Source organism: Elaeis guineensis, chromosome 1 (assembly GCF_000442705.2).
Source record: "Elaeis guineensis isolate ETL-2024a chromosome 1, EG11, whole genome shotgun sequence".
Classification (NCBI taxonomy): Eukaryota; Viridiplantae; Streptophyta; class Magnoliopsida; order Arecales; family Arecaceae; genus Elaeis; species Elaeis guineensis.
The window spans coordinates 127,312,410-127,456,588 of NC_025993.2; the positions used below are offsets into that span (position 1 = coordinate 127,312,410).

The 144,179-nt window shown below is 37.9% G+C and overlaps 1 protein-coding gene across 1 annotated transcript; it reads left to right on the forward strand.

Moving 5' to 3' along the window:
• Positions 1-3,457: 3,457 nt before the first annotated feature.
• LOC105061294 (uncharacterized) lies at positions 3,458-107,621 on the forward strand. The gene is given in 58 exon segments (XM_073261838.1): positions 3,458-3,552; positions 3,674-3,868; positions 3,957-4,114; positions 4,393-4,548; positions 4,662-4,754; positions 4,911-5,265; positions 5,350-5,463; positions 10,400-10,495; positions 10,670-10,737; positions 16,359-16,479; positions 16,556-16,771; positions 17,318-17,545; positions 17,645-17,754; positions 17,888-17,984; positions 25,533-25,631; positions 25,738-25,872; positions 26,042-26,110; positions 36,007-36,495; positions 36,637-36,951; positions 37,554-37,685; positions 51,722-51,835; positions 51,994-52,178; positions 57,574-57,682; positions 57,782-57,925; positions 62,055-62,330; positions 62,502-63,185; positions 67,925-68,146; positions 71,656-71,759; positions 71,909-72,204; positions 72,348-72,432; positions 74,748-75,053; positions 75,136-75,531; positions 75,627-75,945; positions 76,085-76,243; positions 76,346-76,509; positions 76,682-76,862; positions 76,965-77,225; positions 77,312-77,518; positions 80,712-80,766; positions 93,504-93,634; positions 93,812-94,327; positions 94,434-95,255; positions 95,340-95,416; positions 97,633-98,086; positions 98,189-98,275; positions 99,898-100,053; positions 100,137-100,321; positions 100,414-100,947; positions 101,044-101,221; positions 101,383-101,525; positions 101,614-101,699; positions 101,702-101,739; positions 101,935-102,156; positions 102,273-102,629; positions 104,200-104,358; positions 104,450-104,737; positions 104,947-105,287; positions 107,366-107,621. Coding segments are annotated over 56 exon segments (12,072 nt in total). The 5' UTR covers positions 3,458-3,552; positions 3,674-3,727; the 3' UTR covers positions 105,127-105,287; positions 107,366-107,621.
• The last annotated feature ends 36,558 nt before the right edge of the window (positions 107,622-144,179 follow it).

The window sequence follows — 144,179 nt, forward strand, 5'->3', positions numbered from 1 at the left end:
GTTGGCACTGATACGGGGCTCGGTATCGAGACGGCGAACTTTGTTTGCAAGTGCTAATACTAGTTCAATGTGGTATATGTTGACTGTGATAGGCTAGTACTAAAATTATGGGTTTGTTTAATTAGAAGTTCCAAGTGTTAAAAAATAGAATGTTGATTACCAAACTCCTTAAGAAAGGTCTCTTTCATTTGTAATTGTAGTTACTCTAGATACTGGTCCATGTGGGTATACACCATATATGGTTTCTTGACCATCTTGTTGGTTGGTTATATGAAAATGAGCCGCCTAGGGGTTTGCGAGTAGAGGTTTTTAGATGGCTTGCATATATGGCTTTTGAGATATGTAGGTCAGGTTAGACGTGTTTGGTACTTGGACAGGGTAGAGGGGACATAGTTGTCAGGTTTCCAAGTGTCCTAAAGTATCATCATTGTGATCTTAGAAAACTTGGATACATGGAGGTGGCCCTATATATGTAAAATACTCCATATAAATAACTTTAAATATCTGGACTATGTTTTGAAAATTTTGTAGATTGGACTTGTTAGTGGTAAAAAGGGCCATGTGGTTAGAATGGGCCCTAAGCTACTTTAGGTCACCATCTGAGCACATACAAACTGGTGTAGGTCCCGATCAATGTCTGCCAAATTGAACCGAACCATCCAGTTTGGGCATACCAAAACTGAACGGGTGTGGAACTGGGTCTGTTCAATACTTTGACTTGGAACTTGGTGCGAACTAGCCGGAACTGCTCCAAAATCAAGCAAAACCTCCTAGTTCTGCTTGATCCTGAGCGGTTTGACTCAGTTCAAGTGCCGAACCAATTCAAGTATGTTTAAATTATCCTAAACACCTCCATTCCAATTGTCGCTTGATTGCCCTCGCCTTGCTAGATCCTCTTGCTTGCAATCCTTTGTGAGGTAGAGACTCTCACTGCCAGGGCTTTTTGCTTTTCACCATCACTGTTGCCAATGCTGATGATGAGGCCGATGACGTGTACCCCTTGCTTCCCCTCTCCTCTCTCCCTCTCTCCATTTCTCTCACTCATTCTCTCCCTGAGTAGAACCTGACTGGTTTATCATGGAAGCAATTGGAGAAGGGGGCATGGAATTAAAAAGGGTAGTCCCCTGCCTAAATTGAGTAGAACTTGATGGGATGGCAAGCACTAGGTCTTACACTACCTCTTCTCCGTGCTTTCACCTCCTTCTCCCCTTCTACTTCTACCACCTCTTTCTCCCTTTTCCCTCTTAGATATGTGATACCTTAACTTCTCACATATTCCGACCACTCCTTTATAGTTTATCTTTGGATAATGGTGACAACTTTGCTTTTGATGATTGATACATATCTAGTGTGGTTTTACCCTTTGGATACATCTTTCTTAGATCTGGTTGAAGTATCATAAATCTTGCTCTATGTGGGTTCTTTTGAAGCTAGAAAATGTGCACTAGAGGAGATATTTTTAAAAGTTGCCTCTATTTCTTGCCTCTGTTGTAATCATCCTACTTAACATAGTTTTCAAAGATAATCTTTTTATCACATAGGCTATGTAGAATTTATCCACTAAAGTCCCTTAGCCAGTACGTCCCTTTACTGCTGGTGGTAATGATTGGAATGACCCTCATGACTTGAAACATGGCTCTGCCAACTCTTGAGTTTGACTGCAATTATTGTTGCATAATGGCCTAAATTTAAATGAATCATTAGTTGTGGAAGCTGATAATTGCGTAAAATTTATCTCCAAATCAGTTATTTGCAAAAAATAAATGCAATTTAATTTGTCAGAGCTAATAAAATTCTCATCCAAATTATAATTTTGCATCTCATAATCTCGAATGAAACTAGATTCACTGACATATTGTTACCTTACAATGCAAAGAAATAGATCTAGGTCACAATTCGTGGCCCTGAAATCTATACCAAAAGTACTTCAAACTTTTCAGTCGCCTAATATATCAGGTCTCAACACTGAAATGTAATAAATAAATGAGCTGCAAAGCTCAGTAAGTAGTAGCCAGTAATAGCAAACAATATAATATCAGAAACAATAAGGGACAATATTTATTTAAAGTTGAAATGAAATGATATCAAGTACATTTTCCATTAATACTTTGTTTCAAAAAAGTATAAAAACACTAGAATGCTTTTGGAAACAATAAGTATGATCAAGTTGCACCTTTTTCAACATCGCTGGAAACTTTCATTATGGAAATGCTAAAATACACTTAGGAGTCAGGAATACTTAACCGCATTGGTAAATTCACTTGAAAACACTTCGTATCAAGGTTTGCCGTCTTAGTATCAGAACCCATACCAGTACCATCTTATTACACTGTCTATGCTTTTCAATACGGCATAGCTCAGCATACTGGGTGTGGGTATGGTATGGTACAGCATACTGATTCGGTACCGATATGATACATTATGTTCGGTCTAATACGGTACCAACGAGTATGGTATGGTACCGTCCACTATGGCAAACCTTGCTTTGTAATATTAACTCAATTACCAACTGGTCACACCACTTGAAATTGGTATAATCATTTTCTTTTAAAAGCACAAGAATACAATTGAACTGACTTTTGAAAACCAACTTGATACCTACTATATGAAAACCAACTACATATACCCACTGAATGCTTTATTGCCTCGTCCATTACGGGGTGTACTGTATTGTACTAGGTTGGAACTGATACAAAACTCATGTTCAGGCTGGTACAGATCTTGTATCACCTTGTACCGAGGCTTACTGACCCATACCAAGGTATACCAAATTAAAAAGTTGGAAAAATAGATCTTTACCTATTTTGGTATGGGGTGTGTACCGTGTTATACCGACTTGTATCATATCGAACTAGTAACGTACCAATAGATACTCAGTACCGAGATTGTGGACCTTGGTCCACAACTTCTTGCATTCATTTCTAAGATAACTCCACACAAATAACTTCATTTCCAAATGAATCATATGCTCTCTCTCATAGCTAAATGGTAAAATGTATTTAGCTGAACTATACAGTTAGTCGTAAATTGACAATGGTCCAAGGTGGCAAGCTATGCCTCTCCTATCTATTGGGATTACTTGGACAGCTTGACCTCTGATCAAAACTGTGTCAAACTATTTTGCCTGAAGGTTGCATTCAGTAAAAATGCTGAGGAGTGCATTAATGATGATATCATTACAGTGACCTCCTGAAGCTGTAAAGTGACAGCTTTTTCTCACCGTATGTATCTTGAAGTAAGCTCTAAATGATATGGTGGTAATCTGACTGCCTTTCATATGTTTGTTTATTTCTATCTCTGTTAGTTTATATTTTAATCATATTCTTCATGAACTCTTCTTTTTATAGTGCACTAAGCTTCTATGTTTGGGTTATGGTACCATGTTTTGAAGTTTGAACATCTTAAATAGTCTTAACAATACTAAGACATGAAGTTCTTGTCTTTCTTTTAGTCTTGCAACTTCAGAGACTAGCTGTATATCATGATTCTGACAGCATCCCTTGGCAACTTGATAAGAAGTGGGAGGATTTGAATCCTGCAGAGTGGATTGAGGTTTGTTGATATATAATTTTGCTATCTGATGTTCTTTTTTTCCCAAGTCCTTTCTATTACCAGGCATTCTGGTACCATGTCTACATCCCATGTGAATTAGTGTTTAAAATACTGTTTGTAGATATTCCAAGATGGGATAGATGAATGTTCTAGCCATGGAGTTTCTATTTGGGCGATGAATCGCAAATACATAGTATCCCCTATTAATGGAGTTCTTAAATATCATCGTCTTGGAAAGCAAGAAAGACAGGATGCTGAGATTCCTTTTGAGAAAGCTTCGCTCATCCTTAGTGATGTTTCTTTAACAATTTCTGAGGTCCATATTTTACATACATTTTACTCTCATTTATTTTTCTTTATTACCATTTTTCAATATTGGTTTGTTTATTTTTCACTTTTATCAGGCTCAGTATTGTGACGGCATAAAACTCCTTGAAACAATTTCAAGATATAAAACACATCTTGACATGTCTCACTTGAGGCCTGTGGTACCGGTTTCAGAGGATCCTCAGGCGTGGTGGCATTATGCTATGCTGGCATGTCTGCAGCAGAAAAAACTGTGGTACGATGTATAATTTAACTCTGTCAATGAAATTTTGCTGTTATTTCTAGAAAGTGATCATATTGCTTTCATTTATTTTCCTTTAATGCTGTACACTTATCGATACGAAAAATCTGCTCAACAACAAATGTTAATTTTATATTTCTTTTAAATTGATTTAGTTTAACAGAGTAAATCAATCTACTAAAATTGCTGGTTGGTATCCAGTATAATTTGGCTGATGTAACCTATGTTTTAGTGGAACACTAATAGAAAGATGTTTTATTTATTTTTCCAAGCTATTGGTTCTCATGGGAGAGAATTAGGCATCATTGTCAGCTCCGTCGTCGCTATGTTCAGTTGTATGTAACTCAACTGCAACAGTCAAATGCCGATATTTCTGAAATTAGGCAGATTGAGAGGATTCTTGATTCAAAAGTGATTATACTATGGAGGTCAGTTTGATGACTTGTTGTCATTATCTCTTGATTGAAGTTTTCTAGCCTGCTTATTCTACAAATATTTTTTCTTACATCTTGCCTATATCTATTCTGTCTGATTTATTCAGGTTACTTGCACATGCTAAGGTTGAATCTGTAAAATCAAGGGAAGCATCAAAGCAGAAGGGTAATTTGAAGAGAAGCTGGTGGTCTTTTGGATGGTCTGTAGGAGCTACCATTCTGTTCTTTGTAGTTCATTTGGTTTCATAATATTGGTATTTCTGCTCATATGGTCATACTGCGGATCAATCAATTTAACAGCATCATGAACTATCCTTTTTTTTGGGCATGTATACTAACTTCTCCAAAACTCTTAGGCGCACTTCCTCTGGAGATGCTTCTGTACCAAGTAACTCAGCAGAATCACAGTTTGTTGAAGAGGAAAAATTAACTAAAGAAGAATGGCAGGCAATCAATAAAATGTTGAGTTACCAGCATGATGAAGATGTGAATTCCTTCTTGGGGAAGGATTTGCAGAATATGATACATTTCCTGATAGATGCGTCAATTGGCCAGGCTGCTGCCCGAATCATCAATATTGATGAGACAGAGGTTGTCTGTGGTAGATTTGAACAACTTCATGTCACCACCAAGCTGTATCATAAAAGCATCCATTGTGATGTCTCATTAAAATATTGTGGCTTGTCATCTCCTGAAGGTTCACTTGCAGAGGTTAGTTTACTACAAGGTCCTACTTGCCTTCTGCTGATATCTTGCTTTTCTGCTGTAGTGATTTTATTAGGAAATACATTGCAGAGTGTTGTCAGTGAGAGAAAGACCAATGCTTTGGAGGTCAGTTTTGTACATGCACCTGTTGGGGAAGATTTGGATTGGCGACTTGCAGCAACCACTTCTCCAGGCCATGTTACGGTACTTCTTTCCTATCAACATATATGTAAGAATCTGTGTTGTATGAATGATAAGAGAGTGGCTTATTTCCCTTTTATTCTTTCTGCACACACAAATTGGATTATTCCACCAGATATTTTAATAAATTAAGAGTAAACTGGAAATGGTTCAAGGATGCATACTGTGCTTTCCAGAAAGCTCTCTAGGTAGAAGATATATACAGTGGCACCAATGAAACATTAAAAGAAAGACATGATAGATTCCATGTGTAAAAATGTGGACTCCATCACTGATAAGAACAGGACTTCTGTTGCAAGAGTCAACAGCTAGGACAGATGAGCCAGAATTGCAGATCCCACATCACCTGACATAGCCACCCAATCTGTGTGGTATCTATTGGTGCAGTGTTTAAAAATAAGGATTTGTTTCTGTGAAGTTATTTATCAAGACTGAAAAAATAAAAGGGAATGAATGGTAGATCTCTTTTCTATTTGCCAGTTACCTGATGCCTCTATCCACCATCTCTTTAACAGCATATAAGTGACAAGGTCTTTGGGAAGCACAAACAGGTGAAATTAAGATGGGTAACAAGTCTGTGTCCATGTTATGACATGGCAGCATAGGTGAAATGTTATTATCAAGCATTGACTCAAACCGGATACTTGTCATAGCAGCAAACCCTAGTCTGCCATATGTAATCATTTAGAAAATGGAGTAATCTCTAAGTACCAATTCTTAGTCCATAACTATTGTCTTTGGTTATTGTTATGGCCTATGATGTGTTTTTTTAAAAGGATGTAGAGCCCACTAGCAATGAATTTTCTAGACTCCAATCATGTTTGTATTGAATTTTGGGCACAAAAATACATTCATTATATCAAACACTTTCTTACCATGTCTAGATGAACGTTGAAGAATTATAAAAACTTAATGATACATTCTTTAATAAGATTTTTATCCTCTTTAACATCCCTACTTTATCCTTTTTAGGATGTTTAAACTCTAAGAATGTTCACCCATATCTTGATGGGGTGGAACCTCACCCACTCCTAAATAAATTCCTTTATCACTATACGCTAGCTAAGCTCCCTGGTTTTTGTAACCATTTAGCTAGTGAAGCAATATACATCAAGGTTTGCGATACCAACTGATGGTACCATGGCTGGGAGTGAGGAGAAGTGTTTGAAGTCTGTTGTGGTGTGAGGTGTGTACCATAGTTCCCAACTGTACCCTAGTGAACCAGTAATTTACCAGTTTTGCAGACCTTGATATGCATATTTCTCGTGCTAAACTAGTGTATGGTGTGAGAGTCAATCCTTTACTGACCATAGTTGGGTGGGGTATGTGCTGAACTGAGCATGATACCAATGAACGAAATGGTAGGCTATGCATAGATACACCCAAACGCCCTAGATGCAGCCTTGCTGGCTTCCATATTTATAACATAATCAATATATCATATGCTATCCAAATTATATATATTACATAGACATATAGACATTTGAGAAACAATTACATTGCTAGGAATCATGAATTCATATAGGAGCATACTGATAGTTAATAGACATTCATTTCTTGTAAAAAAGGCTCCTAGATCACGGGCTCTTGCTGCTGTAGGTCAGGGAGGGTCGCATGTACCCCGCCTTACACCAACCCCACCTTCCCTGGTCCATGCAGACTGGTAGTTTCTATGTTTTGAACCCTTGGCTCCCAGGTCATGAGGAGGCAGCCTTATAGTTGCGGCAAGGATCACCCTCACATCTATTTCTTGAAATTTTAGATTTTTTATGATGGGGTGAAAATACAAGTTCACTGCAGGCACTTCAAATGTGCACCCATATTATGTGCATAGATGCATCAATTTATCTTTTTGAAGATTTAATCTTATCTTTTCAACACATATACATTTTTAATATATAAAGATTCATAAAAAATAAGTGTATTTTTTTTTTAAAATCACCTATCTCACAAATTAATATATAATGATCTAAAACTTCATATATATATATATATATATATATATATATATATATTTGAAATTACCACATCTTTAATGTATTTATGAAATAATTATTTCAGTAGTTGCTATTTAAAAATTCAAAAAACAAAAAATATTGAAAAAAATACACTAACTCAGAAAGCAGTTTATAATTGTCTATTACATCAGCATAATTTTTTCAAATTTGCATCATTTTTACTATTTTACAAATAATTAATCAAGAAGTTAATTTGAAAAATTGAAGATAATCATAGAATTCTCTTTAGTTCTGGGGTTTTGACGACTCATCATATATATATACACACACATATCACATGAAAGAATCAGTTGAAACAGAAATATCTTTTATGAGTTAATTTTAAATTTAATTTCATAGTGTATACTATGGTGGAGAAGAGTCTGAGCACCCTTAATTGACTCCATTTTTTGTGAAAATTTGGTAGCATGTGCACATTAATAGTGCAAATGTGCTTCCATTTCCCCCCCAAATTTAGCATATTCATTATTTTTAAATAAATTTTTAGAAATAAATAATAGCAGAAAATAAATTTGTTAGGCTATAGAATCACTCATACCCAATGTATTATCTGAAAATACTCCCTTACAAACACTGTTTGATCAGATTAATATTGGATTAAATGGATTTTTGGATGTAGATTTTGGTTAGTAACAAAGCAGCAAACACACCCTCACGCATCGCCTAATTTTCAATTCAGGTTCATGTTCTAAAGCATGAGCTTTCCTCTAAACAGAATTTTGATAGAGTTTCTACTTTTGTTGAGCCTTTGTGCTTAAATTCTTTTAAAAAAATAAAAGAAAAAATGGAGGAGAGAAGAGATAGACCTTGGGGTTTGTTTTTCTAAGCTCAAACTGCTGATTTTGGTGGTGGAATGCCGGTTCTTATGTATTGGAGTGCTGCCTTCCTCTCCCTGTTTCTTCGATGCGAAAAAAGTGGTGAAAGAGGGGAGTGCCAGGCTTTTTTTTGAGCTCCCAATGGGTACTGAGTGATATGGCTCCTCAACCAGCTGGTTCAGGGTGGCTTATGCCCATTTTGGCCTGAAAAGCTAGTTCCTCATGTGGTTTGGGAGTGATTCACCCAAATCTGCCCTTGGAGACTGGACCTATATGGCCTGGTTATGAACAGTGCTGTTCAGCATGGTTCGCCTGGTTTTCAATTCTTGATGGTGTAATAGCCTTTTACCCTATATCCTTTTAATTTCAAAAAGGGAAAGAAAAAAGAAAAACAAAATGGTTTATAAATGAAGTAAACAACTCATTGTAGTTTGATAATCAAATTTGATATTGTAAAACATTGATTAGTATCAATTGATCTAATCAATAAGAATTATAAAATATCTTCTAGAAGATCGCAAGTTGCTCATACAACACACCTATCCTGTCATGATGCTACTTCAATATTATATATGCCCATTTCATTGGGTAGTTTAAGGAAAACATTGAACATTTCAATGTGAACTTTCAAATTATGGCCAGAAGGGGAATCTGTAATTTAGCAGATTCAAGTGAACATTAGTATCATGATTAAACCCTTTTAACAACTTATAAGCTTATAATTCACTGAAAGCAAGCAGACAGAAAATTATATTTATAATCCAAGTAATTTTCATTTTAAAAAGTTTGGATGCATCAACCTAAGGGGAATCTACAGTTCATCAGATTCAAGTCAACACTATTTCCATAAACAAAGTAGTTTTATGAGGATAACTTTTAAGCCTATAGAACATTGAAAGCCTGCAAACAAAGTGTTGAGGTTTGTGAGCTAGTTAAGTTTATCATTGCAAAAAATTTGGATACATCAATATATTGTAGATCGTTGACAGGTTTGGTATCTTGCTCTGTCAGAATTCATTGTGATAGTAGGTACTTCTGGCACCTTTTTTCCCAGATTCTGTAGGATCATACTCAGCATCTTCTCTCTGATATCAGGTCCACTTTTCTGTGCCACCTAATCTTGATAGCTGTCTACATTAAACTTACTGTATCAACCAAAATGATATAAAATGTGAAAGCAACTTAGATATATGCTTGTTGTTGCCGCCCTCTCAAAGAACATGCCCTGGGAGTGGGTCAGGTTTCATACTTGGAAACTGGTATTTAATTGATTTTTTTCATCAAAATGGTAAATAGGAAGGGGCCAACTGGAAAACCTTGTCTGAGGCGAGTCCTCCTGCTACAACATGGATATGAAGGAATGATTAGTTTCAGCTTCTATACTTACTACATACTGATCAGCTGCTATGTATTTGGGAGGCAGCCTTTGGTGGGAGTAAATCATTGACAGATGCAATTGCCTCCTTCAAAATCATCATTTAAATTGTTGCATAGAGTCAATTTACTTAATTCTTTCTTCATAAAGTTCATTTATAAGCCCTTCCCTTCATTGAACACTTTCTGCAATTTATGATTGCATCTATGCTCTGCCCTTGAAAAACCAGATCATGCATATTTTTCTTCCAGTCAGTACTAGTAGTGAAATATACATCTCCTAGATGGCTTGCAAATCTTGCTGGTTTGTGAATATATCGAGGTAAGAAATGATATCTAGAAGACCTGTTTAAGCTTGAAGAACCGTTACCATTGATCTAAGTGAACCTTTACATCATTCCATGTGATCTAACCCCTTCAGTTACAGCTCACTCATCTTCCCTTCTGTTGGTTGATCCCTGCTTTCTCTACTTATGTTTAAGTGTTTCTGTGCCTTCTGAAATTTTTAGGGGTCAATGGATGTGAGAGCCATGCTAGATATCATTTGCCATAACCTCTTAGCATAGTGTGTTATAGTGTCTATTTCTGTTTCAAGGTTTTAAATGTGGCCATTGTTATCATTTGATCCTTCATCCTTATTTTAGAGTGTATGGAATGATGTCCTGATCTCCACAATTTAGGGAATTTTCTTCAGGGTTTTCTGAAATTATTTGCTTTTCTCTTAACTATTAGGTGTTGATGGAAAGCTATGAACGTTTTCTAGAGTTTGTGAAAAGGAGTAATGCTGTTAGCCCTACTGTGGCAATGGAAACTGCCAATGCTTTGCAGGTAATTTCTACGACTACTGTTTTAACTTTGTTCTTTAAGCAATCTTACTTTGGATCTTCATGTTTTGGGACCTTCACCACTATGGCTTGTATAATAGGACCATCTATCTATGAGAAGTGCTTTTTCTAAAACAATTCGCCTGACATTCCTTTAATTTGCATTGACTGAGTGCAGATGAAGATAGAACAGGTTACTCGTCGGGCTCAAGAACAGCTTCAGACGGTATTGGAACAACAGAACAGGTTTCTGGGCATGATTTAGACTCTGCTTTACTTTTAATTGTTATGATACTACTATTGCAATGTGGTAGCATTGATTCTTTCTAGCTACCATCTTAAATAGCTGACTTAAAAACCCTAGCTGATAACAAGTCAAGCAAGATTTGCAGATAGTTTTTGGTATCTATGTGTTGGGTACTTAGTCAACATATCAGCTTTGTTTTAACTACTAGTTTTCCTGAATTTAAAAGCTTACTGGTTTTCCTGAATTTAAAAGCAAAATATGGTACAGAAATAGACAGTGATGTTGATTAGCATTCTTGATGTCTGTACTACACCATGAAAGGTTAATCATGTTAGTAGCATAACCTGTTCTTTTGCATGGAGTTTAATTCAACTTTTTGTTTTGGTCTGAAACAATTTTCTGGCACAACAGTGATGGTGTTGACCAGACTTGGACTATCTGTTTATCTCATTAAGTAGACTACTTACTAGCTTAAAATTTCTACCGAGGGCTCACAGATGTTCTTGATATTGCTCCTGTTCCCAGATCTGCTACCTAATGCTTCCCCTCCCATACTCAGCTATTCATCTTTTCTGTTACCATCTATCTTTACAGAATTTCCTATTTCATAAACTCTTGTATAGTTGATAACTTTTATTTTCTCTCTAATTTATTTATTTCTTCAAAATATCAAATAAATTTTATAATTTTTATGCTTCCATATTCATTAGACTAACCATTTTCTGCACCAAAAATCTTATACTACCCCTACCATTGATTCAGGCAACTAACAGACATGTATTTAGAGAAAAAGATGGTTAATATAATTTGGAATTCTTAGCGACACATGATCCTAAATCCTAGTTAATGTCAATATCTTTTTCTAAATTGTTATAATCAAATGCTTTTGGAGGAGAAGATGAAAGAACAATTATGATGTACATAATTGCTCTAATTACTTAAGAAATTAAAGTCACAAGCTACTCCATGAACTCATGGGAAATGGTGATTGTGCAAATGTTAATAAAAATGATGACAAACTTAGAGAAAAAATTTGGTTTCATTCTACAAATGTCAACAGTGGAAGCTAGCTTCTTAGTTATGCAATCGATAGCGAAATATACAGATAAAAGGGAAAGTGGTATGCTATTGTTGACTTTGAAAACGGTTATGCTAGAGTGTTGAGAAAGGTAATTTGGTGGGCTTTAAGAAGGAAATATTTTCATAAATATATGTTGGAATTAAGGTCTGATATGTTGGAGTATTGAGTATTGACTGGTTTTAGGGTCTCTTTTGGTGCAACAAATGTATCCCTAGTTATAATACATTGATGCCGAGGATCAATATTAACCTTGTGTTTGGTTGGGTTCATGAGAGGAAGGATGGATGGTCTTTCATTTGCCATTTGGTTCAAAAGTTTTTTTATGGAGGATGGATGAAAAGGAGGGATTGCTTATTCATCCTGGCCCACTAATTAAATATTTATATAATTTTTTATATAATTATAACTTATAAAAATTATAAGTTTATACATTTCTCTACTTCTTTAATGTAAATGTGTTATAAATTGATAATATTATTATTTTATTAAAAGATAGTTTTGTAAAAATATCATAGAAATGTCATCCATCTTCTCTTTTATTCTTCCTATACCAAACAGAGGAGGAAATCATTCCCATCCATCCTTCCATGTTTTACCAAACCTATGAGCAGGATCGATGGAAGATCCATCCATCCTTTTCCTCATCCATCCATCATTTTCTATTTCATCCTTCGTACCAAACAAAGAATAAACGTCTATCTTTTTACAATAATAATGGGTGAACTTGTACCATTCAGGAATGTGTATTGTTGATTGATGTGAAAAAACATGATTAAATGCTAAAGATTTATAGAAAAATGCTTTAGAGTTTAGAACACATGGCTTCAAAACATCAACAAAAATAATATATAAAATATTATTTAGTGAAAATAGAGCATAAGATGAGGATGTAATTAAGGGCGGAGTAGATATTGCAAAGTGATTGGTTTCATTATCTATAATTCATTATGCAAAATGATTGAGAGATAGAGGAAGACATATGCAATAGATTTAGTTGGTTTGATGATGTGGAGAGGTGCTTTTGGTGTTTTATGTGATGGATGGATCCCTTAGTGGCTTAAAGGGAAATTTTTTTAGAATGGCATTAAGACCTGCATTTTTCTATGACTCATATATTAGGCAACAACAAGGGCTCAAGAAACAAGTAGAGTGCGGCAGAAATGGAAATATTAAAATGTCCATGTGGTAAAACCAACAAGGATAGAGAGAAATGCGTTTATTATGGGAGTTGTTGCGGTTGTAGTGTTGCACAAATTAAAGGCAAAGTGATGGAGAATCAAATGAGATTCTATGGGCATGTATGAAGAAGAATTGAGAGGGATCCAGTGAAGAAGGGTACTTTGTTTCAATGGACACTGTAAAAGGAGTGAAAGAACTAAGGTAACGTGAGTGAAGGCTGTGAAAGAAGAAATGAGAAGGCTAAAATGAACATGGTAGCTGGCCCTAGATAGGATTGCTTGGTGGAGGAAGATCCATAAAACTGACCCCAGATAGGTGGGGCAAGGCTAGATGGTTATCAGTAAGGGAAAGACAGATTTGTTGTCCCGCGCATAATGCATAGGATTTCCTCCATGATTTTGAAGCTTAATCAATTGAATGCCCTTTTTAGGCTGAATTGGGGTTTGATTTTAGTTTAATTGGTCAAGCATAAATGCTTAAACTTATCTTTGTGGGACACAATTGGTTCATTCTGGTTCCATCTGGCTCAACATATGCCAAATCAACACCCTACCCAATTAAATTTGGATCTTGATTTTTGTCCCTCTCCAACCCATTTGTTTTAAATTTTGGGATTGGGTTGGGTTGAGATCAGGTTAGGTATGTGTCATCCAGATCTATCCAATCCTGTTACAGGCTTATATAGTTTCCTTTTTAGAAAAAATATATTTATTGTTTTAACGTTCTACAGCTCATTCCTGCAACTGCAAAGGTTCTCCAACTTTAATCCACTAATGGGGGAAACAGTCTCATGCATACAGTCACAGTATCCATAGTCCAGTCATATGATATGTGAACAGAATTTGTGAGCAAAATAACATAGTTATATTATAATACATTTCGATAGAACTCTATATACAGTGATGGTTCATCCTTTTTAGTTACTGTATGTATAACTTACGATTAAGAGAGTTAAGTTATATGCTTGTCTTAATTGTGTAGTCCTTTTGTCAAGCTTTACTTTTAATTAAGAGAATCGGGGTTTAAAATTGGAAGTTAATGCGATTGTTGCATATTCTGTAAAAGAGGATGTCCATCCCTGAATGACCTGCATATAATCTTGTACTAGTTTCTTGTCTAAATATACTAATAGTTTTTGGATCAATAAACATGGAATTTATAGATGGACTAGGTAAAAATTGAAAATGTTCTTTCTATTTTTTTTCTCCTTAACAAATGTTCTTCATATTTGTGGATATTATGACTGTTAGAAAAACATTATCAAAGTAATCCTACTTAACAGTTGCTTTCCTTGGCCTATGGTCAAAATATGACCTTATGGTCATCAACAATGTTATGGATATGGGTTTTGCTACCTTAATGTTGATCATAGTGGTAGCTTCTAACAAACATAATGCTGCAACCATTGGTCATCATGATTATATGATACTAGACCTTTGTACTGTTGCATGTCTTTCGTGATAGGAGCTTGGTTCTCTAGCATATCGTTTGATTTACAAGGCTCTATGGTCTTGTCAAATGAAAAATCTCTTTAACAAAAAAATATTTTCTATTTGCAGATGTTTGTTTTGACTCGTATCAAATTGTCTAGCTCAAATTAGATTTTGTTATATGAGAATTTTAATGCCATAGGAATCACACTGTTTTGTGGACCAGACCTTCCCATGCTCTTGCCTTTTCCTTTTATTTGTTTTTTTTCTTTTTTTTTTAACAGTTGGTATTTAAGCTCACAGCAACTTTTTACAACTAATAGGATACAATACCGTATGTTAAAAATTATGTGTTTGATAGCTGATGTTTGTAGGGGTTTGCATGATGGTGACTGATAGATAAGGTTTTAAATCTCGTAGGACAAAGGTGTCCCGATTTCTTCATGGAATGGGATATCCCGCTGTCCAGTCCCGTCTCGACAGTAATCTTAGTCATACATCCTAAAGGATATCTGCTATGTTTCTCCCCTTCTTTCCTTTCTTTTTTTTTTTTTCTTTTTTTTATTCTTTCTTCCTTTTTTTCTTTCTTTTCTTCTACCTTCCTTTCTTTTCTTTTCTTTTTCTTTCTTTTTCTTCTCCATTTCTTTCTATTTTTTTTTAATTTTTCTTTTTCTTTCCTTTCATTTTTTTTCTTTCTTTATCTTTCCTTCCTTTCCTTCTTCTCTTTCTTCTTCTTCTCTCTCTCTCTCTATGTGAATGGTTTTCGGAGTCCCGAGCCCGTTCCGGTCATGTTTTCTCATAGAAATGGGACTGGACAGCCGGGATAACCAAGGTTTTGAAAATCGGTACCGGCGGCTATTTCGATCGGTCGGCAGCATGGTTCGGTACGGTTCCATATCGGATCGAATCGGTGCGAACCGACAGAAGGACCGGAGGAGAAAAAGAGAGGAAGAGAAAGAGAGAGGAAGAGAAAGAGGGAGGGGGGGTCCACTGGAGAGGCCGTCCGAGGGCCTTCGGCCGGCTATTGTGGCTGTCGGGTGGCGTAAACGCTGCCTGCGGCTCCACGGCATGAAACAGGGGTGATTGTCCTTGTTTCACAGGCTTTTTTAAAAAAGCTCGATAATAGTGAAGCCGGTAATGGGTTTGCCGGCTTCACTGTTTTTGGATTTTTTTTTATAAAAAGTTTGAAATAGTGAAGCGGACAAATCGAATGCCGACTTTGCTATTTTTAAAAAAATCCTAAAACAATGAAGCTGGCAAACTAAGTGCTGCTTTACTGTTCGTCTTCTTCTTTTAAAAACGACCAACGCCCACCGCTTCCGCACCTCCGCCTGTGCCGCTTCCGCCACCCAATGGCCACGGTGGCCACCTAGAGACCTCCGACGGCCTCTCCACCATCCCGTCCTCCCATCTTCAATGGTCTCCCCCCTTTCTCTCTCTCTCGCTCGTGGTGGCCCTATCGGGCAAACCGAGCCGCGGTGGCTTCCGCCACCTTTCGACGGCCGTAGAGGGCCATCGGCCTCTCCCTCTCCTCTCTCTCTCTCTCCCTCTAATTCTTTCTCTTTCTTTTCCGGCACTGACGTATGCCGTTTTTTCCATCGGAACCGTCCTGGTTCTCCGTTGGTTCGGTTCGGCACGCCTCGAACCGTCTGGTTCAGGATGGTTCTGAGAACCATGGGGACAACCCCCGTCATGCTGGTACGTAAAACATTGCTGACAGGTTGGAACATCTGATATTTCTTTGGTCAGTATTTAATTGATTTCTCTGCAGTGAAGTCTCTTTTATATCTTTTAATGTTAATTGAGGTTTGCTGTAGTTTCCTGCATGCAGAATATTGTTTTCTTTTTAAATAATAATTATTGCCTGAATGCTGGTTGTCATAATTCTGATGAGTATAAATTTTTCTTTTTTATTAACTTTTTTTGTTAGATTTTCACTTGATATTGATCTCGATGCTCCAAAAGTGAGGATTCCTATGAGAGCTACTGGATCTACATCTAAAGATAGCCATTTTCTTTTGGATTTTGGTCATTTTACATTGCATACAAAAGTAAGTTGCTTCAGTGGAAGTTAATATTTACTTTTATTCATGTTGATTGCCTAAAAATGCTTGCATGTAATTGCAGGAAGGTCCAGGAGATGGGGAAAGGCAGAGCCTGTATTCCCGCTTTTATATATTGGGAAGAGACATGGCTGCTTTTTTCATAGATGATATCTACAGTGAAAAAAGTACAGTAACTGCAAAACATGGCAGTCAAACTTCAACTCCTTCCAACTTCGAGGATGTTGATCACTACTATTCTCTCCTTGATCGCTGTGGCATGTCAGTCATAGTTGACCAGGTATGTTTATTTCCTGTTTGTGCCAACCTGGTTGCATGTTAGTCAGACTGGACCAGGTTCTATCTCCCCTTCATGCTAAAATTTTTGCATGGCAAACACATTGATGAGCCATGAGTTAGCACGTTGTTTGGATGGTTCATAGTTCATATCAAGGTTTCAAGTGCCTGCCCATGCATTTAGCAAGGGTGGACACATCATCTATACGTTTTTTTAACTATTTCAAAAATGTTTTTATTGTTTAATGACATTGTGCTGGCATGGGATAGCACTTGTGCTGGCATAGCACATGCCAGCACGGCTGCTGGCATAGCACATGCCAGCACGGCTGCTGGCATACTCATGAATAATGACACTTAAATTCTCCACTTATACTAATTGCAATGCAATTTTTACTATTTTCTGTGAGCCCTGTTAGGCTGGTACTCAAATTTAACATTCAGTTTGAGCACTAATGAAATTCATGAATGCATGGCATTAGATATATATTTACTTTTGAACCATTGGCTCACATGTTTTGTATGTTTTGTTATGAATATCCTTTTGAAGGTCAAAATGCCTCATCCAAGTTACCCATCAACTCGGGTTTCTGTACAAGTGCCAAATCTAGATATTCACTTTTCACCAGAGAGATATAGCAGAATCAGGAAACTGCTAGATACATTCTATGGCTCAATGGAAAGCAATGGTCAGAACTCTGATGGGTGTCCGCAAACTGGCCATGTTCCTTGGCATCCTGCTGATCTAGCAACTGATGCTAGAATTCTTGTTTGGAAGGTATTTTCTTTGGACAATGGATATATAGCGTTTATGTCACATTATTTATAATTATGACTATTGTTCATTTGAGTATTTTTCTCTTCTTTCTTGTGTCAGGGGCTTGGCAACTCTTTGGCTGAGTGGCAACCTTGTTACCTTATCTTATCTGGGCTATATCTTTATGTTTTTGAGTCCGAGGTTTCTCTAAATTATCAAAGGTGTTCCAGGTATGTCACACAATTTCTTTCTGAGAGTCCTGCTTACGAATCATTTGCAGTATATCTTTAGATACCCTTTCTAGTTGGACCCAATTTTGTTCTATGGGTTTTGATTAGCAGTGACATTTGGTGAATGTTGCAGCATGGCTGGTCGACAGGTGATTGAAGTTCCACCAACAAGTGTTGGTGGGTCACTTTATGCTGTTGCTGTGAGTTCTAGGGGTGTTGACATCCAGAAGGTAAGCCAGCTTGGATGTATTACATTTAATGCACTACAACAACTTCTTTTGATTTGATTTATGCTCCCTCTCAAGTTTTTCCCCAGAGATTTTAGTAAACAGAGCAAGATAGTATGTGTGCTACAACCGATGGCAGCCCAGATATTCAGCGCTTGTCTGTTTTAAGTGTTGTTTGTTTTATCTGTTTATGATTTATGGTTAATGTTAGCCAACTTATGTCCAACCGATATTAATTTATTTGGTTGCCTTTTGTAAACATTGAACTTCAAGGATAAACAATTGAAGTGTTGGCATATAGTATAATTTGCCTTTGAAATTAGTAAATGATGGTCTACATTGTGCATGAGTATATAATACAAAATTGCTGAATGACAGATGGTAAAACTTATGTATGTTATTAAACCCATAATTTTGCTTCATCCAAGCTGATTTAATTGCTTTGTACCAATAAGTTATGTTACGAATATTGAAAAACTTGAATTATTAAAACTTATCATGAATAATGCGATTTATTCTACTTTTGGAAGAAGCAATATTTTTCTCTAATATTGCCAGATGTTTACAGGTGGGTTCTGTATACCTTGTGTATAAGTAACATCATAAAGAAAAAGGAATGACAAACTAGAATTTAATTAAATAATTTATAAATATTTTCTCTAGAATCACTGGCTGCATTTTAATTGATGAAATACTATAAAAATCTACAACTACAGAAAGCATTTGATAATTTTTAATTATCAAGTAATCTGTGACTGGAAAAAGATAAGGACAAACACTTGGCTTGCACTTGTGTTAGTGGTAAATTAGTATGAGATGATGTAAGTTCCATAATCATGATTTTTTTTTTTTTTAATTGATGTGTAGGTTCTCCTTAAATAGATGATGTAAATGGCTAACCCAATCCAGAATGTTTGCTCATTTATTCCAAGATTGGGAGGGAATTATGAAATTTTATTTAACCCTAGGATGATTTGATTCTTGGGTGGTTTCATGCATCGGTCCATGCATCCTTGTGTTCCTTATACTTTGAAACATAGATTAACGCCCCCAAAAAAAAAATCTTTTCATAAGGGATAATCAAAGTAAAACTGAAAACTATTGTGGTTTGGAGATTGGATTAGCAGGATTGTTAGGGTAATGCACTTGAGTACTCCATTATATGTGCACATGAAACCTGATATTCTATATGCACATGATGCACCTCGCTTGTATTGATGTACTCCATTATAGTATATATTATAGAGTATATACCTAGGATTGAGGTTCTGGTGGGACAACACAATGGGATACCATCCCCTGTGTTGGGACAGGGCTGTCCTGCCAGCATCCTAGTATCTCGATCGGGATATCTTTGGACGTCCCTTGTCCCAAGTGTTGGAATGGAGTTGGATGGCGGTGCATCCCATTCTATAGAAAAATCGGGATAGTCCCATCCCATGGGATTTAAAATCTTGGTATACACCATAGGTTATTGTGGTTTTAACATGAAAGCCACTGTTGACCATGATCAATGATGCGCACATTTCCAAACAAAAATCCATGTGTTTGAAGGTCTCTTGTTCATTCAATAAGGGGAAACAAAATGGACAATTACTTCTATTTATGTCTGTATATTTGTGTGTGGGTGACCCTTAAGATGAATCAACAATATTTGTCATGATCAACATATGCCTATTTGCAAATAGAGTATCATGTGCTTTGGCATCTCTTGCTTGTGCATCAGTGGGTAGAAAATGGACAAGTTTAATGTACGTATACCATAGTTTCATTTGACTATAGCTTGGAAGCATCCAAATCAGTTGAATTTTTGTTTGTAGTTGTTTCAGGTTATTAATATCTAGATCAGCAGTTTTTATTCTTGAAATACATGGTTGGCAATGTATTTTATCAATTCATGCTAATTGTATTGCCACCATCCATCTTGTGTTCACTTGGTGCCTGTAGTGGTGGGAGCCTCATGCGTTGGATGGACATTTTATCATGATAAATGATATGAATTTACATTTTAAAAGAGCTACCATTGATATTGCATTGTAAGTAGTTGGGGGCTAACTACTTACAAAGAAGTGTTCTAGGTCTTTCCTTTTTTCTCTAATGTGTGTACATTATGTATTTGTTTATGCCATCTTATGACCGCAAGTGGCGTTATATAAATTTTCTTTTATTTTGAACCATGGTTTGCCATATCGTCGGATGTGGTGTCTCGTACCACACTGACATTTGGTAGTTGGTATGATGTCTCGTACCATATTGAACCGCATACCGATACTATAATAGGATGGTGCCGGTATGGGGTCCGGTACCGGTATAGGGTCCAGTGCCGAGATGGCGAACCTTGCTTTGAATTGTATTTATAGAGTTATGATAAGAAGCTCCGGGATGTCTAAGTTTGATCTTAGCTCACAGATCTATCTTTAGGCTAACAATTGTAGTTTTCCATCCATTTCCTCTTCTTTACTCAGCTGTTTATATGTTGATTTTACCCAAACAAGGACCCAAAAGTCATCTGCTGACTCATCCATGGATGGGATCATAATTGTTCATCATATAATCCTTCTTACTAAAGTAGGCATAAGCATGAGTTACGTAAGGTTTAACCAATTGCACTTTTCTCTCCATTTCATTATCTTTATTCACTGCTGCTCTTAGATACTTACGTATATTGATCATTCCCAAACAAGTACCCAAAAAGTCATCTGCTGATTCATCCATGGATGGAATCATAATTGTCCATCATATAATTCTTCTTGTTAAGGGAGTAATAAGCATGAGTTAAGTAAGGCTTTAGTAGTTGATTTGATCATTACTAACAATCAAACAAGTGGTGGAATTTGAGGATTGAAATATTGCCTGTTGTGTCCATGATGCATAAGGGTTGTCATGATACATGTATCATAATCTATCGGCACTTGAAACATATTGGCATGGAAAGAGACAAAACTATACTTTATTCAATTATTTTTAAACATGGGCAATATTTAGTTGTTATGTAATAGTGTATAGAAATTTTTATTAAAAAAACATAGTTATAAATGAGGTTTTAAATTCCGTGGAATGGGATTGTTCTAATTTTTCGATGGAATGGGATGTGTGCCGTAGTCCCACCCTATCCCAACATTTGGGACAAAGGATGTCCCAAGATGTCCCAATTGGGACATTGGGATGCTGGTTGGACGGTCCTGTCCCGACATATTGATAGTATTCTGTCCTGATGTCTCACGGGACGTCTTGCAGGGACTTGAATCCTTGATTATAAATAACCAAGAAATCAAGGATTATTGATCACCCTGGATCCTTGTTTTGAACTTCTGATTGTAGTTTAACATGTGTATTACATAGTTTCAATTATAATGTAATGCATATTAACTTAATAAAATATTGACACATGTGAAACACAAGAAATCTGAAAATTCATGATAAAAATTATCAAAGGATATATTTGAACACATGAAAACTGATTTTGAGTGTTCTATGCATTCCTAGTACTATAGGAGACTAATATATTGATAGTATAGAGAGAAGCTTATATCATATAGGCCAACTTGATTTTTTAACTTATAGTTTGATGCATGCGCCGCCATATTGACCTATGCTGTATGGTACCAACTACCAAACATACCATATAGTACTAATAAGATACCAGTCTGGTATTGATTCAACAAAACATTGGGGCCGAACTAGCTTGTACTAGCGGAATTGACTGATTTTGCCTCATTTCATGTTGTACCAACCTATATTGTCAAGAAAGGTTCGTCGAACTAATCCGAATCGAGTGGTTCAGGGCATGCTGAAGTGTACCTACGGCCTACCGGTATGGTTCCGACATAGAATTCGGAAAAGAGAGAGGGGCAGGGAAGGAGAGGGAAAGACCAAAGAGGCCGTTGGAGGCAATTGGAGGTGGTCGGAGGGCCGCCATGGTTGTTAGAGGGCCACGGACGACTGTGGTATATGGGATAGGGGGAACTGGAGAGAGGAAAAGAGAGAGGGAGGAAGGGAGAGGGAGAGCTGGCCATCATCGGTAGTGGCTGCTAGAGGGTCGGGCTTCATTGTGAACCAGCGAAAAAAATAAAAGATCACGATTTTACGATCGAAACAGGGGCATCTTGCCCTTGTTTCAATCGGACAAAGGGTAAGGGCTCTCCGAGTGCCTCCCTGGCCCTCCCTCCCTTCTTCCCCCCTCTCTCTCTTCCTCTCTTTGTGTCGTCCTATCCCGCACACCATAGTCGTCCATGGCTCTCTATGGCTTTTCGGCAACCTCTCCCTCTCCCTCCCTTCCCCCTCTCTTTTCCTCTTTGGCTTTCCCTCTCCTCTTTCTTTGCCATGTTGGTTTGGGCCTGGTACGGTCCAGTGCGGGGGCAAATCATACCACCAATCGGTCGGCATGGGGTCCGATTCCGGTTTGGCAAATCTTGTGCCAGTCGGTTGGAGGTATGAGTTGGTATGCCGCTATATTAGACCGTATCGGATCCGAACTGACATGGAAATGGGGGATGAACCTGGGAGGAAAGGAGAGAGAGAGGGGGATGGGAGAGAAGGAACGAGAGGCCGGCAGAGATGCCTGTAGTGGCCACTAGAGGGCCACTAAGGCCTTATGGACTCCATGGTCCTCCACGAGAGAAATTGAGAAGAGAGAGAGATAGAGAGAGAGAGAGGAAGGGAGGGGAAGGCGGTGGGGAGGCCGTCGGAGGGCCATCGGCAGCCCAAAATCCCTCGTGGCTGCGGCGGGTTTGAAACAGGGACTTTGCCCTTGTTTCGTCAGATTTTCAAAAAAATCTGATACACAAGGAACCCAATACACAGTGGCCCAAATCTATTGCCAGTTTCATTGTTTGTAGGGTTTTTTTAAAAAACCCGACGAAATAGGGTTGGTCATGGAAGGCTTGTGGTTGATTGGGCATGGTCTTGGCTTTGACAACAATAGAAGGGATATCGGATTTTGAGGAGTTTGATGTTTGCTGAGGTTCGAAAGGCGGGAGTAAATTCAGGAAGTGAGAAAGAGAAGATGTTTAACACCTTGGTAGTTGATGGCTATTACTTGCAGTAGCATGATGGTTGGCTGCTCAGTAGAGCTAAGCAATGCCTTGGAATCAAAAGAGGGTCCAGCTAAGGCTTTCATCACTTGGGATAGATGGGAAAGGAATTTGCCACACTCTCTCCTCTCTTAACAGTAAAATCCTACTCCATCCTAAATTGTTAGACTTAGATCATATGATCCAAAAGTTGTCATAGACCTGATCGACCATTATTAAAAACATATTTTATTACATGTTCTAGGGTTAGATCACAAACTAATTGGATCAACCTATACCCCAATTATTAGTTTGGGTCATATGGGTAAATGGATCAAGAATTCTACCCAAACCAAACTTATTTTATTTTGGTTTTAGGTTTAGTCAAGTCATAATGCATCCTATTGGTAACCCTAATCCTATGGCTTTTTCGAAATTTTCATAGGAAAGAACTAAAAATTGATCATCAAGAATTCTTGAGATCCCAAAGTAAAAAAGAAAAGGTATTGCAAGTTGGTCTGAAAGCCTATATTACTTGTTATCATCCTACGTTGATTGATACACATTCACATCGCTTGAATTGCATTGATGCAAGCAAGGTTTTACGTTCCGGTGGGATGGGGGGTGTTTGGGCCATCCCATCCCGTTCCTATGAGAAAATGGGATCGGGACTCCGAAATCCATCCATACAAAGAAAGAAGAAGAAAAAGGAAAGAAAGAAAGGAAGATGAAAAAACGAAAAGTGAGAGGAAAGAAGAAGAAAAACGGAAGAAAGAAGGGGAGGGAGAAAAAGGAAAGAAGGAAAGAAGGAAGAAGAAAAGAGAAGAAGAAAAAAAGGAAAGAAAGAAAGAAAAGAAAGGATGACAAAAAGAAAGAAAAAAAGGAAAGAAAGGAAGGTAGAAGGAAAAGAAAGAAAATAAGGAAGGAAAGAAAAAAAAACAAAGAAAGAAAAAAAGAAAGGAGAGAAATGGAGGATATCTACTGGGATGGTTATCGGAACACGACGGGACAGCAGGGCATCCCGTTTTATGGAGATACCGGAACACCTCCGTCCCACAGGATTTAAAACCTTGGATGCAAGTAGGAGTATGATGCAGTGGTAGACACCCTTGTATTTCGTTAATATCCTAGATTGAGTGTATCATAGATATTACAAGATACAAGTGGGTGCTTTAAATCTCTATCCAATAACTCCCTTTGATTGAATAATCCTTTAATAATCTTGCACATGCTATGTTATAATTTCAATAGCTTCCTTGATTGGATGTTTTTGTCAAATGATTTTATTGATTGAATGTAGTTATAGGGGAGTAAGACTAGGATGAAGCTTACCGGGCATTCATGCTTACATGTGTTTCAGCAAGATGGAAGATGCTTACAATGGTAATGGTTGAAACTTGAAAACCTATATGGCCACGCCCATGGCATTATGTAGAATAGAACTTTCTGACTATAGTTTGGCTTGTTCATTTTAATTTTATTTAAGGTTTGTCTCATCAACATACAAAGTTTTGGCAAAGAAATATATTATATTAATGTGGTGAAGATCTCTCTCTCTCTCTCTCTCTCTCCCCCTCCCTCCACCCCCCCTCTCTCTCGCAACAAGTTGGTTTAAACAAATTTTTGCCAATAATATGATTCATCAGGGCATTATATCTTGCGGCTAAACAAGAGTTTTTTATTATTAATACTTGAATTTATGGCTTTGCCACTGATTTTGCTAAAATTTAATTTTTCTGACCCATTTCTAGCATTCTTCTAAAAAACCTCAAAAAATGATTGTTGATTGAAGTAGTATTTTATATGTTATTGGGGAAAAAAGATTTAGGTGCTGACTGCTGGTCAAAGGTCGATAGGGCCATGCCACCTGGACACTTCAACTGGAAGTTTTCCTCAAAATTCCTATAGGTTGAGCAGCATTTTCAAGGAAATATATGATAACAAGAACATTTGAATAAATTTGATTCTTTATTGCATTGTAACAACCTACTTTTTGAAGATCACTTCTTTCTATTTGGGATCGGACATCAATATCATCTACTAGGTAGATGGCTTATTGGGATAGATGTAAGTAAATGATGCCTCTCCAAGAAAGGTATGGATATTATGATACTTGGCATGAGCCAGTATGATACCAGCATGATTCTAGTGACGTGCATCAACATGAGCTCTTCAGGGTCTAATCACCCTCCCTCCTTTCTCTCTATCACTCTGAGCTTGTTGCTTTAAACTTTCTATGTAGTTAGAAGTTGTTTAGAATACTGAATCAATAATTAAAGATTTATGTAGCTCATATAATGAACAACTAGGGCTTGTATGTGTGCTTAAAATTATGCAATGTGCCTTAAATGGGATTCAGGAAAGTTATAAAACCATTAGAGAAGATTATTTGTTGGAGCAGGGCCTAAAGAAAGGTTTGCTTAATAATTTTGTTCATTTCATGCTTGATCAAGAGCATAGTTGATCTTAAATTTTCTTTTCGGTGTTAGTATATCTTCCCTGTCTTCCACCTCGCTTATATGCCAAAGTTTATGCGCAGGCACTGGAATCAACTAATACTCTGATTATTGAATTTCGTGATGATGAGGAAAAGACAACCTGGCTAAGAAAGCTTGTGCAAGCGACATATAGGGCCTCTGTAGCTTATCTTCCCTTGTAGTTTAGAATTATTTTTCTCTCTGTTTGCCCCTCAAATTTGGTTGCTCAAATATTTTATCTTATTCTTTTTCTTGAATACATATTAGGCTCCTCCTGCAGTGGAGATGCTCAGGGAACCAAGTTTATCAGATTCTGGTGAGCCTCGTCTTGGTAATTTGGGAGCAGCAGACCTTGTTATCAATGGCACACTTGTTGAAACTAAGTTGTCTGTTTATGGAAAGGTAAAATAATTCTAAAATTCCAATTTTTTATTATTTGTGCACCGAATAACTACCATACACTGGTGCCTTTTGAACGTGTACACAAGCTGTCTGTTTATTGTTGTCATCATTGCCATTGTTGTTGATGTTGGTATTTTTCTTCTTATTGTAAATTATTGTGGATTCTTAGCAGTTACATGGAAAGCGTGAAAGTGCTGAAGAGGCATTAATTTTAGAGCTTCTTGCTGGTGGAGGAAAGGTTTGCATACTTGTTGACACTGGCTTTGAATCTTTGCATTTATTGCATCTCTCATGGATTCATATAGATGTTTACTGACAAGAACATTGCATAACACACTCATTAGCATGTTCTGAAAAAAGATCAAAGTGTAATACGTGTGATTTCTGTTTATTATTGCTAACTAAATATATCAATGTTTGTTAGTTCATTGATGGATGAGTTTTGTGCAGAAATGAAGCTTTATGTTAATTCATCTTCTGATGAATTTTTACTACTGACAGAGAAAAATTCTCTATAGACCTCTTCATGACAGGAGGTCTTGATGTATTGATCATTAGGAAAAATTTCTTTGCGACAATCATCGAAAGTTAAATATTTATAGGTCTTATTTGTGTGGTTAAATTAATGGACCTTCTAATGAATCTTTTCAAAATCCTTGTGCTTGCTTCATCATTGCAATTGAACTGAAACTCTTTTGCATTAACTAATTTGATGATAAAATGCTTTCTACTTTCTAAAGGTGGATTTGTTAGATTGGTACAGTTCTACATAGTAATCATAATACATTTATTTATTATCTATAAATGAAGAATGGGGAGGTTGATATGGTGATAAAATTTGATGACGTCCAGTATGCTAAAGGAGTGGGATAGCATAATATGTGGGATTGGATAGTTTGGGTATGCATAAAAATAACAGGAAGCACCTTTTAGTGCCGCACATACTATGTACATTTACAAATTGAAGTATTACTATCATATTCATATCTTACAGAGAATAGGAGTAGGAATAGTAGAAAAAAAATAATAGGCACCCCAGGAAGGCAGGTGGTAAACATGAGTTGAATCTTTAACAGTAAATCTGGAACTTCAGTCATGTAACAATAGAGAGCCTGGCCTTCAGCTCTTTTCTCTAAATTGAATATCCTTTTGCGGCTGCTTTTCCTGTACATGTGGAAATGCATAGGGGCTCTCAACCACCGAGTTGATAGGGGAAAAGGAAGAGAAACTGGCCATGACAGAAGTTAGCCCAACATACTTGTTGTACTTAAACAGGTTATGTAGCATTTTGGCTTATGTATATTGTTGATTTTACGTGGAAAACATTTAGGGCCAAATGCTATTAAAGACAAGGATTCTCAGTGCCAGGGCATCTCATTGGTACTATACCATTCTAGGGATGGCCTGTTTGGATGAATGGTCTAAAATTACTGAAGAATTGAAAAAATGTAGAAACTAGAAACAAAATAATGCTACAAGAGGAAACCAAGAGGACATCAAGAAAATAATAACCACGCTATTTTGGCTACTTGTCGTTTGGAGGGACATATCGGCTAGCATCCAATTTGGTATGGTACTGTTATGTATTGTCTCGAGATGAGGTGTACCAAAACTAGTGGGAAGGAGAAGGAGAAGGAGAGGGCTGGAGAGCGAGAGGGAAGGGGGCCCTTGGGGGGGGGGGTGGAGTGGCATACCTTGTTGTTGTAGAACCCTAATCCTAACTGGTGCCATCTAAAGGATCCGATAGCACATCGAATTGGTTCAAATCTGACACAGCGGAATTCAAAAATTTTTTAATCCGATCCGACGTGCGAGATTTAGATCCAAATAAGAAAAACAGCATATTAATAATAAAAATCAGCATGCATAAGAGATAAGAGGTGATCTCATCACCGTGCGTGGGTAGACGATCTTCGCAATTGATGATCCGATGATCTCCGAAGTTCGCTGTGGAGCCGTGCACGTGCCCGGCCTATAGGTATCCACTCGGGCTTGATTTAGGATGCCTTCTCCTCGATCAATCCGCCTACTCCTAGGTAGAATTGCAAGCTCCATCAAATTCAAATCTGATCGCCGACAGGACTTTGATCAGCCTCTGATCGCAGTCTTTTCGATTCTTTACGTAGAACTGATGGTGTTCGACACCTTGAACCGACCAGATGGCTTGTCTAACACCCTTGGACGTGGAAGAGGGATAGATATCAGAGATAGAAGAGGGAGGAGGTGTGGAAAGGAGGAAGAGAGGTGTGGGAAACGATCTAATGGCTGTAACCCCTTTGGTCAATCAAAAAGAACCCCTTTTTATAGGGGTCTGATCAGATCAGACGTCTTAAAATAGAAGGACTCTCCTAGGTCTGCCCCAATCTGATTTCTCTTTTGTTTTGTCGCACAAAACCAACGAGAAAATTAGATTGGCGTGGAGATAGGATGAGGTTGTTGTTACCTCATTCCAATCCACCTTCGATTCGAATTCAAACGGTTTAAATTCGAAGTTGAATTTAAATCTGAATTTGAATTCGAAGTTGAATTCAAATCTGAATTTGAATTCGAAGTTGAATTCAAATCTGAATTTGAATTCAAAGGAGATTAAATCTCTTATCTTCATCCGCTAGTGGACGAGGCTTATCTCTCTCTTTCTCCCTTATCTGATTTGGGCGATATATGCATGGATCCAATCCATGTGCCATGCACCCCATCACATGGCCGAACAATATTGGGTGGCGCCAACATTTGGCTCCCCCACAAATCTAACCTAATTTGGTCAAATTCGAACTTGGGTGAACCAACATTTGGAACCCAGTTGGAGCTTGTACCAAATTGATTAAATCCAATCTAATAGGATCCAAAATTAAGGAGAAAATGGATTTAACCATGTGCTAGGATGGTTTCCTTAAATCCAATGCTAGGACTCAATAGCTCCAACCCAACTAGACTACACTTAGCCTAATTGTATAATCCAAGATCAAAATCATTGTTTGTGTGACCCCATAGGTCTAATTCTTTCTAATAGTGAGATATGTTGTGATCTCTATCATCAACATCATCGAAATTCTTTTCGATGGATCGAAACTCTTTTCGATTCAGCCAATTAGAATTATTGATTATTGAAATAATTCTAATTAGTCTCACAATCCACTAATGACACCTAGCAGTATGTAGTGGCAACCTAGCAGGACTAAAGGATGAACCTTTAGATGCAGTTACTGTGTGATTCGATTCTCCTATCGTGAGTTCCGACAGAATTGAGATCAAGATAAACTCGTCGAACCTCATATCTGTCATATGATAGAATCAATCGATTCAAGTCCGATGTGAAATCCAATAGAAACTCTTTTCTATCTTTCACACTGCCACACTTTCATGGTCATGGGTTTTTAGACTCAATCTCATGATCTATATAAGACTGCTCCTCTACCGAGGTTGATAGATCCCATCTTGATACAATCTAGTTCCTACAATGAACATACTGCAGCCAACATACACCTCAAGACTTCGTATGGCTAGGAGATCGAGTTATGGTGTAATCAAATTATAGTACCCTCAAGGTGAACTATCGATGTACCTCAGGTCAGAGAACTAAACACACAACCGCAGCTATGAATATGTCACTGACGAGAAGGTAGATATTCTTGTGATTGTTCGTAGATGGTCACGCTCAATATTCTTGTTCTTAACAAGCATTTGTACTTTTACTTCGGTGTCTCCACACCGTAGATTCAAGACTCATCTATCCGAAAGAAGCGATCATATACCAATCTTCGGGATTGATCACCATTCTCATGATGATCCTACCGAATAAGAGCAATGTGAGAGCCGGTTCTTTGGCCTGAAGGCCAAGTTCGATTGAAACAGGGCATCTCTGTTTCCAGCGATGGAGGAGAAGTTTTGATAGCATACGTCGGCGGAATCTGGCTTTATCTGAAGAGGATTAACCTCTCTTAAGTCCTAACCCTTCCCATCCTCTTTTATATAAACCCCTCCTACCTCTCGATTGAAACAAGCAAACCCTCACCGAAATCCCTCTTCCTTCTTCCCCATCTCTGGCAGCCACTGTGCCGTCGTGTCGAGTGCCCCCACCTCCCTACAAACCCTAACCCTCCTCCTTAAGCCCTACCGTACCTCTTCAGGTGTGAAATCCATTGAACAACCCCATCCGCTGCCGTCGTCGTCGCCATTGTCCCTGGTAAGTTTCCCTTCCTCTTCTCCCTTCCGGCCCTCGATTTCACTGCCATGGGATAAGGCAGATCTTCTTCTTTCTCTTGGGTTCTCTATTGTCGTTGGTTGGAATGTCGCCCTTGAACGTCGCCGTGCCACCACCGACGGCCATTCGGGCTACCTCACTGCCGACCCCCGATCCTCCGGTCGTCCCTATGACATCCTGAGAGAGGCCATGGGTTTCGGTTTTGGGGGAAATAGAGAAAAGAAAAAAGAGAGAGAGAGAGAGAGAGAGGGGGATGTAACCTAATTGAGTTGACCCAATTTCAAGTAAGGTTGGTCAATCAAGCTGATTTGGATAGAAATTGGACCCAAATTCAATTAGGTCTGGGTCAACCCGAGTCACATAGATCCGATTTAGAAATTGATTCAAATCTAGACCTAAACCATGACCTGGGCTCGGGCTAGATTAAAGGTCTTTCTATTTATCTTAATTTCTCCAGAATTAGGGGTTAATAAAACTTATTTAATGTGCTAGAGCCTTCAACACTGGGAGAACACCGGATCTAGAGATTGGATTGGGAGGATCATAGAATTTTGGATCTGATCAACAGGTAAGTTTCCTTTATCTCTGAATTTATGTATATATATATATATATTTGTCTTTAAAAATTATATTGTTGTATATAAAATGTTTAAAAATTATTAAAGTTCAAAATTATGTAATTATTTATGAAAAATAATTTACAAAAATTGGATCAAGTTTGACATCACCTCTGCATGATTACGAATTTGAAAAGAGATGAATCTTTGTTTTAGTATTGCATAAATTTCAAAAATAAAAATTTTCATTGTTGAATTGGTCAGTGTCATGGGTACATATGTTTTTCATGTTACAGTATGTTTAAAATTTGGTTATCCTTTCCAGTCAATCATAGATTCTTATAATAGAACCTGCTGCTATCATTTGGGCTATAGTTGAAGAAACTGAATGATGAATGTTTAGTATTAACAGATATCAACTTTCTTCCTTTTCTGCAACAATAAACTTTGTAAGCTATAGAATGCTAGAACTTTGAAAAGATTTCTGACTGGCATGTTTGAAAAGTTCGAACATTTATTTCTAATAGAAATAATGGATAATTTGAGCGTCTGGGGATTAGTTATTGCTCACTGCTGTTGGAGTTTTGATGTTCTGTGCTATATGATCATATTTACATATCTAACTTGCTATCTTTGCGAGACTATTTTGATATTTTGTCAGTTCTGGCCTTCTGGGTGGCTTATGCATTATCCTGTATTGGTGATCTGAATTTGAGCTTGCTATTTCTTTAATATATGATGCAATTTGACTACTCAAGTTGTCTTTGCAATGCTCTACCAGCTACTGAGCATTATTAGTATTTGTTAGTAACTCATGCATTTTATGATGATTATAAAAAAGGTTTATTGATATGACTACGAAGAAAAGAGATATGCATGGAATGTAAATAGATGGTCATACTCTCCTTAATGATGAGGATTCTGAAACAACTGATGCTGAAAATATTGATTCAAGAAATGATTTCTCTATCAACAAAAGACAGAAATGATTATGTTACTTCTTAGTATCATGGTTTTTAAACAATCTGAGTTTATGTTTCATTTAGAACATTTGATATCATCTATTATGTCTTTTATATTATGTTAGATTTTTAATTTATAAAAATATTATTTGAAGAAATAATTAGATGCCGTGCATCGCACGGGGTTCTAAGCTAGTTTAAATATAATATAAAGGATTAATAGAAAATTAGAAACAAAACAGAAGTACCCAAGATGCTGAAATAAGATGCATTGACCCATCCACAAGGACCCAAGAGTTCACAAATAGAGGACAAAAGGGGCAGCTAAACAGCTGTCTCATAGTCTCCTGAACACTGGGGCAGCTAAACAGCTGTCTCATAGTCTCCTGAACACTGATCAACTGGAAAGGGAGAGTATGCTATTTTCCCACTTTTCCTAAAGGAAAAAATGTTGGCGATCCCATTTATTAACCTTACAAATTTTGGGGCTCTGCTCCTCAATGTTGGAAAAACCTTCTAAGACAACTTCCCTTCTAAGACAATCTTCTGGTTCATTTATTGATCTCTTCCTCCTTTAGTCATATTCCTAACCTTGTTCTGAACTCTTTTTTTTTTTTTTTTTCTGAATGGAGTCTTGTTCTGAACTCAAGGGTAACAAAGGGTCATTACCGGTGCAGCAGAAATTTGAAGCAGAGCTAGGCTCTATTATCTAGTGGATTGGAGTTAGGGTGGGGTTCATCTATGTCAAGATTGGAAATAGTAGAGAGCAGGTTAGATAAGGATGGGCTTGCAGAAGGTCCTGGGGATGGATCTTTGTTTCTTTTGAGATTTGGGTTGCGGTTTGTTTCTGGAAATATAGCATCCTGCTTCACTCGCGAAATGTGTGACCAATAAAATCTAAAACTAGTGGATTTTTATTTCCCCATGGATTCTCTTGTTTTGCATTAGTTTTTTGAAATTTTAAAAACTATCCAAACAGCTTTAAGGATTATATTTCTGTGAGGATTGAGGTTTCTTTGGAAGTGCTCTAATGGAATAAAAAACATGGAAATCAAAATTATATGAATAAGCACTGAGAATGGTGCCTGATGCCCTCGGGACACCCACTTATGATCTGGGACCTGGTTGCCATGATTTGTACTGGCCAGACAATTGGTTCACTAGTTAGGTTGCCCGTTACCAGCCAGGACTGCTGGTTATGGTGCACCAAAAAGAGAGCCCTTATTTGCTCTTTTTTGAGTTGTTGGTTCTGTCGTGGTAGGGAGCTCAGAATGAAAAGAGAGAGAGGAAAGAGGGGAAGCGAAAGGAGGGAAAGGAGTGGTAGAAGGGAGAGGTGCCTAATTTGTTTTCTGTTTGCTGAGCTTTAGCCTCCTTTGTGCCAAAATTGCCATGCATTTGGTAAGGCCATCTACCCTTCCTTTATCTGCCATTCATTTGGCTGAAATTTAAAATATAAAAGAAAACTATGCCAAAATTTCTGTTTGGTGTGAAATTTGTAAATACTAATTCATAGTTCATTAAAAACAATAAAGTTATGAAAGATTGAAGGAAATGAAAAATTCAAAGAACCTGCAAGAAAGGGCATCGTGGTACCTTATTTGAGAGGCTTAAAAGGCTTGTTTTTAGAGGCTGCAAAGATCTTAAAAATTATTAAGATCAGCAAAAAAACACTAAACAATTTAAAAACCAAAAAAAGAAAAAGGCAGTTGGAGGCATCCCGATAAATTATCAGGACGTTAGCTTGTCATAGTTGGGACTGCAGCATCTTGATACTGTATCGACTTGGGACCCAATTGAAATAGGTGCTGGTGCAAGGCCTTAAATCCTTGCTTTAAGAAATTTGAACATTTTTACTCTCTATATAGGCACACACATATACTAATTTCTCTGGAAAATATGCCCTAATTATCTTTTTATGCTACCAATTTTCATATTTTAGATTCTTAACTAATTTTAGTTAAATTTTTAATAAAAATCTTTTTATTTAAAAGGTCCAAAAATGAAATTTTAATCAGGGCTATTATAGTGCGGGGATACTATATATATAAGCATATATCCTTCTTTTAACTTATGCTAGGTGTTTTTATCGAGTACTTTTTTATGTTTCTCTAAATTTTGGATGTGTGCTAAACATGCTGAAATTAGTACAAATATTCCCAGAAAATGATAGCACTGCTCACATTCCCCCAGCACATTCTAGCATTTATTGTTGTTCTTAGCTGGCATTTGTTTTATTTTTAATATTTTTTTTCTAAAAATTCATATTTAAGGAATGTATGAAAAATAAAAATGTTTGTGGCTAAAAAATTAGCACCATGACATATTTTGAAAGTGTGCCAAAATACAATCTTGACATGATTTTACCCCTTTTTTTATTTCTAAGTTGTTTTTGGCATGGAAACCAAAAAAAAAAAAAAGGAAGAGGGTGAAGATGTACCTTCTTTAGTGATTCTTCAACTTGAAGGAACCATAAATGGTCAAAAAAAAAAAAAAGAAGCCCGCTGGTCACCCTCTCCCTAGCTTCACTCTCGTATGCAATTTCAAGCCACAAATGAAGAGAGAAATGGTTTCCCAACATTTTTTTCTCAAACTGCCACCCTTGCTGCTTGGGAATTGACAGATGCTGGCTAGCAGTCTATACCGAAAGGAACAAACCAGTCCGAACCAGTTCTCTTGTGCAACCAATCTAATCAGTGCTTCTATTTCAATTTATCGATGGCTTGGGTCGATGTGCCATGTACAATCGGTTTGGGTCAATATTGCTATCATTGCTTGAAAGCAAGGTTTGTTGTGCTGGTGCCAGGGCCTTGATCGGTCAGCCGGTATATGGTTCCATATACTTCTATGCCATTCCATATCGGGCCAAAACCGACATAGAGAGGGCGAAGGGAGAAGGGGAGAGGAAGAGAGAGAGGGGGGAGGGAAATAGGTGCTGAAACAGGAGCCGACTTCATCTGATAAATCCCAAACAAAATACGAAACAAGGATCGAAGCTCCTATTTCGATTGGGAGGAGGTTGGAGCCCCTCCTTCGGCCTTCACCGGCCTCGATGGTGGTGTGGCGGGCTCATTGGCCCTCTAGATGCCTTTGGTGGCCTCTCTTTTTCTCTTTGTCCTTCCCTCCCTCCAGCCTTCTCCCGCTTTCACTGAGCTCGGTGGCAGTGTAGTAAGCTCGGTTGGCCCCCAGAGGCCCCCTCTCCCTCTTCTTCTCCCTCTCTTTCTCCTTCCTTCCCCACCTCTCTCTCTCTCTCTTCCTTTATTTCCTTCTCTCTCTCCCCTTTCTCATTGGTCCCTCGTTTTGAACGCCAGAGCCATCCCGGTCGGCCGCTGGTTGAAAGTGCGTCATAAACCATTGTTGTTAATACAAAGTTTGCTTTATCACTAAACATGACCTAGATATGTATGTCAAATCTTATTGGAAGTGTATGGGTGATGTTCTTTGGTTTTTGTTTGGTTCATTGTTTTAGAAATTTCTATGATTTTGCCTGTTCATCAACATTTCTCACTTACCCTGGTCTTAATGGTGACTTGTTTGTTTTTTTTTGGATAGTAATGTTATAGAAACAGCTGAACTTGAACCTTGAATCATTGTCCTCATGTATCTAGTAAGTTGTTCCATTCTCATGGCTAAATCTAGCTATTTTTAATGTCGTAACATGGTTTATTGTGTTCATGTTCATGTGATCATAAAACGATAGTACCAAGGTTTGCATCATGTGGTATAAATAATGCTTAAAGCCTTAAACTACCATAATCTCTTTTCTTCCCTCCCTTTTCCTAGAAAAAATGTTCTTGTTAAGAACCAGATGCATCATTCATTCTTCTAGGGGAACAAGATTGGTTAAAGTCGTGATATAAGGTGTATGACTCATGCATTTTCCTAAAAGGTTTAGACATCCATAAAAAAATAATGTCAAAACGAGCAGGATAAGGATGTGACTTTTGTATTGGTTCTTGATTATATAATTGTGTTATTGTAGCATTTCAATAAGCTAAATGTACATATAACTAAATGGTTAGTATATGTCATAACAATTCATGAGAAATTCTCTATTTTATCTCTTTAATTGATCGTGAAAAGAAAACAATTTAAGGCATATGCCAGGTGTGTACGGTGTCACTTAAAGTGCTGGCTCTAGGCCTTGCATGAGTTCATTTATTTGATTGCCCATGCATTCTGAAGACTGACGCATATGCATCGAGGCATTTTGCATGAATGTTTAGGCAGTTGGTTAAGGGAGATATGACCCATATCCATTATTAAACTATGCTTGTCATGTGGTTGTTTTGGTTGCTCCAAACATATTTATTAATACATAAATCCTTTTTTCCTGGGTGACTTCAGAATCTAGTTGTTAGAGAATTCTTTGTGGTTCCTTCTATTCGTAAGCTGAGTTACAAGTTTTTTCTAACAGGTAAACCTTCTCCGAAGTGGAGGTGACCTGACTGTGAAAACAAAGCTGCACTCTTTGAAAATCAAAGACGAACTTCAAGGTCGTCTTTCTATGTGTCCACAATATTTGGCATGTTCCGTGCTGAATGATAATTTTAAAGCTGATAGCTGCTGTACCTTCGATCTCGATGAAAATGAGTTGCAAAATTTTTTTCTGGAAGAAGATGATTGTTTCAAGGATGCATTGCCAGATTTCGCATCTACTCCTGATCGTAGCTTTAATATGCAAAACCTTGATTTGGCATATAACTCAATGACTAATCCTGATGCCTGTGAGCAGCATGCTGGAGTCAATTACACCAATGTTGTAAACCATGAAAAAAATCAGGTGAAAGGGAGGATCAATGAGGTATTCTATGAGGCACGAGACAACACTGTTTCTGATTTTGTGGCTGTTACATTTCTGACCCGGAGTCCTGATTCACTTCTGTATGATGGCATTGATACACAGGTAATTAATGTAGTTTTGTTGTTTTATTCACTTAGGATTTCCTGCCCCAAGAATGTGAATCATTTGAGAGCATGCCAGACAAGCTGCTTTCCCACTTCCTTGTACTGTGTTACTGATAAAATTTAAATTCATTTGTTACAGATGATCATCCGTATGTCGGCACTGGAATTTTTTTGCAATAGACCAACTCTTGTAGCTTTGATTGAGTTTGGCTTGGAACTGAGCCTGATTGATTCAGGGGATAGTGGAAATGATATTGTTGCCCCAACAACTGATTCCAATTGCATGAAGGAAGAAAATGGCCGTGCTTTAGTCAAGGGCTTGTTAGGCTATGGAAAAGACCGTGTTGTTTTTAATTTGAAAATGGATGTGGACAGTGTCTGTGTGTTTCTTAACAAGGAAGATGGTTCTCAGCTTGCAATGTTTGTGCAAGAAAGTTTTCTCTTGGATCTCAAGGTAATGACAAGAATATAGATTCTCAAGGAAACTGTAAATACCGTCTTACATCGTTGTCAATATTGATTTTCTGTTAGATGCCTTCTACTTGATTGCTATGTTGTTGTATAAGAAATAATTAGATGGACCATCTGATATATCGCTAATTTGATGTTCTAATACCTGTCACTCTTAACTCATGTACTTCATTATTTTCCATGCTCTCCTGCACCACTAGTGAAAGATGATTGCTAGCAACTAATATGTAAAAATGCATCATATATGAACAATGACTCTTTTCTTATATCAATACAATCTAAATATTTTCTTTTCAATGTAGATATAAACAGCAAATTCCTTTTTCTTTCTGCATCAACCTTGTCCACTAAATCAGGAAAATCTATTGACTTAGGTTCAGATTCTAATTTATTTTCCTTGTACTACAGGATTTTTGATTTCTTCTCTTTTTTTTTTTTTAAAAAAAAAGTCTGTATGCCATACAAACTGTTAATACAAAATATTATCACTTTCTTATGTATTAATGTCAAGACTAGTGTTTGGTGTTGCATTTATTTCTGTAAGCACCTGTCATTATGTTGTGTAATCTTTTGCAATGGATCCAGGTTCACCCAAGCTCTATATCCATCAACGGTACATTAGGAAATATGCGACTCTGCGATTTGTCCCTTGGACCAGATCATCGCTGGGGCTGGCTTTGTGATATACGCAACCAAGGGATTGAGTCTCTTGTCAAGGTATATTGTTTTTTCTGCATGCCCTATTTCAGTGGGTCATAATTCATGCTTCTACTGAAGCAAATACTGCTGCCTTAATTTACTTGGTAGTTGAAAACAAATATTTTCCTAATTTGTTTTCAAAGAACCAGGTTATGAGGGTGCAAATCAAGGTCATGTTGTGTGCATAAACATGTCTTTTAAATGTTTCACCTAGATTTACCAAAGTTTAGATGATTTTGGAAATTATAATTTTAAAAATATACTAGGATTTATGGTTTGTTCTGGAAGGAGATCTTTGTTTGTGAATTACATGTATAAACATGAGCTTTTAACCTGTTCATGAATATGGGTTAAGGCCTCTTAGAAACTTTTAGCTTGTGGTTTGGTAGAAAATCTTAAATGCATCAGGCTAGTTTGCAATCAAAGTGACAACTTGTACTATATCTATTTGCTAAGAGAAATATCATGATTTCCCATGCATAGATTCTTATATAGTGCACTTTGACTGGAAGAAACCTTGAAGAAAGTATCTGCTCCATTAAATTAGGTTGTCGGGATAGAGTAGGGGATTTGATCTGCTCTTTACTGAGTAAAAGTAACACCAACAAAAGTTGAGGCTGATCAACAATGACATGAACAACTCTGCTAGGTGTAGTGGTCTTTTAAATTAGCTTTATACCTGTTTTGATGATGCAAGGATTTTAATAGTTAAACTCCATCAGACTTGAAGAAAAATATGGATTCTCTATTAGCGAGTTTCAATCTTATTCCAGGTGCTTCTTGCAGGTTTTCTTAAGCTTCAGAATCTGGACAATCTAGTATGATACAAATTATAGTATGATACAAATTACAACCTACAAGGTTTGACGTGTTGTTCCCCCCTTTTCTGTAAGAACCCATGTGGATGCTAGTAGTTTATCCTATGGAGTATTTTGACTTCCCAACATAGGCTAGACGCAAACATTGTGGTTACCAGTTAGTGAGTGAGAAAATTTATTAGAGAGAACTGTAAGGTTGTTGGACTCAAAAAAAATTTAGTAACTACTTTGTGATATGTTGTATTTAATGGTAAAATCATTGTAGGCAAGCACTTTGTCCATATGCTGTGTTTGACTGATGCACATAGGCAAGGTAGGCCACATTGGCTTTTCTTATTTAATACTTATATTAAGCACTCCTGGAGATCCAATGTGCATTAATTTAGGATAACTTAGTTTTATAATAATGAATTTAAATATCAATCAAGGTTTGAAATACCAAACAAGGATCATTACTGTGTGAAACAAGGGTGGGTATGGTACAGCATATTATGGACTAAGCCAACAAAGGGTATCCTCAAACACCCTTGGTTTGGCCTTGTTTGGCCTCCAAACTCTGATTGGGGCTATTTATTATATCTTAGTGTCTAAATGTTTGTTGTTGCAAGAAATAATGTGGGAATATCTAGTTAAGCTCCAATTAAACTTTTCTGTGTGCTAGAGCATTAACATGCATAAATATCACATGACATTCACATGACTTGCAACCTAAAATACATTCAATAGTAGCACCTGCAATCCAATATATTTTAAATGATCATTCAAATATGCTATCTGTTGCGGCTTGTCTCCGGCGGGATAGTCGGATCGTTGCGTTTGAGTGTCGAATGGCAGGAAATTGGTGGAGAAGGACCGCTTGTCGGGGAAAGGGCACAGTCGAGAGGGCTCGCGATGCACCAAATGGAGGCGAGGTCAACTTGGGCCGTACGAAAAAGTCGGCCGGCGGCGTTCGGTGGTAGCAGAAAAATTTGCAAGAAAAGTCTTTACCGGAGATGGCTCCGGTATAGACACTCTGACGCTCAAGTCAGTTTTTAGCTCAACAGGTGGAGGAGCTAGTGAGGCAGAGTCTTGGGCTCTAAGTATTGGAGTGTGCATACCTCCTAGAGGTCTTCTCTTATCTCTATTTATAGAGAGAGCAGGATGAAGGATGAAAGGACGGGAATGTATTCGATAACGTCCAATCATATGGAGCCGTATGGGGGCATCTTTAATGGCCCTGTTAATGGGCATGCCTTTTGTCCGGCACACCGGTGGTTGTGGTGGCGGGTTTTATCGCATGCATGTGGCATAATTAATGACTTTGTGGTGTCCTATCATGATGTGGAGCAGATCGCTTAGGGTACGACCTTAGGATGATGCAACTTGCTGTGACTCGATGTGACTGCATGGTGGCCACACTTGACTGCCAGCTATTGGCCGATATCGATATCCAGGTTGGCCACTAGCCGGAGCAAGATGAAAGGGGTTGGAAGCAATTTGAGGTGAGTACCCGCATGCTAGCAGTCCCGAGCTTGCCAAGTAGGGTTGGAAAGTCCGGTTGGTAGATGACTGACTCGAAGTATCAGATACTGTAGACAGCTGTAGAACCCTATTCCGGACCAGAGCTATCGCGATAGGCAAGTACGTCGGTTTCTCGCCGATGCCGCTAAAGAAATAGACCGATCGCTGGCCAATGTAGCCTTGGACAATGTTGCCACATCCAAGTGATGTTGAGATCGGACTTCTACCGACCTCAGCTTTCAGACAAGGTCGGCTTCCTGATGAGGCCGGTTTCCTTGGGACCATGGTCTTTTGATGAGGTCAGCCCTCTGGTGACCCCGGCTTTGCGTCGAGATCGGCTTTATGATGATCTCCACGATCCGGCTCCACATCAGTAGCTTCGCATCGGTATTCTCCAAAGGCGTCGGTTTTTTTCGAGGTAGGCCTCCGATCGAGATCGATTGGATGAGGTCGGTTAAGTGACGAGGACCTATCCCAATACTTGCCCTCCAACTCCTGAGTCCGATTACGTAGTCTTCATCAGGCGAAAGGAGTTAACTAATGTGTGGGTTCGAGTAGTATTTCCTGATGACCATCCCCGGAAGCCATGCGCAGCGACTTGTTGTTTCGGGGCATGGGTCGTCGTTCTGCGAAGCATCTCGTCAAGTTTGAAGCATGGTGGTTGAGGCGGAGCATGGTTGTATCTCCACTTCATTCCGGATCAACTGATCCTTGGTCAGTCAGAGACAAGCCCACTAACCATAATTTTTTTCGTCTGGGTCTGTGTCGCGAACTGTACAGCTCATACTTCAGTGGTCCTTCGGCCATAGCTGGCACGCTAATAGTTGCCAGCCATAGCTGGCACGCTAACAGCTCATACTCCACGGTTTTGTTAAACATGTATTAGCCGAATAACGTCAGGTTTCGTCTGGGTCTGCACCGCGAACTGTAGCTTATACTCCAGCAGTCTTTCGGCCATAACTGGCATGCTAACAGTCGCTGAACTCTATGGTTTCGTTAAACGGATATTAGTTGAATAACGTCTCGTTAGGTACCAACTAACGAGGATGTGGATTGGTCGGCTGTCAAGCTATCAAGTTGCTGACGTCTGGAGGAGTTTCTCGAGTCGGAGGAACATCTTGAGTTGCTGGCCCCCGTAGTGTCGGTCTCGTCGAGGTCATGGTCGACTCGTTTTGGAGGGACTTCTTGATGACTTATTTTGGAGTTCCTCGGATTTTATCGAGGTGACCTCGTGTCTCGTCAGTACTTCTATTGTTGCACATCGGATTTTATCAAGGTAACCTAGTGTCTCGTCAACGATTTGGACCGCATTGCACCTCGGAAGCCGTCGAGGTGACTTGGGCCTTGACGAGGGTTTTTGTTGTAGGCCATTTTGTTGTAGAGGAGCATTGTTGTTTGCTGCGCCTCAAATCTCATCGAGGCGATCTTGGTCCTTGACCAAGGGTTCTCGTCGTCGTACCTGGGACTTGGTCGAGGTGATCTCTAATTTGGTCAAGGGTTAAGCCTTTGAGAGTTAAGAGTTGTTTAAAATAGAATCATAGGAAAGAAAAATTTTTATTTATAAGGCGTTTCTATTGATAATACATCCGTAGATTTCAGCATTTCAGGTTCGAGGAATCTCCGTACTGTCCAGACTCTCGATCTTGTATGCTCCAGGTCGTAGAACCGTGAAAACTTTGTAGGAACCTTCCCAATTTGGGGACAACTTTCCTTGCTCGGTCGGTTTGGAGACTTTAGCTCTCCTGAGGATTAGGTTTCCGACTTGGAAGATCTTAGGCTTGACTTGGGTACCGAGCTATCCTTTGCTAATAGAAAGCCATCCTCAGTTGGACTTGTCTTTGGATCTGATCGAGCAAGTCCAGATCAGCTCATCGCTTGTTCGAATTGGTCCGTTCGTCATAGTGCTCATCTGAGTTGAAGGTAGGCTAATTTCAACCAGGATCACAGCTTTCGTCTCGAATGCCAGTTTGAAGGGGGTCTCTTCGATCGGAATTCGAGGAATTGTTCGGTAAGACCATAGGATGCTGGGGAGTTTGTCAGTCCAACATCCTTTGGCTTGATCAATTCTTGTTTTCAGGTCTTGTAGAATTATCCTGTTGGTCATCTCGGCTTCTCCATTAGATTGCGGATGTCGACTGAGGTGAATCTATGGATGATATGGTACTTTGCACAGAATTTCTCAAACCTGGCGTTGTCAAATTACCGCCATTGTCGGTGATGATCACTCGAGGTAGACCAAAGCGATAGATGATGGATTTGCATAGAAAGTCTGTAGTCTTCCTTTCCATTATCTGCTCCAGTGGTTCGGCCTCTACCTACTTGGTGAAGTAATTGATGGCCACGATGATGAACCTTCTTTATCTACTGGCAGACGGAAAAAGATCGAGTATATTGACTCTCCACTGATCAAATGGCTATGGTGCTGAAATGGTTGTGAGTTGACTTGACGAAAGTCTTTGAACATTGGCAAATCTCTGACATTGGTCACACTTTTGCACTAGATTGGCAGCATCCTTCTGCATGGTCGGCAATATTATTCTTGCTGTAGTATCTTGTAGGATAGCGACTTGCCCCCGAAGTGGTTGCCGCAAATGTTCTTGTGCACCTCTCGAAGAGCGTAGTCGGCTTGGGAGGGTCGGATGCACTTGAGCAGGGGCAAAGATGTCGACTTATGGTAGAGTTGGTCGTCGATGATCATGTACTAGGCTGCCAGTCTTATTCGACGCACCTCGGTAGGATCAATCGGCAAGGTTTCGTTGATCAGGAACTCAACAAACGGATCGATCCAGCTCGATTCATGACCGACCTAAACCTGGTGAACTTCCTCGAAGTCAATACTTGGATTTTCGAGATGTTCGATGAAGATTTTTTCCAACTCACCGCAGTCGGATGTGGCGAGTCGGGATAGGGAATCAACTCGGCGTTCTCTGAGCGGGGGATGTGGTAGACCTCGAAGTAATCAAAATTTGTTTGCAGAGATCTGAGTTTTTGTAGATACCTTGAGAGAATTGGATCTCGGACCTCATATTCTTCTCGGGATTGTTTGACGACCAGCTACGAGTTGGTGAACACCCTTAGGCATTTTATACCGAGGTCTTTGGCGATCTTTAGTCCGACTATCAGAGCTTTGTATTCAACTTGATTGTTAGAAGCTTTGAAGCCAGACCAAAAAGGCGTACTCAGTTACCACCCTATCAATGTTGGTCAAAATGAGACCCGTACTGCAGTCTTGGGTGTTTGAGGCTCCATCCATATGTAGAATGCATGCAGGCTCTGAAGTTTCTCCTTGGGGGCGGTCCTTGACTTGGTTGTCGTCCGTCAGAGTGCACTCGACAACAAAGTCAGTGAGTATCTGAGCGTTCATCGAGGATCGCAGAATATAAGAGAGATCAAACTCATTGAGTTCGACCGTCCACTTGGCCATCCTCTCCGAAGTGTTTGGTCGTGGAAGTATAGTCCTCAAGGGGAGATCGATTAGGATCTTCACTGAATGGGCCTAGAAATAAGATCATGGTTGTCGAGTCATCGCGATGATCTTGAAGATCACATTTTCGATTCGAGGATATCTGACTTCCGTCCCGTGTAGCACCCGACTTATGTAGCAGATCGATTTCTGCACCTTATTTTTTTCTTGGATTAGTACCGAGCTCATGGCTTCAGGAGTCACAACCAAATACATAAGTAATTCGTTGCCGGTATTTGGCTTTGTCAGGAGTGGAGGAGAACTCAGGTACCACCTCAGGTTGTCGAAAGCCTTCTGATATTCTTCCATCCAAGTGAAGCTCATCTGTTGAGGTTTTTGAAGGAGAGGCACCGCTTTGCAGACTTGGAGATGAACCTTTTTAAAGATGCAATGCATCCGCCAGCTTCTAAATATTCCGTCGAGAGGTCGGGGGCTTCATGTTGAGAATCGCCTTGATCTTCTCGGGATTGGCCTCAATGCCTCACTTCGTCATTATGAAATCAAGAAATTTTTTTGACGTGACGTCAAAAGCACACTTTGTCAAGTTCAGTTTCATCTGATGTCTGCTCAGGGCGTCGAAATTTTCTGTTAGGTCGTCGATATGGAGAGTAGCTTTCTTGCTCTTCACAAGCATGTTGTCGATGTAGACCTTTATGTTGCGATCGATCTGGTTCTTGAAAATTTTGTTGACCAGCCTTGATATGTAGTCCTGACGTTTTTGAGACCGAAAGGCATGACTTTGTAGCAGAACAAGCTTTTGTTGGTGATGAATGCCGTCTTCTCCTCATCCTTCGGCGCCATCCGGATCTAGTTGTAGTCAAAGAAGATGTTCATGAAGCTAAGCAGCTGATGGCCCGATGTAGCGTCGACTAGTTGATCAATCGGGGGCAGTGAAAAGCTGTCCTTTGGACAAGCTTTATTCAGATCGGTGTAGTCGATGCATATTCGCCATTTGTCATTAGTTTTCTTGACCATCACAACGTTTGTGAGCCAATCTAGATAGGCTGCCTCATGGATGAAGTCGGCTGCTAGCAATCTATTGATCTCCTCGTGATGGTCTTCTGTCGCTTAGGAGTGAAACTTCTTTTTCTTTGTCTCACCAGCTTATACTTAATGTCGATATTTAGTCGGTGGACAATCATATAGGGTGGGATGCCCGGCATGTCTGAGGCAGATCAGGCAAAGACATCTATGTTCTTCCTTAGTTGATCAGCTTCTCCCTCAGTTCGTCACTTAAGGAAGATCCGATCTGAATAATTCTGGTTGGATCCTCGTTGAGGGGCATCGAGGGGAGTCGCTCTGCGGGTTCTCCTCGACTTTCTTCTTTTTTTTGATCCTGTCCGTCATCGATGGGAAGAACTTCAGCCAGCTTCTTTCTTTTGACTATGGTTAAGTAACATTGTCGGGCCAGCTGCTAATCTTTTCTCATTTCATTAGTTTCTTTTTTCATCGGGAAGCGCACGAGCAAGTGATACGTTGAGACGATTGCTTGGAGCGTGTTTAGCCCGGGTCATCCCAAGATAACATTGTAGGCGGAGGGAACCTGGACCACAAGAAAATTGAGTTGCACGGTCGATTACCGAGGTGGTCGTCTGACAGTAACATGAAGTTCTATCTCTATCTCTACCTTGATCGAGTCGTCAGTGAATTCGACTAAAGGAGCGTTGACTGGTTAAGTCCATCAATAGAAACTCATATTCGAGAAAAATGATCGTAGAAAATTACGTCGGCTGAGCTTTCATTATCAATAAGACATCGTTTTACATCATAATTGGCTATCGTCATTGATACAGCAATAGCATCATTATGAAGAGTTTGGACTCCTTGCAGATCTTCCTCGGAGAAGATGATATCGTCGTTTAATCGCCAACGTTTGGGGGAGCTTTCTGGGTCATCGGCTCCCCAAAGTCTTGGTCCCGTCGAGATCATGTTGATCAAGTTCGCTGTAGGTTGAGTGTGAGCTTCCTCGTCAGGGCGCGGCTGAGGTTGAGAGTCACCCGACAGTTGGGTAGATCGGTCCCATACGTACTTCTCAAGGTATTCCTACCTTCTCAGGTCCTCTATCTCGTTCTTCAGCTCGATATACCTCTCGGTGTCGTGGCCGTAGTCGTAATTGAACCGATAGTAGCACTTCTGGTTACGGAAGGTGCTTTTGTCTTCTTCGACTGGGGTCATCGAAGGTAGTCCTCCCCCTCTATCTCAATGAGGATCTGTGCACGAGGAGTGGTTAGAGGGGTGTAGGAATCATACCTGGGGTCGAAGTTCTTTGGCCTCGGCTTGTTCGGGAAGGTGGAGCCTCCCTCTTAGCGCGGGCTCAGTTGGCTCCCACGGAGATACTTTTTTTCTTGATCTTCTTCTTTTCAGATCCTTGCCCTCAGATCGACGTCGATCAATCTCGCCCTCGGCTCGGATGTACTTCTGCACGTGCTCGAGGAGTTCGGTATACGTCCGGGGAAGCATCTTGTTCAGGAAATAGGTGAACTTGGAGCTACGTAGGCCCCGCTTCATGGCCATAATGGCTGTCGATTCGTCGAGATCCTGGACCTCCAGAATGTTGAAACACACCATAAAGTCTTGTAAAGATTCTCCGTCTTGTTGTTTGACGGAGAAAAGGCTATCGGATATCCGCGGCACCTTTCGATTGGTATCGAAGTGTGCCAAGAAGAGCCGGTACGATTGTAGGTAGTTGAAAAATCTGATATCCGAACCATGGCCGTCGCGACAGCCAAGTACGCCGGTTTCTTGCCGATGCTGTCAAAGAAACAGACTGGTTGCTGGCCGATGTAGCCTTTAACTTGGACAATGTCACCACGTCTAGATGATGTTTAGGTCGGACTTCTACCGACAGCTTTCAGACAAGATCGGCTTTCGATGAGGCCGATTTCTTGGGGACACGGTCTTCTGATGAGGTCAGCCCTCTGGTGACCCTGGCTTTGCGTCGAGACCGGCTTTATGCTGATCTCCACAATCTGACTCCACATCAGTAGCTTCGCATTGGTATTTTCCTAATGGCATCAACTTTTACCGAGGTAGGCCTCCGGTCGAGGTTGGTTAAGTGACAAAGACCTACTCCAACACTATTATTTTGAAAGTTAATATTTTATTTAAAAACTAATGTACAAAAAATTACTTTTTATAAAAGTTAACAGCTTGAAGGAAGTTATCCCATTGAGGTTGCTAATAGGCTTCGTTTTGACAACATGGTAACATCATCTTGAATAAAACCAATTGCTCATGCTTTGGTCGGTGGTGATTTTCAAAATTACATGAGTTTTGCTATAGCTTCTATGGATTAATCTAAAAACCCAAATTGTTAATTTTGATCTTGGATTCATTCTCTATGACATAAATCCAATGATCCCTAAGGTTTAATCTTCGTTTAATGGAGTTTTATTGGCAGCATCATAATACCGCGTATCATCTTGCGGTGAGCCATCTATCATCTTGCAGTATGTTGTATATCATTTTGCAGTAAAGTCCTTAAGAATCGTGAATTTGCTGGCAGTATGTCACATATTTGCTTGCGATATAAATTATCAAGACTAATCCAATGCCAATGTATTAGCCCCTATTGGCAAGGTACTTAAAATAGTCAGATTGAGAGTTCAAGTCATCTCGAATCAAGATTCTTTTCACAAATCACATTTCATATTTCAGTTCGAAATCAATCACGGATAATGCACAACAAGATCAATACTTTTAATCATGCATCATCATGATATTTCAAAATAAGATATATTCAATAACAAAATATTATTTATCAAATTCATGTATCATAAACGTATGATTCAAAGGTTATTAATATAACAATCTTAGAAGTTAGAATTTGTTGATAAATTTAGGAAAAGTGAAGCATTGCTTACCTCATAAATACTTTAACAAATCTAAACAATTTCAAAAATTTTATTTTAAATCTTCAAATAAATAAATTATATTGCAGAATCCACTGATGGACATCTTTTTGTCGAGACGATTACACCCCTATATAGATGAAATCCAGTAATTAGGACGGATAAGGATAATTATGGAAAGATAGAATTGATGGATAGTCACAGCCAACGATCTGGTCGGTCCAATTATTGATAATTTCATCCAATCAAAATCAAGTTGGGAGATAGGTGGTTCAATGCAGATCGAGGATGATCAAATCAGTAGTATCTGATGAAAATCAAAGTGGAGGTCAATATGTCATTTGACAATCAAGTTCAATTCGATCAAATAACTTCATTCATTTAGGATCACTTGAAATACAAGAATTCGATAAAGACCAATAAAGGTTAGATCTTGTAATGCTTAACAAGGACTTGGGTGGTGTGAATATGCTGTCCCACTAACAGCATGGTTTAGACTTTAGAGTCTATCTACTGGATCAACTTGGATTCAAAGTGATAGGGCTGGGGACTCTTCATTGAATTCATAAATGAAGTAGAGATAGAATATCAGAAGAGAGAGAAAAATTAATAAGGTGGAGCATGACTAACCGGATAATACTGTCTGATATTCTAATCGGTTCGATCAAGATGATTTAATTAAATTATGATTAAATTAGTGTATAAATAGTTCAATAAAAATTATGGATGATCAAATTTAGTGGTATTCGGTCTGGTCAGAGTGGGTGCGGCATGCTGCCCGATAACCATGGACTAGGACCCCTTCATCGAGGTCGATCAAATTCATTGAGACAATTTTCTCGAAGATCCAAAAGATCTTAGGAGAACAATCTAGAGAGAAAATTATAAAGAGAAAGTGGAGAGAGCAAGGTATGCTGAACTGATACTGCCGGCCGTATCGGTTGGCCGGCGGTACGGTTTGGTATAGTTTCGTACCATACCGAACCGACGAAGGCAAGCGGACCCGAACCGGAAGAAGAAAAGAGAAAGAGAGAAATAGAGAGAGAAAGAGGAAGAAAGAAAAAGAGAGGGGAAGGAGCTGGTGGGGCCGTCGGACGGCCTTCGGCTGGCCGCCGTGGTCGTCCGAGGGTGCAGTCCACGCATGCGGCACCGCGAGCGTGAAATAGGGGCGTCGCCCCTGTTTCGCAAATTTTTTTAAAAAATCTAGTTTTAAGTGAAGCCGACAAATAGTTTGCTGGCTTTACGATTTTTTTATTTTTTTTTAAAAATCTCTTAAGTCGGCAACTAGGTTGTCGACTTCATAAGTTTAAAACAAAAAATAAAAATAAAAAATTGAAACAAACGGTCGTCTGTTTCGAAAAAGAAGGGGGCGGAGCTGTGGAGGGGCTCCGCCTGCTCGACCGCCCTCAGGCCGTCGGCATCGGCTCGTCGGCCACCGGGGCTCTCGCGACGGAGGCGCGTCCGTCTGGTAGGTCCCTTGCCCTCCTTCGAGCTCTCTCTCTCTTTTTCTCGCTCTCTTGAAAGTCCTATCGGGCGATACGGTGTTCGAAAGCCCTCTGGCGGTTGCAGCTGGCCACCGCTGGTCTCCGGCAGCTCCCACCTCCCTCCCTCTCCTCTCCTCTCTCTCTCTTTCTCACTTTCTCTCTTTTTTTCTTCTGTACCGCCCGTGTATTGAATTGATCGGCCGAATCGTGCCGTTTCACCGTCGGTCCGGTACGATACGGGGTGTACCGGCCAGTTCGGCATGGTATGGAAAACCTTGAGAGAGAGACTAGAGAGAGTCTTTTCTTTTCTTTTTTTCTCCCTTGTTCTTTCGTTTGGGTGAACAAGGAATTCTTTAATCCTTTTCTTCCCCAAGCCAAAAGTCTTGCTTTTGCTGAGAGATGGTGGCCGAGGATGTAGCCCACGACGACGCAGCTGAGGGTCCCTGGTCTGGCAATCAACGGCGACGACAACATCGGAATCAAGGGAAAGATGGGAGAAAAAATAGGGGATTTACAATTCGATTTTTCATAGAAATTTTGGGCAACAATTGGCTAAAATTCAAGCTTTAGGAACTAAAAGGGATTGAGAAGAAGATGATTTGAGTGATTTATCTTGTCTTTGATGTATTTTTGGCGGTGATTTTCATCGGACATGGTGAGGGTTGACCAGAAATAAGAAGCAAAACAGAGGGAGAAAGACGGTGAGAGAGAGGGAGAGGGATCTCGATGGTGGATGATCATGGAGGGGAAGAGGATCTTCTCTTATAGAGAGGAGCCCTAGAGTTCTGCTCTAATCCATTGTCTTTGGGGATGGGAGTCTTCTTCCTCCCTCCTTATTTTTGTTGTTTTTTTTCCTGCTTTAAAAGCTGTGCACCCCTTTTTTGGGCCACTTTTCCTTGGTGGCTGGCCGGACTAGAGGACCAGGCCTAGTTCAAGACTTTCACAACTTTGATAAGTTGTTCATTCCTAACCTTGTCAATACTTCATCAATTGATAATGTTATCATTTGCAACAGCTAGAATTAACAGTTATAAGGGAAACTATCATATTTCTAGCTAGCAGGTCATTTACATTAAAATGAGTTCACAAATAAATGTAGAAATGTTTTCTTGAACTTGTTATTTTCTTAATTGTTTCTTGTAGTTCTACTGTTCTAGTTATTTATTTATTTACAATTTATTTATGTTTTTTTACTACATCTTACTTTTTAAAACATTGATGGTCGGTCCAGTATTGTTCACCAAGTTGTATCATTTAAACTTCACAATCAGTTTCCTTTAATGTCTCTAGGTCCTTGTATTGACATCTCATGATACTTGTTGATAAAATTTTATCAAAATGAATGAAATGTGGTAGTTTGATGGTCCCTCAAGCGTGGTATCCAAACACAAAGAATTACAAATAAACGAAGTCTTGGCTACAATCAGATTGAAGATTGAAGGAGAACAATTAATGTATAGCCAAGCACGTAGTTATGCATGAAACACTAAAAGTAGATTACAAGTAGGAGTGCAAAGCATGAGTGAGCTGTGGTTTGTTCATGCTTGTTTCAACATTAAAATGGCTTAGCTTGAGCTTGGCTCAAGCTTGAGTCAACATGAGAAACCCGAGTTCTAGCATGGCCAAGCTCAAGCTCGAGTCAACATTAGAAACCCTAGTTCTAGCTTGGCTTGTATATAGTCGAGCCAGCTCAAGCTCGGCTTGCTTAAGCTCGCAAACAAAATCGAGGTTAAGGTCAGAGGTAGAGCATATCTTGTGGGGATGCAGTTAATATCCCTGATGGCCTTCTAGTCAGAGTTAGTGCCAGAGCCGGGATCGTTGAGGTTGCTGAAGCCGATGGTGCCGTGGAGGACAAGGATGGTAAGTTGGTGATGAAGCCACAGAGGACGGTGATCTTAAGGTTGTTGGTCTTCTAAATCTGCTGTCGACGAGATTTGCCATCAAAGCGAGTGGTCAGGAAGCTGCCATGGTTTCTTGCCTAACAATTTGTGGCTTAGGGTTTCGAAGTCACTCCCATTCCTCATCTTTGCTTTGAATCTGTAGTGTCACTACGTGCAGCAAGGGATGTGGCTTCGACTACAGCCACCCTGGGCACAACAGGAGAAATGGAAATAGGGTCGGTCACCTTTACTTTCGTAGAAACTGAGAAAAGAGGGATTAAGACCAATGGTGCATGTGGCAGAGTCTTGTGGATTCTTGTAGATTAATGAATATGGTATATACAAATAGATATGCTAGCTTGCAAGCAAAAAACAAGCAAATAGATCCCAGGTTGAGCTTGTCTTGTTTAAATCCGGAGCTAGAAAAACTGGCTTGAGCTCAGCTTGTTTACCAAATGAGCAAGCCGAGCTCAGGCTGAATTCCAAGATGGCTCAAGAGCAGCTCATTCATTTACCTGCCCTAATTATAAGATCTATCAAAAGCACTGAAGTGACTGAACAATAGAAAAAGCAGAAGTCACAGAAATGCTGCAAAAAATTGTTGCAAAACCAAGAAAGCTGGATGATGAAAACTCTTAGCAATCCTTCAAAAATTGGAAAAATAATGCTCAAAAAATTCCAGACAAGGGAAGATTTCCTTAATGGGGTTGAAGGAAATGAAAATAATAGAGAAAATGTGGATGCTGACCTTTATAGGGAAAAAAATCAAATATATGTTTGACTATTACCGTTATACGCTAAATTGGGTCAGATTTGATACCTCTACTTCATTAGCATTCTAGTTTTATGAGTTTATAGACATGCAAATCTTCATTGTCAGCTTCACGTACATCCATCATATGATTCATTCAAACAAGATTGATAGATGTTGAAAGTAAACTTCACTTGTGATTCTTTTGAAATAGTAATTCTTTTGAACTAGACGCATATCTACTTTTTTCTAATTTTACTTTTTCTCCATGCATACTAATATAATCTTTATTTTCACTTTGATCTAGTTCACCTTTCAGTCATATAGTGCTGATGATGATGATTATCAAGGGTATGATTATAGCCTGAGTGGAAGACTTTCAGCAGTCCGCATTGTTTTTCTTTATAGATTTGTTCAGGAGGTAAGTCTCACCAACCATTAAGAACTGCCTTTCCTTAATAGTATTTTCTTGTTATTTTGGTCGAAGCTTGTAAAATGCACAAGGTAGCATCTGTTTCTTATTTCACTAAATTTATTTCTAGTCTATATTGATATTTCATTTCAATACGAATTTTTCAGTTTACTTCATATTTTATGGAGCTCGCCTCTCCACACACTCAGGAAGTAATTAAGTTTGTCGACAAAGTCGGGGGCTTTGAATGGCTGATACAGAAACATGAGATAGATGGTGCTGCAGCTGTAAAATTGGACCTATCATTGGATACTCCGATTATTATCATTCCCAAGAGTTCAACGAGTGAAGAGTATGTGTCTTTAACATATTACTCTACCTGCTTTTTTGGTTGAGCTGTGTTAGTAGATTTTGCTTAGCTGGACACTACGTACCTATAAGAATTGCCTTTACATACATTGTGAATTTGCACAGCACAGTCTCTTATGTGTAGTGTTTTGAGTTATTTCATATAGATAGTAGTATATGGAATGTGATGATTTGACTTTTTGTCTAGGATAGGGACTTTGGAAATTAGCTAACCTGCGTAAAATGTCTTACTTTTTTCTTCTATTTTTCTGACTAGTTGCTATGTAGTTTATTTTGGTAACTTGGGTAGTTGATCTAGTTTCATAACTTACTGATTTATTATTCCATGATAATTTCATTTTATTCTGATGCTTTTAAACCTCTATGAAGTAATTGTAGATCCTTGTTATTTTGATTTTTTTTTTCCTCTCAAAATGCTCATTCTGCAAGTCATTAATGATGAAGTTTTTGATGTGCCAGCAGAGTTGTTGCAGAACTTAATGACTTCCATGATTATATTTATATGTAATTGTGTAATATATCAATCTGCTTAAACATGCTAGCTTAGTAGAATTTATAGTTCATGCATCCCCAGATGACCTATTTGGAATGGGAGCTTAAGCCCTTCAATGTGGATTTTATAGGTTGGTGCTTCTCCAGTGACAATTACTTGTACCTCTCCTCACCTTGAATATTATTATCTAAGATATCAGCTTTTTGTTGATTGAGGTTTCAGTTTAAGAGAGACTCAGTTCATTTCCCTTTTATATTTTAAAAAATGTGGTTTCTTTACTCGGAGTTTTGGGAACTGGTTCCAAGACAATGGTTTCCTGTTCTTTGAGCTAAGGGGTTAAAGAAGCGAGCAGTTAGCAAACAAGAGAGACAATTTGAAAAGGATCAACATGAATGACTTGCAACACAGATCACCTGTGATTCCATCTTATGCTAGTTACTTGTATGCTGCATTCTTTGAATGTGATCTGTGTGGCATCTTTCCTTTGATTGAGAGATGATTAATTGGTTGGTGACACTGAACAAGAAACTATTATTGTAGAGTGGAAGCTTTGGTTACCTGCAAGCTGCATCACATGTTGTTTCATCATCAAGTTTGTACATGTGAAATATTCAAATGGTGTAAAATGCTATTACTATGTGGTCTATGACAGTCAAGGTTTGCCGCCTTGGTTTCGGAGCCCGTACTTGTGAAATCCCATTATAGTGTTGGTACATAGTACGGTATGATACAGCTGTATCGATATAGGGCTGTTCAGTATATCGGTACGACACTGGTATGGTATGGTATGCTTCGTACCGCCCGGCATGGGATGGTACAACAAACCATGATGATGATACAATTCAACCTTGACTGAACCTTCCACCATGGTTAGTCAAACTATGCTGAACCAGCCAGTTCCATACTGAATTGGACTGATCAGTTATCAGCATGCTTCTACTCTTCGATTCAGTATATGACGTGAAGCATGCTTCAACTCGTCAATTTGGTATATGACGCTCGCTTGCTGCTTCGCTTCACGTTTGGTTTTGAAACTCTTCTCAAAGCTCTCTAACTCTAGCTGATTGAACAAGGATGTTGTATGATGATGGACAACGATGACACCGGCCCGGTAAGTCCCTCTCCTCCCCCCCCCCCCCCCCGCCCACACACACACAATGAGAACAAGGGTCATTGGAGCACTCTTTTTCTTGGCCTCTTGTGCTCCCACCCCACCCCCACACCCCCCCTCGGGGTTCCTCCCTCTCCCTCCCTCACTCTCTCAACCCCCTCCCTGCGAGCCCTCTCTTCCTCTCTCTCCCTCCCCCTCTCCCTCTCCCTCCTCTCTTTTCCTTTCTCCTTTTCTCTCTCCCCATCCCTCTCTTGTTCTCGCTATCTCGGTACATCCCCATTCCTTCTTGGTTCTCGCTATCCTTTCTCTCCCTTTGGTACCAATTGAGCAAACAATGCTTCCACCTATAAATAAATAACCATCATGGCAACCTACAAACCAAAGTGAGTAATAGAGGGGTTAGTGATTTCAAGATCATGGAATTTGAGGTTGAGTTGGATCAAGCTAGGCTAGGTCGAGTTAGGTTTTCTAATTGTCAATCCTCTTTTGGACCAAGTTACTCCATGTGTCGGGCTGTTTACATACGCCCTAGATCCGACCCATTAGTGCAAATGGGTCATATTTCAGAGTAGATCCAAGCTGTGGGTCAAAAACATCTAGTTGAAAGAAGCCTATCCAAGTGAGGACTGGGCTGTCACAGGTTGATCCAATCCATTTGGAGCCTAGGTATGCTAGATAATTCAATCCATCAAAACATTCAAATATTTAGCTTTCTATCAAACATGTTAAACAATTATGAACTGTTTTCCTTCCTCATAAGGCACAAGCAACTTCTTAAGATTGTCATTAGGGAAGCTAGATGATTATCAGCTGATCTGGTTTATTCGTTCTTATAAATGTGTCTTAAAAGTGTGACATCATCTGGAGATTTTGGACTTTGATACTAGGAAGATTCCATTTTATAGAATAACGATATAATAGTGAAACAACATTGAGTTAGATAGCTACAGGTCTGCCTTGAGACTACTATTGCGATAGTCTTTAAGTTACTGATAGCATCAAGACTTAGATGGTGAATATCTCACGGTGAAAAGAAATATTGGATGATAAAGCTTCCACAATCACAAAGCCGAATTCCTTTTCGGACTTTTGAAGTGGAAGTGCACTAATAATAAGGTTCAGATGGTTGGAATTTGCCTTCAGACTGCCATTTTTCTTACGTAGCATTCAGGTTGTATCATAATCTCAAAGTGTAGCATGGCTATTGAGGTCTATCATAAATAATATTTTGCCTAGGTGTGGCAACATCTGATCCGCATCTATTAACCCGCACAATCAACCCTCAATAAATGAGGTTCTTTTCAAGCCAAGTTGGATCGGGGACCATAAGCTTGAAATTGACTCAGTCATAAATAAGTGAATTTTGGTTGTGTCCACAACCTCGATGGCTCTCCTGTCATTAGGTTTGGAATTAAGCTAGCTCGAGTATGCTTGCTATGCAGTTTGGCCTTTGCTCGAGGAAAATTTTTGGGCTCCAAGCTAGGTCAAGGCCTGAAATTTTTTTCGATATTTTGGCCTAAGCTTGACGATAGCTCAAATTGAGCTCGACCTGAAACCCAATTATGATGGTTCAGAGAAGGGAGTTTAGAGAGGAGAAAGGAGAGAGGGGAGATTGGAGAGAGGTGAGAGAAAGCAGACAAGGGAGAGATTGGGTGGGAGAGAGGAGAGGAGAGAGAGAGATCCAGAAAGGGAGATAGTAGAGAGGGGGGAGAGAGAAGGATGAGAGATTGGGTGGGAGAGAGATCAAGGGAGAGGAGTGAGGAGAAAGAGCGGAGGGGGGGAGAGAGAATAGGTGGGAGAGAGAGGAGAGAAGAGAGATTGGGAGGGAGAGAGGAGAAAGGAGAGAGTGAAGAGATCGAGATGGGAGAGAGATTGAGAGGGAGAAAGAGGAGAGAGAGATTGGGTGGAATAGAGGAGAGGAGAGAGAGATCAGGAGAGGGAGATAGTAGAGAGGAGAGGGGATGAGAAATCGGGTGAGATAGAGGAGAGAGGGGAGAGAGATCGAGGGAGAGGAGTGAGGAGAAAGAGTGGAGGGGGGAGAATAGGTGGGAGAGAGGAGAGAAGAGAGATTGGGAGGGAGAGATAGGAGAAAGGAGAGAGAGAGAGTGGAGATCGAAAGAGGAAAGAGATCGAGAGAGATTGGAGAGGGGAGAGAGAGATCGGGTAGGGGAGAGGTGTGGGAATAGCAGAGAGGGCCGACAGAGATCTAGTGGGAGAATAAATTACTTGAGGTTTGGAATGGGGAACGAGTGAGGATGGGGGTTTTTGAGGCTAGGTTTGGACCTGATTACATGCTCAGGCTCCTAGCTTGGTTATGTGCTTGAGCTCTGTGTCAGGCCCAACATTGATCAAAGCTTGGCTGAAATTGTTTCAGACTTTGTTTGTAGGCCCAACCCTGATCCGAATAGCTTAGGCCTGGCCCATTGCCTATCTTGAAGCTGACCTGGCCTGACAAACCTCAGGCCAAGCTAGGCCCATTTCTAGCTTTAGTTGGGGTGGTCTGATCGAGATCCGACTAGCTCCAAAACTCATTATAGTTGATTATGTCTAATTTTTATCATGTGGTTTTTTATACTATTAACATGGGAGAAGGGATTGCTGCGAGTGATGGGCATCATGGTGGATCATGGGATTTGGGATGTGGGAATGCATTTTGGCTAGTTCTATCTTTGATTAGTTTATAGCTGTCATATATCTTAAGCTTCCAAGTTTATTATAGTAGTGATGATGTATTGGAAGTTAAATTTAATTTATTGTTTGCAACCTTAGCATGCCATGTATATGATTGATGAGTGAAAACTTGAGTGAGTTGGTGGGAGCGTATATGTTCATGTAAAATAAATGGCTTGGGTATTGGTTGAGTTTTTTGAACCCAAACCCAGCTCAATTGGGCCCAAATCCAACCCGATCCAACTCATTGCCTCCCTAAGCTGGCACCAACAAAAGTCATAACATACCTTATTTATCTATTTTGTTACAATCAAGGTTTTGAATCCCGTGGGATGGGGTTGTCCTGGTTTTCCGTGGAACGGGATGCACCGCCATCCCGTCGCGTCCTAACACTTGAGATAGAGGATGTTTCAAGGCATCTCGATTGGGATGCTGGGACACTAGCGGGATGCCTTATCTCAATACATGAGATGGTACCCTGTCCCGATGTCCTGTGGGACGTCCCGCTGGGACCTGAATCTTTAGTTATAATTGGCTTTCACTATTTGATGTGTAATCAAGCAACGTAAAATAGTCTTGATCTACCCTTATTCTCTTGTGATTGATCTTCCTCTGCATACTTTGATGTTCTTGATGTAAAAGTAGAATTTTTGTTCAGATTTCTCTATTTCAATAATTGAAGCCATTTGTGTTCCACTAGTATCCCCTTGCACTTTGTTCTATGGAATTTCTGCCTCCTCCTGAACTCACGTCAAGCTTTGAGTGTGTTTTTTAGTCAATTTGCTAGATCTTCCTATCTGTAACAAATGATGAATATTTATTTCAGTTACAAGCAAGTCATCTTTTACACATTTGTGAACCTCCAATTTTGTTTCCTAGTCAAGTTGCTAGGTCCTCCTACTTGTAGTACATGATGAGTGTGAACTTTTAACATAAGATGAAGGTACTAATTTTAGTTAAATTTTGCCTCTGAAGGTTATGTTGATTTTCATGATGTTTTTAATAAATTTTACCTCCAGCTTTATAAACGATGTTGAAAACTGCATTTTGTTGTTTTTGTTATTGCAAATTTGTACATTCTGATATAAGCTTCTGTTATTGTAGCTATATGGAACTAGATCTTGGACAGCTGCAAGTGAAGAACAGTTTTGGTTGGCATGGTTGCAAAGAGAATGATCCTTCAGCTGTACATCTTGATATTCTTCATGCTGAGGTACGCTGTAAAGGTGAATAAATTCTAAATTTATTTTGCCACTAAATGCTTTCTTATTGAATTTATTTTCCTTTAACTATGTCTTACAATAACATGTAGATACATGGAGTCAACATGGCTGTAGGAATCAGTGGCCGTTTAGGGAAACCAATGATACGAGAAGGTCAAGCCATTGATATTGAAGTGAGACGCAGTCTGAGAGATGTCTTTCGTAAGGTCCCAACACTATCTATCAAAGTTCAGGTGATCTATTTTATTTCTTGGAATTATATTTTTTTAATCTTGTATTTTAATATTTAAATAAGCAGTAACTTTTGCTTGTGATTTGACATACCTAGTTGTTGCCTATGATCTGACTGAATTTTTCATAATTTTTTTTTATTAGAAATTTTAATAATGACAACTCTACTGCTTGCATGGCTAGTAATCCTTTTCATGATTGTTTTCCTTAATTATTGAAGTTGCAGATGATTTACTTTTTTACTCATTTTTCATATCGATTATTATGTGAAAATTACATTTGGGACTGTGATATCAATTTCTAGTTCTTTGTTGCAGATTCAGGCACATCACATGATCCAAATTTTAATCTTTCATTCTATGTTTATATGGAATTATTTAATCTGTGGTAGTATAACAAACCACACACTGAATTATGAGAAAGAAGGTAGGGAGAACGAGCAATTGGTATACTGGTAAATCCAAGGATCACTGAACCGACCCAGACTGGCACCATAACGGGTCACTTCGGGTTTTTGGGTTATCAAAAGGGCCAGAATCTGCCAAAACCAAGCGGAACTGGGTAGTTCCTCTCAGTTTGGAGTACTTTGGGGCATTTTCAGCCCCTTACCCTTTTTTCCTTCCCTTTTTCCTTCTTTTTTCTCTCTTTTTGCTTCTTTCTTCCTTTCTTTTTCTTCTTCTTTCCTCTCTTTATTTCCTTTTCTTCTTCTCTCTTTCCTTTCCTACTTCATTCATTTCCTTTTCTTCTACCTTCCTTCCTTGGGATCCATTAATTGTACCCAATGTGCTCTATTTACCAAGCACAAGGCTATTATTTTGCTGCTCAAATGAAGAGCCATAACATTTAGTGTGTAAGTTATTATTATTCATGTGACATGAAAACTGCATAAACTGTATGGGATAGCAGTTTTTCATCATTATTGACATCATGTTGAATACATACACTCCAATGACCAAATAATCAAATCCATTTAACCTGCATATGATTTGCCCTTATATTTTAGAAGCACATGGATCCAATCATTTTTGGGCACAGTGACAGAATGAACTAGTTAACATTTGTCCCTCATGGTGAGTATCTGTATATTTTATAGAGTAAGCTTCCTTGAATGAGTTTCTATGACTTTGTCTGGATATCATCATGTCTCTATGAATCAGAAGCCACCCTAGATGCTTGAATCTGTCATAGCTTAGTTTCCATTGGGTCTCAACTATGGAAGTGGACTATCATGGTAATCAAATTACTCTAGCCATTTATGCTTATTCTCTTGCATTCTCATCTGTTAGTTAACTACATGTAATTGAATTTTGTACATTTTAGAGTTCTGAGCACTGTATAACCTTTCTTTCTTTCCTTGTGCTTCTTCTTCTTTCCTTTCTTTTTCTTTCCTTCCATTCTTTTTTTTTTTTTTCCTCTTTTTCTTACTCTTTTCTTGTAAACATCCACAAACCTAAAAATAATCAAAATAATATAAACAAAAAAAAAATGCTATACTGACACCAAGCTGGTATGCAATGGCATACCAAGTATTGGTATCAAGGTTTGCTGCAGTGGTAGCAAGGCTTGTATGAGCTGGTGATTGTTTTGGTGGAGTACGGGTCAATACCATGCCATTATAGAATGCACCAAAACAAGAAGTGGGAGTGGGAGGAAGAGAGTGTGGGAGAGGGGGAAGTGGAAGGAGAGGAAGGAGGGAGAGAGGCCGAGGCCTCTGGACTCACTTGAGAGAGAGAGAGAGAGAGAGTGATGTTGTCAGGGAGTGGGGTGGAGGCAAGGGCGGCGATGTCATCGATGATGATGAAGTTGGAATCAAGGTATATGACTCAATGGGCATGGTCAGGAGCGATCACATGAGGATCAGGACCATGGATCCATGGAGGTAGGCAATGTCGAGGGTCATGGCAATGTGGATCATCACCGATGGTGAACAGGATAACATGGAGGAGGGATCATGAGGCTGAGAGAGCAGACAGCGAGTGAGAAAGTAAGACATGACAGAGGAGGGATCTTGAAGGCTCTTCAAGAGGCGAGCGATTGTTTACAACCTGAACAACTGCATGGCCAAACTATCCAAGGTCTGCATCAGTTTGGTTTGGTACTGGCTGAACTGCCCAGTTTAGGTTGGTTCAGCGTTCCTTGGTTGGTACCGTTTGGAAGCATACTGTATTGGTCCCTAAACAGAATGATAACCAGTACTGAAACTGTGGACCTTGGGTAAATCATTTGGAATTCAATGAATCTCAATTATTAATTCTAAAACTAAGGTCCGCTTCTTTTGTTACATGGGACTGACCTAGTTCAGCATGACAAGATTAAATACATTGATGTGGATCATGGAATGAATTGAGCAGATGTGACTTGCAAAAGGCCTGCTGTCCATTCATGACCGTTTGAAGGTAGCCACTTCATATTTTCTGTAACCTTTTCATATTGGTCTGTAAATATGTATTCTTTTTAAGTTGAACATGTCACATATATGCAAATTAGAGTCCACTCATACCAGATTTTTATTTATGTAATAACTAATATTATAAGCAAGGATTTAAGTTCCAACGGGACGAGGGCCGTCCCGATCATCCCGTCCCGTTCCTCTGAGATTTCAGCACCTGAAACAGGTATGAGACCCTGAAACAAGCATCTGGCCTCTGTCTCGGCCATCCTGTCTTCTTTCTGGCTAGATCACATGCTGGTACAGCTGCCCCGATTGGGAGTTGCACAGTTTTCCTCTTTCGATTTGTCATCGAGAGGGAGGAGCATAGGAGGAAGAGAGCCGTACTAACATTTTTCCGTTGCCGTCGTCATCGTCATCGAGAGGGAGGAGCACAGTCGGGAGGGAGGAGTCGGGAGGAGGACAGATGGGAGGGAGGAGCCCTCAGGGAGGAGAGAGAGGAGGAAGGAGGAGCCGAGGAGGAAGGAAGCATTTGGATCTTCGACGAGGAATCAAGGGAGGAGGGAGGGTCTGTTGAAACCCTTGAGGTAGTTTTCGCCTCTTTTGGCTTGATGCATGGTGGATAGTGTGCAATCGAGAATTGGTGCAATGCAAGGGGTAGCGTGGTGTGTTATCCACCATGGGATTTGATGCAGTCCCAACGTCCACGTGAACTAGGGCAAATCCCCAAGCCTATGCACGGTAGATTTCTTCCAATTACACCTGGTACATACAATCATGATATGGATTTCTCCCATATATTGCACAATACGGTCCATTCGATCTCGCTCGTTCAATCGCATCTATGAGACAGCTCTCAAAACGTTCCGAGTCTATGATTTCTCTCGGCTCGAGCATCTTCCCCACAGGCCCCGTGCAGCTGCTCTGATTTACGTTCATGACTCTGCTCGACACTCATCTATTCATGCATGATCAGATGCTGCTTAGGCCAAAATTCTTATGCTATATATTTCTATAAATCGGACAAATCATATTCATCCATGCCTTATCTTAGAAGTTCAAACATATTTAAACCATAAATAGATCAGTAAAACTTCAAAATAAATTCAGTATATGTTATATATATATATATATATATATATATATATATATATATATATATATATATATATATATATATATAAGGGCATCCCAAGCATATATTAGGACGCCGGAATGGGATAGCCACCGAGATGGGGCAGGACATGGGGCGTCCCATTTCGGAAGAAAACCGGGATACCCTGATCTCACGGGATTTAAAACTTTGATTATAAGCAGACCTTTATTTACGAATAATGCTGTAATTGAAGGGTCCAACAAATAATAATGGCCGTAATTTTGTAATTGGCCCCTGAATTAAATTAATTTTTCTCCCTTCTGTTAGTGGAATTCATGTTGTTATTGAGCATTAAGCAGATCAATACTTTCTTTATTATGCTATCTTCAGAATAAAGTTTAGCAATTGCAAAGTGGATCGCTACAATAATTTTTTTGACTAGTCTAATTTTCATATCACATAGCTGTTTCTAGTAAGTCCAATTTTCTTTTTGATTTACTTAAGTTACATATTTGTTCTCTTAGTTTTTTATTACCTCTGCTAATATCTAATGTTTTGTGACTGTTATATACCTTCCTTACATTGTGTTAGCAAAATTTGAAATCTGAAAAAATTGATTCCCTTTTCGTCTTGACTTTTCAAGCAGGTTGGTTTGTTGCATGGTGTCATGTCTGACAAGGAATACAGTGTCATAATCAGTTGTTTATACATGAACCTGTCAGAACTCCCAAGGCTTCCTCCTAGTTTTCGTGGCAATGTAGATGAGACAAAGGAGTCAATTCGTATGCTTGCTGATAAGGTCAACCTTAATAGTCAAATCTTACTCTCACGTACTATTTTTGTTCTGGCTGTTGAGGTCCACTATGCCTTGCTAGAGCTGTGCAATGGTCTCGATGAGGAGTCTCCCTTAGCTCAGATTGCTGTGAGTACTGCTTGACTTCAGTACACAGTCATATGGAAGAATCCTCTGTCATTTTTGTAATATAGCAACATGCTTCATTTTCCAGTAGCTTGCATGTCAACTGTCTTAATACTGCTTATCATCTCAGATGTCTCAGAAACCTCAATCTTCACATGCTTTTCATGTCTGCAGCTAGAAGGACTTTGGGTTTCATATCGATCAACTTCTTTGTTGGAAGCAGACCTCTACCTGACTATTCCTAAATTCTCTGTGCTGGACATACGTCCTGATACAAAGCCTGAAATGCGTTTGATGCTTGGCTCTTACTCGGATGTTTTGAAGCCTTCTGTATATGATATTTCTGGTTCACCTGGAACTTGTCCAGGATCACCTACAGACGATGTTTCTACGAAGAATTCAGAAAATGCAACTGATATAGATGTTTCTAACTTGACTATGCTGGTAATGGATTACCGATGGCGCTCATCTTTCCAATCTTTTGTTATCCGCATCCAGCAACCTCGTATTCTTGTCGTTCTGGACTTCCTTCTTGCAGTTGTTGAATATTTTGTGCCTTCTTTGGGTGCAATAACAGGAAGGGAGGAAAGCTTAAATCCAAAGAATGATCCACTAACTAACAGTTATGATATAATACTTTCTGAATCCATTTACATGCAAAGAGATGAAATTGTACACCTTTCCCCTAGAAGAAAGTTAATTGTGGATGGATGTGGTATTGATGAGTTCATTTATGATGGGTGTGGAGGTACAATATCTTTAAATGAAGAGCTTGATATGAAAGGGCAATCATATTCTGGAACTATTATCATAATTGGGCGTGGGCAGAAGTTGCGGTTCAAGAATGTTAAAATTGAGGTATACTCTCCATTCTAGTTTTGGCAACTATAGTCTAATAACTGATGTCACCATCACTTTCTTATGTAGCTTTTTTGTCACAGGCTTGGTATATTTTGTCTGCTATAATATCTGCAATTATATAGCTTGTGCTATTTTATCTGATCTATAAAATGATGGAATATATTCTTCTTGCTTTGAAAAAGGGGCATACGAGGGCTATTTAATGATAGTACAAATTCTTCTACATCTCTTCTATAGTTCTAGTGTAGTAGTGTTTGTTCAAACCTTGTTCGCAACCTTTTCTCCTCTCTCATGTGCTTGGCAAAAGTGGATTGCTGACCATGGCATACCTGTGGGATAAGCTTCCAAGCTTCCATCTCTTTTCATTTTTATCAAGGGCTAAAGCATCATGCTATGTCAAAATCTGTACCTTGTCTGCACTTGGAATGCACTAGCATGGTACAGTGGGCATGTTGGTAAAAAAAAAGTCCATGACAAGCATGCTACAATATGCTATCATGTTCCAATCATTTTCTTAATTTGGACTTTTTTCTTTGTTTTTTACAAATAAATAGTGTTTACTAATTTATGGGAACCTAACATCATAAGTTTTTTGAGATCCCTATGTGAATAATTTCTTGAAAAGCGAGTTGCATAGTTTCCTAGAAATTTATGATTAAGAAATAGTAGCTAATAGTTTTTTGTTAATTGAAAAGACATAAACATGTATCAGTTGAAAGGTTAGCTATACCAGTACCGGAACTCATATTGATTACCTAGTGGTATGGTACCGTACCAGTACCATGTTGTTCTGGTTTGTTTCGGATCTTTTTCTTATTTTAAAATTTTGAACTAAAGTCAACATACCATATGCCAACTTCAATTCAAAATTCAAAAATTAAAATAGAGTTTGAAACTGAAAATAGGAAAAGAATTCTACCCTATTCCACTCTCCCTTATTCCAAAACAAAGATAGTGGGAGAGAGGGGGGAGAGGGAGGAAAGGAGAGAGGAAGAGAGAGAGAGAGAAGGAGAGGGAAAGGGGGGAGGGTGTAAGGAGGGCAAGGGAAACCCTAACCCTAACCCGACCCTGAGAGAGCGATGGAGGGAGGGAGGGAGCAACCTACCAAAACATGGGCGACTTCATGAGGTGGGGTGGGGGTGGAAATGCATGTTTTGGGTGGTTTAATAGCTGGGAGGAGGGGGGGCGCATGGGGGTGAGGGAGGAAATGCATGATTTGGACTGTTTAGTATGTCCTAAACCAGCTGGTTTAGCGAATTGGCAAATTTGGGTTTAAACTTCATGATTGAAACTATAGAGAAAGTCAAGGATTTAAGTCTCAGCAGGATATCCCGTGGGAAATTAGGACGTCTTAGGACATCCCTTGTCTCAAGTGTCAGAACGGGGCGGGACGGCTGCGCATCCCATTCTATGGGAAAGCTAAGACAGCCCCATCCCACGGGATTGGGGAAAACAACTATGTTTACACAATAACCACATTGTCATTGTTGTACATGTGCTGTGGATCTTGTGAGAAGCAAATATACTCATGCTATTGCTGTCTCATATATCTCATTTCGTCATGATGCATATAAACTTCCTCTAGTGGCAGAAATATCATAACACCGACTACTTGTAGGCATAGTATGAGTAATGTTATCCACTTATACAGACAATTTTGGGGTCTGAAAATGCCTGCCAATGCAAGTCGTAATGAGATTTTACTTTTCAGATCCATAGGATGTTAAACCATATGTGGAATCAGTATTTGATGTGTCTTAAGTGAAACCATGCTACTATTACAGCAAAGACTTAGATAACTCCTCTCAACCTGTAAGAAATCATCATCATTGGATCTCACCCACATTGAAATCATCTTTGGCCTTTTCTTTTAGTTTTAGCATCTACATCCTTACAATGCATCTTAGAAGACAAGGGGACCTGGCCAATTGGTCTCTTATGGCATAGCTTCATCAATTTAAAGTGCAATCCATATGTAAAGCATGAAATATGGATTAATTCAGTAAGTTCAAAAGAAAACCCAAATAAGCAAGGGAAAATGAGTTACCTTGACTATGAGCAATCTATTAGGGAAGGATAACTTTGTTACAACAAGTGCCCTGTATATCAGACCCTCAAATGATGAAGGGAAAAAAATATAGAAAATTAATGGGGAATTGCTTTGAACTGCTTAGATTAGAAGCAAGATCTTTGAGTTAGTCACCATAAGTTCGAAAGGAAAAAGAAGAATATAGACTTTTATCAAAGTGTGAAGTCTTTACATTATGTATCAAAATAATATTGCTAGGACAGGCATTTAGCCAGGTTTGATTGGCAGCACATAATCAGGTTACATCAAAGAAGCAGCTGCAGTCAGGGTTAAGTTGCCGCTATGGAGTATTTGGTTGCCTGTTATTGAGTGGCAAATCAGGGTTCTACTGAAGTGATCAACACAGGTGTGACCCTTTAAGCCCTCAACTCGACCCAGATAGGATAGTAGGGGCCGTAGAACTTGAATATTTCATATTGATTAAAGCAGGAAAAAGTTCAAGACCAGGGTTAGGAGGAAAAAAACCAAGAGCTATATGTATGCTAGTAAAGGTCTATGTCAACATGAATCTCTCAGTGACTTCAGAAACTTTTTCGTAGTTCATTGGAAACTGCCAACATGGCATTGGATGTAGAATCTACCTGGGTTACTCTCAAATCCATGAGAGCTAACTCAAAATCCACCATGTAAAAGAGAGACCACAAGATATCACTTTAAGAAAATTCTTTTTTCACTTACCTGTATTGCAATCTAAATATGAGTATTTATCAGTTCCATGATAATTATATTGGTCAGGACTCATATGTCCTTTGGAATTCATTTTGAATTAGGAAAACTAATAAACTAATCAAGCTAAAATCTAAAATTTGAACTACCGTCAAGTGTCAACTAGTAAAATCAGATGACAATTTTTGTGCCTCAGATAGAATTACACAATGGATCATCTGTTGAAAGTTTACACAATGTCTGTCTTCGAAGTCAGTGCTGATTATCTGGAATCCTTTGGGGGTGCTAGGATCAGTCAAACTAATCTAAAGATGGAATCGTAGTTGTTGCATTGACTATGATGCTGAACTCTGTTGGTTTATTTTGGTAGAACTGTGGCAGCATTCTTGCCATCTTTTCTGTGTATAATGACAATAGAACTGCAGTCAGTTTATTTTTTGGAGTTTTGGGCATCTTGTGTCTTTCTAGGCTTCATCTGATGGGCTCAGATTGCTGCTGAATTCTGATGGTTGTGTTTGAGGGACCATAACCTTCTGAAGTTCTGTTCTGGCCTGTATTATAAGCAGTGGTGCTAATCGATTCACAATGGGCCAACTTGAGTGGTATAATTCTGTGTACTCTTATACAATGTCCACATCCAATTGGTATGTTATACATCATGTATATAGTTTGGTAAAGTCTGACACTTCTAAACTGTTGCTTATGTCTTCTTTCCAAGTTCCTCCCTTCTACTTCACTTCGGACCTTTGTGTTTCATGATCTGCTGGGTTGATAGCTTTGCACTTTGCTAGGAAAAACTATGGGCATGACCTTTTTTCTAATAAAGATATTTCATTCAGCTCTTTAAAGTTTACAACTATCAGTCCATATCAAAGACCAAAATTCTAAAGGAAAACCATTTTGGTCACTCAATGCTAGAAGCATATTGCATCAAGTAATGCCCTGGTTTACTAACCAATCAGCTACCTGATTGACCTCTCCAAACTAGATGGAAAGATACACAAATATGAATAACAACATGCCTTTCCAAGTGTTTAGGGTCTGCATAACATCAGTTTGCCATTCCCCACTGATCATCTTGACTAATGCCAAGAAGTCTGCTTCCACAATAATCCCAAACTCCACTTGGCCCTGGTGCAATATTGTAATTAAATCTCCATGCTGATATCTTATAAATGATGCTCAAATACAACTTTGTGATAACAAGCAGTCGAATAGCTTAATTCACAATTATGCCATGATGCTCAAATTTTTTCTGGTATATCCACATTTTCTTAGGAAAAAAATTGTGACTGTATCTTCATGATCATTATTTACTATTCATTCTAAAGTAGATAGATCCTTGACCTAGTCAGTTTAAAATTTGGTTAAAACTTACAATGTGATATTATTATTTTAGCAGCTAACTTGATGACACATTATTCCATGAACTCATAAAGGTCTACTATTTTATCTTACTAATGGAATGCCTGTGGTTCACAACATTCAGAAAAGCAATTTCATATCCTTTCATATGGGTACGTCATACATATTTGTTTAATTATTTAATTCCATATAAATTATTTAATTTCATATGAATGTTTAGAAAAGCAATTGTCAACTTGATAATACATCACACGTGCCTTTTTTTTTTCCTAGCAAGAACTTTGTTTAAAAGAAAGTGTTTCTGTGCTTTGTTTACCGAAGATGTTTTTCGAGGGTAACTTCTTTCTGCAAAAGCACTTTCATATGTCTGCCATTTTGAAAGCACCTTTTCTAGTAAACTGAAGCGATGCCCAAGATGTTCCTTGTATCAAATTACACTTATTTGCTGTCTACTTTAGTTTTGAACATTTGATGTATGTGATATATTACTAGATGTATTGATATCCTGCTGAGATGACTATAAAATCTTCCTTTGTTAATGTTATGATATGCGATCAACATAAACTATTATTCTACTCTTCTAAGTGTGTGTCACTTCTTTATTTGCATTCATCAGAATGGCACATTATTGAGAAAGTGTACGTACCTGAATAGTGGTAGCAGCTACTCAGTCTCTGCAGACGACGGTGTTGAGATTTCATTATTAGATAATTCTGCTTCTAAAATCAGTAAAGAAAGGTCAGTACAAATTCAAGAATGTAAAGAAGAGACTAATGTTCATAACGCTGTTGTTGATGATGCTACAAGTCAAATGCTGAGTTTTACATTTGAAGCTCAGGTAAAATAAATCTTCAATGTTTTTTATTTGTTTGCTGAAGATTGTGTCATTGTAATCCTTGATTTCTAGTTTTTTGTAGTCTCTCTAACTTATAGTGTTTCCATTTGTTACCTCCATTGGTTGCACTGGTTGTCCTTCGTTCTCTTCTCTCAGTTGTTAATATATACTAGTTTTCTATTTCATGTATAATTTGCTGAGCTAATACCACCTAAAAATAGGAATGCAATTGAATCAGAACAGCAACTTTCTTTCTTTTCCTCTCTCTCTCTCTCTCTCTCTCTCTCTCGGGAAAACACCTTCCAAGTTTTGAACCTGGAACCACCATTTAGAGGAGGGTGCATAACTCCTTAGAGAGGCTTTTTGTTACCATTCCTGTGTACATGGTTGAAAGTTGAAACTCTTCCAATAATCAGGTGGCTGCAATGTGTAATCCACTCAATCCTTCCATAAAGGAGTGTTCTATACTTATAATTCTCAAACCTTCACTCTTTTTTCCTCTTAAGGGTAAAATAGATTAGTGTTGACTGTTGACTTTGAGCTGCTTTCCTTCCCTTGAAATCATGCTTGCTTGGGAGCAAGTTTTTAAGAATTGAGTGAACCCAGCCAACACACCCCATTCATACCAAACTGAGGCTATAACTGTCTAGGGCCAACAGGTTGTGGGTGGATCTGGCCAAACTGCACTTGTACTAGGGTCAGAAATTGGCGGGGCATGGCGGGTTAAGGCATAGCGCAACTGAAACCCAACCGGAGCTCAACCCAAATCCTGATCTGACTTAAATTTGGGTTGGGTTCGGGCTGAGATATTGTGCAAACCTACCCAAGTCAAACCCAAATCGTATACAATATTGATATGTCTCTCTAGTGTTTATTTAACTATCTGAAATTAGGATCCACATTGCACTCACATGTTGCATTCATAGGTGACTTGGTTAAACTGATCCACCAACTCAACTTAACCTAATCCAACCTGAACCAACCAGATTTTGAACCTAAGCTCAAACAATTGAGATTGGGTTAGGTTTGGGTTGATGAGCTTGCGTTAATGATCATGTTGGGTTGAGGTTTATGTAGAGATCCTGGGGTCTTAGGTTGGGCCTAGGTTGACCTCCAACCTAGCCCAACCCACTTGATTTCTGCCATTAATTTGCACTGTGTGAATCACTCAAGAATCAAACAATGAGCCCCATACCACACCCAAATTGAGCCTAAACTACTCAATTCGCCTGCTTTAGGAACAATAGCACTTGGGATCAAGGTTTTATATCCCGACAGGACGGGGGCATCCCGACTGTCCCATCTTATTCCCATAAGAAAATGGGATTGGGATAGGGTTGGGACTCCAAAACCCATCTATATAGGGAGAGAAGAAGAAAGAGTAATGAAAGAAAGGAAGGAAGGATGCAGAAAGGGGAAAAAGAAAAAAAATGAAAAAAATGGCAAAGTGAAAGCAAGGAAAAGTGAAAGGAAAAAAAAAAGAAGAAAAATGAAGGAAAGGAAGGAGAAGAAAAAGAAATGAAGGGAAAAGGAAAAAAGAAAAATGAAAAGATAAGAAAAATGAAAAAAAAGAGAAAGGGAGCAAAAAAGAAAGAAAACCGAAATAAAAGGAATGTTGAAGAAAAAGAAAGAAATGAAGGAAAGGAAGAAAACATAAAGAAAGAAGAATGGGAGGGAGACGGGGATATATATTGGGATGCATCCATGGAGAAATCGGGACATCTCTATTTCACGGGATTTAAACCTTACTTGGGATTGCTCTGGAAGGGGATTTTAGATCTGTTTCTCCCCATTTTCACTTGTTTTTTTAGTTGTGTTTGTACTTGAGATGTGCACATGCTACTAAATTTTCAGAGGTAGTGAGGTACCTTTGGGTATGCTCGGGTTCCACACGATTCTAAATTCTTTTCATTTAAAATTAACCCTGTGAAAATGCATCTTTCAGGTTATTTTTGTATATGATATACATATAGCACCAAGCTAAGAAAGTCTACATATTATTCATAATTTTTTAAATTAATTATTGAAATAATTATTTATTAGAATATGAAAAATGTTCTAAATATTTAAAAGTTATACATGATGTGTTTGCTAATTATAGCCTAATTTCTGAGTTATAACATTTATCTTGCTTGCAAAAAAAACAAAGTTTTGTTAATTTCTGACTTTTTCGATAGCAATTTTTGAAATACTTAATAGTTAATACTTATAAAAATGTATTATAAATGTTGTAACTTTAAAAAAATATGATGGAGGTGCAAGATAATTGTACATTGATATCTAAGATAGGTGGTTCTTTATTCCAAATAAACTTTTTTTTATTAAAACTCACTGTATAACTAATCAAAAAATATATGTTTAAAAATAAGAATTAAATATTCAAACAATGCATGGCTAAGATAGTTCTGTGTTGGATTTGTGATTTCTAGTAATCTAATTGCTTTTAAATGCTAATATGAATGTCTCAATTTTCTATATATAATTTAGTTCGTGTATGATATGTTATTTATGTGATAAATCACTTTCTAACTTCAGCAGGTGCTTGAAAAAATAACTTGCATAGTTAACTAGATAGCCACACCTTCTTCATTACAAAACATAGCATTTAGAAAAGGAAACATTGCAAGAAACCCAAACTCAGAATATGGAGTCTAGAAATGGCCATATCAAGGGTGTTTCGGGCATACCCATTCATACTCAAGTCAATTGTTTGCTTAATTGGTTCAATTCTCAGTTTCAGATGCATCATACCCTCTCTTGGTTAGCACAGGCTCAATTCTTTGTTTTGAGCCTTGTATGGAAGTATTTAAGCTGCCATGTGTTGTTGTACCCTGTTGCTTATGCTAGCTTGCAGGAAATATACTGAGTAACTGAGTGCCTTTCAGTTAATGGGTCAGATCTCGTCTTATTCTTCAAGAATATCACTAGAGCATTCTTAACATCTAATGTTACTACATACTTGTTTGCTTTTGCATCAACGTGTATTTGTGTTGGTATTGATGCCCATACATGTTAAGCAAATCATAAGACATGTTGTAAGCTACCAAATATTATTTCGGTTATGAAAATGTCTGTTAAATTCTGTTATTTGCCAATGTCTTAAAAAAGAGTCAGCTTGGTGGTCTGTACGGCCTTCCTAGGCATCTGCTTTTGCATTATGTTTGAATATGTAAAATGAGATTGATCACTGTATGTTACGAAGTCGATACAACCATTGAATATATAATATACATTTTATGTAATATATTATGTTCATTCATGGGACTTTAATTTTGTTCTTTAGGTCTCTCCTTGTATTTATGTTTTGTTTTTTTCTTTTAATTTGTTATTTTTGGGCCACCTTGACCTTTGAGCACCTGCCTAAGCACTTGCCTAGCATATGGGCACTAGGGGGCTTCCTGTCTGCTGCTTAGTCTTTTAAAATGTTTTCTGTGAATATATCAACATGAATTCTTCAAGAATATACTTGGTGGTGTGGTTGATGGAGTACTATATTCCTAAACTCCATACAGGTTGTGTCTCCTGAGTTTACCTTCTATGACTGTTCAAAATTGTCCATGGATGATTCCTTGCATATTGAGAAGCTTGTCCGAGCAAAGATGGATTTGAGTTTCATGTAAGTGCTGCCAGCTACCCATTCATTATAAACTGGTTGTAGGGATTCTTCTATTGGTTCTTCCTTTTTCTTTTCATAGTCTTCCAGTTGGTTGACACTATTTAATTTAACAAGCCTTGTGCTTCATGAGCTTAACATTTTCCAAACAGGTATGCTTCGAAAGAAAGTGACACCTGGGCTCGGTGTCTCATGAAAGATCTCACCGTTGAGGCTGGTTCAGGTCTTGTTATTATTGAGCCAATCGATATTTCAGGAGGATATACTTCTGTTAAAGATAAGACTAATATATCAGTGACTTCTACTGATATATGCATCCACCTTTCTCTGAGTGTTGCTACTCTCTTACTTAAATTACAAAATCAGGCTCTTGCAGCATTGCAATTTGGTAATATTAATCCACTAACTTCATGTACAAGCTTCAAGCGACTTTGGGTATCACCAGAAGGTCATCACTGACTCTATGGCTTGTGTGTCTTTCAACAACACGTTATGCCTTTATAAACTTACAGGATTGTACTTCTAAGGTCTTATTTTATATGATTTTTTTTTTTTTTTACTATGGAAGTCTTGACTAGCTGATAATTGCAGGGGAGCTACCTGGCTACAATCTGACCTTCTGGAGGCCTCAAGCTCCTTCTAATTATGCTATTTTGGGTGATTGTGTGACATCCAGGTAAAGCAAGCTTCAAAGCTCAAAAGTTGCTTCGGGCTGATTACTGGGATGTTTTGTTTTTATAATCTAGTCAAATTAATTAAAAATTGCAGCTTTCATTCCATTCATTGTATCTCAAATTGTCAATTATGAGAATTGATTATCTGCATTTAAGGTCAGAAATTTTTTTTCTATGTACTTGTTTTTTGTAAGAACATCATATTACATTTGATAATTTAGCAAATGTTCAGATAACACTCTATGGTTGCAATTGTTGACTAAGAATTGATAAAATTGAGCTCAGAACTCAGATAATTGGATGACTAGATGGTTGCGACTTGCGGTAATGGTTATCAAATTATATTAAATGTTAGCTCCAGAAAAAAATAAAAGCACATGCTAGTATTGCATGAGTAATTGGCATGAGCATATATTTTAGCATTTTGTTATTTTTCTCCCATCAACTGTTCAATAATTTCTTGTAAAATCTTAAAATGCTACCATCAGTAGTATTAGGAGCAATTCTTGTTTTCAATGGCTATGGCTTATTTCCATGGGTAATAATCCCTCAGCTCTCTATGGTTTTCTTCCAATGTGCAACAACTCCCCCAGCTCCAATTACTGCAGAAGATGGTTCTTTTGTAGGCCTACATCAACATTTGATATAAGCTTCCTTATGATGACGAGGAGCTTTAATATCAAATTCACTACCATAAGTCACATAGGAAATAAGTGGTTAATGTGTGAGAGCAAGTGGTATTAATTGCTTTAAAGCTAGAAAAGCAAGTATAGTCACAGCTTCATGTTTTAGCAATTATCTTAGAAACCATAGTCTTGAAGCAATAATTAGCCATATGGTTGTCCAAACACTAAGAGAAGCCACAACCACGAACTGGTAGGGACACTAGCAATCTCTAAAGCACAATCACTCTGTCAGATGAGGAAATTTGTGTTCCTTACGTCTTAAAGCTACCATATGCCATCAAAACATCAAGAATCTAGAGTTTAGCATTTTCTCTGATTAACAAACCAAGTAACCAACACTTATAAAGTTGTAGATATTCATGTATTCATTCTAAGGATATGAGATCAAAGCTCAACACCATTTGCCGAATGGAAATATAGGTATAAAGAGATGGACTTCACCATGTCATGATGCAGTGGGAAACCATCTATTAATCTGTAGGTACTCCAATGTTGATGCTGAAGATGATTAGATAGGATAAACATATCCAAAGTTGGATCTATGTACAAATGATGTATGCTTTGATTTATGCCATCAAGATAAGTCTGTTTCTTGGGAAAACTGATGATGATAGATTACACCACTCATTAACAAGTTTTTCATGCCAAAGAGGTTGGCCATATCCAAATAAGAATGGACCTCCCTGAGGTCAGATCGGCAAGTCAATGAAAACTTACAGAAAAAGAACACTCTAGAGGCATGCAAGCTTGAAGTAACAACATACTGAATACATGGTGGACCAGAAAAGATTAAACTATAATGCTGGAGCTTCAAATGACAGACCTCTACCTGGGATCTTGCTTCCCCTGACTCTGTTGTTAACTTGACACGCCTAATACACTAACTGAGCACCGGTTGTATGCCAGGAAAGTTGGACGTATACATGCTGCCTCTTCCTTGTCTCACTGCTATTTATGTGGTGTGGTTTTTTGTATTATTGAGTTTTACTTTGTGCATCATAGGCTTCATCATCATGATTATTCTTCGTATTATAGCCTTCATCAATACATGGGAACTCTTTTCGAAATCTGCCTGCTTAATGGGCTTAGCCCACTTTGCCGACTTTAACATGCTCTTCGACTGACTTCTGATTAGGTAATGTCTTGAGGCATTTCTGTTCCTGTCCTTTCAATCTCTAACAAAACATCCCAATAAAACATAATACCTAAATGCCCTATAGAACTTGTCTTCTACCAGATGCTTATTCTCTCACACAATAATTCTCTCTTTACATTGTTGCTTGGGTAGCCTGTATGAGTCCACAATGTGGCAGGGTGGGGCAAAAAATCACCTAAGCCTGCAAGGTAGAACTGATTTCTAACGATCGTGTTTTCATGATTAATCTTTCAACTTTATGAAATTTATCTTTTTTTATCTGTTTATCACTTTATCTTAAGATTGAAGAAGGATACTAGACTTTTGGGTGTTAGATAACTTAAAGAACATATTTCCTTATAGTATCATAACTTACCATTCTTTCAATTAGTTGATTGTGTTTTGTGAGTGTCATTTGCAGTTATGTTAATTATTAATTTGTTTCATTATTCCTCATCTTAATCAAATTTAAACCTTTATCAAAATGCGTTTGCAGATCAATACCTCCTTCACAGGTTGTAATAGCAGTTAGTAACACCTATGGTCGCGTACGAAAGCCTCTTGGCTTCAAGCTCATTTGTGTGTTATCAAATTTTGAAGAATCTGGAGGAACCCTATCAAATAGTGATAATGAGTGCTCCATCTGGATGCCAATTCCACCACTGGGTTACTCCACTGTAGGGTGTGTGGCACATGTAGGAAACCAGCCACCTCCAAACCACATTGTCTATTGCCTTCGATCTGATCTTGTAGCATCTGCTACCTTTTCAGACTGTATATACTATGTTCCTTCTAATCCAAGGTGGATTTTTACTTCTATGTTTTTGTACTTTAACTGCATAATTTGCACATTGTATGAACCTATCACCTCATTATGTTTGTAGGGCTTTGTCTGGATATAGCATCTGGCGCATCGACAATGTTGTCAGTTCATTTCTTGTGCATAATTCGGTGGAATGTCCTCCTGAAGGCGAAAGCTTCGATTTGCACCAGATTCTTCTGCACAATTCAAATTTGAATATGTCTTTCTCCAGTCATCCCAGTTCTAACACCAGCATTAATAATGAGCAGCAAAGTCAGCAAGGAGGAAACAGCAATGGTGGTTCCTCTGGATGGGACATTCTGAGGTCGTTATCAACAACTAGTAGTTATTACATATCTACCCCACACTTTGAAAGGATATGGTGGGACAAAGGTTGTGATCTAAGAAGGCCAATTTCAATATGGCGACCAATATCACGTGTGGGATATTCTGTACTTGGCGACTGTGTAACAGAAGGGTTGGGCAGTGATCTCATCATCATCATCATACTATTTTCCATAGATACTTCCCTAAGATGCTAATTGACACTAGGTTATTTTGTTCTTGCCTCAGGTTAGAACCACCTGCTCTAGGGTTGGTATTCAAGTGCGATAATTCTGTGATTGCTGCAAATCCTGTGCAGTTCACTAAAGTTGCACATATAAGTAGAAAGGGGCTTGATGATGCTTTTTTCTGGTACCCAATTCCTCCTCCTGGTTATGCCTCCTTGGGATGTGTAGTAACAAGAATTGATGAAGTGCCAAAGAAGGATTCCTTTTGCTGTCCAAGGATTGATCTTGTTAACCAAGCAAATGTTTCTGATGAACCCATTTCTCGGTCCTCCAGCTCCAAGGGCTCCAGCTGCTGGAGCATCTGGAAAGTTGAAAATCAGGTTCTTAACAACAGTGCCTGACCGATAAACTGGCTTTCATATATTGTGTTTGCATTTCAAGCTGATGCTTTTATATCATTCAGTCCCAGTACTTTGTGTGCTCTTCTAACTTGTTTCTGTGGTGCTTGTCGTGTTTCAGGCCTGTACTTTTCTTGCACGATCTGATCTTAGAAAACCATCGAGCCGTTTGGCATACAGTATAAGTGACCATGTGAAGCCTAGAGCACGTGAAAACATTAGTGCTGAGATGAAGTTGGGGTCTTTTTCATTCAGTATCCTGGACAGCTTGTGTGGGACGGTGAGTAGCTTTGTTAATATGTCTTCAGAATTTTTTGATCTTATTGAAAAGGCTGAACATCTCACTACATTATTTTTATTGATCGTTGTTGGACCTCTTAAGATGACACCATTGTTTGACACAACTATTACAAATGTAAATCTTGCAACACATGGACGTCTTGAGGCAATGAATGCTGTTCTTATCTGTTCAATTGCTGCATCCACATTCAACAGACAATTAGAATCATGGGAGCCTCTTATTGAACCATTTGATGGGATATTCAAGTAAGATTTTAGTTTGTTTTTGAAGATTTTATGTTGAACAGTAGAAAATGCTTTTTATTAGCGCTTTTAAATTTCAAGATTTGACTAGATTTGCTTTACAGGTCATTAACTGTCATAGTTTTACAATAAGTTATTCTATTAATGATCGTGGTTCTTGTTTCATCTTCTTAAGGGTTGAAACATATGATGCCAATGAGCACCAACCATCAAAAGTTGGCAAACGAGTTCGTGTTGCTGCAACAAGTACTGTGAATCTTAATGTCAGTGCAGCCAATCTTGAAACCCTTACAGAAACTCTGGTTTCCTGGAGTAGGCATAATGATTTAGAGCAGAAGTCATCAAGAAAAAATGAGGTTACCGTTATACACTCAGTTAATATAACCATTGTTCTAAAATAAGTTTTAATAACTCTTCTCATTCAATATTTAGAAACTCACTGATGTGCTGTCATTCAGGAATCTGATGAAGACTTAAGACAAAATGTTGATTTATCATATTCTGCATTGGATGAAGATGATTTTCGAAAACTGATTTTTGAAAATAAACTTGGATGTGATGTTTATCTGAGAAAAGTTGAGGGAAGCACTGAGTTGTTACAGCATGACAACCAAATGTCACTTTTGGTGCCACCCCCCAGGTTTTCAGATAAGTTGAATTCAGTTACCAAAGCTTGGGAAACTCGATATTATGTTGCTGTTCAAATCATGGAGGCTAAGGTCTTATATGTCTATATTTTATCTATACCATGACTCCGACATATTGTTCCAAAGTTTGGTCATGACCTTATTTCACTTTATTGCAGGGACTGCCTATTGTAGATGATGGCAATAGCCATGAGTACTTTTGTGCTTTGCGATTGCTGATAGACAGTAAGGCCACAGATCAGTATAAGCTTTTTCCCCAGAGTGCAAGAACTAGGTGTGTGAGACCATTGATCTCAAAGATGGATGACTTGGGCGAGGGATATGCCAAGTGGAATGAAATTTTCATATTCGAAGTTCCTGAAAAGGTAGGTAGAGGGTTGCGAGGCTATCATATACTTCTATGTGGTGAAAATTTTTAATTCCTTTTCAAGAGTTACTGTGAGTTTTGCATTAAGAAAAATTAAACATTTTCTTTATATAGTTGCTTTGGTCTCGCACCTGTACAGCACATCCAACATCTGGAATTTTTGTTGGAAATATTCCTACAATCAAACGTTCTCAAGTCAAATGCCAAAGGATTGGGTTTTTAACACATTTATATGGTTGGATATTATATCATTTTATGAATGTTCCTAAATATTCAATCCATTGTTTACCCACATTTTCCGGCTTCTTGCTTTTCATTAATTTCATAATATATCATGTTCCAGGCTTCCAGCATTTCAAAAACAATAAATCCTTTAAGTTGCATTATCCCACTTGAGAATTCATCCTTGTAAGAAGTCTTCCAAGATTAGCAATTAACAAGGATTTAAGTGCCAATGTTGATGGATGTGCTGACCACAGGCTTTATAGTATGTGCTGTGGCATGTTAGGTCATGTTGGCACATATGTCATGCTGTGTCAAAATTTAAAAATAACAAAAAAGAAAACGGACTTAATGCCCCTTTTCAATTAAAACATAATTTCAGTAAAAGATGTAATAGGCGTCTTGCTGGCTTTTGGACCTTCTGGACTCTGGTACTTGCCCACCATTGTATGTCCCTGCCTGTAAAAAAGAGTTCAAGCCAGCAGATGAAACCTTAAAAATTACTTGTGAAAAAGCTTCTCTACTCATTAGAAACTACAGAATCTACAGATGTCCATATCAATTTATGCATAATTGCAAAAATGTCATATTTTGACAGCAGAAACTATATAATTTTACTAAAATTAGCATTCTTCTCCTGTTTGGTGTGTCTATGCTGAAAATTTGTTGTTGTTGGATGCTTTGCCTTCTGTTTGATACGAAGGATGGATTGAAGGAAGGATGAATTGAGGGAAGGATGAATAGAAGAGGAATGATGGATGGAGGAAAAGATGGATGGATTTTCCATCCATCCTCTCATATGTTTAGTGAAATATGGAAGGATGGATGGAAATAATTTTCTCTTTGTTTGGTATAGGAGGAATGAGAGGAAGGATGGATGATATTTGTACAATATTTTACTAAACTATCATTTGATAAAAATATTATTATTATCAATTTATAATACTTATTTAGTAACATTATTTATGCTAAAGAAGTAAACAATTTTTCAACTTATAATCTTTATAATCTATAATTTATTAAAAATTATATAAATATTTAATTTAATACATGATTTTATAAATTAATTATATAAATAACTAACTAATTTATAATTTAGTTTAAATAGTTAATTAATATTGTACAAATAATTAATTAAAAAATAAAGATAAATAGAGAAATAAGCAATCTAATTATTTAATTATAATATTAAAATTAAAACAATGACTAATAAAATTTAATAGTATATGATTAATAGTATATATAAAAATATATATAAATAATATTAATGAAAAAGTAAAGAAGTATTATATTTTTATCAAAAAAATTAATGAGGGGTAATTTTGTCATGTTAAAGTCTATCATCCATCCTTCATCCTCTCAATTTAGGAGGATGCAAAATGGTGGGTCAGGATAGATGGACAATCCACTTTTTTCATTCATCCTCCCTTTAATTTTTTGAACCAAATGATAGATGGAGGCCATCTATTCTTCCAATCCCATCCATCCATCCTCTCATGACCCCAACCAAACACAGCGTTAAAGTTCCCATTTTGCTGATTAATTATATATTCATCCAAATGTTGTGAATTAATGGAGTTTCATGGTTAAGTTTATAAAACAATTTGATTGTCATGGAAATATTAAATAAAAGCATACTGGTTGGAATTTTGTTATTATTCTTTTAATTACTTGTTGTGTTTCTTTAACGTTGCTTGTGATTATTCCATTTTTATAAATATAAAGTAGTAGAGTAAAAACTAAACTGTTTAGGTGAAGGAGATTTTCTCCATGGTAGTTGCAGTGACCTAATGATTTAGGTCTCCTGTTGTTCCAGATCCTTCTACTCTTTCAATTTTAATTAATTATAGGTTTCTGGTATGCCTTTTAGTGTTCTGTGATCACTAAAGTTACTAAACCATGCAAACTGCAAAGGACTCTTAACTAGTACTAGTAGTTATGCTGAAATCAGCAGCTGTTGCTACTTGGCTACATTGACTCCTTTTAACTCACTTCTTACTAACATATTTTGTTCTCTTATTTTTATTACCCTTCTCATAGAAAATACATGAAATCATCGTTGCAAATGTTTATTAAGCATTTTTTGTCTTTAATGCACTGATTTTGCCAGCTTGCAGTCAGTACTCAGCACTAACATTTTATCCTGTTGTATTGTGAAACAGTTGTTTCGCATCAAGATGAAAAGTTAGGCAGCAGTGTTGAATAAAATACCAATAGAGAAACAGTAGTAAACCTTTCTCTGCTCTAGAATATTCTCCATAAATGCATAATATTGAAGCACTATGTTTTGGACCTTCAAACAAACGCGTACTTCTATATATTTTTTATGCAGCAAATTGATTTTTGATAGGCACAATGTAATGACACTGTACAAATGACACCTTTACAAATACACTGTACAAATGACACCTGACCACAAACTAACATCAAATTTAAAGCAATGAAGGCATCTTTTACAGAAGGTACATTTTTAAGATTTTGGGTTTAACAAGTATCAACCAACTGAAAATGTATTTCTGTAAGATATAATTTACAACTGGTCCATTTTGTAGTTTATGGGACAGCTCTGAAGTCTGAACGGTACTAATTTTTAGAGACAAAATAGAAGGGGGCACTCATCTTGCTGGTAATTATGGTACACATCTAACAACATAATCAGTTATACAGCTGATAGCTTAGATATTTTGATATTAACCATGATTTCTTATAAGAGAAAATATTTGACTTCATGCTTTCTGAAATTCCACACAGGTACTACCATTATATTGCGCATGTGTATTTGGAGAATGAGTAGTTTCAGTTCTGTCTAAATTGCTTCACTTCTCACAGATTCCAGCTTTAGAATTTGTGTTAAAATTTGAAATAGTGACTGTGTTTTGAAAATATTTATGATTAGATTTTGAGCTCAAACTTAGCTTTGTGTTGAAATTGTGACTGAACCCTATGGTCATGCATTTCTTATTGTTCAGGGACGGGCAAATCTGGAGGTTGAGGTTACAAACCTTGCTTCAAAAGCTGGCAAAGGTAATGCTGAGATTTTATTTCCATGTATTGTAATGTAGAGTTTTGTGCAAACAAGGGGACCACATTACCTAGTCCATAATCTGTCTCTTTCTTCTTTTCCGCATATGACATTAACTTTTTTTAACTATTAATTTTTAATGCCTTTGATGCACTGCTTATGTTGATGTTCTTAATTGAGAGAAATTTTGGATTTACAGTACAAGTGATAGCTGAGAACAAATGTCATCTACATCCATATGTATACTCTCATCATGTCTTATCTATCTTGTTTGGTTTGTGCTCATAAATTCTGTTTTTATGACATGCATGCTTACTCTGTACTGAAGTATGAAACACATTTGTGTGAAGTATGCTCTTTGCTTTTGTTTAGGGAATTTTTGCAGAATAAGGCAATTGGCATCCTTATTTAATAGGCCAACATCACAAAGATATTGTCATTGATCAAGACCAAGGTTCGCTGCACCAGTATTGGGGCCTATACTGGATGGCTGGTGGCATGGTTTGGTGTGCCCTAGTGCTGGGCCTGAATAGACACAACAAAGAGAGCAAGGGAGAAGGAGAACCAAAGAGGGGAAGAGAGAGAGGGAAGTAGGAGAGGGCGAAGAGGCCGGTCGTGGCCGCTGGAGGGCTGTGGAGACCCTCGGATGGCCGAATTTGCCTCTTTGGCCTCCACTAAATTAAGATAGGGGCGAGGCTCCTATTTCGATTGCGATTTTTATTTTTATTTTTTTGCTGATTCATAGTGAAGTCATCCAGTGGAGGTCGGGGAGGCAAATCCGATCATCTGGGGGCGCCACGGCCCTCCAAAGATGACCACCGACCTCTCTGCCCTCTCTCGCTCCTTCCCTCTCTCTCTCTTCGCTCCCCCCTCTCTCTCTCTCTTTTCCTCTCTTTCCTTCTCCCTCCCCTCGTCCTCACTAGTGTTTTGTTTCGAATGCTGGAACCATCCCTATCAGCTACCAGTACAATTCAACATTCCTCAAACTAGGCGACTCCGGACAGTTCAGTGAACCTTGATCAGTATAGTATTTTAACTTTCTATCCTTTGCTAGCATCCTGAATGTCTTATATCTATTTCATCATTCTTGGGAGTAAGTATTTATTTTGGCATTTGAGGTTGGTGATGTTCTAACTCACTCAAATGTTGATCATCATATATGCTTTTTTTTTTCCCAAAGGAAAACAAGTGACTGTATGTATTGGCACCTCCAATTTATTGGGTTTCGGCCACGCAGCGGAAAGTGATTTTCAAAAATTTTAAAATCATACAAATCGGTAGCTTTATCAAATAAAACTATCGAGCCGGAATCCAAACCCTAGAATCACCTTGCCGATATCGATCAAAGCAAAAACAAGCATGCATAGGGATAGAATTTTATACTTTCACCAAAATAAAAAAGTGGCATGTTGGTGTTTTCCACAAGATCCCAAAGTAGAAGTCCTCCAATGGTGATCCACGCGGAAGATGACCAAGGTCCTTCCCAATCAGTGCACTATCATAGCCTTGTTTTCTTAAGAACACTGCCGGCTTCGAACTTGCATCACGATCGCACCAAAGTCCAGTTGCTTTCGATCTTGCCATCAGAACGACACCAAGAAGACACTCTTCAGATGTCACACAATCCAGTATTTGATTTTTGGCTCCAACACATGAAAAAATCAAATCCTAGGGCACTCAAGCAACACTTGCTGAAAATCTCACCATCCTTGTAGCAACTTTTGTCACTCAAAATTTTTTTTTTCTCAGATTTTTTCTAAATTTTTTTCTATGTTTACCACATCCCTTCTCTCTGATTTCACCTAAAAATCACTGTAAGAAATTATGTGGGGCATTCTTTATAAATAGGGGACCAGAAGACGTCTCATGGGATGAAGGGGCGCCAACCTTTGGCGCTCCAACTTCCCATGCGCCAAATAAATTCACCGAGTGAATTTTTGGCGATCCAATTACTTGGAGCAGAAGGACTTTTAGTCTTCTACGTGCCATAAAAAATTCAATGAATTTTGGCGACAAAACATAGGATTTCTGATCGGAAATTTAAGGCAATTCATGTTAGTTAAGAGCCTTCTTTAAAGACTCTCCACTTCACACGCCATAAAGTGGTGGGTGGCATTTATTTTTTGCCGTGGCTTCTGGTGGGTGCAGAGGAGTCCTCGACTTGAAATTGGTTCAAGTTGGATAAGGATCTAATCCAAATTGACCTAATTCTATTAGGTCAAAGCCAACTGGTCTAGGTTAGCTCAAACAATTTGATCTAAACCAATTTAGGAACTTAGGTTAGTACAATGTGCTAGCATATCAAATTAACCCATAGAATTTATATTAAACTTTAATTAGATCAGACCAAGGCCAAATGTCAAAGTGTGTGATCCATTGGATTTCAAATCTAGCTAGTAGTGGACCCAGACTTTCGACGTAATCCTAATTCGATGAGATTAGGTCACCCGAAGAGTCCCAATCAACTTGGACTCTTCCACATTGATTCCAGAATCAAATTCTTTCAATTCTGATGAGCCCACAAGTCAAGATTGACGTCTAGCAACGTATCATGACTATTCGAAAGATTTAAAATTTTGATAAAAAATTATCAAAATACCTTTCAGTGGTAAGTTTTCGTGTAATTCAATCCTTCAGTCAAACAATATCCCAAATGAGCTATGGGCATAGAAATATATCAAATCCAATCACTTATCATTATGTATCTCGATCAGAAGACGATTCAGTTGATGATACATTAGAAATTTTTTTCTAATTATCTTGCTTTGGCCAAAGACTTTCGAATCAATGACCTATGAGATCACATAGGATGTTCGCTCTCCTTATTAGGAGTGACTGATCCTTTATTGATCACTCACAACTTTCATGCACTCTTCATCATATCCAGAATACCCCACACAAGGGTCAGAGAACCAAGTTAGGTAGTGAACCAAAATATGGATTCAAGTACACAAGGTACCATGGTGACCTTAGGTCTCAGGATCATATACAGAATTCCCACTAGAGGGATCTAAGTACACAAGGTACCATGGTGACCTCAGGTCTAAGGATCATATACACAACTCCCACTAGAGAATTATCAGTTGACATGTAAATAAAACTCCATCTGATATTCTCTCGCAGGTCAATTTAGTGAACTCATTCTCTAATGAGGACCCATATCCTTATATTAGTATCCCCACACAAGTGGTTGTGAGATCAATCACCCTCATTTTGGAGTATACATAGGACATGCCAGTCTTATCGGTATCATTGATCTCTGACTCAATGTACCAACGATTAGGAATGTTTTAGGGTAGGGCTACTAAAGAATTAGGTCTCACTAACGTAATCTCATCACGATCCAAAATCATTGTCCAGACCTATGGGGTTCATTATAATCTTAAAATAAATAAGATGCAGCATATAATGAATCAAAAATATCTTATTTTATTAATAATAAATGTCAATTACATGAGTCTGGAAGATAAATTACAATAAACATCCTTTCGCATCTTATATGCGATTGGCTTCTACGGCATTATTCTTTCAATCTCCCACTTGTACTTAAAGCTAATCGTCCTTATACTTGATACCCATGCTATCAAGATGGCGGTCAAACTGCTGCATTGACAAGGCCTTAGTGAACGGATCCGCTATATTATTTTTGGTGTCAACTCGCTCCACAATCACATCGCATCTTTCGATAATTTTTTGAAAAAGATGGACCATCTTAGGACGTGCTTGGATTTATGATGAGATCTTAGTTCTTTTGTTTGAAAAACTGTTCGAGTATTATCACAATAAAAGGGCACTGGTTGTTCAATCTCTGGAAGTACACCCAACTCTGTGATGAATTTTCTCATCCAGACGGTTTTCTTAGCAGCCTCACTTGCAGCAATATACTCAGTCTCAGTGACCGAGTCAGCAACCGTTTGCTGTTTGAAACTTTTTCAACTTACTGCACCACCATACAGAGTGAACACATATCCAGATATAGATTTGCTATCATCCTAATCAGATTAAAAATTAGAATCGGTATAACCTTCCAGTTTTAAATTAGATCCACCATATATCAGAAAAATATCTCTAGTCCTCAAGTATTTAAGTATGTTTTCACAGCTTTTCAATGATTCTCTCTGGGATCAGCCTGAAATCTGCTTACAATGTTCAAGGCATAAGCCACATCAGGCTTGGTACATAGCATACATTATCGATTCTACAGTTGAAGTATAAGGAATAGAACTCATTCTATTTTTCTCTTCAGGTGTCTTAGGAGACATCTTCTTAGAGAGTTGTATGCCATGACCTATAGGCAAGTAACCTCTTTTATTTTTCTCCATGTTGAACCTCTTCAACACCAGATCAATGTACCTAGACTGAGACAAGTCAAGCATCTTTTTTGATCTATTCCTATAGATCTTTATACCAAGTATATAGGATGCCTCACCCAAGTTTTTCATGAAAAATTTTTGTGATAGCCAAGTCTTGACCGATTGCAACATCGGGACATCATTCCTAATGAGCAGTATGTTGTCTACATACAGGATCAAGAAGACAATAGCACTTTCACTATTTTTTTTTGTAAACACAAAGTTCATCCACATTTTTGATGAAGCCAAACGATTTGACTGTCTCATCAAAACGGATGTTCCAGCTCCTTGATGCTTACTTTAATCCATAAATGGATCTATTCAGCTTGCATACTTAATTTGCTCTCCCATTTGAGATAAATCCCTCTGGCTGAGTTATATAGACTTCTTCCTCAAAGTTTTCATTGAGGAAGGCAGTCTTGATGTCCATCTGTCAGATCTCATAGTCATGGTATGCTGCTATAACAAGCATTATCCGAATAGATTTGAGCATGGCTACTGGCGAAAAGGTTTTTTCATAATCAACACCTTGTTTTTGCTTGAAATCTTTTGCCACAAGTCTGGCCTTATAGGTCTCTACCTGACCATTTGCTCCAATCTTCTTTTTGAAGATTCATTTGCAGCCTATTGGGGTCACACCCTCAGGTGCATCAACCAAAGTTCATACTTGGTTGACATACATGGAGTCCATTTCGGATTTTATGGTATTGAGCCACTTGTCAGAGTCACTACTCATGACAGCTTCCAAATAGGTCGTAGGATCATCATTCTTAATGATGCGGGTTGTGTTGTTATTCTCAATGATAAATTCATACCTGAGTAGTACATTACGTACTCTACTCGACCTTCGGAGAAGAGGTGTGTAGTGGCTGTGCCTCAACAATGGGCACATCTGGTTGCGAACCATTTGGTGAGTCCTGGATAGATTGTAGGTTTTGAACTTCCTCCAATTCAACAGACCTCCTACTGCCTCTTTTTTAGACAAACTCTTTCTCCAAGAAAATGGCATGCCTATCAACAAACACTTTTTGTTGAGTAGGGTTATAGAAGTAGTATCCTATACTCTCCTTAGGATAACCTACAAACCTATATCTTTCTGATCTAGCATTCAGCTTATGTTTATTAACATTTTTCACATAAGCTGGGCAACCCCAAATCTTAAGATGCTTAAGATTGGGTCTTTTTCATTTCTATATTTCATATGAAGTGCTAGAAACAGATTTTGAAGGCACTTTATTTAAAATATATGCTGCAGTCTCGAGGGCATATCCCCAAAAGAATATCGGAAGATCCGTGAAACACATCATAGACCGCACTATGTCTAATAAGGTGCGATTCCTCTCCGCAATTTCATTTAATTGTGGAGTATAAGGATGTGTCCATTGAGAGAGTATTCTATTTTGTTTCAAATAATCGAGGAACTCACTGGATAAGTATTCTCCTCCTCGATCCGATCAAAGAGTTTTAATACTTTTATCAGTTTATTTTTTGATCATTTTTTGATATTCTTTAAACTTACAAAGGCTTCGGATTTGTATTTCATTAAATACACATATCGAAATCTAGACCTATCATCAGTAAACGTGAAGTAGGAGTATCCACTTCTGGCTTGAGTGGATATTGGATCACATACATCAGTATGTACAAGGTCCAAAATGTCACTCGTCCGATCTTCATGTCCAGTAAATGAAGTCTTGGTTATTTTTTTCATGAGGTAAGATTCACAAGTTTCATATGATTCATAATCATAAGGATCAAAGAAATTATCTTTGTATGATTTGTTAATCCTTGACTTATTTATATGGCCAAATCGGCAGTGCCAGAGGTACGTGACATTCACATCATTTCTTTCTTTTCTTCATATTATCAATATAAAATACATTATCATTAAGTGAAAGAAACATAAATCATTCTCAATAACAACACTTAATATTCGTTAGAAAAATGAATAGAACAACCATTGTTCTTTGCAATTATTTCAAAACTTTGTTCCAATAACAATAGTACATAAATAATATTTCTAACAATATCTGGAATATAATAACAGGTCTTCAGTTCCAAAATTTTGTCCGAAGACAACTTCAAAATCCTGATTCCTACGGTTTCGGTCTGAATGAACTCTCCACTAGCGCCGAACGGCTTGAAGTCATCTTTATTCAGATTTCTTATTTCCTGTAGATCCTGCAACGATTTGCAAATGTGTGAACCACAGGCGGTATCCAATACCCAAGAATCTAAAAATGAAATACTTAATGATAAATTAGTTTGTATCATATACAAACCTTTAGCAACATTTGTTGATTTCACGGTTGCAAGGTACTTGCAATTCTTCTTCCAGTGACCCTCCTTGCCACATTGATAATAAGTACCTTTGGTAGAGATCTTCTTCGCCTTCTTCTTGAAGATGCTAGCCTTAGGGTTCATTTTTCTCTTAGAACCCTTCATTGTCTTTTTTTTGCTGATTTTATCAACATGAAGGACTAGAACCTTTTCACCTTTGAAATGGCTCTGCTGTTTTCAGCATGTTCAGTAGTTTAAGCAAGCTAATGTTCAGTTGGTTCATATGATAGTTAATAACAAACTGAGAAAAGAAGTTAGGGAGAGACTACAGGATCAAATCCTGGCTCAGTTCACCGTCTATGGCAAAACCCAGCTGTCCTAGACGAGTAATCAAATCAATCATCTTTAGGACATGAGTTTGCACGGAGATGCCTTCAGTCATGCGGGCACGGAACAACTGCTTTGATATCTCATATAGAGCAGTTCGACTTTGTTCTCTGTATAATTCCTTAAGGTTAAGGAGAATAGAGGGAATATTCATGTCTTCGTACTGCCTCTGGAGCTTATTGCTTATAGAAGCAAGCATGATGCATTTGACAGTCACACTGTCATTTTTCCACATCTTATATGTGGTCCTTTCCTTCTCGGAAGCATCTTTCCCAAGAGAATTTGGAGCAGGTGTATCCAGAATGTAGGAGACTTTCTCCTGAGTGAGAATAATTCTCAAGTTCCTTAACCAGTCGACATAGTTGGGTCTAGTCAACTTGTTTGCATCTAGGATACCTCTAAGTGAAAGTGAGGATGCCATGAGTGTAGTTAATCTACAACAACAAGAATATAATATAAGCAGACAACTCATGATGACACGCACAATTAGATTAGGACTTTTATCTAATTGTCTCCCACTATTTTATCGAACTTCATACTCAAATATAAAAATCGAGAAACATTTTAATATTTTTTAGTGGGGTTGAGATCTCTATTCCTCACAAACACCTTGTGGATAGCACAATAAGAATTCATGAGTTCAAGAGTAGGTAACTCTTTACCAATTGTACCTTTATAATTCTCAACATCTTTCTTTCTGGCCTCTAGATCACATATAGTCTTGTGGATAGCACAACAAACTATAGTGTTCTAGTTAAGTTGATCCTTCAATCCATATGGTCATACTTAAACAATGTTGCCCTTGTGGATAGCACAACAAAGCAACACTATTCAAATATGCTATAAGCATCAATATGCACTTGATCAACTTCATGTCAATTTCTATAGTAAGCCTTGTGGATAGCACAACAAGCTAACTAAGATCTTGACATACTCTATCGATTAAGTTTGAAGGAAAGCCCTTGTAATGTCTACATCACTTAATCAATCTAAGTTCGAAAATCAACAAGACCTAATTGACTAGGTAAGTAGGTGGGAGGCTCTTCGTAGCTTTTCTAGACACCAATAGAGTTGGCCAGGCCAGCATACGGATCTAATTAGAAAATCACTATTCACACTTTTCTCGACATCAATTGATCTTAAGAATTCGATTTTTGATTAAAAAGTGAATCTCGACATTACAACTTAATATAATTTTTAAGAGGGATTTTGATCTGGTCTCGGCACATCCTAATTATATGCGCATAAAATGTACACTACAAATTATGCAAATTTGCATGCTTCAACTATTCATAATAGCAATCACATTATCATGCAAAAAAAAAACATATAAGGGTGCAATCGAAGTCATAAGATATGACTAACAAATACAAATAATATAACAAATCCTAATCTAATTAGGCATGCATAACACCCTTGTATCCAATACATCGATTTAAGCATCATGCAACCATGATAATAAAATTTTTAAATTATCATAAATTCATAATTTAATAATTGGAATTTAGAATCATGGTTCACTAAAAGTCAAAAATAATTTTTGAGTTTGAAGAATCGATGCTAAAAACAATGCTATATTTTTGGCAGGATATGAACAAGAACGTTTCTATGCTACCAAATTGTACTTGTTTGATCGAATCAGATAAAGGCGGCTCTGATACCACTATTAGGTTCCGATTACGCAGCGAAAAGTGATTTTCAAAATTTTAAAATCATACAAATCAGTAGCTTTATCAAATAAAACTATCGAGTCGGAATCCAAACTTTAGAATCACCTTGCCAATATCGATCAAAGCAAAAACAAGCATGCATAGGGATAGAATTTTATACTTTCACGAAATTAAAAAAGTGGCACATTGGTGTTCTCCACAAGACCCTAAGGTAGAAGTCCTCCAACGGTGATCCATATGGAAGATGGCCAAGGTCCTTCCCAACCGGTGTGCTGCCGCAGCCTTGTCTTCTTAAGAACATTGCCGGCTTCGAACTTACATCACGATCGCACCAAAATCTAGTTGCTTTCGATCTTGTCACCAGAACGACACCAAGAAGACACTCTTCAGATGTCACATAACCTAGGATTTGATTTTTGGCTCCAACACATAAAAAAATCAAATCCTAGGACACTCAAGCAACACCTGTTGAAAATCTCACTACCCTTGTAGCAACTTTTGCCACTCAGAATTCTCTCTTTTTTTTTCTCAGAATTTTTTCAGAATTTTTCCTATGTTTACCACGTCTCTTCTCTCTGATTTCATCCAAAAATCACCGCAAGAAGCCATGTGGGGCGTCCCCTATAAATAGGGGACCAGGGGATGTCTCATGGGATGAAGGGGCGCCAACCTTTGGCGCTCCAACTTCTCACGCGCCAAATAAATTTACCAAGTGAATTTTTGGTGATCCAATTACTTGGAGCAGAAGGACTCTTAGTCTTCTACGTGCCATAAAAAATTCAATGAATTTTGACGACAAAACATAGGATTTCTGATCGGGAATTTAAGGCAACGTGTGTTAGTTAAGAGCCTTCTTTAAGGACTCCACTTCACACACCATAAAGTGGTGGGTGGCATTTATTTTTTGTCGTGGCTTCTGGTGGGCGCAGAGGAGTCCTCCACTTGAAACTGGTTCAAGTTGGATAAGGATCCAATCCAAATTGATCTAATCCTATTAGGTCAAAGCCAACTGGTCTAGGTTAGCTCAAACAATTTGATCTAAATCAATTTGAAATTTGGGTTAATACAATGTGCTAGTATATCAAATTAACCCATAGAATTTATATTAAACTTTAATTAGATTAGATCAAGGTCAAATGCCAAAGTGTGTGACCCATTAGGTTCCAAATCTAGCCAGAGTGGATCCAGACTTTCGACGTAATCATAATTCGATGAGATTAGGTCACCCGAAGAGTTTCAATCAACTTGAACTCTTTCAAATTGATTCCAGAATCAAATTCTTTCAATTCTGACAAGCCCACAAGTCAAGATTGACGTCTAGCAACGTGTTATGACTATCCGGAAGATTTGAAATTTTGATGAAAAATTATCAAAATATACTTCAGTGGTAAGTTTTCGTATAATTCAATCCTTCAGTCAAATAACATCCCAGATGAGCTGTGGGCATGGAAATATGTCAAATCCAATCATTTATCATTATGTATCTCGATCAGAAGGCGATTCAGTTGATGATACATTAGAAATTTTTTTCTAATTATCATCCTGTTTTGGCCAAAGATTTTTGAATCAACGACCTATGAGATCACATAGGATGTTCGCTCTCCTTATTAGGAGTGACTGATCCCTTATTGATCACTCACAATCTCCATGCACTCTTCACCATATCCAGAACACCCCACATAAGGATCAGAGAATCAAGTTAGGCAGTGAACCAAAATATGGATCCAAGTACACAAGGTACCATGGTAACCTCAGGTCTAAGGATCACATACACAACTCCTACTAGAGAATTATCAGTTGACATGTAAATAAGACTATCTGATATTCTCTCGCAGGTCAATTCAGTGAACTCATTCTCTAATGAGCGTCCATATTCTTGTATTAGTGTCCTCACACAAGTGGTTGTGAGATCAACCACCCTCATATCTGAGCATATATAGGACATGTCAGTCTTACCGGTATCATTGATCTCCGACTCAATGTACTAACGACTAGGAATATTTTAGGTTAGGGCTACCAAGGAATTAGGTCTTACTGGCGTGATCTCATCACGGTCCTAAAATTATTATTCAGACCTATGGGGTTCATTATAATATTAAAATAAATAAGATGCAGCATATAATGAATCAAAAATATCTAATTTTATTAATAATAAATGTCAATTATATGAGTCAGGAAGATAAATTACAATAAATATCCTATCGCATCCGATATGCGATTGGCTTATAAGGCATTATTCTTTTACAATTGGCTACTGCACTCAAAGCAAACATGAGTATATGTAGTGAAGCTGATGTAAAAGAGTTATTTTGTAGTTCTCCTTTTTTGTCATGTATTTAAGATTGTGCCTACAACCAATAGTAAACAACATGATGCGAACATGCTGAACAAACAAGTAACAAATTTTACTTTGAGGTAAAAATAATTTTACTTTGTCATTCTTCTATACGGACACCAAAAAATTTTACTCTGTCACTCTTTATACTTTTTAGATTTCTCAAATAGTCTATTTTCGCCACCACTATCTGTGACCTCTTGGCATCCATTTTTCTTCAACACTTGAACTGCATTAGAGGGTCTCTTCTTCATGAAGTCATCTTTAAACTAGATCACCACATGCCCTTCCTTTACTTTTTAGTTTTTACATCTGTTAGTTCCTTAGTTTTCCTTCTTTACGACAATTTATTAAATATATGCACTGTATAGGTTTTTAACATTATTTGTCATTGTTTCCTATGTATGCATCCACAAACAATGTTGTTTATCATCTCCCTTATTACACTCAATGAGATATAGCCAATTAGATGTTTTTGTGTATGTATTAATCTATTAGACACAGAAACATGTTACATATGTATGTATATGCTAATGCCCAACACATGCTATAGGCATATGAGGTTTTTAGATGCTTGATATTTGTTTGTCAAATTAAGATGTTTCTGTTTTGTGGCTTTGGCTTCCTTTTCTATGCTAGGATTCATGAGACCTTGTTGTTTTCTCTTTTCCTCCTTCCTTTTCATTTGGATTCCTGAGAAATTTGTTGAGAACATCAAAAGAGAAAAACATGCCCAAGCCTTTTTCCTACCCTTGCATGCGATGTAATGGTAGCTTTCTCTAAGAACAAGCAGATGATATGGCACCCAACAGATGGTACCTCTACTTTACTGTCTTGAATCAAAACATGTTATAATTCAAATTAGGGAGGAGAGAGATTAAATAGAGAAGTCTGGTTTAAGAGACAACACTCTACTATTCACATCCACGTTAGGCAGCCACCTGCATACCGGAGTTTTTTATTCTCATGGATTTTAATGCATTTTAATATTTATATTATCGTATACATGAAGTTTATGGTATTTATAACTGTTTTTTGTTGGGATATTTCCATTTATAACAGATTGATTGCAGGAATACGTGCATATCAAATTATAACATTCATTTCTACTCTTGACTTTGTTCTATGGTAGAACTTTTACCACATGTTCCCATCAACATCCTCACCTGTGCTGACATGATCCTTGCTTATGCATCAGCTTCACAATCTGATATCTGAATTTGTACAATAATGCTGGTTTTATAGTTGTCATAAAATTTCCAACATTTTAAGTTTTGGACCAGATAATACTCCACAAATACATCTGCTTCGTTGCCTGCAAAATTCCCTCTTTAAGACATTTATATCAACAATTTCATTCTTTACTAATAGGGTCATTGTGATGACACTGTTATCATTTGTAAACATCCCTTCTTTTGATTTGAATTGCATCTGTAACTCTTAATAATATTCCAAATAAAGTTGCACACATACTCCTTTTGGACTCATAACAGTTAATTATTATTCTCTTCAGATCATTCTGTTACTCCAGTTAAATCTGTTTAATTTAAGAATAGTTTATGATAGGTTAGGTACTCAAAATATTTTAATATATTCAAGCCTGAAATAATCTCTAAAATTCAATATATAGACAATTCTTTTGGAGAGCTCTGTTCCATTATTCGACATTGTGTATACTTGTGTTTGTCTCTTATCATAGTGCTTGAACAATGTAGGTGAAGTTATGGGCGCGTTGTCTGTTCCTATTGGTAGTAGTTCTGGTACACTGAAACAGGCTGCTTCAATAAAAATACTGCAGCAAGCAGTTGATGTACGGAATCTTATGTCATATCCTTTGAGAAGAAAGGTGATTTGATGGCATTTTTATAGCACCGTAAATTCATGATTTTATCCCAATTTTCCAAATAAACCCACTTGCTAACATGTGTATCGTGCTTCTGCAAACTTATGTTCTTTATTCCTTTTCATTTTACTGATTAAAAACTCATTTGACCAACCAAAAAAAATGTATACATAAACTCAGGGTCAGCTATTTATTGATGAAGAGAGGAATAATTGTGGCAGTTTAGTAATTTCCACTTCTTATATCGAACGAAATGCTGACTTGAATATCCAAAGGGGAATAGAGAGCACAACTAGCACTGAAAGAGATGTTGGTTTCTGTGTTGGGCTTGGCCCAGCTGGGCCCTGGGAGAGCTTTGATTCAGTTCTCCCTCTGTCTGTTGTTCCAAAGTCACTTGATAGAAACCTTTTTGCCTTTGAAGTTGTCATGAGGAATGCAAAGAGGCATGCAATTCTTAGGGCTCTTGCTGTCATTGTGAATGATTCTGACATCAAGCTAGAAGTGTCTTTATGCCCTGCCACCATGCTCAGTGATTGTGTTCTAAACACGGGACCAAACAGTGCTACCACAGTGACAGAAGAGGTCTTTGAAAATCAGCGTTATCAACCAATTTCTGGTTGGGGAAATAAGTCATTCGGTTCTCACGGTAATGACCCTGGACGTTGGAGTACCAGAGATTTTTCATACTCATCAAAGGTGAGATGTTAAAATTCATACAGTTTCCACCATTCTGGATATAATACATTGTAGGAGATGTATTGTGCTTGCTTTTAACAAAATGGCTTCTTTTATCATTTTGAAGGACTTTTTCGAGCCTCCACTCCCTGCTGGTTGGAAACGGACATCAGCCTGGAAAATTGAGAAGTCTCACTTTGTGGACAATGATGGATGGGCATATGGAACTGATTTTCAGAGCTTATTGTGGCCTCCAAATTCTTCAAAAGCATCTTCAAAATCAGCTCTAGATTGTGTACGTCGAAGGCGTTGGATACGTACGAGGCAACCATTACCTGACGAAAACACAGATGGCATGAGAAATGTCATTGCTGTTATAAATCCGGGATCATCAGCGGTTTTACCATGGACTTACATGGTTAGTGGTATGGACACATGCTTGCAGGCTCGTCCTTTTGCTGAAAGTTCTCAGGAGACATACACTTGGGGTCAAATGGTCACTTTGGGTTCTGGCAGGGAGCAATCGACCAATCAGCAAGCTCCACTTTCTAGACAGAACACCATAAAACATTCAATTGTTCCATCACAAAATTCTGTTCTTAGATTGAATCAACTTGAGAAGAAGGACGTGCTCTCATACTGTAACCCCAGTGCTAGTACTAAACAGTATTTTTGGCTCAGCATTGGTATTGATGCTTCAGTGCTTCACACAGAACTAAATGCTCCTGTTTATGATTGGAAAATATCTGTTAATTCAGCTCTCAGATTGGAAAATAAGCTTCCTTATGAAGCTGAATATGCTATATGGGAGAGAACAGTTGAAGGGAATATGGTCGAGCGACAGCATGGTATTATCTCAACAGGTGGAAATGCATTTGTCTATTCAGCAGATATTCGAAAACCTATTTACCTTACTTTGTTTGTTCAAGGTGGTTGGATTTTGGAAAAGGTAACTGAATCTTCTGTTATTAATATAGTTTTTAAGTTTTAACTTAAAGTTCATCCCATCTGATTATTATATTTTCTTTATCAGGATGCCATTCTAATAATGAATTTGCTGGGCCATGACCATGCATCGTCTTTTTGGATGGTTCAACAACAAACTAACAGGTTTGGCGCATGAATAATTTATTATCCATGTATCCTAAAAAATAAGTTCAGATTGAAATTCCTCAATATAAAATGCAGGATATGTTTTCTAAATTGATTCTCTACTTGGTGGAGAAATGAAAGCAACTTTGAAGATAAACATGGAAAGTAGTCATAGAGAAAAAGAAATAACTACAAATTAACTTAATCAGAGATAGCCAGGACCGATATCTCTGTTTGCTTAGAAGGTAAAACTTATGAAAAAGGGCTTCTTAATGCATGAGGTTTCTGTTAATGCATGAGGTTCTATGCAGCCTTATCCATGCATGCACAGAGGCTTTTCCATGTTTTGAATCCATGGCACCCAGGTTATAATGGAACAGCCTTACCATTGCACCAAGGCTGCCCTCAAAACTTAAAACTGATATAGTATGAAAATATAATTTTTTTGGTAATCACATCTTTTTAACCTGTACATGAAGTATAAATGCACTCAGTATGTATACCAGAAGACATTACACTAATCTAGTTGTTAGAAAGAAGGTAGATCAATGATTTTTGGCTAAAGAGTCATTGTGTTACTTTTTTTCAACAGATGAATAAAAGCTCTGACATCTAAGAAAGGTTTTGGTTGCTTCACTTTTTCTTAAAAAATTACATGATTCTACCAGGATCATATAGGTGTTCATGGGAATTCTGTAAGTACTCTGTAATCGACTGCCATATTTCTAGGCCATATATGTGCATACGTATGTATGCACAAAGGTCTCTCTAGGAAACATTGGTGATGGAAAATCTAAACTATAACCATGTGATTTGAAACACAACCGAAAATGCCATTAAAAATTGAATATTTGGAACATCTTTACAGTTGATCAGGTAGACAAGATTGGTTAGTACTAGAGTTACTGTTTATGATAGATCATCTAAGATTCGATATTTTCCTAGTCATTTAGACTCATATATAACAAAATTTCAAGTAGTTCAAAAGCTCCTAAACAATAGATGAATCAATACATTTCATCATTCCATACACTAGAAAGAGATCAAGTTTTTTTTTTTTAGTTGATAATGTGCCATCATCAACCACAATCTAAATAGTTTAGATGCACTTAGTGCATTGACAGAATTACAGAAATGGATGAGTCGAACTGAAGAAATAGTATTAGATTTAATGGTTCATAATCATTTGTGAGCGTTAAAATTGGAGATTTGCATGATTTTTTTCTAGTAAGAAGATTTACACCATTGATCATGATGTGCACTACTAAAAGTACCTAGAGACAAAAAAATCATTTGTTTTCATGATCTTTTACAGTTCTACCGGCATACCATGTAGGTGTAAGAGTTGGAAGTACCAATTTTGCTAGTTTGTAAGTGCATGCGAGAGTATAGAAATCAAAGTTCTGCACTGCTGAGTGCTGATCGTGATTTTAGCATCTTATAACCATTATAGATAGGAACTCATTAGGTTTTTGACACTTGTTGTTTAAAGAAAAACATTTTAATTGCAATTAAAGCAGTCTATTTTTGCATCCTCTTGATTCATAGGTTAGATATTTCCAAAACATATATTTTCTTTTTCTAGCCATTTTTAGTTATGTACATGATCGATAGGATGAATTTTAAATTTGGATGTCTCATCATTGATTTTTGAACTATTTGTCTTTTATTGAAGATTTAATGTTTTTTTTGTATTCCGCTACTCCCTGTATATGTATCTGTGTATGTATCTCAATCTCTCTCTCTCTCTCTCTTCATTTGTGTCTACACATACATGCATGTCATGTATGTATGTAATGTATATATACATGCACATAAACATATATTATGTGTGAGAGGTTATGATAGAAAGTGTGCAGATCAGAGGTTTTTAATACACATGATCCTAGTTACCTTGATGCCCTGTATTTCTGTATGCTTTATACTTGCAAGTTATGTGTATTGTTATGTTTATGTTAAATTACATGAATACTGTAACTTCTATTGAACTGATGGGAGTAAAAGCATGGGTATATGCATGTGTTGGATTCATCATGATCTATATCCAGATTGTCCACTTTTTCCCAAGGATTCTTAAAGCTTATATGGAGCATGTTAAATATATACATGAAAGTATATGCGTCCTAACATAGTATATTTCAAATATATTTTTGGTTTAAGCACAGTTAATTTTCTGTATCTTTTGCTTAGAAAATCTTTGAATGTTATATTATCAAGCATTGTACTATATTCAGGAGGGTGCGTGTTAGTGTTGAGCATGACCTGGGAGGAACTGATGCTGCTCCCAAAATAGTGAGGTTGTTTGTTCCATATTGGATCCAGAATGATTCAGCAGTGCCATTATCATATCGTATTGTAGAGGTCGAACCCCTGGAGAATGCAGATACTGACTCTCTCTTAATTTCTAAAGCTGTTAAATCTGCGAAATTTGCCTTAAAACATTCCTCAAAGTCCTTGGATAGAAAAAATCCTAGCTTAAGAAGAAATATTCAGATATTGGAAGTTATTGAGGACTTTAGTCCCAAATATGTTATTTTGTCTCCACAAGACTATATACTGCATAGTGGAAGTTTGTCATTCCAATCTCGTGGTGATGCTTTTAACTCAGCGCGTCTGGGTATATCTGTAGCTGTTCAGCATTCAGATAATTACAGCCCTGGAATTTCTCTTCTTGAGCTTGAGAGCAAGGTTTCGAACCATCTCTGTATTTCCTTGTTTCATGTCCGAGACTTTTTGTCATTAAAATTTTGTTTTAATCATTGATCCAGAGGAAACTATTCTCTTATGCAGGAGCGAGTTAACGTTAAAGCATTTGCTTCTGATGGATCATATTACAGGCTTTCAGCACACCTTAAAATGGCTTCTGACAGAACAAAGGTTTATCTCCTTTTTCTTGTTTCTGCATTCTTTTATGCCCTATTTTGGTAATCCCAGTTTAAGAGGATTGTATTGGTTCCCATACATCTTTGCTTTGACGTATCAGAACCCTTCTTCAGAAGAATTCCATTTATTTTAATTTGTAAATCTGTCATACTTTCTGTTGTTGCCTGGTAGAATAAATAAATGAATTTGCATTATTGTGAGCTTATAGATGTTGATTAAGATATTTTATGTTATTGAATGAACTTTTCTGGGAGAACATGACATTTTATATGCTTATTTCCCCTGTTATATCCTAAAATCTTAAAAGTTATTTCTTAGTTCTCTAGGAAAGGATTAAACGTTTAGCATTTTGAAGGAGCCCTTTTATGCTTTTGACTTCCCTAAGGTTAACTTCAACTATTAAAAACTCAACTCAAAGCATTATGATGTATTGACAGTCTAATAATATCCAAGGCTGCCAAAACATTATACTCAGCATCTGTTTTCCTATAAAGAGAAAAACTTGTTTGATAATTTCTTCTTCACATTATATTGTATCATCACTTTTGTTTTTAATTTGTGCCCATCTGTGAGGACTCAATTTGGTTCTCACGGGATCTATCCTTATTCCAAATAGGATCAAATTACAATGGACTTGTAAAAATGACCTGGGATAGATAGCATCATATTATTGATTGTGGATACTTTTTTTTCCTGATACAGAAAAGGATATTAAATCAAACTCAAATTATATTACAGTTTAGTTCATGCGTCCAAGTATAGTTTAGTCCTCTTTGACTTATTAATATGAAATTGTGTCCTCCTAAGTCCTATGTTATCAGCACTATCTTAGATGGCTTATACAATAACTTCATATTTCCAAGTGAAGAATGGAAGGGTAACTTTCATAAAAAACAATAGGCCACTTATCTTGGCAATATTATGTCAACCACAACATAGTTACCTGTAATGAGTCGTGCAACTCTAGGTAACTTAAGCATATCTATTCAGGGTAAGCCCTTATTTGAACTAAGTGGCCTGCATTTGTTCTTTTAGTTCCATTTCAAACAGCTGGCAAGGAATTATAGGTCCAAAATGGAAAAATAAGTGCTTCCATTTTCACCTGCATAGCCTTCATTTTCAAATTGTTTCATTTCATGATATATGCTGCTTTAATGCATTCTTTAATGATGCTAAAGTTTTATGAAAACACAACAATCACGTAGATTCTATTTTCATATTCCCAAAATTTTTCCTTCATATTTCTACCTTCTGAACATGGCCAAGATGCAAGTGTCATGAAGATAATTAAGCTGGTGTAGGTTACTGGTGAAGCAATTACATTTTCATAGTGGGTATAACCGAATAAGTATTAGGGCAATGTAATTTTCTTACAACCTATGCTTTCACATTTTATTATTCCAATTTATAGAAAAATGATACAAGTCATCTCATCTGAATAAATGATATAATGTGCACTTCATATTGTTATCATTCACAATTAAGTTATTACCTAGATAATGAAAACTCAGTTTATCTTTTCATCAAAATATGTATATCTTATATTCAGTACATCGAGAAATTACATAATCAAGACAGTATGCTAATCTTACACTTGCTAAATCAAATGTGTGTAGGTTGTTCTTTTTCTACCTCGGACTCTATTTATCAACAGGACTGGACGCAGTGTATCTTTGTCTCAGTGTAACACTAAAACAGAAGAGTGGTTTCACCCAGGTGATACTCCAAAATTATTTAAATGGCAATCCAGTGCAAGAAATGAATTATTGAAGGTGAGAAAAAGTAGTTTATTGGATTGCTGTTCAGTACCCCATATTTCGCCTTCATGCACTTGTTTATCTTTTTCTGTCTTCAGTTGCGAGTGGATGGATACAAATGGAGTACGCCATTTAGCATTGAAAATGATGGTGTAATGTGTGTTTGCATGAAGAGTGATAAGGGAAATGATCAGATGTATCTTGGAGTGGAGGTAAGGGGTGGAACAAAAAGCTCACGCTATGAAGTAGTGTTTCGTCTTGCTTCATTGTCAAGCCCCTACAGGTATTCATGGAGTTAAATGCCTTTCTTTTTTTTCTATTTAGCCCATGTAAACTTATCTGTTGCAAAAAATACTTGTAATTTCTCATTAACAGGATTGAAAATCGTTCGATGTTCTTACCTGTGCGCTTTCGCCAAGTTGGTGGTACTGATGACTCCTGGCACAATCTTCCCCCTAATGCTGCTGCTGCATTTTTCTGGGAAGATCTAGGTAGACAAAGGTTATTGGAAGTCTTAGTTGATGGAACTGACACTTTAAGCTCTGAGTTGTACAACATTGATGAGGTTATGGATCACACACCCATGCTGACATCAAGTGGACCTACAAAAGCTGTACGTCTTACTGTTCTTAAGGAAGGGAAAATACACATCGGCCGAATTAGTGATTGGATGCCAGAGAATGAAACTCCAGAAAGCATACATGAAATAGTTCCATTACCAGTCTTTCAACCATCTGAGACTGACTATAAACAATCTTCTTCAGCATTGGATAGTGAATTGCATGTCTCTTTTGAGGTAACAGAGCTGGGCCTATCTATTATTGATCATATGCCGGAGGAAGTTCTATATCTCTCAGTGCAGAATCTTCTACTTTCTTATTCATCTGGATTGGGCTCTGGAATCAGTAGGTAAGTTCTTAAATTAGTAGATTTTGTTTGACCAATAGTTGTGCCTAATACCAAGCTTTTGCATCTGCTTGCTTATGTATTGTTTTGTAATGGCAGGTTCAAGTTACGAATGCATGGGATTCAAGTAGATAACCAGTTGCCTTTTTCTCCAATGCCAGTTCTCTTTAGGCCGCAGAGAAATGGGGATCAGCTGGACTACATTTTGAAGTTTTCAATGACCATGCAAGCTAATAATTCCCTAGATTCTCGTGTGTATCCATATGTTGGTCTACAGGTATATGGTTTGATATGTTGGAGGCTTGCTTGAATTCAATTTTTGAATTTTATATTTAGTAAAGACTCTTCTATATCTTTCAATCCTGCTTTTCCCACTTGATCCTGATTTGCTATGTTCATGTAAATGAAAAAAATCAGATCTGTTTTACCTTTTTACAGGTTCCTGATAATTCTGCCTTTCTAGTTAACATCCATGAACCAATTATTTGGCGCCTTCATGAGATGTTTCAACAAGCAAAACTTAGTACAGTATTCAGTTCTTCAACTACTGCTGTTTCAGTTGATCCAATAGTCAAAATTGGGTATGCATAAAGCATATTATATTTCATAACGAGACTGTTTTTTGTTCTTTTTTCATTAAATGCTTATTAGATATTCTTGTACCAACAGGCTGCTTAACATCTCTGAAATCCGATTTAAAGTATCAATGGCTATGTCACCAACACAACGACCAAGAGGTGTACTTGGATTTTGGTCATCTTAATGACTGCATTGGGAAACATGGAGCATATGCCGGTGGGTCTACATTTCGTTTTCATTAATCAGTCTTGAAGTCTATAAAGTTCACAATATTTGTATCCTATGTTTGTTATTTGATTGTCATGTCTGGATCTGGATAATTATTTACATATGATATAGTTCTGGTCCCATGAACCTATTTTAATCCTATCCTATTTAGGTTAACATAGTGATTGCAATATCTATATTTAGGTGCGTATTGCTCAGAGATTCCGTGATGAAGTATGCATGCGTCAAAGTGCTCTTGTGAGTACTGCAGTATCTAGCATCCAAAAGGATCTTCTTAGTCAGCCTCTTGGACTTCTCTCTGGCGTTGACATTCTTGGCAATGCCAGTAGTGCACTTAGTAGCATGAGCAAAGGTGTTGCAGCTTTGTCCATGGACAAGAAATTTATTCAAAGCCGACAGAAAAAGGTAATCAAAATTTAAGAATATTTTAAGTTGCAATATTACTATCCTGCAAAATATATGATTCAAACCTATCAAGTGCATACAGTTAATTGCTTATCTCTTTATAATGCTTCTTCCAGGAAAGCAAAAGTGTGGAAGACATTGGTGATGTCATCAGAGAGGGAGGTGGAGCTCTTGCAAAAGGCTTCTTTCGAGGAGTGACAGGTATCTTAACAAAGCCTCTCGAAGGTGCAAAATCTTCTGGTGTTGAGGGTTTTGTCCAGGGTGTAGGGAAAGGATTAATTGGTGCCGCCGCACAGCCTGTTAGTGGGGTCCTAGATCTTCTATCAAAAACTACTGAAGGAGCCAATGCTGTAAGAATGAAGATAGCATCTGCTATCACATCAGAAGAGCAATTGCTCCGTAGACGTGTTCCTCGAGTAATTGGCGGGGATAATTTGCTCCGGCCATATGATGAATACAAAGCTGCTGGACAGGTAAAGAATCTTCAATTTCACTTGTAGTCATCAAGCAGTCCTACGTAAAACTTTGTAACTCATAATACCTCTTGGTGTGCACATTTCAGGAAAAAAATGTCAATTTTTCACTTTAACTTGTTTACTTCATAATAATAGTAAAAGATGTCTTAATCAAGATTTTACGTCCCAATGGGATGGAAGGCATCCCAATCGTTCCGTTCCGTTCCTATAAGAAAATAGGATCGGGATGGAGCCGGGACTTCGAAACTTATCCATGCAGGGAAAGAAGAAAGAGGAAAGAAAAAAGGGAAGATGGAAGAAGGGAAAAGTGAAAGGAAAGAAGACAATTGAAAGAATGAAGGGAAGGGAGAAGAAAAAGAAAGGAAAGATAAAAAAGAAGAAAAAGGAATAAAAGAAAGAAAGAAAGAAAGAAAGAAAGAAAAGGATGATAAAAAGAAGGAAAAAAGAAAGAAAGGAAGATTGAAGAAAAAGAAAGCAAAAAAAAAGAAGGAAAGAAAAAGAAAAAAGAAAAAAAGAGAGGGAGAATATCTACTAGGATGCATGACCGAGACGGCTATTGAGACAAGATGGGACAGTGAGGCGTCCTGTTCCATAGAGATACCAGGACACCGTCTCAGGGGATTTAAAATGTTGGTCTTAATATTGGTGATATATTTGTCTCAATTATAAAACCATCCACCATAGAGTTGTTTTAATCAAGGTTTTAAATCCCATGGTATGGAAGTATCCCAATTTTTCCATGGAGCAGGATGCCCTATTGTCACACCCCATCACAATGATAGTCCCGGTCATACATTCCGATAGGTATCTTCCATCTTTCTCCCCTTCTTTCCTTTCTATCTTTCTTTCTTTGTTTGTTTTTTCTTCTTTCTTTCCGTCCTTTTTTTCCTTTTCTTCTATCTTTCTTTTCTTTCCTTTTTTTTTTTCTTGTATCCCTTCTTTTATTTTTTTTTTCTTCTTTCTCTTTCCTTTCTTCATTCTTCTTGATGGAGCGGGACGTCCTATTGTCCCAACCCCGTCACAATGATAGTTCCGGTCATACATCCCAATAGATATCTTCAATCTTTCTCTCTTTTTTTCTTTGTTTGTTTGTTTGTTTTTTTCTTCTTTCTTTCTGTCCTTCTTTCCTTTTCTTGCACCTTTCTTTCTTTCCTTTCCTTTTTCTTTCTTGTATTCCTTCCATCTTTTATTTCTTTTTTCTTTTTCTTTCTCTTTCCTTTCTTCATTCTTTTTTTTATTTCTTTTTCTTCTTTCTTTCTTTCTTTTCTTTTCTTCTTCTTTCTTTTCACTTTTTTCATTTTTAGCTTTCCTTCCTTTGTTTCTTTCCTCTTTCTTCTTCTTTCCATAAGTGGATGGGTTTCGGAGTCTCAACCCCCCAATCAAATTTTCTTATAGGAACTGGATGGGATGGTCAGAATGCCCCCCATCCCGTCAGAATGTAACACCTTGATTTCAATTTTATAATTATCTTCACATTTCCATTATGCTAAAATATGGCCACTGCATGCTTATTTCACCTCATATTTGAAGCAAAATCTGAGTTAACATGTTCTGTTTTATCGTGAAGGCTATCTTACAGCTTGCTGAATGTGGTACCTTTCTTGGTCAAGTTGATCTATTTAAAGTCCGAGGAAAGTTTGCATTTACGGATGCTTATGAAGATCATTTTTTACTACCAAAAGGAAAGATCCTGTTAGTCACTCATCGAAGAGTTTTGTTGGTACAAGTAAGTCAACTCCCAATTGCCTGTAATGCTTTTGGCACTTATTCTATTCTTTCAAGAATCTGAGAACCCATTTCGATCTCATAATTTTCAGCAACCTACAAACATTATGATTCAAAGAAGATTCAATCCAGCTAGGGATCCATGCTCAGTATTGTGGGATGTCCTGTTGGGTGACATAGTGACAATGGAGTTGACACATGGGAAGAAAGATATCCCAGGATCATTACCTTCATGCCTTATCTTGTACCTGCAAATTAGATCGATTGAACCAAAGGAAACTGCTCGTGTGATAAAATGCACCCATGGATCTCAACAAGCTACCAAAATTTATTCAGCAATTCAGCAAGCACTGGATGCTTATGGTCCAAATGCTTCAAAGGTTATATCTTGATCTTAATATGCCAGTTTTTGTCTAGGATATCTGGCATTGTTGGATGTTAGATCTTGATTATGTACTATCCTACATATTTTGTTACAAATGCTTCAAAGGTTATATGTTGATCTTAATATGCCAGTTTTTGTCTAGGATATCTGGCATTATTGGATATTAGATCTTGATTATGTATTACCCTACATTTTTTGTTACAGGACATGCAGAAAAGGAAGGTGCCAAGACCATATACTCCATGTAGTTCTGTTGTCTGCCCTTTAGTTTATCCTAAAGAAGATTTTGGTAGTTGGGTTGTACATGATGATAAAGGATCAGTTCCTATCAGTTCAGCTTTTGGCACGATGCTTGCTCAACCTCAACCTGGGAAAGAGCACTAACAGTGAAATTTAAAAGTCTTGATACTTAGAGAGAGGGTAACTACTAGTGGTCTCTGAAAAATTCATGGTGTGTTGCATTCTCATTATGCAACTAAAGGGAGAAACATATTTCTGCAAGAAATCTTGGCGGTGCTAAACTTCATGCTGCTACTACAATGAAGGTTTGGCACATTGCATCCTGCCTACAATCTTTGATTTTTTATATGCTAGCTTTGTCCCTTCTATTTAAAAATTTTGTTATATTCAAAATTTTCATACTAATGCAGAAGTGGAACCCTTAATTTTTAATCAAAGCTAAATGAATGCATCTGTACTGGTAGAGTATCTGTTCACTCTCAGAGAACAACTTAATTTTATGTTTCTTGAGAAATTCGAGGAAGAGAATATTATAATAACTGATTATGTTTGCTTGATCACTCTTTGGAGATTTAAGCTTTGTTTCGTGCAGAGAATTCATTTATTCTTCTACAAAGTTAGGTTAACTCTAACATCAATTCACACACCAGTAGACATGCATATACACAACACAAATGCATACACCCACAGCCCAAGAGAGTCCAAATGATGTTGTACCCATCTAACTAATGATTCCCAAAAGGATCCAATTCCTAGTAACCTTGCATACTCTTTCAAACTGGACTGTTGTTGAGGGACTATGATGCGATGGAATGTGATTCCGGAAGATTTTTCCCTATCTAGGGCTATTTCGATCTTAATAAATTGGCAAAAGAAAATCAATGAAGTGTTCGGTTCTAAGTTTATATCTATCCATGAGACATTATGTTTGGTTTTCCTTTATTCTTGGATGTTCTTTCAATGTAATATGGTATTGTTATAAATTACTGATGATGATCGAGATCAGGATGGAAATTTTTTCTCCTAATTCTATATGTTTTTCTTAATCGATAAAGAAGATTGCATATTTTCCCCCATCATTGTCAAAAGTAAGGACTCAGATCCCAGCGGGACGTCCCGTGGGACATCAGGACAGGGTACCATCCCATGTGTCGAGACAAGACCGTCTCGCTAGCTTTCCAGCATCCTGATCGGGACGCTTTGGGACATCCTCTGTCCCCAGTGTCGGGACGGGATGGGATGGTGGCGCGTCCTGTTTTCATGAAAAAATCGGGATAGTCCCATCCATGGGATTTAAAATCTTGGTCAAAACCACATTAGATATATCTTACATTAATTTCATCATAAGGTTGTTTTTTTGACATGGATCCTTCAATGATATTAAAAGATGCATTTGAGAATTTTGAATTTATTTTTGCAGTTGAACATAAGATATCAGATTCTACAGTATCGAACAAGAACCAATTCATGGAGGCCTGGTATGCCTTGATTTATGGTGAACTGGGGGTGCACAACCCAAGTCAACCCCCAACCAGGTGGTTCAAGGCAAATCAGGTTGGTTGGGCTTCTAATCAGGTTGGTTGGGCTCCTTGTCTCAACCCTGACCCATGTGCAGCCCAAGCGATACCGGGCAGTATTGCTTGTGATCATATTTTAGATGGTCTAGAATCTTGTTACCCACTATTCGAAGGCAGGAACAAGAAGAGGGAGGCAGAGGGCTGCCAATGGCAAGAAACGAGGATTTCTTGCAAAGTTACTGGAGATTTTGAGCTGGAAAATCATTCGAGTCCACCTTTTTTTCATTGCTTGAAAACTCTTGAGTTTGTTTTAGGTGTTTAATTTGACTGGACACTTAAAGGACTTGAAAAATCCATATTTAGGTGTTATCGGTCTATAATGGTCTTTTATGATCAGATTCATGCCCAAGAGCATGAATCTGAGGCCAAAATCAGAGTATTTAGGTACATATGCAGTCGTTTCAATTGTTGATTTTTTAATATGCAGACTAGCAACATAAATACTTTTGAGACATCCAAAACCATGACTGGGCACTTAAAGCACTTCTCATACCATATTTCTTGCAAAAATATAGCACGGAGACAACAGAGCATAAGAAAAATACAGTAAGACAATTTAGGGGGCTAAATCAGGGACATATAGATCAGCTCCAAGCATCCTGGTCCCTTCTTTGCGTGGCATGTGGATGGCATATACCATGGACCCTTAGTCAGGACAGGATCAATACATGATAGTCTGAACGTTGGTTGCGTAACCCATCTTAGCTTTTCTGTTCCTGGAGAATTGTAAGAAATCAAACTGCATTTTAGTGGCTACTGTTGCACTTTATTGTGTTAATTACCTGACTGAATAACACTCTCTGCAGGTCTTGGAGATAACTACGGCTCAAAAGTTGTTGGCCAAAGGCTTGGTAATCAGTATCAGGCACTCGATCTGGTATATTCATGGAGGCAGAGGCATGTGCAAATCTGCAGCTTTTTGTCGTGCTTTGTTTTGTGTATAATTGCTTGGGAAGTCACTAATCATTGTGCAATGGTCTGGTTATATTGTAAATGTGCTTTCTTTGGTTTTATTTCACTCCAATTTATCAAAATATTTGAGTGTGCAAAAGCTTTAGATGAGGCTTTTATGTTGCCTGGGAGATTGAAGATTTGTGTGGGTTAGTCACGCACTATGTTCCAATCATAGTAGTTCAATGACCAAATTTTAGCGGTCATACTATTATTTGTCATGAAAAATGGTAGTGCAATGTATCAAAATATTTATGCTGCAAAAGCTTTGCAGATTGGAAAGTTTATATTAGGGGATCCTTGCATTGCATCCCAATTAGATTGCATTTTCAATTTTCAAAGTTAATCAGCCACCAATTTTCCAAGACAACATGAGGCTTTTGATAATGGGTATCTTGCTGGTCAAGTAGTTCATCATTTTTTATATCTATTAATTTATGCTCAAGTTTCTCACCTAGATCATTGGGGTGATATTGGTCGGGAATGGTTTCGTAATTGGGTTGAAATCAGATCAGAGTATATCTATATTCATATTTATTTGATTTGACGAATACGGGTATGGATATAAATATTAGTAGATTATAAAAATTTATATTTATATTTATTTTAAATAGATATGGATATAAATTGGATAATGAAAGTATAGATATTATTATCACGACTCCGATGAGGTGCTGATGTGGTTGGTGTTGGGCGTCGGTCAAGATCCACGACATCGGAAGGTATCTGCAAAAGAAGTTTACACTCATTGGGATTGTTTTGGTGGGTGATCTTTTGATGCTGAATTAGTCAGAATTTGGAAAATAGTGGAGAAAAAAAGATTGCAAGGATCGAGCCAGAGCTCTTTTGCTTGTGGGTATGCTTGCTTTTCTTTGTCTCTCTTGCTTACTTTGGGGTTTCCTTCGTATGTTTTTTATTTAGAGGTTGAGTTCATAGGTCAGTCAAAATCTATGTCGGTTAGGCCTAGCTTTATAGATTGTTAGATCACATTTTGTCCTTTGTTATGGGAGAAATTTGTATTATTCTCTGTATCGAGGTTGTTAGTCAGGCGTTGGCTTGGCTTCACTTGCATGGGTGATTGAACGGATGGGTTTGGGCTCACGGTGATATCACCACATTATCTTGAGCGTGTTATGAAGGATTGGTCTTGATCAGTGAGTTTCTCTCGTAACATGCCTCCACTTTAGAGTTCGAAGCTTTTGGGCTTCAAGAAGCGATCTAATTTCTTCTTCTTGGCTGCGTTGTTTTGGGAATGATTTTTAAAAATTTAAGAATACGTCATTTTGCGACTCACACCATTTTTATTAGGGATGGAGCTCGAGTGGTTGTGGAATGGCATTTTTGAGAGACAGGAGATCCATTCTTGAGAGAGAGGAGATCTAGAGCGGATCCAGATATTGCTTCGGGACTCATCCAAGATCCACCACAGGACAAGTCGGGATAAGTTATGTTTTGTGAGTTGTCTTATGTGATTCAATAAGATAAGGATGCGATAAAGGGTGGTCTGCTGCTTCATGATTGGTTAAGTAGCACAATCTCACAATTTGATAATTGGATCCATATTGGTAGCTTGTATAAATAGACTACTCGGTGGGGTCTTTTGTCATGTAACTATCAGTTGCTCTTTTGTCACTCTAATCTTTAGAGAGAGATTCTCTTTTCTAATCAACATGAAGCAATCGTCGTCCGCCATTAAGTTGGCTGTGAAGGAGATGAGCTCGTCTCCTTCACTTGTCCCTTGAAGAGTCCTAATATAAGAGGGCGAGGAGCATCCAGCCTGAATTTTTCATTTCTAACTCATGGTGGTCTTCAATGGGGATCGGGTCGATCGCTATTATGAGGTTGCATGTTGCTGCATCAGAGTCGCTCCAGTTCTATCCTTTAACCTCGGCATACACCTAGGTTCGTTGATGCTGCAGTAGAGATTTTCGTTGAGGTTAGGCTCCAATGCATTGAGGAGTTTAAAGCCTTCTTAAAGCTTTCACAGACTTTGAGGGTAAGCCCATCGAGGCATCTTTGACTGGATGGCTGGATTCATTCAAGTCTTTAAGGATCCAAGGCATGCATGAAGAGGATCTTGGATCTGAGGCGCCTAATGACGAGGAGGTCGGGGCATTTTTTTCGGACGAAAACTAGGACTTCATCCTTTTGTACTTATTTTTGGTGTCGGTGAAGTTTTATCTCTCAGAGCTTTCACTTTTCTGTGGTGTTGATACAGCGACTCTTTGCCTCAATCAAATGCTTGGATAGGTCGGTCGGATTAATTCCATGCTCTTGATATTGTTTGAAGCCTTTGCTTACCTTTGAAAGTCTCAAGCTGCATGTGCCAAGCACCGAATGCTGCTTTCGCGAATCAAAAGAAGATGACTCGTCATGATATTATAGGGCTAGGAGTCATATAGTTTGAAGATCTGGAGGGGCTCGTATTTAATGCAGGTATCTGTTTTCCAAGAAGTGCAGGCCTTTAAGGTGGCCGACTTCTAAGACCTTTAAGGTGGCGGCGTCTGTCGCACAGCTAGAGGAGCATTTGAATTCGTCTGCTCCTTCTATAAATATGAGTTGGTTGGTATTGCCTGGTTATCCTTCTCAATATTGCAGTGGAGCTACCTTATCCAATGTTGAGCACGGTGCTTTTCTCCATCTTAAGCGGGAGGAATTGAAAAATTTTGCTACTCCAGTTGTAGAGGTGGCCATTTGAGCTTTTTGATGCCTTGTCCTCCATGGTCAAGTCTTGAATCTTTCTAGAGGGTTGCTTCTTCTCTTGCCTAGAGCTGCTTTCTGGCCTTTCATGGAGATGCATCATGAAAGCATGTGGGATTTCAAAAGGGAAGTGCCCACATCATTGTTGATGTCCTTTTAAGGTGGCTGGCACTCTCTGTTAGGGATCGCATCGTCTTGAAGCCTACCTCATGCTTCGAGGATGTCAGTTAGGCCTTTTTGATCCTTTTTTCTTTCTTTATCGTAATGAGCTTCTTAGCGCTTCTTTTATTGCTTTGGGATGAGTCAGCTCTTCTCCTGTAGTTGTCATCAACTTCTGCTGGTAAGACTTTCAGAGGATTAATCTTTATTGGCTACAGAGGGCCACTCGGGGCTATAGTGGGTCATGTTGATGGTTATAGTGGGTCGTATGGTTACAGTAGGCCACGTTCATGACTACAATGGGCCATCTCAGTCATAATAGGTTGTGTGGCTTCAGTGGGCCACTGTGACTACAATGGGCCATATTGATGGTTACAGTGGGCCGTGTGGTTATAATAGGTGACTGTAGTGGCTACCTTGATAGCTATAGTGGGCCGTCTTATCTATAGTGGCCGTGGGCCATATTGATAGCCACAGTGGGCTGTGGCTATAGTAGGTCATGTTGACGGCTACAGTGGGCCATCTCAGTTATAGTGGATCATGTGACTACAATGACCATCCATGGCTATAATAGGTTATATTGAGCTTTCCAACGATCCGACCTCCACATCACGGGAAGCCTCAGGGAGTCTTTTGCTTTCTTTTGGGCACCAAGCCTTGAGAGGCTCGAGGCTTCATCTACATGTAGAGATCAACAGAGAATTTGATCATCTGATTGGATTGTCATGCACCATGTGAGGCTTCCGAAGCTACTTTCAAGGATACCATTATTGGGGTTGTGCATCGTTCGACACAGCATCTGCTCTAGCCTCTCCTTCTCTAGGTCGATCGATAATTTTATCCTTTAGACAACATTATAAAATAGAATGTTAGATAGGTTTTCATTATATATGGAAGTGTATTTACTGGTTGTCATTGGCAACGCAATGATGGCACTAGTGACTTCCTTTAAAAGTTAGGAAGAAGAGTGATGCCCCCTGAATTCCCTTTACCTCATCAGTTTCATCTCCTATACCCTGAGCCTCTAGCTGGGATAGAGATGGTGGCACTTGGTGTCGTGACCATGGTCACGGTGGAAGTGACAGTATCTCCTCCGGCTCCGGTATGAGGACTTCATCGATCTAAGTTATCGTAGATATGTTGGGCCTTATGTGGTGCTCCCAAGACTCAAGAGACTAAGGCTAAAGCTAAGGTTCAAAGTCCATGAGGTGGTCATGGAGTTTCTAGGGCTAGTTTGGATCTTAGGACAAAAGGCTGTCAGTCTTTCGGATCTTGAGGTTCAGAGATTTTGGATCTTGAGGGGCTAACTTATATTTGTGCTAGGATTGAGTCTAAGATTATGAGATTGGGTCAAATCATAGGTGTACATGGGCTTGAGTGAGCGCAATCTTATATTGAGTTAGTCAGGAGAGTTTTTTTGGGTTGGATCACATTGATCCTGTATATAAAGATACATTGTATTCTGACTCAAAAATCGTAGAAATATTAAATAATTTTCTCCCTAACCTTCTCTCTCTTCCTTCCTCTCTCTCTTGATCTTCTCCACATCCTAGCAGAAAGAAACTCTAGGATTTCTTGGCCGCCCACCTAAAAAAGGAAAGAAAGGAGGTGCTAGGGTTTCTAGCACCCTCCTTGTGCATGCCTCCCCTTTTGTGTGTCCCCTCTTGGCCATCCAAGAGGAGTTTCACACCTCATCTTTTATTTTTTGGAGGCTTTATCAAGGGTACTTTTGGGTCCCAAAAGGTAGGTTTCAGATCTGGTGGAGAAGGTATTCAAATCGCAGAAAAAAATTCTGTCAATAGGATTTACAAGACTGCTAAAATTTTGAAGGCTGTTTTTGTTTTGCTTAACTACTGGTCTTCAAAGACCTCCACGATCCTTGCTATTTCTCTAACGTCCACAATCTGAGAAAGTTGCTCCAATAATTGGTATCAGAGGATTGTGTGGAGAAAGAAAGAGACTTCAGAGTTGAAAATCTTCAAAGACTGAAATTTGAGCAAGGATTTTGTCAAGGTATTTCTGAAATTCTTTGGAGTTTTGTTGTATTTTTGGTTTGGATCTAGCCATGAAAAGCAACATGAAGGTTAATTTTGAGAAGTTTGATGGAAAATTTTTTTTTCATGTAGAAAGTTTGGGCAGAAGATTTTTTGATTCAAGCAGATCTAGATCAGATATTGGAGGAGAAGCTGAAGGAATGACGGATCATCAGTGGATGTCCGTAGAGAAGAAGGCTTGTTCTATGATTAGAAGATGTTTGGTGGATGTGGTGCTTTATTCGGTGTTAGAAAAGAGGACTCCAAAAGATTTGTGGTCGAAGCACACCATATATATAGAAAAAAATATGTGCAACAAGTTGATGTTGAAGAAGAGACTGTACAGCCTTCGGATGTAGGAAGGTGGAGATGTCTTGGGTCACATCCAAAAATTTGATCAGGTGTGTAATGAGTTGCTGAACATCGGGGTGAAGATGGAGGAGGAAGATAAGTCGTTACTACTGCTATGCTCGTGCCCTGTTCCTCTGATCCATTGATGATGACGCTGCTCTACGGCAAGGAGATCCTAGAGTATGAAGACATGATCTCGATGCTAGGGTCCAATGAACAGCTGGAGGAGTTGACCAAAGAAGGTGCTCCCTCGGAGGGCTTGGCCGCAAGGGAGAGATCAGGAAGAGGAAGAAAAATAGGCAAGTCAAGGGGATGGTCAAAGTATCGAAAGAGCAGGAGCAAGAAGGAAGTCAGGTGCTACAAGTGCAACGAGATTGAACACTTCAAACGAGATTGCCCATAGTGGAAGAACAAGAAGGGAGATAAGGGAGGATTTGATGTGCTAAGTACGATGGCTGATAGTGAGGTGGAGGATGACCTCTTGGTGGTATCAGATAGTCATAGGTAAAATACAGATGTATGGATCCTGGATTTAGCCTGTTCGCATCACTACACCCCAAACTGATCTTGATTTGCTACATAAATCAGGACGGGAGCGTGACACTTGGAGATGATCACTCATGTCAAGTTGCTAGTATTAGGAGCGTTCGGATGAGGATGTTTGATGGGATAGTGCAGACTCTCACAAATGTGAAGCACGTCCTTGATTTAAAGAAGAATCTGTGTCCTTGGTTACCTGAAGCAAAGCGGCTATAGCTTCAGCAATCATGCCAGGAGTAGGGTTTGAACATCTCAAATGGAGCCATGATAGTGATGAGAGGTAGGAGGATGGAGAGCAACCTTTACAGGATGGAAGGATCTGTGGTGACTGAAGAATTTGATGCAGCAGCAACGCAGGACCAGCAGCAGACTCACCGATTGTGGCACTACCACCTAAGCCACATGGGAGATCGTGGGATGAAGGAGCTGAGCAAGCATGGTCTGATTCCAGATCTGGATAGAGGGATCTCAGAGATATGTGAGCCATGTCAGATGAAAAAGTAGAGAAGAGCACAGTTTGCCAGCAGTTCAGTCCGCAGTGCAGCTCCACTAGAACTAGTTCACACTGATGTGTGGGGATCGACCCCGATTTCAGCCAAAAATGGGATGAGATACTTCTTGACCTTCATAGATAATTTCTCAGGTATGGGTCTACTTTATGAAGAATAAATCAAAAGTCTTCATCAAATTCAAGATGTGGAAAGTTGAGGTGAAGGAGACAGGTTGGAGCTTGAAGTGTTTGCGGTCCGACAATAGCGGAGAGTACACAAGCGAGGAGTTTCAAATTTTTTGTGAGGAGCGTGGCATCAAGAGGTACTTCTCAGTGAGAGGGACTCCTCAGCAAAATGGGTTGGCCGAGAGGATGAACAAAATTCATATAGAAAAGGCACGGTGCATGAGGTTGCGGGCAGGGTTTTCTAAGGCATTCTAGATTGATACAGTGGATGCAGCCTGTTATTTGCTAAATCAGTCACCTCATACTAAGTTAGATGATGGTTTTTCAGAACAAAAATGATCTGAAAGGAAGATTGGACCGAGCCATCTAAGGGTGTTTGGGTGCACAGCATTTGTACACATGAGCGGAGCAAATTGGATGTTAGGTCACGAAAGATGGTGTTCTTGACATATCTATGAGGAGTTAAGGGATACTGGCTATGGGATCCCTTAGAGAAGAAAAGTTTTCATCAGTAGGGATGTCACTTTTGATGAAAATTCAGTTCTCCAAAAGCGAGATGGCATAGAGGAGCAGCAGAGCAGCAGGAGGTCCACAGGGCAGCGCTGGACAACTAACATCCTATTTTATTTTGCCACTTGCAGGTGCATCGAGATGACTTAGTATTCAGGTGGAGCACTCCCCAAAGGTGTCTCCATAGGTAGAGAGAACTCAGATGGATGAAAGAAGTCAAGAGATCTAGTAGGAGCAAACAGGACCTAGGACGGATATCGGGGTTACACTGCACAAGCTCAAAAGGAACGTCAGACAACTAGAATGATATGGCTTCGAAAAGATAGTGTCATATTTTCTGGTGATAGCAAATGAGGATCCCTACACTTATGAGGAGGCTATGGAGAGCTAGGACAAAGAGAGGTAGGTCCAAGCAATGTTCGAGGAGATGCAATCTTTCCATAAGAACGAGACGTGGTGATTGGTGCAGTTGCCATAGGGGAAAAAATCCATTGGTTGCAAGTTGGTTTACCAATGCAAGGAGGGGCCTTCAGAGCAGGAAGGTATCAGGTACAAGGTGAGGCTAGTGGCCAAAGGATACTCCTAGAAAGAAGGTATCAATTTCACTGAGGTTTTCTCTCCCATCGTCAGACATACTTCCATCAGGATGTTGCTGAGCGTCGTAGCAGCTTAGGACTTGGAGCTAGAGCAGATGGATGTTAAGACGGTGTTCCTCCATGGGCATTTGGAGGAAAGCATCTACATGGAGCAGCCACCTGGATTCTGAGAGCCAGGAGCAAAAGAAAAAGTATGTTTGTTGCAGAAATCACTGTACGGATTGAAGCAGTCGTAATGATACAAGTGGTTTGATTCTTATGTGAGGAGCATCAAACTTTTCAGATGCGAGTATGACTCTTGTGTTTATATTAAATCTTTGAAGGATGGGTCTAAGGTGTTTCTACTCTTATATGTGGATGACATGCTTATAGCATGCAAGAGTAGGAAGGTTGTACAGGAATTGAAGGCAGCCTTGTCTCGAGAGTTTGAGATGAAGGATTTGAGGCTTGCGAGAAAGATCTTAAGCATGAAAATCTTCAGAAATCAAGACTAAAAGGTACTGCATTTATCTCAGGGAGATTACATGAAGACGGTCTTGGAGAGATTTGGGATGAAGGAAGCAAAACCGACGGGGCTACCACTCATCGGGCACTTTAGACTCTCAAAGGCGATGTCGCTACAAACTGAGGTGGAGGCTCAGGAGGTAGAAAGAGTACCATATGCCTCTAGTGTGAAGAGCTTTATGTATGTCATGGTGTGTTGTGGGTCAGATATCGCCCATGCAGTGAGCCAGGTCAGTAGGTTCATGGCGCGGCCTGGCAGAGAGCACTGAAGAGGATCTTCAGGTACTTGGCGGGTACTGTTGGAGTCAGCATTTGCTATAGATAGTGAGAAGGTTCTGAGGGAATCTTCAATACATCCAAGGAGGCTCGGGGTTGATAGGAGGGTTCGTGAATACAAACTTCGGTGGAGATGTGGACACCCGACGGTTGATGACAGATTTTATATTTAGCATGTTTGGAGGTCTCGTTTCGTGGAGATGATGCTTGCAGCCCATCACGGCCTCATCCATGATTGAGGTGGAGTACATTGGTGTTATGGAGGCAGCGAAGGAGGCCATATGGTTGAAGGGCTTGGCGTTGGAGATGGGCCTCACACAGGAGGCCGTTAGGATGCATTGCGATAGTCAGAGTACACTATTACTTGCACAGAACTCTGTCTACTATACGAGGATAAAGTACATCGATATCAAGTATCATCAGATTAGAGAGCTTGTGGAATAAGATGACGTGGAGTTGGTGAAGGTCCACACCAAGGAGAATCCAGCGGATGTACTGACGAAGATACTTTCACGGGATAACTTTTGAAAATGTGTGACACTGATGTACTTGATGGATAGGATGGAGTTGATTGAGGTCTTGGGGCATCAAGGTAGAGATTGTTAGGCCTTATGTGGTGCTCCCAAGACTCAGGGGACCAAGGCTAAGGTCAAGGTCCAAAGTCCATGAGGTGGTCATGAGGTTTCTAGGGCTAGTTTGGGTTCAAGGACTGAAAGGCTATCAGTCTTTAGATCTTGAGGTTCAGAGATTTTGGATTTTGAGGGGCTAACTTATATTTGGACTAGAATTAAGTCTAAGATTATAAGATTGGGTTAAGTCATGGGTGTACATGGGCTTGGGTGAGTGCAATCTTGTATTGAGTTAGCCAGGAGAATTTTTTTGGGTTGGATCACATTGACACTGTATATAAAGATATATTGTATTCTGACTCGATGAATTAAAAGAATACTAAATCATTTTCTTCCTAACCTTCTCTCTCTTCCTTCCTCTCTCTGGTCTTCTCCACGTCTTAGTAGCAAGAAACCTTAGGGTTTCTTGACCATCCCCCTCAAAAAGGAAAGAAAGGAGGTGCTAAGGTTTTTAGCGCTCTCCTTGTGCACGCCCCTCCTTTTGTGCGCCCCCTCTTGACCACCCAAGAAGAGTTCTATGTCTCATCTTTTATTTTTTGAATGCTTCATCAAGAGTACTTTCAGGTCCCAAAAGGTGGGTTTTAGATCTGGTGGAGAAGGGGTTCAAATTGTAGAAAAAAATCTTACCAACAGGATTTACAAGGCTGCTGAAATTCTGAAGGCTGTTTTTGTTTTGCTTGGCTGCTGGCCTTCAAGGACCTCTACAATCAGATCCTCATTGTTTCCTGACATCCACAACCTGAGGAAGCTGCTCCAACAAGATATCCTTAGCCTTTGATCTCCATCAGATTGGGGGACGGATAGAGGAGTGTAGCTATTGAATCATGGGGAGAGACTCTTCGGGCGATAGCTCTTTCACAGTTGGAAAGATTCTCTCTCAGTCTGAGCCACTTGAGGATCTTTTCGACTCCTCTTTTTGCTAAAAATCTTCTTTCCTTCTGCTTGCCTATGGGGCTCTCGAGCTTCCTCCATCTGCGTGTACTTTCAAGCTCAGACTAACAAGTCAGCATAGTCCTTTGAGAACTTCTTGTCAAGAGAGAAGATGAGGCACTCATCTGTAAGCCTCGCTTGAGCACTAATATTGCCACCTGTTGTTACAGATTTTTGACTCGGGTCAAATTGACTAGATTAGATGATGAATACAGCACCATGGTAGCAGGACCTGCAAAATAAATCTTCGGTTTGAACTGGCTCTGATGGGGATCCTTCAACGCTCAAGCTAGAAGTCTGGAATAGATGGGGCGTGCATGAAAAAGAAATTGCATACCCAGAGGTCCCTTGATTACCTCTTTGATAGAGGTGAAAGCCGAAAGCAGAAAGAATTATTGGAGGGTATTCCGACTCCTTCGTACATGCCACTATGAGATTTTTGACCTAATCTCTCAAGATTTGATAGTTGTCATTGCCTTTTCTAGCCTGGGGCCAACTATTCCCGACGGTCACATAATTTGAAAGGAGTGTGTGGATGCTCCCGATCAATCCTTCCATGTATGTTGATCAAAGTGGAGGTCAGCCAAAGCATGAGTCAGTGGCTGATATAGGAAGGTCGACTGAAGCATGGGTTGCGACTAATGCTGATGTGGAATGATTAACTGAGGCATGGCTCGACAGCTGATGCTGATGCAAAAGGATCGATTGAGGCATGGGTCGATAGCTGATGCTGATGCTGAGTGGTCGACTGAGGCATAGGTTGGTGGCTGATGCATGGATCATCAGCCAACCCATGGGTCAACCACAATCGAGGCTTGCCAATGCCTTCAGCTTGGGCAGCAGGGATTTTTCTATCTATAACATATGCTCCCTCTACTCCCACTTTTGAGATAGAACTAGATCAGATGAAGGGAATATATCAAGATAGCGATCGTTTCAGTCGAGGACACATGTCTTATCCTCATTCTTTAGGCAAAACAACATGTCTGTGTCTTTTGGGCAAACAAAATTGTTGCATCAGGAGGTTGGTGAGGTTGATAAATAGATGCCAAATGGTAGTATCAATGATCTCACCTGATTTGAAGCATCACGCTTGTCTTTAGGGATGTGCCCATTAAATGTGCCATCCAGAGAATGGTGGGTTTCAATTACGCAGTGGAATATGAATTTTTAAAAATTTTAAAAATATAAATCAAAAGTTTTAATAATTAAAACTGTCGAATCGAAATTCAAACCCTAGAATCACCTTGTAGATGTCGAGCAAAATAAAATCCAAGCATGCAAAGAGATAGAAACTTATACTTTCTTAGACAAGCAGTATGATAAGAAAGTGATCTCCATGAGACTCCAAAATAAAAGTCTTCCAATGATGATCCACACATAAGATGGTTAAGTTCCTTCCCAATCAGTGCACCACTGTAGCCTTTTCTACACAAGAATACTGTCGGCTTCGAACTCGAAAAACGATCACACCAATGCTCTATTGCCTTCGATTTCACCACTAGGATCATGCCAAGAGAATTCTCATCAGAAGTTTCACAATCTAAGATTTGATTTTGTGCTTCAACATATGAAAAAATCAAATCCTAGGACAAGCACACCACACTTGCTATTTTTGTCACCTCCCTTCTTTCTATTTTTTCTCTCAATTTTTTTCTTATCTTTTTTTCAGATTTTTTTCTCTTTTATCACATGCCAAGGCCTTTGATTTTTCATCAAAATTCAGCCCTTATCCCATAAAAGGCACCCCATTTAAATAGATGAGGAAGGGATGTCAAGAAGACCCAAGGGGCGCCAACTCTTGGTGCTCCACTTCTTCACATGGAGAAATAAATTCTTCAATGCATTAAGTGGTGCAGAAGAGGTTTTACACAGAAGGACTCTTCCTTTTCTATGCCTTATAATTTTCTCATTTATTTTAGGCATGTGACAATAAAGGAAATGGAGGAAATTTAAGAAATGGTTAAGAGTCTTAAAGAAGAAAGACTCTTCCTCTTCTTAATGCTAAAAAGAGGATGGCAGCATTAAATTTATAACATTAAACCAAAGTGGCATGGAGGTCTCCTTCCACACTTGAAACTTTTTCGAGTTGGATAGGAGTCCAATTAAAATAGACCTAATCAAATCAGGTCAAAAGCAATAGGTTTAGTTTAACTCAAATATTTTAAACTTAACCTAATTAGGAACTTGGATTAACACAATATGTTAGCATATCAAATTAACCCCAAGAATTTATATTAAATTCTAATTAAATCAGATCAAAATTAAATCTCAAAGTGTATGACCTATTAGGTTTCAAATTTAGCCAGCAGTGGATACAGACTCTTGACCTAACTCTAATCTAATCAGATTAGGTGAGCTCAAGAGTCCCAATTAATTAGAACTCTTCCTAATTAATTTTTAAATTAAACTCTTTTAATTCTAATAAGTCCACAAGTCAAGATTGATGTCTAGCAACGTGTCATGACGATCCGAAAGAGATAGAATTTGATTGAAATTATCAAAATATCTTTCAATGGCAAGTTACCGTGCAATTCAATCCTTCAGTCAAACAACATCTCAAATGAGCTGTGGGTATGGAATCATATTAAATCCAATTGCTTATCTAAATGTATCTCGATTAGAAGGTGATGATTCAGTTGATGATATATTAAAAATCTCTTTCTAGTTATCAACCCGCTTTAACCAAAGACTTTCAAAATCATCAACCTATGAGATCACATAGGATATTCTCTCTCCTTATTAGGAGTGACTAATCCCTTATTGACCACTCACAACCTTGACGCATACTTCACCACATTCAGAACACCCCACACAAGGATTAGAGAACCAAGTTAGGAAGTGAACCAAAATATGGATTCACGTACATAAGGTACCATGGTGATCTTAGGTCAAAGGATCACTTCCACAACTTCCACTAGAGAACAATCAGCTGACATATAAATAAGACTCTATTAGATATTCTCTCGTAGGTCTATTCAGTAACTCATTTTTTAATGAGCATCCACATCCTTGTATTAGTATCACTACATAAGAGGTTATGAGATCAACCACCCTCATCATTGAGCATACATAGGACATGCCAGTCTTACCGGTATCATTAAATCTTAACTCAATAAATCAATGATTAAAAATATTTTAGGTCATGACTATCAAAGATTTAGGTCTCACTAGCGTGATCTCATCACATCCCTAAGATCATTGTCCAAACCTATGGGATTCATTATAATCTTAAAAAAATTAAGATGCAGTATATGATGAATCAAAAAATCTATTTTATTAAATAATAATATCAATTACATGAGTTTGAAAGATAAATTATAGAAAAATATCTCATTGCATCCTATATACGATTGGCTTATAGGACATTATTCTTTCAATCTTCCACTTACACTAAAGCCAATTGCCTCTATACTTGATGCCCATGCAATCAAGGTAGTGGTCAAACTGCTGCAATGACAAAGTTTTAGTGAACGAATCTGCTATATTATTCTTGGTGTTAACTCACTCTACGATCACATCACATCTTTCGACTATCTTTTGAAAGAGAGGGAACCATCTTAGGATGTGTTTGGATTTATGATGAGACCTTCATTTTTTGGCTTGCGCAACTGTCCCAGTATTGTCACAATAAAAAGCACTAATTGTTTAATCTCCAAAACTACATCCAATTCTGAGATGAACTTTTTCATCTAGATGGCCTCCTTAGCAGCCTCACTAGCAGCAATGTACTTAGCCTCATTGACTGAGCCAGCAACAGTTTGCTATTTGAAACTCTTCCAACTTACTGCTCCATCATATAGGATGAACACATATCCAGTTATGGATTTACTATCATCTAGATCAGATTAAAAATTAGAGTTAGTATAATCTTTCAATTTTAAATCAGATCTATCATATATGAGAAAAATATCTTTTGTCCTTCTCAAGTACGTGAGTATATTTTTCACAGCTTTTCAATGATCCGCTCCAGCCTGAATTCTGCTTACAATGTCTAAGGCATAAGCCACACCAGGCTTGGTACATAGCATTGCAGACATTATTGATCCTATAGCCAAAGTATAAGGAATAGAATTCATTCTATTTCTCTCTTCAGGTGTCTTATGAGATATTTTCTTAGAGAGTTATATACCTTGACCCATGGGCAAGTAACCTCTTTTACTTCTCTCCATGTTGAACCTCTTCAACACAAGGTCTATGTACCTAGATTGGGACAAGCTAAGCATCTTTTTTGATCTATCCCTATAGATCTTTATACCAAGTATATAGAACACTTCACCCAAGTCTTTCATGAAAAATTTTTGTGATAGCCATGTCTTGATCGATTGTAACATAGGGATATCATTCTCAATGAGCAGTATATCATCCACATACAAGATCAAGAAGATAACAGCACTCTCACTAATCTTTTTATACACACAAGGTTCATCCATATTTTTGATAAAGCCAAACGATTTGACTGTCTTATCAAAATGAATATTCTAACTCCTCGATGCTTGCTTTAATCTATAAATGGATCTATTTAGCTTGCATATTTGATTTACTCTCTCACTAGAGACAAATTTCTCTGACTGAGTCATATAGATTTTTTCCTCAAGATTTTTATTGAAGAAGGCAATCTTGACATCCATCTGTCAGATCTTATAGTCATGGTATGCAGCAATAGCAAGCATAATCCGAATAGACTTGAGCATGGCTACAGATAATTTTTTTTCATAATCAACACCTTATTTTGTCTGAAACTTTTTATCACCAGCTTGACTTTATAGGTCTCTACCTAGCTATCTGCTTCAATCTTCTTCCTGAAAATTCATTTACAGCCTATTAGGGTCATACTCTCAGATGCATCAACTAAAGTCCAAACTTGATTGGTATACATGGAGTCTATTTCAAATTTCATAGCTTTGAATTATTTGTCAGAGTCACTACTCATGATAGCTTTCGAATAGGTCGTAGGATCATCATTCTTAATGATGTGGGATGTGTTGTCATTCTCAATGACAAATCCATACCTGAGTGATACATTACGTACTCTACTTGACCTTCAGAGAGGAAGTGTGTATAGTAGCTGTGCTTTAATAATAGACACATCTGCTTGAGAATTAGCTTGTGAATTCTAGATAGGTTGTAGGTTTTGAACTTCTTCAAGTTCAATAGACCTCCCACTGCCCCATTTTTGGATGAACTCTTTCTCCAAGAAAATGGCATGCCTACCAACAAACACTTTTTATTGAGTAGGATGGTAGAAGTAGTATTCTATACTCTCCTTAGGATAACCCACAAATCTGTATTTTTCTGATCTAGTACTAAGCTTATATCCATCAATATTTTTCACATAAGCAGGACAATCCCAAATCTCAAGGTGTTTAAGACTGGGCCTTTTCTCTTTTCATATCTCATATGAAGTGCTAGAGATAGACTTTGATGGTACTTTGTTCAAAACATATACTGCAGCCTCGAGAGCAAATCTCCTAAAGGAGATCGGAAGGTCCGTGAAACACATCATGCACCGTACCATATCTAATAAAGTGTGATTCCTTCTTTCTGTAATACCATTTAATTGTGAAGTGTGAGGAGGTATCCAATAAGAGATAATATCATTTTATTTTAAATGATCGAGGAACTCACCAGTCAAGTATTCTCCTCCTCGATCAAATCGAAGAGTTTTAATACTTTTACCAGTTTGTTTTTCAACCATTCTTTGATACTCTTTAAACTTGTCAAAGACTTTAGATTTATTTTTTATTAAATACATATATCCAAATCTAAATTTATCATCAGTAAATATAATGAAGTAAGAGTATCCACCTCTAGCTTGAGTCGATATTGGACCCCAAATATCAGTATGTACAAGGTCCAAATTGTCACTCGCTCTTTCTCCATATCCAGTAAATGAAGTTTTGATCATTTTACCTATAAGATAAGATTCATAAGTTTCATATAATTCAAAATTATGAGGATCAAAAAATTTATCTTTATATAACTTGTTAATTCTTGACTTATTTATATGACGAAATCGGTAGTGCCAGAGGTATGTGACATTCACATCATCTCTCTTCTTTTTCTTCATATTATCAATATGAAGTACATTATCACTAAGTGATAAGAATAAAAGATCATTATCAATAAAAATATTTTTATAAAATTTATTAGAAAATAGATAGAACAATCATTGTTCTTAGTTTTTATTTCAAAACTTTGTTCTAATAACAAGGGTACGGAAATAATATTTCTAACAACTTTTGAAATATAATAACAGATCTTCAGTTCCAAAATTTTATCTGAAGACAACTTCAAAATCTTGATTCCCATGGTTTTGGCCTGAATGGACTCTCCACTAGCACCGAACAGCTCGAAATCACCTTTACTTAGACTTCTTATTTCTTGCAGACCCTGCAACGATTTACAAAGGTGTGAGCCACAGACGGTATTCAATATCCAAAAATCTGAAATTGAAGTACCTAATGATAAATTTGTTTGTATCATATACAAATCTTTAGTAATATTTGCTTTTTTATGTTTCACAGTTGCAAGATATTCTTTGCAATTCCTCTTTCAGTATCTGTCCTTACTACAGTGATAGCAAATATCTTTGGCGGAGACCTTTTTCACTTTCTTCTTAGAGATGCTAGCCTTAGGGTTCAACTTTTTCTTGATACCTTTCTTGCCTTTCTTCTTGTTGATCTTATCTACAAGAAGAACTGAAGCCTTTTCACCTTTGAAATAGCTCTCTACTTTTTTAAGCATATTCAGCAGTTCAGGTAGGCTAATATTCAGTTTGTTTATGTGGTAGTTAATGACAAACTGAGAGAAAGAATCAGAGAATGACTACAGAATCAAATCCTGACTAAGTTCACCATCTATAGCAAAATCCAATTGTCCCAAATGAGTGATCAAATCAATGACATGAGTTTGCACAGATGTGCCTTCAGTCATCCGGGCATAGAACAACTACTTAAATATCTCATATCTAGCAGTTTGATTTTATTCTCCATATAACTCGTTTAGATTAAGGAGTATAGAAGGAACATCCATGTCCTTATGCTACCTTTGAAGCTCATTGTTCATCAAGGCAAGCATGATACACTTGACAGTCACATTGTCATCCTTTCACATTTTATATGTGATCTTTTTCTTTTCAGATGCATCTTCTCCGATTGTATCGGGTGCAGGTGGATCTGATATATAGGAGACTTTCTCCTGTGTGAGAACTATTTTCAGATTTCTCAATCAGTCTACATAATTTGATCCGATTAATTTATTAACATCTAGTATGCCTCGAAGTGACAGTGAAGATACCATTTATGTAGTTTAATCTACAATAACAAGAATACAATATAAGCAGATAACTCATGATGACATGCACAATTAGATTAGGACTTTTGTCTAATTATGTCTCCCACTATTTTAATGAATTTCATAGCCCTCAAGTATGAAAAATGAGAAACATCATTATATTTCTAAGTGGGGTTAAGATCTCTATTCCTCATAAACACCTTGTGGATAGCACAACATGAAAGAATAATGCCCTACAAGCCAATTGCATGGGTGATGCGATAGAAACTTTCTTGTATTATGTTTCTGTTCATTTGCATGACATTGATTATTTTATATATAAAATATTATATTTTATCATTTGCTGCATCATATTTTATGATTATGATAAACCTCCTAGATTAGGATAATGATTTTAGAGCCATGATGAGATCATATTAGTGAGACCTAAAATCTTGATAGCTCCAATCTAAAATATTTTTAGTCATTAGATCATCGAGCCAGGGATCGATGATGCCAGTAGAACTGGTATATCCTATGTATGCTCGATAAAAAGGGTGATTGATTTCACAATCACTTGTGTAGTGATACTAATACAAAGATGTAGCTGATCATTAGAGAATGAGTTTACTGAACTGATCCACAGAAAAAATATCTGATAGAGCCTTACAGCATATCAACGGATGATTCTCCGGTGGGAGTGGTGCAAGTAATTTTTTGATCTGAGATCACCATGATACCTTATGTATATTGATCCTTACTTTGATTTATTTTCTAACATGCGACTTTAAGATGTGTGTGAGATATTTTGGGTATGGTGAAGTATGCATGAAGGTTGTGAGTGGTCAATATGGAATCATTCACTCTTTGTAGGAGGAGAGAACATCTTATGTGATGTTATAGGATGATGACTTTGAGAGTCTTTGATCAGAACAGAGATGAACAGTAGAAAATATTTTTATTGATTCATCAATGGAGTTATCATTATTGAATCGAGATATATATAGATAGTTATTTGGACTTGATATGATTCCATGCCCATGACCTATTTGGGATGTTGTGTGATCGAAAGATTAAATTACATGATAACTCACCATAGAAGGATAATTTTGATATTTCTATCAAATTTTATATCTTTTGGATAGTCATGACATATTGCTAGACATCAATCTTGACTTATGGACTTACAAGAATTAAAGGAGTTTAATTCAAAAATTAATTAGAAGGTGTTTTGATTGATTGTTGCTTTTAGGCTGATCTAATTGGATTAGGTCATGAGTTTGGGTCCATTGCTGGCTAGATATGGAACCCAATGAGTCACACACAATAAAAATTTAATCTTGATCTAATCTATTTAAATTTATTATATATCCTATGGGTTAATTAAATTGCTAGTATATAAATTAATCCAAGTTCTCAATTGAGTTCAGTGCAAAGGTGTTTGTGCTAACTCCAAGCCTGATGCCTTGACCTAATAGGATTAGGTTCAAACTTTTGGTTTCTTGGTTTGGCTAACTAATCCACTTGAAAATATTTCATCTGAAATCAACCTTATCCATGCCATTTGTCCACACAAATAAAAAGGCCATGCCCTATTTATTTTAGACGTTAAGAAGGAGGAGTCCTTAAATACTCTTTTTAATTTCCTTCTTATCTATTCCACGCATTCCTTTATTTTTTGCACCATCAGATGGTGCCTTGAGATATTTGGGCACAGAAGAGAAGGAAGCATCTTTCTTTATAAAGGAACTAATATGCCAAAAATAAATTGGGACACCACATATTTTGTTTGATGAGATTGGAAGAGGCCATCTCATTTAAAACTCTTAATTACCTTCCTATCTCCTTATTTTTCCATGCTAATTCCTAAGGGTGGTGGCATCAGATGGCACCTTGGGTGGTGCATGCAGAGGAGAGTCCTTCTACTGATTAAAACTCCAACAAACTCTCCTTAATTGGAATTAATCACCAGTGAACATAATGAGATGCCAATTGTTGGTGTCCCTTAAAGGCACCCTTTCTTTCTTATTTAAAGGGGGCATCTCCCATGTGATAAGAATGGAATTTCTCTGATGGTTAGATGTGGAAATGAAGAGAGAAAAGATAAAAAAAATTCAAAGAAAAGATAAGAAAAAGAGAGAAAGAAAAATGAAAAAGAAGGCAAGAGGAAATTGAAAAGCATGTGATGCTTGTCCTAAGGTTCAGATTGTTCAAGTATTGAACATCTAAATCTGATTTATGTGGTGAGTTCTTGTACAGAATGGTTCCTAGTGTGGTCTTAGTGGAGGATTCGAAGGCATACAAGCAGTAGTGCAACCCATTCTTGAGAAGAATGTTTGGCAGTGAACTTATAAAGATGGCTGCAGCACTACATCAATTTGGAAGGATCCTGATCTATCCCATGTGGATCACCATTAGAGGGCTTCTACTTTGGAGCCTTGTAGAGATCACTCTATTACTAGATCCTTATCTTCATGTTTGGTATATAACTTTTAATCTCTCGTTAATCTGCATGCTATCATTGTTTGATTGAAATCATCAAGGAGTTCCTAGGATTTTATGTTTTGATAGTCATGTTTAATTGTTAAACTTATTTTCAATAATTGAATGCATGTAAAAATTTTTAAAAATTATATTTTACTGTATTATCAGATCTCAACAGTGGTATTAGAGCCACCCTTGATTGATTCATTCAAACATCATGTTATTATTGTGATATGGATTAGATCCAGTTCATATTATATCAAAATTAGATTTTTTGAATGATGTTTAATTGATGTTTTGATACATCTTTTGTTAAGGATAAATATTTTCAGTCCATGATCATACTTGGGTCTTTAGACTTGTAAGACAAGTTTAGGTTATATCCTATGATCTGATTTTTTATGAAATTGTAAATCCAGTGCATGTGATGCACAAAGCCTTGGAATGATACATTGGATGTACGTTGTCAAGACTTAAGATTTTTGTATATGATGCATTCACCTAAAATCTAAGAGCCGACCACCATGTAATTGAGCATTCATCATTATGAATTTTCCATTATGATTATTGTCCTACGTATTTGTGGAGCCAAAAAAATTTGATCATGAAAAGGATGCTTCAGGACATGGATTAGGGTTTTTGCCGATGAAATTATTTTAACTATAATTCAATGATCTAATGTGATTAGATTTTATGATTATAATTTAATTCAAATTCATAGTTTTAATTTGATTAGAAATTATGTTTAATTAAGATTGATCGAATTATTATTAACCTAATTTGATTAGAACTTGAGTCATGATTGATCGAATTTTTGCTAACCTAATTGGATTAGAGTCAATCTAAGAATTGGTCAACTCAACTCGAAAGGATGATAATTGATTGACTTAAAATTGGGTCAAGAGTTGAATCCGAATAAAAAACCCTAGATGGGTCCTATGCCCATATATTTAAATATCTCCATTGACATATTCATGAATGATATCACAATTAGAATAACATGAGATGTTTGTTATCATGTTTTATAATTATTATAAAATATATGATGAGTGGTTATGGACTTGGATACATCCATCTGACGGATGTATGCATGCATACTTCTTTGTTCGCTAATTATATAGATGTATTTGCAATAGTTGCAATAGGGGTTGGGTGCCCCTGATGCATTATATTTTCAGCTATACTTTTTTTTTTATATTTTCAACTGTTGATTGAGACTTTTACATATTGATATAAAATTATAATTTTTTTTAAAAAATAGTTAAAAATTAATTTTTTCTATTTTCTGATAAAGATGGAGCATTTGTGAAAGATTTCATGAAAATGAAGGCTACTAGATGTTTGGAGAGCAGAGTTGCATTAAAATTGACCATAAGATGGTTCAATCTATGATGCACCTAGAGTTTGACCCATATACCATCCTGTGGCTCGGATGCTTTTTATTGAGAAGTCCATAATCATTTGATATCTTTTATTTACTCTTACATGCTGGTACTTAGAATTAAATATAATTGCATATGATGCATTTATATATGTTTTGGATATGCATGAGACCTAAGTTCCTCATTTAAGTTATATTAAGTCATAATGGCAAAGTGTTGAGAATACTACCCATGCCTTCATGCCAAGTCAGTTTTATGTCAAGAACCATAATAGATTTATTGCGCTATCCACAAAGTCTGCTATGGGGATTGATGTGATACTGTCTTGATACATAATAAAATTAATAGTATTTAACTCGTACTAAGTCAATAGAGTATGTCAAAAAATATAGTGAGTTTGTTGTGCTCTCCACAAGACTTGCTATAGGGATTGATATGATGTTGACTTAGTGATGCTTATGGTATATTTTGATAGTGCTATCTTGTTGTGTTATCCACAAGGATAGTATTATTCAGATATGATCATATAGGATTGAAAGGTATGATTTAATTAAAATACTATAGTTTGTTGTGCTATCTACAAGACTATAAGTATTTTAGAGATAAAAATTATGTTTAGAGTTGCATGAGATGTAATTAGTAAAGAGTTACCTACCTTTGAACTTATAGGAGCTTGTTGTGCTATTCACAAAGCTTTTTATGAGAAATTAGGATCTCAACTTCACTAAAGAACTTGATGATAGATTTTTTTATTTTTCATACTTGAGGGCTATGAAATTTACTAAAATAGTGGGAGACATAATTAGACAAAAGATCTCGTTTAAATTACGCATGTCATCATGAGTAGTCTTTTTATGTTCTATATATTTATCTGTATCTTCACTATCACTGCATGGTATATTTGATATCTTTTAAATGGATCGAACTTCATGGACTGGTTGAGGAATCTGAGAATAGTTCTTATTTAGAAGATAGTCTCCTATTCTCTTGATTTTGATTTGATCGAAGATGATACTATAAAGAAGGAGAAACCACATATGCAATATGGCAGGGATTAACAATATGACTGTCAAGTGTATCCTGATTAACTTAATCATGCGACTAAGTCAATATCATGGATGGTGAGTTTCAAGATTTGATCCTGCTAACTCTCCTAGATTCCTTCTTTAGCATCTTTCTGGAGAAGAAGGCGAAGAATGTCTTCGCCATAGGTATCAATTTTCACTTCAGTAATGATGAGCATTGGAAAGAAATTGCAAGATTTATCTTGCAAGTATAAAGTAGTAGCAGGATGCAAAAGTTTCATCTGCTAATGGTTTGTATATGATATAAACTAATTTATCATTGAGTACTTTAGCTTTAGATTTTTGGATATGGGATACCTTATATAGGTTTCACTTGTGCAAAGCATTGCTGGACCTATAAAGCTGAAGAGAGGTGACTACATACTTTTTGGTGCTGATGGATAGTCCATCCAAGCTAAGACTGAAAGAACCTGTTGGGAATAGTATCCCAAAGCCAATCGTCAGCCTGTTGATGGTTGTGTTTATTTTTTGTGTTTGTACATGAATTATGAATTAATAAAAATTATTTTGATATTTTTCATCATAAAATATTTCATCTTCTAATGAACTTCTATATTGTGGTGAAGTCCTTAGGACTATTTAGACTCGACAAAGGAGGATTTGTTGTTTAGCCCTTAAATCTGTTCGCGACCAAATGATACGTTGTTACCAAGGACGACAATGTTTATCAAGCATAGGTCATTGTGTGCCATATAGGTTGGTTGTCCTCTTAACCAATGAGTGTGGAGACACTAGTATGGCATACAGGTGAGATGTAAGGATACATCTGCACTGAACGTGACCAACTCCGGAGCTATTTCTGCTGTCAAGATTTTTTACGATGGAATATGGGTATAAATATCCCTCCGACCTGAGACCGCCACGGTGACTTGCAAGCAACTCACTGCACTTAGGCACTGGACTACTTGAATTTTTAATTCAGTGATGGAAGGCTGCTGGGTGTAGTCAAGTACTCGACTTGTCGGTGTATGTGTCAAGATGAGATTGACCACTCCAGTTTAGGAGCTGTGTACAGTCATATTTCAATTTAGCAAAACCTTGGCCAGGGTAGTCCTTGTGAGGAGTCACAGGACTGTTTGAGTTGAGCACGATTCAGATGATCTGATCAGGGTTGACAGTTTAACCCTGAGTCGTCCTAAACACAGGGATCAAAAGGATGAATTATACAGTAACCATATTCATGTAGGTTCTGAGTGTTGCGATTGTGACTCTTCGACCTATCCAAACGTCGGGTACCATTGCTAGATGGTCACTTCGATTAGTATAGGAATTGGTTCCTGTGCTACCAGCTTAGGTTCGAACCTGCGGGGTCACACACATTAGAGGTTCCTATCTGATCTGATGGTTGATGTAGAATCCTACATGTTTGGAACTCAGTGATCGAGAATCAGGATTCTCTGATCACAAGTTTCACACATTATGGGTACTGGGGTCAAGAGTCCCACTGGTTAGGACTTTTCGATCAGAGTTACATATCGATGAATTCTGATGCCTGATTGCCCATTAGATTTGGACTCAATATTTATGAGAGATTTAATTAATGATTTGATCATTAATTAACTCAATTTGATTGAGTAATTATTTTTGGATCAAGTCCAATTGAATTAGATTCAGTTGGGTTTGACCCGATTAGGTTAAGAGTTGACCTAATCGTTGAGATGGTTTGGTCCCTGATTTGATCAGGGGTTGGGCTTAATCAATTTCTAATTTGATTAAGATTTTATTGAGCCTAATTAAGCCTAATTTAGTTGGATTTAAATTAGTCTAATTGGACCTAACTTATTTGGTTCAATTAGGTTGGTTTAAATAATTAAACCACCTTGACCCAATCTCCATGCACCACCTCACTTCCATTGCACCCATTTGAATTCATGAGAAGGAACTTCTCATAAATTTTTTCCTCATGCCAAGCCCTCTCCATACCATTCTTTAATGTGCCATATGAATGAATAAGGATGATTGGTTGGCCATTCAAATTTAAAATAAAGTTTGAATTTGAATGGGCAATCAATCTTTGCACCTTATCCTTTTTTTTTCGCTCCATTTATTACATGAGAAAAGGTTTCTCATGAAATCACTTCATGCATAATTTAAGCCACGCCTCATGCCTTTAGTGGATAAGGGATGAGTTGGTGTCCATTTGAATTCAAAATTTGATTTGAATTCAAATGTGCAATTACTCATCTTTATCCTTTCTTTTGGATAAGACGTTTGCGTTATTATAAAAGGAGGAGAAGAGTGGGGCGTGCAAGAAGAAGATTTTTGGAGAAAAATTTTGGGACGTGAAGTCTTGTGCGTGAGAAGGAAGTTCATATCCTTCCAAGAGAAAAAGAAAGAAAAGTGGGTGCAAGATTTCCGATGAGTTCCCTAAAGTTTTAGCCTGGGATTCGGGAAGTGAGAAAGTGAGCTACGAGTGTCGTGAGCTCACAAAATCTTGAAAGATCTTTAACATCCTCTCAAGCATATCTGTTGATGATCTGGAGTGTCCGAAGAATCGACAGACATCGATCGAAGGAGTTCGATCAGCATCGACCGTCAAAAGGGCTCTACAACGAGCTAGCACTCGTGAGGAGTCGATCAGATCGGGAGCTTCGTGTGGATGATCCGTAGAGGCCAAACATACTGTGTGGCTATATCGTGACGATCAGACTCTCCTGACGGTGATCAGATTGTGATAATCTACTACCCGCACAAAGGTATTGTGTTCTGAACACATTACAGTAAAGTGTTTACTATTCGAATTTAAATTTTAAATTTAAATGCATGTATGCTATATATCATATTTAGATCCTAGTGTAGGATAAATTTATATTAATTAATTAGATTAATTAATATTTTTTTACTATAAAATCATAATTTTGAAAAAGTTTTAAAATTACCATTTTACCCCTGCACTGAATTTTCCCACAAATGGTATCAGAGTGGGTTCTTAGATATGATATATATATATTTGCATGCATAGATTAAGTTGTAATCTAAAAGTTTAAATTTGAAATTTAAAATTCAAAATTTAAAATTTAAATTTTGAAAGTTGTTCGAAATTCAAAATTCAAAAATTTAAAATTTAAAATTTAAAATTTAAAATTTAAAATTTGAAATTCAAAATTTAAAAATTTGAAATTCAAAATTTGAAATTTGAAATTTGAAATTTGGGTGAAATTTCAAATTTGAAATTCAAAATTTGAAATTCAAAATTTGAAATTCAAAAATTTAAAATTTGAAATTTGAAATTTGTTTGAAATTTAAAATTTAAAATTTAAAATTTAAAATTTAAAATTTAAATTTTGAAATTGATATATTTAAATATACTTGATCCAAGTAGCAAGTAATCGAATTGGGTTGGTTGCCATCGCCGTCCGATCATAGGAGAAAAGTAGGGTTTAAAGGCCCTATCCTCCCATTCGATGGGGTCTCCTATGGCGGTAGGGGTGCCACTGCAATAATATCCCATGCAGATGAAGCAGCGAAAGGAATTAATTGTAAACGTTCAAATGTAAAGTTTATCATGAATGTGTTATATTAGATCTAAAGGAATATTCATGATTTATTTTGATGGAGTTATTTTCTGTTATGTAATTAGCAATAGGATTGCTATTTATGAAATATGCTGATCTATTTATGAAATGAGTCAACATATTTGGTGAACAGAAAATAAAACCTTTCAAATTTGAAAATTATTTTCGAAATACCAAACCCTGAACCATCAGCCCAAATACTTAATTAAAAGAATTAAGTATTGTCTAGTAGGTCTAGAATTATGAATTAAGACCTAAGACAATTGCATAAACTTGTGGGTCAATGGGTTAGATGGATTAGGTCCATAATTGGGTTAGACCTAAGGTTAGCTTAAAGAAATGGACTAAATTAGAGTAATTGGTCAAATCTAATCAAAAGTTGAATTAGATTAGGTCAAGGATACTCTAGACTCAACTCCAATAGTTGTAGTTGAATGGGTCCATGTCTTTAACTAGACCAAGATGGACTTAATTCATGGCTATGCGGTGGAACCCTATTTACTAAGTTGATCAAATTAAAACTAATGAACCTGTTGGTGTCTAAGGTAAGTTTGGCAGTTTGATCAGTGATTTTTAAGCGGGAGCTACTCGCAGTGATTTGATCTCTGACGAATTAATGGCTTATCCCCACCACTGATCTCACTTACCTGACCAACTTGGTGAATTAGGTTTTGATTAGATCACTTGATGATTAGGGCTCACCCATGTCATTAGGTAAATCAGTTTGACTGATTTAGGTGCTCCTAATGCCAGCTTTAATTAAATCCTTTTTTAATCTGACTTGGTGAAGTCAGTGGGAGGATTGAAATTGGCTGGATATTTTCTTCTCATCTATCCTTTAATAAAATTCTCAAAAATTATTAGGTCCCTAAAAATGATTAAGTTATATTGATAACTAAGTCATAGCCTCCCATTAAGTGAGTGATAATGAGTCCATTAGTTTAATAATCATTGGAGGTCCAAAGGCCTGGTGCTTATTGACTAATAGAATTATCATTCATAATATGATAATTTGGTTTGAGTCTTTCTGATGGTGATCAGGTTGGCCGGTCAAAGTCGGGCCTGATCATTTATTGGTCCGATTCACCAAATCAAATCATGTTCATGGTTGGACCTAATCAGATCTTTTCAGTGGAGGCCAAAGCCTACTGATTATGTTCTAGGGCAAAATCAATTGCTAAAAGTTGTTTAGAGAAACAACTGGTTATGAACCTACCCATAGAAGCACATGGGTTGACCAACCAAAGTTGGGCTCGTGTGTAGTCTGTGTGGATTCTAGTGCCCACTAAGGAATTAAAGTAATTCCTCGAATTGGAGGTTGAGGCTACCAATTCGTAAAAATACTGGGAGAAACTTTAGACTAAAGTCCAAGTCTTTAGTATTTATAATTTATGTACTAATAGAGGTCTGTTTTTCTTTATGCAGTTATGGCCTCTACCCTATCGCTCCGGTCATTATTAGATAATGACAAGCTCATGAGACCTAATTTTGATAGCTGGTATCGAAATTAAAAATCATCCTTAAGCATGAGCGGATCCTTTATGTAGTAATAGATCCGGCAGTTGAGGAGCTAGCCCCGAATGTTAGAGGGACGGTCCGAGATACTTATCAAAAGTGGTTCAACGACCGCACCACCGTTCGGTGCATTATGCTGGCGGTAATGAATGATGAGTTCAGCCACAGGTTCGAGAACGCCCAGCCACAGGAGATGCTTCAAATGTTGAACGACTCCTTTGGCACGCCTGACGATGTTGAAAGGCACAAAACTAGTTGTGTCATTTTCAATGCTCGGATGAGGGATGGAGCCTCAGTCACTGATCATGTACTGTACATGATCGAAATGATTGAGCGCTTAAGTAAATTGGGCTTTCCCCTGCACGAGCAGCTCGGTAAGGATGCGATCCTTAATTTATTGCCCAAGTCCTTCCTCCCTTCCTTACTCATTTTCGGATGACAAAGCCTGCAGTGAACTACCACGGCTTGTTGGGGTTGCTGCAGAACTTTGAGAAGGATCACCAGCTCCATAAGGAGTCGGTGAATGTTGTGGGAGGGTCTTCTTCTGATCGTCGACCCTTTAAGAAAGGAAAGAAGAAGAAGAATAAGAAGGTGCAGCTGCATGCTGGAACGTCTGCACAGGGTCAGACCAAGAAATGCAAGCCCGGCCAGAGCCAAGTGGAGTTCTTCTTTTGCAAGAAGCAGGGGCACTGAAAAAGGAACTATCCTCTATACATTGCCTCCCTGGATCCAAATAGGTCAAAGAAGAAGCAAGATACTTATATGATAACACCTTGCAATATTTTTATTTGTGATACTACTGCCTGGGTATTGGATACCGGAAGCCCTTATCATATTTGCAATTCGATGCAGGGTCTGCAGGTTAGTAGGAGATTTGATGAAGGTGATAGATTCCTGAACGTTGGAGATGGAAGCAAAGTTCCAGCATTAAGAATCATGAACCTTGTAATCAATTCTTGAAATATAATTTTGAGTGAATGTCACTATTGTCCAAGCTTTTTATTACATATTATTTCTGTAGGCCTTTTGGCCATGAACGGTTATCAATTTTTAATAAAAGAAAATATTTGCAATATCATTTTGAATGGTGTTACAATGTTTGTTGGACAACTTAATAATGAAATTTACTTTCTATCACAACCTGTTAATATGGTTCAAACCTCCGGTAAACACCCTAGAATAGATAATGTGTCAGAAGTCTACCTTTGGCACTGTAGGCTAGGTCATATCAATAAGAACAGGATAAACAGGTTAGTTCAAGAAGAAATTCTTGAAGTAGGTGATTGTGAATCACTTCCGACCTGTGAGTCCTGTCTTCTTGATAAAATGATCAGATCACCTTTTACTGGAAAAGGTGAGCGAGCCAGTGAACTCTTGGGTTTGGTACATTCTGATGTATGTGGACCCATGAGCTCAAGTGCAAGAGGTGGATATTTCTACTTCATAACCTTCGCAGACGACCTATCGAGGTATGGGTATGTCTATTTAATGAAGCATAAATCGGGGTCGTTTGAAATTTCAAACTATTTCGAAATGAGGTAGAAAAATAAACTGAAAAGTGTATTAAAGCTCTTTGATCTGATCGAGGAGGTGAATACCTTTTCAATGATTTTTTGACATATCTTGGGGAGAATGGGATTCTCTCTCAGTGGACTCCTCCTGGAACACTACAATATAAAGGTGTATCTGAAAGGAGGAATCGGATCTTGTTGGACATGGTTCGATCCATGATGGGGTTTGCTGGTTTGCCGATCTCCCTCTGGGGATATGCACTCGAATCGGCTTGTTACCTTCTAAATAGAGTTTCGAGTAAGTTTGTAACCAAAACGCCATATGAGATATGGATAGGACGTAAGCCAGTACTCTCGCACCTTAGGGTTTGGGAGTGTCCGGCTTATGTTAAACGTTTAATTACGGACAAGCTTAGACCTAGGTCTGACTAGTATAATTTTATAGGGTACCCAAAAGAGATCAAAGGGTATTACTTCTACCTAGCTGATGAGCAAAAAGTGTTTGTCAGCCTTAAGGCAATCTTTTTGGAAAAGAAGTTCTTGGTGAAGGGACTGTTGCCTCTAAGATCGAACTTGACGAAGTTTGACTGGTGGAAAAACTGACACAAGTTGCTGAATCTGAACTGGATTTGGTTAGATCAGATCTGGAGCCCATTGTTCAAGCATCCTTAAGGCGATCTGGTAGAGTACCATGTCAACCGGACAGATACTATAGTTTTTTGGTCCGAGATGGCGATCCTATCGAACTTGATGAAAACGATGAGGATCTGATCACCTACATAGATGCAATGCAGAGATCCGACTCTGAGAAATGGCTGGAGGCCATGAAATCTAAATGGAGTCCATGAAGGTCAACGATGTGTGGACATTGGTTGACCCACCTGAAAGAGTAAAACCCATAGGGTGTAAGTGGTCTTCTAGAGGAAGAGAGACGCAGATGGAAATGTGAAAACCTATAAAGTCTGTCTGGTTGCCAAGGGATATCGTCAACGTTATGGTATAGACTATGACGAGACATTTTCTCCTGTGGCAATGCTCAAATCCATTCAGATTATGCTTGCGATAACTGTCCATCTGGACTATAAAATCTGGCAGATGGATGTGAAGACAGCTTTCCTAAATGGAGAGCTGGATGAAGAGGGTATATGATACAACCTGAAGGATTCACATCCACAGATGAGTCTAAGGTGTGCAGGCTACGGAGGTCCATTTATGGACTTAAGCAGGCATCACAGAATTGGAACATATGTTTTGATAAGACGATCAAGACGTATGGCTTCGTTAAGAACGGAGAAGAGCCATGCATTTATAAGTGGGCTAATGGTCCAGTAGTAGTATTTCTTGTATTGCATGTGGATGACATTCTCTTAATCGGGAATGATGTTCTTGCATTATAGGAATAAAGATTTGGCTGTCATCACAGTTCTCCATGAAGGATCTGGGAGAAGCTTCCTACATCCTAGGGATGAGGATCTATAGGGATAGATCTAAAAGGTTGCTTGATTTATCTCAGTCCACATACATTGATACTATGCTGAAGAGGTTCAGCATGGAGAATTCCAAGAAAGGCTATCTTCTGATAGGCCATGGAATTTCTCTCTCGAAGAGGGATTGTTCGACAACACCTCAAGAGAGAGAGCGTATGGGTAGAATTCCATATGCTTCGGTAGTGGGATCTATCATGTATGCCATGACATGTATACGACCGATTGGCATACTCACTAGAGGTAGTGAGTAGATACCAATCTGATCCAGGGGAGAATCACTGGAAGGTTGTTAAAACCATCCTAAAGTATTTAAGAAATACTAAGGACCAGTGGCTTGTTTATGGTGAATCAGACTTGAGACATATAGGGTTTACAGACTCTAGTTTCTAGTCTGATCATGATGACGCAAAAGTGTGTCGGGATTTATTTTTACCCTTAATAGTGGGGTTATCTGCTGGAAAAGTTCCAAGCAGCACACAGTGGCTGATTCAATTTGCGAGGCAGAGTATGTCGCTGTATCAAATGCTGCCAAAAAAGTGGTGTGGCTGAGAAAATTCATCACCGAGCTCGGAGTAGCACCCTCCCGTGTTGGTCCAGTTCTGCTCTACTGTGACAGCTCTAGAGCCATTGCTCAGGTGAAAGAACCAAAGGCACACCAGCGGACGAAGCATATTCTGTGCCGCTACCATCTCATCCGAAAAATTATGGATCGAGGTGACGTCGATCTTCAAAAAATCGATGGAAAGGAGAACCTGACTGACCCATTCACTAAAGCCATTGCGGTGAAGGAGTTCGACAACTACAAGTCGAAGATGGGTATTAGATATTGCACCGATTGGCTTTAGGCCAAGTGGAAGATTGTTGGAAATAGTGTCCTAAACCAATGGTCAGCCTGTTGATGGTTGTGCTCATTGTTTATATTTGTACATGAATTATGAATTAATAAAAATTATTTTGATATTTTTCATCACAAAATATTTCATCTTCTAATGAACTCCTATGTTGTTGTGAAGTCCTTAGGACTATTTAGACTCAACAAAGGAGGATTTGTCATTTAGTCTTTAAATCTGTTCATGACCAAATGATACGTTGTTACTAAGGATGACAATGTTTATCAAGCATAGGTCATTGTGTGTCATATAGGTTAGTTGTCCTCTTAACCAATGAGTGTGGAGACATTGGTATGGCATACAGGCGAGATGTAAGGGTACATCTGCACTGAACGTGACCGACTCCGGAGCTATTTCTGCTGTCAAGATTTGCTCCGATGGAATATGGGTATAAATATCCCTCCGACCTGAGACCGCCATGGTGACTTGCAAGCAACTCACTGCACTTAGGTACTAGACTATCTGAATTTTTAATTCAGTGACGGAAGGTTGCTGGGTGTAGTCAAGTACTTGACTTGTCGGTGCGTGTGTCAAGATGGGATTGACCACTCGAGTTTAGGAGCTGTGTACAGTCGTATTTCAATTTAGCAAAATCTTGGCCAGGATAGTCCTTGTGAGGAGTCATAGGACTGTTTGAGTTGAGCATGATTCGGATGATCTGATCAGAGTTGACAGTTTAACCCTGAGTCGTCCTAAACATAGGGGTCAAAAGGATGAATTATACAGTAACCATATTCATGTAGGTTTTGAGTGTTGCGATTGTGACTTTTCGACCTATCCGAACGTCGGGTACCATTGCTAGATGGTCACTTCGATTAGTACAGGAATTGGTTCCTGTGCTACCGGCTTAGGTTCGAACCGCGGGGTCACACACATTAGAAGTTCCTATCTGATCTGATGGCTGATGTAGAATCCTACATATTTGAGACTAAGTGATCGAGAATCAAGATTCTCTGATCATGAGTTCCACACATTATGGGTACCGGGGTCAAGAGTCCCACTGGTTGGGATTTTTCGATCAGGGTTACATATCGATGAATTCTGATGCCTGATTGCCCATCAGATTTAGACTCAGTATTTATGAGAGGTTTAATTAGTTATTTTATCACTAATTAACTCAATTTGATTGAGTAATTATTTTTGGATCAAGTCCAATTGAATTAGATTCAGTTGGGTTTGATCCGATTAGGTTAAGAGTTGACCTAATCGTCGAGATGGTTTGGTCCCTGATTTGATCAGGGGTTGGACTTAATCAATTCCTAATTTGATTAAGATTTTATTGAGCTTAATTAAGCCTAATTTAGTTGGATTTAAATTAGTCTAATTGGACCTAACTTATTTGGTTCAATTAGGTTGGTTTAAATACTTAAACCACCTTGACCCAATCTCCATGCGCCACCTCACTTCCATTGCACCCATTTGAATTCATGAGAAGGAACTTCTCATGAATTTTTTTCTCATGCTAAGCCCTCTCCATGTCCCACTTTAATGTGCCATATGAATGGATAAGGATGATTGGTTGGCCATTCAAATTCAAAATAAAGTTTGAATTTGAATGGGCAATCAATCTTTGCACCTTATCCCTTTTTTTTCGCCCCATTTATTACATGAGAAAAGGTTTCTCATGAAATCACTCCATGAACAATTTAATCCATGCCTCACACCTTTAGTGGATAAGGGATGGTTGGTGTCCATTTGAATTCAAAATTTGATTTGAATTCAAATGTGCAATTACTCATCTTTATCCTTTCTTTTGGATAAGACATTTGACGTTGTTATAAAAGGAGGAGAGGAGTGGGGCATTAAAGAAGAAGATTTTTGAAGAAAAATTTTGGGGTGTGAGAAGTCTTGTGCGTGAGAAGGAAGTTCATATCCTTCCAAGAGAAAAAGAAAGAAAAGAAAGAAAAGTGGGTGCAAGGTTTCCGGTGAGTTTCTTAGAGTTTTAGCCTGAGGTTCAGGAAGTGAGAAAGTGAGCTACGAGTATCGTGAGCCCATAAAATCTCAGGAAGATCTTCAACATTCTCTCAACTATGTCTGTTGATGATCTAGAGCATCCGAAGAATTGACAGACATTGATCGAAGAAGTTCGATCAGCATCGACCGTCAAAAGGGCTCTACAACGAGCTAGCACTCGTGAGGAGTCGATCAGATCGAAAGCTTCGTGTGGATGATCCACAGAGGCCAAACATGCTGTGTGGCTACATCACGATAATCAGACTCTTTCGATGGTGATCAGATTGCGGCGATCTACTACCCGCACAAAGGTATTATGTTCTGAACACATTACAGTAAAGTATTTACTGTTTGAATTTGAATTTCAAATTTAAATGCATGCATGCTATATATCATATTTAGATCCTAGTGTAAGATAAATTTATATTAATTAATTAGATTAATTAATATTTTTTCACTGTAAAATCATAATTTTGAAAAAATTTTAAAATTATCATTTTACCCCTGCACTGAATTTTCTCACAGAACCTACTTGTATATGTAATCTTCTAGTAAGATTTAGAAACTAATAGATTGCTATTATAAACCTAAATTTATCAAAAATACTATTTTAATTCTTTTGTTATTATAGCATGATTTTGAAATTAATATATGGAGCAAAAGTTGCTCTCATTCTGGTAAATTTTATGAGTGTTGATTTATGATAGTGGTCTCATATTTCTGTCACTCAATGATGTTATTCTTCATGTTGATGAGAATAAGAAAAGAATATGTAATGGTCACATATCTCTGGCATTACTAACTTGGCCATTTTTGTGAGTCGAAGATAAATAAGTAAACAAAGAAGAGTTCTTTGATCTATATGATTTTGAATCATATAGAACTTGCAAATCTTATCTCATGGGTAAAATGACCAAGATCTCATTTACTGGATATGAGAAAAGGTGCGAGTGAGTTATTAGGCCTTGTACATATGGATGTTCGAAGGCTAATAATATCTCGATCCAGAGATAGACACCCATATGAGATATGGTGTGTTTCTTAATATGCTTCACAGATCTTGTTATCTCATTCTGAGAATATGTTCTAGAAATTGCTGTATGTGTTCTGAATTAGATACCGTCAAAATCTGTTACTAGCACTTCATATGAGATATGAAAAAGAAAAGATGCAGGTTGCCTAGCTTATGTGAAAAAAGTTGATGTACATAAGTTTTGTACTAGATCAAGTTTGTATAAGTTTATAGATTATCCTAAGAGTAGTATGTGATGCTACTTCTACCATCCTATTGAACAAAAGATGTTTTGTTAGTAGGTATACCACTTTTTGAAAAAAAAAAATTTATCTAGGAAGGGGACAGTGGGATAATTGAACTTGAGAAGTTCAAGATCTATGAGCTATCCTATCATAACCTATGAAGTATCCACAAGTTGATCCTTGACTAGATATGCCCATTAATGAGGCACTACCATGACACACACTTTCTTTCTGAAGGTTAATCAGAGTGTGTAATATACCACTCAAGATATGGGTTTGTCATTGAGAATGATAACGCACCATACATCATTGAGAATGATGTTTTCTTAACCTATTCAAAAGCATCATGAGTTGGGACTCTGACAGATGGCTTAAAATCATGAAATTCGAAATGGACTCCCTGTACATCAACCAAATATGGACTTTGATTGAAGCACCTATGGGTATGACCCAATAGATTGCTAACAGAAATGTCAATCCAGATTTTTTGCTTGCTATAGCCACACAACATCTAGAGAGTTTATCTCTAATGGGAGGGCAAATCTATTTATAGATTAAAGCAGGTATTAAGGAGTTGGTACTCTATTTTTGATGAGATAGTCAAAATATTTGACTTTATCAAAATATGAATGAATCAAGTGTGTGCAGGAAGACAAGTAGGAGTCTCACTAACTTCTTAGTTATATATATGGATGACATACAGTATATTGGAAAGATTGTCCCAGTATTGCACTCGATCAAAAACATGCTTATCACAAAAGTTTTCTTGAAAATGATTTAGGTGTAGCATCCAATATACTTGGTATCTATAGAGATAGATCTAAGTGGATGCTAGGCTTGTCCCAGTCTAAGTACATGAATTTTATGTTGAAGGGGTTTAATATGAATGGATGTAAAAATGTTTACTTACCCATATATTCAATGTACCAAGCCTGATGTAGTTTATACCTTGTGCATAATCATTGATTTCAGATAGATCTATGATAGAATTTTTTAAAAACTATGAAAAGCATTCTCAAAGTACTTGAGAAGTACTAGAGGAGCATTGAATTGGAAGAGTTTGTTGCTCCTAGATTGATTTTGATGATTACAAAGCAGATTGAAGGGATACAAATATTTTAAATTGAAAAAGTCTTTATGCTCTTCAAGAGCAAAATTGTAATTTTACTAAAATTCTGATTTGATAGTATCATTTGGTAGAACAAGTGATTTGTAATCTATTGATAAAAATTTCATTGTGTTTGGACTTATATTTTTGAAGTTATGAAGGTTTGAAGTGCATGAGTCGACTCATGAGTCAACTCATGGCACTATGAGCTGATTGGCACGCAAAAATTTTCTTTGGCACGCTAGTTTTCTGGCTTGGCACGACCTGTGAGTCGACTCATGAGTCGACCCACAAGGCATGAGTCGACTCATGAGTCGATCCCTGCTATTTGAGCCAAGAATTTCCAGAAACTCATTCTCTGATCTTTGCAACAGAAGTCGACTCATGAGTCGACTCCTGAAGCATGAGTCGACTCATGAGTCGACCCCTGCGACGAAAATGTCAGCAACGGCTATTTTTTTGCCCATTTTAATTGCCTTTTATGCTTCCTAAAAATGCTCTAACGGCTCTTTATCTGCCTAAATTATTTTTTCTTGTTTCTTATTGCTATAAAATGCTTCAAATGGTGAAAGAAATTGCAGATAAAAAAGGAGAGATCAAACCTATATACAAAAGGATCCAAAATCTACACGAGAAAGCCTGAGATCAACAAAATACCCAAAAAAAAAGAGAGAGGATCCACAATATACAAGAGAGATTGTGAAAGAGAAAAGCAAGAGCATTCAAAGAGAGGATCTTTCAAGCCTATTATTCAACCTTGATCAAGAGATCTTTCAAAGCCTTCAAGAAGTCTTCAATCAAAGATCATCCTCTTCTCAAGCATTCATTCAAGCGTTCATCCACCTTGAGAAAATCCAAAAAGGGTTTCTTCATTTGAGTAAAGTATTTTTATTGTTATATTCGCTCATTTAAGGAGCTGTTATTGTATTAATTTGTGCTCTAAATTTTCTTACTCTTTGTGAGTAATTGTTCTTATTTTTGGAGGATTTCCAAAACAAGGGAAGGTTGATCCGAACCTGAAATCGGAGTATTTTGGGTTAGCTTGTACCCGGAAAATAAGTAGACTAGCTTGGGATAGCTAGTGTCGGAGTTTCCGACTTCTGTATTCGGGTTGAATACAAGTATAGTGGATTGAAATTCCCAATAGGAGCTTGGGGAGTGGATGTAGGTGCAAGGTTGGCACCGAACCACTATAAATCCTTGTGTTTGTGGTGTGCTTTATTGTTTCTCTTTATTTCTTTATTATCCTTGCATTCCTGCTTTAGGTAATTAATATTGAATTAAAGTCTTGTTTGTTCATCAT